At 36.7% G+C, this 144,179-nt stretch overlaps 2 protein-coding genes, 1 long non-coding RNA gene and 1 other non-coding gene across 5 annotated transcripts in view; 2 read left to right on the forward strand and 2 right to left on the reverse strand.

The window, feature by feature from the left end:
• Positions 1-15,490: 15,490 nt before the first annotated feature.
• LOC120780593 lies at positions 15,491-17,613 on the reverse strand. Its single transcript, XM_040112852.1, has 3 exons — positions 17,233-17,613; positions 16,829-17,163; positions 15,491-16,767 (listed from the first exon to the last, which is right to left on the reverse strand). The coding sequence occupies exons 1-3, from the start codon at positions 17,273-17,275 to the stop codon at positions 16,084-16,086; spliced, it is 1,062 nt and encodes a 353-aa protein (XP_039968786.1). The 5' UTR covers positions 17,276-17,613; the 3' UTR covers positions 15,491-16,083.
• A 2,249-nt stretch (positions 17,614-19,862) lies between these two features.
• On the forward strand, positions 19,863-108,059 carry LOC120780310. Of its 2 annotated transcripts, none has more exons than XR_005705858.1 (3): positions 19,863-20,022; positions 67,633-67,850; positions 107,748-108,059. It is a non-coding gene; the product is annotated as an uncharacterized LOC120780310 (long non-coding RNA). The 2 variants fall into 2 exon arrangements; XR_005705859.1 differs by lacking the exon at positions 107,748-108,059 and adding an exon at positions 67,923-67,941.
• LOC120781025 lies at positions 43,969-44,175 on the forward strand. Its single transcript, XR_005705995.1, has one exon. It is a non-coding gene; the product is annotated as a small nucleolar RNA U3 (small nucleolar RNA).
• A 35,016-nt stretch (positions 108,060-143,075) lies between the features above and the next one.
• Positions 143,076-144,179, reverse strand: part of LOC120780563 (tigger transposable element-derived protein 4-like) — a 73,339-nt gene continuing 72,235 nt past the window's right edge. Inside the window, exon 2 of the mRNA XM_040112821.1 lies at positions 143,076-143,131. Within this exon, the coding sequence (XP_039968755.1) occupies positions 143,088-143,131 (44 nt within the window). The 3' untranslated portion in view covers positions 143,076-143,087. The remainder of the gene's footprint in view (positions 143,132-144,179) is intronic.

The following is a 144,179-nucleotide window of genomic DNA, read 5'->3' on the forward strand; positions in this document are numbered from 1 at the left end:
CTGGGCAACCAGAGCTGAGTTATATTTAACAACCGAAACCCTACGCGTCTTACTTTACATTTACCACTTCATTCTTATTACCTCAAAAAGTTTACAATGAATCCACCATCCTCTACACCGCAAGATGAAGCAACTACATCAACAACTATCGAAAACCCAATGAGTCATATACCCAAGCATGATGTTACTGTTTTTGGTGTGTCTACTGATTTGACTGATCTTAATATGATGACCAACCCATCTGGATATCTTGAGATATTATTTTTACTTAAGCGAACGTGCTAAAACAGAACAAAAAAAGTTTTCCCATAAATCATCCACTATTCAAGTACAAGATAAGTTGATTGGAATTTGGGAAAAACTTGGTATGGAAATAATGCTGAAAAAAAGTGTATGTAATAAATTGAATAAATTGCTTGACAAGTATCAAGAGCAAATCAAGAGAAGCAACAACACCCAACAATTTACAGAATATGTAAAATCTCTGGAAACAATTTTTTACATTGGAACATGTAAATGCGATTTGAAGGCAGCTCCATGTGCATGCAGCTGGGTTCCCGAACGCCTCAAAGAGTTCATGCACGATCAACATAATCAGAGAAGACTAACAATGAATGCATTTATGATGGAAACTAAAGAGCAAGGAGCAACGGTCTATGTCATCAATTCCAACATACCAAGATCCCGATGATTCAACATACGCACCGCCACCGGTTCAAGAAGATATGGATAGAAGAGCACAAGTTCACAATACACAGAGAGATACGATTGTTTTAACTTTGCCTTGGTATGTGACAGATTTGGTGTGCCTGACAGAGTAGCATCAGCATTGGGAACCGCTCTTTTGCAAGATTTTAAAATTAAAGATAAGCATGGGAAACCTCTGATCATGGATAAATCGAAAGTTCGCAGAGAAAAAGAGAAATGCAGACAAGAAGTGCTTCGCAAACGGTTAGATGATACCAATTTGTTAGCGTTTTCATTCGATGGCAGAAAAGATGATACTTTAACGATAGATAAAATTGATAACAAGTATCATACTAGGATGGTTAATGAATACAAAAAAAAAACCAAATTAAATGCTTTTCCAACGATAAAAATATATCACTGGATACATTAATTGGAATATGCACTGACGGTGAGCCAACAAACACTGGCCCACACGGTGGAATTATACGACGATTCGAATTGCTGTTAAAAAGACCATTGCATTGGTTTGTTTGCTTCTACACTTCAACGAACTTCCGTTTCGGCATTTGTTGGAAGCTTTGGATAAATCAACCAGCACTGGACCAAGATCGGCAACCGGAAAACTGAGCCGTCAAATCGAAACTTGTGAAACTATTCGGGTAAGTTATTGCTATCACCCATTTATTGTAATTGTCAACAATTTTTAATTATTTTATTATTATATATTTTTAGGTGGTGGACGGCTTCCAGAAAATTGAGTTGCAAAATATGCCCCCTGCTCCAGAAAAAAAAAGAATTTTCCACCGATTCGAAGTACTTATACGACATGGCCCATGCAATTTCTAGCGGCGTGGTTCCGGTGGATCTGGCTAACATAAAACCAGGGAAAATTGTACATTATCGGTGGCTCACCAAGGCCTTGATTATTGCGATTATATGTGACAACGGAAAATCCAGATGCAAATTTAAGAATTCTGGTTGAATTTATAATTAAATGTTATGTGCCAATGTACTTCAATATCAAGTATTACAACCCGGTCGTGTACGGCAGTGCATTATTTTTCAAGTTCATTGGTTGGTCACGATTTCTAGAACCTCGCTTACGCAAAATTGTCAATCAAGTAATTAATGATAATTCATATTATACGCATTCGGAAAATATCTTGTTATCAATGTTGTTTGATGACAGGAAAGAAAAGCGCGACTGTGCCATCAAGAAAATTCTACGCTATCGAACCGATGTTGACGAGCCAATGGAACTTAGAGTTTATAAAAAACCAGATATAAACTTTAATTGCACAAGTTATACGGAAATGATCAATTTGAATGATATAAATATCGTATTTGAACCACCATTCACGCGAAGCATTCCGTACGATACATTGAAAGAATATTTAAATCAAGATGATCCACCGTTTAATTATCGAAAAATTCCATCAGACATACAAGGAACGGAACGACATGTTCAATTACTAGCTAGCGTTTCCAAACGGGTTATACCGGGAAATGTAGAGGCTGTTATGGCGACGACATTAGAGAGCCGTGCGAAATTGCCCAGGCTTGAAAGTAAAAAAGACTTCAAACAATATTTTTTTTTTTAATTTATTTTCTATAACTCACTTAAATTAATTTTTTTCAATTACATATGTTCTGACTAAATAAATTTCTTAAAAGAAAAAAATAGATATTATTATAAATAAACAATTAAAAACAAAGAAAAAACATAGCAATTTAGCTGATTTTTTCATGTAAATCACCAAAAATGGTGATTTTTTGAAATGATTGTATGGGGAACCCCCCAGGGGAGTTCCAGGGGGTGTGCCACTGCCATGGGTGGATCGGCCGTCCAAAGTTAGTGGGGGTCGGTCATACATTTGGACTCGATTGGAGCACTCTAAATGGGTCAAAGTGGGATTTTTCAAAATTTGCCCCTACCCAAAAGTTCGACCCAAATTGGGGGACATCAAAATTCGTTTTAGAGGTATGGTTCCTTCGGTAAAGTATCTTATTTTGATCCCTAGAATATGATTTTCATAGAGCAATGGGCGATTTTTAAATTGACACGCCCTAGTATGTACATATATTTATATTTGGTTTTTATATTATGTTTACATTTTTCTGTTTCACATATATATTTGCTTTTTATTTAGCCACTTTATTTTTCAAGGTATTCACGTATATGTAAGCATTAATTTTTTCTGTATTTAGGTAGCACTATCACTGCACTGCACAACTTGGTCACTTCCAATTTATATTTCTTTGTTTTTGTTTAAGGTTTATGTTTTTTTATTTGGTTTTTCCACTTCACTTTGCGAAGACCGAAAACCGACGATTGACAGGCAATTAAAACGAAACAATGGTTGTATATACATATTTACAAACGAAGTTGTGTGTGGACAAATTTACAAACATTATGCTAATGATTATCCCAAATTTGTTTACACGAACACAAAATTACATACATATGTGAATATGTGAACTTTATGCGTACGGTTCCTTAAAATCTGTTTACATGTACACATAATTACATCCATATGCGAATATGTGCGTCGGCTTGGTCTTCAAAATGTTATCAAAACCTCTAATGCCCAGTATACTAAACATATGTATATATTTATTTAGGTAATAATGGAAATATGACTTTATTATAAATTCCTACAGATTTAGTGGAATTTATTATTAAATAGGTCAAATTGCAGATACATATATACATTTATACATAAGAGCTTTGTTATCAAATATATGGAGAATATCCATAAATAATATCCATAGTCGCTTGCGCATTGTAAATATGCGAATCTGTAAGCGTACATTTCTAAACATTGAAATCAAGAATGATAGAGAAAGAGATTACGCAATGCGCATGTTTGCTTTCTGTCAGCTGTTTTTGCTGACGTCACGATTGACTTGTCGTTTTTCGCCCACGCTTTTAAATTGTGTTTTCAATTCTGGTTTTGAATTTGATTGTGACGTTGTAAATTTTTTAAAATGCTTTGCGCTGTGTTCGGTTGTGCCAATAACAATAGTAAAAATAGTGGAGATTTTTCCATTTCCCTAGGGATAAAACTTTATTAAAAAAATGGCTTCATTTTTGTCGTCGAACGGACGAAATCAACATTAAAAATGCGTGCATATGTGAAGTGCACTTCTCGCCAGAAGACTTCGAAAGGAATTTGCAGTTTGAAATGGGTAATAATAGCATTTTGATTAAAATTTTTTTACATTTATAAACCAAAAACTTGTAGGTGTATGTTCGCGGAATCCAACCAAGTTGCTACCTAGCGCTTTTCCCACATTAACCACAGTTCCTGCAGAGTCTAATGAACAGCAGAAAAGGATGGAGTCTCGTTCCAGAAAAGAGTTGTTGAATACACTTTTAAAAGATGCTGCCGCTGCTGACATAGTTCAAGCCGACGAGGTTGGAGAGGCACCTCAAAACGCAGAGGTCGTCATCGATGAGAAAGACGAAAAAATACTGCATTTGGAAGCAGAAATGTAAGTCCTAATTGATATCGATGAGGTATAATTTACTTACATAAGTATGTGTATTTCTTATTCTTTTTAGACAAAGACTGAATAATGTTGCTAGCACTTTGAATAAGTGCAACAACGAGCAGTTGGCAGAAATTAAACGCCTTAAGATTTCAATTAAGACTGCGGAATTTCACCGGAGTGATTTGGAGCAAAACCTTAGTTGCATTTTCACCATCGGCCAGGTAAGTGCCTCCATTCTAAGATGTATGTTACAAGTTATACTAAAGATCCTTACATGTAGATTGAAAAATTAAGAGATGAAAATAAAAGGCGAAACTGGAAAGAAGAAGGCATTGCTAAGTCGATCACACTGTTCTCAACGAGTCCGAAAGCGTATACACTCTTAAGAAGAAACAACTTTCCTCTACCAGGTGTGCGCACTCTCCAATAGTGGTCCAAAAAAATTGATGTTGCTCCAGGTGTGATAGAGCCAGTAATGAAGTTGTTGACGACAGCAACTGAGCTAACACAGGCGCAAAAAGTTTGTGTACTCAGTTTTGATGAGATGAAAATACGAAGGACTTATTGCTACGACAGATCAACAGACTCCACATTGCCTCCTGTTAACTACGTTCAGGTGGCAATGATAAGAGGTAACTCCACTCGTTAATTTACATGAAATAAATTTATTTCTACAATATTTTGTGTTTTTTTTTAGGTTTGATAAGTAAATGGAAACAGCCTGTATTCTACGAATACGACTGCAAAATGACAAAAGAGATATTGTTCGAAATTTTGTCAAACGTGAAGAAAGGCGGATACAGTGTTGTTGCTATTGTAAGCGATTTGGGTGGAGCAAATAGAGCGTTATATAGTGATCTAGAGATAAATGTGGAAAAACCTTGGTACATTCATTAAACAATTAAAAAATTACGATAAAATAATTTTAAGTATGTTATTATTTTTTTTTTTAGGGTCTCACACAACGGAGACAGGATTGTGGTTTTTGCTGATGTCCCCCACCTAATAAAACTTCAAAGAAATCATTTTATTGATAATGGCTTCACTATTAATGGAACAGTTGACAGAAAGGATATAATTCTGAAGCTACTTTCACTTACATCCAACGAGCTTTCCATCGCCCATAAAATTTCGCAAAAACATTTGAGTGTAACAGGAGCGGAGAGACAGAAGGTTAAATTAGCCACAAAATTGTTTTCCCACACAATTGCTCAAGCTATAACTCGAGCGGCTAGTTTAGGCTTACTAAGCGACGAGAATTGGGAAGAATGTTATCGGCTTTTTAAAATTGTAAGTAGAATGTAAAATATTAAATGTTCATATTTAATAAATATTTATTTTGTAGACAAATGACTGGTTCGACATAATGAATGTCAGGGTGCCCAAAGATGGAGTGAGGGAACGCTTGCACGCCTATGGTTTAGCTTTGAAAACCCAAAATAATATTTTGGATCAGATGACGGAGTTGATGTCATCAATGAGGGTAATTGGCAAAACTGGATTGCTTCCATTCCAAAAAGGTCTTGTAGTATAACTTTAGCTGTATATTTAATAAGTTCTTTTCTTTAACGTTTGATTTTACTTTTGATTTGCAGGTATACTCCAAAGCAATAATGCTTTGAAATTGCTGCTGGATGATTTACGCCAGCAGTACAAAATCGACTACGTTTTAACCTACCGCCTAAACCAGGACGTTTTGGAGAATTTCTTCGGAATAATAAGGTCAAAAGGCGGCCTTCACGATCACCCTGACAGACAGGAGTTTAAGTATAGACTGCGTTCGTATATACTTGGTCGCAACGAAGGAGCAATAACAGAAGCAGGAAACGTAGAAATCGATAATACCCCGGATTTAGAGGGGAATTATCTATCTCTTACCGGTAATTATCAAAATATTTAAAATAGTAGTATTATAATCTTAAATTAAAGACAAAATTTTAGTATAAAATTGTAATGTATAAAATAAACTAAACATGTATTCCATTTATTTATACGCATATACATATGTATGTTTATTATATTTTTGCAGGTAATATTTTTCAGCGTGTGTCAGTTGATCTAAATACCACTGACCCAACTGAAAAAAATGAGGACTTGGAGACTCTGAACAACGATGCTCTTGAAAATTTGGCAGGGTATATCTGCTACAAACTTGGGAAAGATATCCCCGAAATTTGTGCCAACTCCGAGAATAGTTCGTCGTTCACTTGGGTGGATCACCTTTCTGAAGGAGGGCTCTCAAGGCCAACAGATATGTTGATGGAGCACATGAGAGCCTTACAAGCAATATTTGACGAAGTTAATAGCAGCGAATTGTATATTTGTACAAATTATATTAAGAACCACTTAGATTTAAGTAATTCTGTAAATTGTAGCACTATGGTAAAAGAACTGTTTTTTAGAGCTAGAATGCATTTCAGAATTCGTTCCTTAAACAAAAATATAATTGAAAATATGTTTAGTAAAAAAAAGAAAATTAAATAAAACAATAAATTGATACTTGGTTACAAAATATTCAATATTTTTATTTACATAAATGTTTATGGTTGAAACAAACACAGCAAAGATTGTCTCTTTTTAAATAATACAATGAAAATTCAATTAAATGAATATGTAGGTAAATGTTCACTATAAAATATTCACTTATATTGATATCTTTTATTAATATTCACTTATATTGATGTTAAATTTGATGATATTCATGATTTTGTATGCCTGCAATACAAAATTGCTTCTTATTGCAAAGAAAAACAACCAACTGAAAATCAGCTTATTGTAAGTTGGTCAACCGTGACGTAGATGCGCAGAACGAACAAAATTTGAACTCGTCATTGCGCAATCTTTGTCTCTGTGATTTGTGCATTGAAATTAGCATCATGTTTCTCATTTAACACTGAAAATGCTCAGTTCTGCTATTTTCGCCCTCTTCAGTTAAATATTGGTGAAATCCGCTAATATAAAAGAGTACCCCTCTTTTTGTGGTGAAATCTACTAATAGAAAAGAGTACCCCTCCAAAAAATGAAATATCGTAAAATTGGCAAAGCGGTGAACCTTCTCTATGTCAGAGAACGTTTATAATAGAGAAGGTTCACTGCGCGAAGAACGTAAAAATATTTTTGGCTAACTCGGTCGAGATGGAGGAGTTTCACCACTGGAGAAATCTTAACATTTTCGCTTGAACAGAGCTGCTTGAACAGAACTTGCATAAATATGTATGAAGATGTATGAGCGTGTACACATATCGACGCAGATTTTTGCGAGCACCGAAAATATTTTAGAATTGAAAAATATTATAAATCGACAACAGCTATGTTGCTACTTTTCTCACTTCTTTCTGTGAAGAAACATCAGAAAGTTGTTCAGTTTATGATTTTTAGCGTTGGCCTTCGTCGCGAAAAGACGCTTGTAGGCAAAGGCATGCTCGGGGAGATGTCATGGTGTTTGCTTTTATGAATGAAGCGAGTTTGCCTGTTGAAAGTGCGCTTGCGTTCATGAATGAAAAAGTTGTTGTTGTGTATTTTTCTACAAATTTGGGCATCGACTATTTGGCTGTCATCCCTTTGTGACGCTGCTGATGCTACTTGCAACGAGTAAAGGAACCAGTAAAGCCTGATTAAGTTGGACGCCTGCGTTTCATCACTTCTTGCCCAACTCACGCGAGTGTCCATGTTATAAAGAAATTATCCTTTTCTTATTTTATTGACTTTATTTTCAAAACTAGTTAAAAAAACGTACTTTGAATTCAATATATAAGTGTGTAATAGAAAAACAAAAATTAACTCATTATAAAATACGGATATATACAACTTATGTTTTAGAAAAATATGTGTCTATTTCAGTTTGTTTCAATTTTGATAAGCTTATATTTTGTTCCAATTTCGTTTCGTGCTGATACATAAAGAATGACTTCGTTCATGTTTGATAAAGCTTATTTTGCAGTGGGAGGATTATAGTTTTCAGTGCACTCATCTTCACTTTCACTTGAAGCTGTTTCTTTGGGAGATGTGTTTTAAATCCTCTACCCAGCGTTTGAAAAACTACGCTACTCTCGTAGCATTTCATTTTACTCTTGCTACCGCTCTCACTTTGTTGGGAGCCATAGCATAGCCTTAGCATAACAATGTAAAGTATGTGCTCTACTCTGCTCCGAGTTTTGTTAGGTAAAAAACTATAGCTGGAGTGGGAGCAAAAAATTAAATTCTGCGCTATGCTCTGGCGTAGCGGTAGCAAAAAATTGGGAGCTGTAGCACAGCGGAGCTAATGATAATTTTCATGTGCTACAGCTCCCGCATGTGTTTGTTGTTTTTTTTCTTTTTTGCTATTTTCTGTCATTTACAAGAATGGTACAAGTTGGTATATAAAAGAAAGTCGTTTATAATTCAAGAACGGCTGAACCGATTTGGCTTAAAATTGGTGGGGATGTAGCATAGAAGCAGGGTAAGGACATAGGATCTATCTCTTTATGCTAAAATTCAATACAACTCATTAATACAAAAATTATATTTCAAATCATAAGCATTTGTTCAAAATTTATGTAAGAATCATTTTTTTTTTTTTTTTTTTTTTTTACTTTCTCTGTTTAGTGCAGCAACTCGAATTATTTTCTCCAGAAGTAGGTTGAAGAAGTCGCACGAAAAGCAGTCGCTTTGTCTGAAACCGCGTTTTGTATCGAACGTTTTGGAGAAGTCCTTTCCGATGCTAACGGAGGTTTTGGTGTTGCTCAACGTCAGTTTACACAGTCGTATTAGTTTTGCGAGGATGCCAAATTCAGACATCGCAGCATATAGACAGCTCCTTTTCATGTTGTCAAAATTAGCTTCGAAATCGACGAAGAGGTAGTGTCGATTCTTTTCTCACGGGTCTTTCATCTAAATCTAACCTTATACGCAATGTTGAGGAGGGTTATCCCACGGTAGTTAGCGTAGATTGTGGGGTCTCCAATTTTGTGGATTGGGCAGAGCACACTTAAATTCTAATCGTAGGGCATACTTTCGTACGACCATATTCTACAAATAGGCTGATGCATGCTACCTATCAGTTGTCTGAATAGCTCCGCCGGCAATCCATCGGCCCCACCCCCCTTTGTTGTTCTTCAGACGGGTTATTGCTTTCGAACTTCTTCATGGTCGAGCAATGGAACGTCTGCTCCATCGCTATCTATTGGGGAATCGAGTTCGCCTTCTCCTGGCGTTATGCTTTCACTGCAATTCAGCAGGTTCATAGGTGCACTATAAGCGCTCATAGGAGGCAATTTTGGTCACATCGTCCTTCTCTTCCGTCAGGAGTTTGGCGCAAGTCAGCGATATGTTGAAGAACTTCGCTTTGATGCGGACTGTGGCAAGACGTTCATCCACCGGAGTAAGTGACAGTATTCGCTGACGGAGTCTCTCTTCCACCACGAATGCCACGGCATCAGTCCTTGTTCCATCCACCATATTTCTTGGACGGCGGTGATCTCACCACTTTTTTCACGAGGACATCAACCAGCTGGGCAGCGGGCTGGGCTTCCCAATTAAGGAACCGGACATTCCAGGTGCATTACTTCAAATCGTAATTCTTATTTCGTTTGTCACGGTCGTTATCAAAAGGGGGGTCTCTTATCCGATGCTGTTTTTTACTGTTCATTGGGGGCGTTGTTTACGTGGCGGTTCCCAAGCCCTGCGCACAACCCTGTGGAGGGGAGGTTTAGTCTTCTCTCTATAGCCCGTCTTCAAACGCATATTCTTGTCTACCCAGAGGATACTTGGCCAAAGACCGGAAGTCGTGAGCTGATTGAGCCATACGTAAAAGAATCGTTTCTGGCCACTCCCAAGTATATAGCGATCATAGAACTTTCCTTACTTGCGTGAACTCCTACACATGACTCCATCCTCCAACTGAGATTATTACTAATATTGAATTCAAGGAGAGACTCTCCTCGTATATTGCAGTCCATACTACCCCATTCAATATGGGGCATTTTCGCATCGCACTTTAGGAGCTGGGGCAGCCTAGCTCCTGCAGTAATCAACTAGGCCCATTACAGCCGCTGGGGGCGCAGTATTTGTGTCTCCTGGAAAGTAGGCCGCTGCCAGGACGAAGTCTACACCTTCGTTATTCTTGGCCTGCACAGCAAACAGGTCCTGTATTAGGAACTCTTATATCCGTGACAGACATGTAGTAACAATACCATATATGGTACAAATACCATATGTATGTCTTCAAATACTAGCAAAATACCATATCAGCAATGTAGCATTTTGCTGGTAACAATATTATGATGTTTCATTGTGGTATTTCTATAAACACAGCTAAAAGAAGGTAAACAACTTTGCTAAAAGGTTTTACACAAAAGCTCTTCGAAATATTCCGTCAAAATTACTTAAAAAATTAATAAATATGATATGGAAAACAAAATATTTCCACTTTTTTTTTTCAGAAAAGCAAGAAATGCCAAATATTATGTCACGTGTTTATTTTCTCCATAACACACAACTACATATTTATTGTTTAAAATTTATTTGAAATATTTAATGCCAATGAAACAAAGCTAGTATTTGAGTTTACTACATTGCCATGTGTGTTATCAACGTAGTAAACAGAATACCATGATACCTTTACTATGGTGTTATTACATGTCTGTTACGGGTATTAAATACAAAGTAATCAATAGGTTCAGCTGAGCAGCTGCGTGGAGGGTGGTACACCCTCTTCAACTGTGACCTGAGCAGTTGCAGCCTGCTTGGCCGTATTGGCGCTGAGACGAGTAACCTCCTCGTCTACCTGCTTCTTTTCGTCCGTACCGCTTGCCCCAGGAGCATTCTGCCTGTAGAGCCTCATAATTACCGAGCTGAACGGGTAATTCAGATGGAGGCTTCCCATCCGGATGATTTGTAGGACTCGTAGGTCGCACATAAATCCAACATTCATCCAGAATTCTCCACTTTACTCCGCATATCTGTTCATCTATTTGTGTCTGTGCAAGCTGTAACTGAGTAAGAATTCGTAATGACACTTGGTACACATGTTTCTTGTAACCATTGTAACATCAGTAAATTAGAACCTTTAATTCATTATTCCCTTGTGTGATTGGAAGAAAAGGAGATAGATTCCTGTTGGAAGAAAAGTTATGGAGAGAAACTTGCCTGCTTTACTAGGCGTAGAAAAGTCGATCAAGGTAATGTTGGACAACCAATTTTGAGACGGATTTCGCTTATGATAACATGAAATCTAATTCCACTGATTCGGTTCAAATACGAGTAGATTGCTTTGTTATTATAAAAAGTGATCGCATCCTTCACGAAATACTTTCAATGGATTTCTTCATGATTAAATACTTTGGCGACATTCAGCAAAACAGTTTATATTGGAAAATTTTAAAATAGGATATTGGATTTAGGCAATAACAAGTGAAGTTGAATATTAATAAAGTTTTGACGTGTTCTGGTGATTGGATGCTTTACCCTTTACTTAGCAAAGCTGACAATTTGCTCCAGTGGATCAATTGTCATTCAAACGGCACATCTTCTATACAACCTCGTCATTCAGTGGCACTAGTTGTCGATGTGATTTGTGCACAAACTATTTTTGCGTCGAACGCAATTGCTTTATTTAATTTCTTACTTACACAATTTACTTCAGAATAAACAAAAATAATAAGTTTTTACTTTTTAACTTCATGTTCATGAATGAATTAGTAAATGACAATAAAAACAATTTCAGCAGTTCTGATTTAACCGTTATTGGGCTTAGATATAAAACTGTAATTTGGCACAGGGGATCGCAGCTGCAAGGGGAAGTTGTGGGCTAAACGCCAGAAACTTTAATTTTCCAATATGGTACGAAATACCTTCATATAGGGAAGATATTTTAATGAAATTGAGAGAGTGTCTTCTTCTAATAACGGTGAATCTTTGTGCCTAAATGAATAAAATCGGGCGAAACTTTAGCCCCATATAACTTACATTAAGGATGTTTAATCGTCCGGCTGAATTTACAACATATATATATACACATGTATGTTTATATTTGTACACTCGTGGTCACGCAAAGCTTACCACTAAAAATTTTCAAGTGTTGTGCATACTTGACAACACTTTATAACGGTACTTTTTGCAATATACAAATTTTTTATTTAGCAATAAGCTATTGACATGTTATATATCAAAATTATTAAAAATTAAAATAATTTGAAAGTTAGTGAGCTTTACAAAATGAACCAGAAATGTAAAAGGCTGACATGCGATGAAAAAATTATATTTTTTTATTTTTTTAATTCAATTTCACTTACACTATATTGAAATTAATGTCATATATTATTTTTATTTACTTGAAACACGAAGTTAAGTTGCGGTATTACTTTAAAAACAATAAAATCTAGCGCTTTAGTATAGCGTAAAAGCTAGTTTATGTTTTACTCATTAAACGGAATTTACTATAATATAATTTAGTTTATTTCTGCTAAAAAACAAAACGGATGATTACTGTAACAAGGAGCACCTTTGGGAGTTTCTTTTTTGAAGTGGGCGTGGTCCCGCTCTCATCTAAGTTTAATATACATATCTGCTAAACTACTTAAACTACAATAACCAAATATGCTGAAACCAAATCTTATAAGAATTTCTACTGACAGCGTGAAAATGAATTAAATCGGAAGTAACTCCGCTCACTCCCCATAGTAAGACGGTTCTGTTAAAAACTACTAAAACCATGATAAATCAATAACTAAACGCGACAGATACATTAAATTTTACCACCGAGATGGCATGACAGAGCTTTATCAGAGCCGATGGAAAATTTGGCGATGGGCGTAGGGTGGCACCGCCCACTTTTTGGTGAAACCCAATATCTCGGGAACCGTTCAATCGATTTCGACAAAATTTGGTACCTAGAACTTTTCTTTGATATTCTTATGTCCCGAGATCACTGAGATCACGAGCCCAAATTAAAGGTACCAAGTAGTCGGTTATCATGACGTAATTCTGGATGAAATTGCAGTAATTTAATTTTTTCAGGATGCCTGTTGTCCCAAAAGTGACACTTTTGCTTGTTTACATACCCATTAACCAGAAACGGGCCGCATCTCGAAACAAAATTTCGCTCGAAAACGTCGGATCTTCTTGGAACTTTTCAAGACTAATAGAGTGAAACGATGTCGTTTGGAAAGCTCGAGCTTCAGTTCTTGCTACATGTATGTTGTACGCTTTCAATTAAAGATTTTGGCGTAAAATACACCAAGTCGTTGCACACGTCATTCCGACCAAGCCGACTCTCCAGGGACCTCATGTACACTCTCAGCTACAGCTGCTATATTTGCTTCACTGCTTGGTGGACGTTGGAGTCATGTGTAGAAGTTCAAGCAAGTGAGGAAAGTTCTCTGATCGCCATTCACTTGGGAGTGGCCAGAAACAATTCTTTTATACATGGCACAAGCAGCTTACAACTTCCGGTCTTTGACCAAGTATCTTCTGGGTAGCCTAAGAACATCCGCTCGAAGGCGAGCTAAGGTGAGAAGGCGAAACATCCCCCACATAGGGTTGTGCGCTGGGTTTGGGACCCGCCACGTAAAAAACACCCCTAATGAAAACGAGCCTCGGATGAAAGAACCCCTTTTGATGACGACCATGGCACACGAAATAAGGACTACGATATCAAAGCATGCACCTGGAATGTCCGGACCCTTAATTGGCAAGGTGCCGCTGCCCAGCTGGTTGATGTCCTCGTAAAAATAAAGGCTGATATCACCGCGGTCCAAGAAATGCGATGGACGGGACAAGGACTGAGGCGAGTATGTCCCTGTGTCATTTACTACAGTGGCCATATAAAGGTGCGCAAATTTGGTATTTGTGTGGTGGGAGGCCTCAATCCGCATCAATGAGATGTTCTTCAACATATCGCTGATTTGCGCCCACGCCCCTACGGAAGAGAAGGACGATGTGACCAAAGATGCCTTCAATGAGCGCTTGGAGCGCGCTTATGAAAGCTGCCCGCGCCACGATGTCAAAATCGTGCTTGGCGACTTTAACGCCAGGGTGGGCAAATAAGGTATATTTGGCCCTACGGTCGGTAAATTCAGACTCCACGAGGAAACATCCCCGAATGTGTTGAGGCTGATTGCCTTCGCTGGAGCCCGAAATATGGTTATCTGTGGTAGTATTATCATCGGCCTCAACACCCGCCTCGTTAATTCTGCCTTCTCCAGGCTGGACAAAGAAGCACAGAAAATGGGTCTGGCAATGAACGAGGGCAAGACGATATATCTCCTGCGAAATATTTATGGTCCTTTTCTCATTGGTCACGGCGAATATCGCATTCGATGGAAAGATGAGCTGTACGAGATATACGACGCCATTGACATAGTTCAGCGAATTAAAAGGCAGCGGCTACGCTGGCTAGGTCATGTTGTCCGGATGGACGAAAACACTCCAGCTCTGAAAGTATTCTACGCAGTACCCGCCTGGGGAAGCAGAGGAAGAGGAAGACCTCCACTCCGTTGGAAGGACCAAGTGGATAAGGACCTGGCTTGGCTTGGAATATCCAATTGGCGCCACGTAACGAAACGAAGAAACGACGGGCGCGCTGTTGTTAACTCGGCTATAATCGCGTAAGCGGTGACTACGCCAATTAAGAAGAAGAAGCTTGGTGGACGTGATCTATCCGGTCAAATATCATGGTAAATATTAATGTGATCAAAATGAAAGGTGAATTTTTAATTTATATTTCGGGCGATTTTCGAATCGGTAAATTTTTTTCTGTAAATTGGTAGTACTGTTAGTGACATCTATGCTAAATTTCTCGTCAAATATTCATTAGAAATTCGAAGAAGGCTCTGGTGGCTACCACGACGGAGGATTTTTCCAAGTGCAATGATGACTGGAAAATTCGTTGGCATAAGTGTATTGCAGGGGGAGGGGATTACTTTGAAGGAAATTAAATGGACAAAATTCAGCTTTCAATTTGATCACAGTAGTATATAGACATTAGACCTGTCCTTAAAATTCAAAATGTATTCTATGTTTACAGAATGGGTTATTTTTTCCTTTTTATGTAAAAATGTTTAAAAAAAAATTTGGGGACAATCGGATGATGGGAGGACGGCGCGGAAACGTTTTAAAATTAAAAATTGCCTTCCTATAGGAAAAAACAAGTTTTATGTATTCAAGTATAAATTTTTTTTGTAGTGTACTTAAACCTACTGCTTAAAGGAAATATTTTTATTCATATCAATTTATTTAATACATCTAGAAATATTAAAACTTAAATTAATTCTAATTTTTTATAGGACTTATAATTTTTTTTTATTCTTCAACAACTTGAAGGAGGAACTGTTTTTCTTCTTCTTTATTTGTAAGAATAGTATTGAAATCCTTTATAAATTTAATACCTCTTTCCGCTGTATCATTAGTAACAAGCAATTTGTGGCATATTGCGCGACCATTTTGAAATTCCTCGTTTGTTTCCCAAGACTCTTGATCCAAATACAAAAAGTTGGTTGACAACTTGTACTTCATAAAAAATGTTAAAGTTCTTTTGGATACAAATTCGCTTAAATCGAATTGCCTAAGTCACTTAATTTTTTTATTTTGCGATTGTTTTGTAGTTTATTAGTTGGCTCTTCTGATTTTAAATTTTTTACCATTTTTTTCTTAACACCTAGAGAAACATTGAAATCAAAGAAAGCCATTGCGACGTTTTCCTCTGACAAATACCACATGTGTTGTTACATTTTTCTCAGCAATTCCGAAGAAATACTTGGGTTCACTTTTTCATAATTAATACATTCTTTTACAAAGTTTAAATCATGCGGGGGAGAGGTAATTGCATTAGAGCATTTGTATCAAGCTTTTATATATAAACGCACTAAAAAAACGCAAATGTGACTTAAACCTTTTAATTCAGCTTTACTCAAGTGAAATTGATCACGAAAAAGAAATATTTTCAAGGAATAGATTCCCTTTGACATCCAACGTGCATGACTTGTAACTTTTAAATTTACCACCATTGTCACCAAGAAATGTAGGTATTAGACGTAAAAATTCTTCGTAGTCAGCACGAACAAAAGTTTTTTGTAATTGTGAATGACAAAATTGTTTGATGTCATTGCAGATGCCATCACTTATATGAGATTTTATATCTTCACAGTCGAGCCCACTCTTAAATGATGAAGTGTCAATATTTGGCCAGGCTTTGGCAAATCTCTCGAAAATTGAGACTTCTGGTGCTTGAGTCTCTTTGAAATGCAGGTCGAATACACTACGCAAGTATATTTCTAGAATGTGGTGACGGCACGGTAAAGTCAACAAATTTCTTCCTAACATGCGTTGCAATTGAGCGCATGCTCCATTCATTGGACCAGTATTAGTGGACGTGGTGTCAAAAGACATGCCTTCTACGCGATCTAAAATATTCCATTTACTAAGTGTATCAAAAACGGCTGTAGCTATATTTTCACCAGTGGCAGATATAAGTTTTGGAGCGCCTAGAAATTTGGATTCGCCATTATAACTAACAAGCACTGCAATTCGCTCAACTTTTATTTTTCCAATTAGATCCGGCAATACTTTACCATCCCAGTGGACGACCATTGCTTGTGTATCACTTAGCTAGAATAGAATATTATTAGTATTTAAATAACCTATACGTGTATTTTCAATCATGGTATACTTTGTCAATAAAACTCTGTTGAATCCTCTGTGTTTCTTTTCTGCAAAGCTCTTCCCTCAGTCTATGGAGAGTAGAACGATTGACTACCAAGTCGCTAGTGCAATGGCCCAATGCTTCTGCAGTCGCCATCAGAATGTGCATCGCCTTTCCATCGCTTACTTTAGCGCTATCAAGTGCTGAAAGCAATCGCGGTGTGATAAAATGTTTTCTTCCCCTGTTAATACAAGTTGAAGCAGTTTGTTTTGTATTTTTTTTCACATTGGTTTCCGCTACTTCAGGCTCACTGACACCAATATCTTCTTCATAGTCCATACCAAAATCGTCTTTGAGTTCGACTACACAATATCATTTTAAAATTGACCATTACTACTATAAATAAAATTAATTTCATTTGATAAACTTACGATTCACTTCCGGCATTTGTTGATGTTTCCTTTTTCTAGACATTTCTTTTTCAATGCGGCCATGCTACCAGGACGACCTTTTTGCCTTTGTAGAATCAAAAATTCCTTGTCTTCGCTAATACGCATGTTTTGTAAAGCATCTCTATGAGCAATGTCAAACAAATTACTCAATTCTGCAGAAAAGTCTTCAACAATTTTTTTCTGAGCATCAGATCTCTCATTTAGTACGGTTTTTTGAATCTTCTGATATAATTTGTACAGAGATTTTAATTTATCGACACACCTAGCTACATCTTTTGTCGGAATTCGAGCTTGTTGCCAAAATATTAATACAGCATTTACATATTGTTAATTTTGCACTTTCTCTCAATTGCCGATACACAAATCTAATGTTATAAAATAGTAATTGTAGTATTTGTTTGTTCGATGGTAGTTTAGCACATGTTATCTGATGAGAAATTCTTCCAATTAGTTCAATATTCACAACTTGTTCAGAACGTTGTCGTGTTTGTATATGTAATGTACTTGCAGTTGCTGGTAATTCACTCATTTCTTTTTTTTATTAAATAATCAATTCGCACAAATTAACACATCTGATTTCAAATGCCAAACAAACGAGAGTGACAATTATTGAAAAAAGAACACAGTCCATTTACTGTTTTATTTCGCTGCACAAAAATACCGTTACCAAAGTCTGCAGTCGTTCGTTTTTTATTTTTGCAAATATTGCATCATGTTGCAAAAATAAAGCAATCGACAGTTACGACGATGGTGCGTTAAAAAAAATATTATTTACCGTTTTTTCACTCGAAATAAGAACAATATATTATTAAAATTATTCTTTATATCGTGCTAGTTGAGACATCTTAAAGCATACATATTCATTTAATAAATACACTAAAAGAAAAATTGATACTTGAATACATAAAACTTATTTTTTCCTATAGGAAGGCAATTTTTAATTTTAAAGCATTTCCGCGCCGTCTTCCCATCATCCGATTGTCCCCAATTTTTTTTTTTTAACATTTTTACATAAAAAGGAAAGAAATTAGCCCATTCTGTTAACTTAAAAAACTATTTCAAAAATCTCCATATAACGTAGAACACCTCTAATAGACATGTATAAAAAGTTACGAATAACGTTCTTGGAAAACTTGCTAGGCGAATAATTTAAATTTTTTCCACTGCCTAAGTATTAAGTTGGCTATGTACTACATCTTACGACGTTTGAAAAATAAAAAAAATTACCGTTGCAGTTAGCGAAACTTAGATATGAAATCATATTGTAAAGTTTACTTCACTTGGATTTAGCCTTTGTGATTTCCGACTCATCAGAGATAAATTGAGTGGCGTAGTGAAAGAAACCGAATTTTTTCATAAGTTTTTAATTGTGCGCACGTTCAGAAATGGTGCCGTAGGAAAATGTCTGATCGCATTCGGCGTAAAGGCTCGCTCTAGAAATACGCACCAATCGAGCTAGAGAAATTACAAAGGAGCTAATTGATGCCATTTGAAAATATCGCAAAGGACAGTTGAACGCATATTTTCAGAAAAAAATCTGAAATGCCGCCGTTTAGCAAAGAAACCAAAGTTGACCATTCGAATAAAAAATCAACGGCTAATGTGAGCCAGACTCTATCAGAACTACACACAGGTGGATTGGAACAAGGTAAACATTATAAATTATGATCGAACCTCGAAAGTCCCCCATTCAAAGAAACCCTGCTAATTAATATGATTTTCTTCTTAAAAAGTTTATTTTTAGCGACGAATGCCATCTAGAAGCAGTGACAGAAGCTATTCAATTTGTGCGACGTACTTGTAGACTGTTTGAACGTTAATAATTTTCGGCGGAGAACTGTATCCCTCATTTGAATAAGCTTAGAAGAAACCAAATTTGATTGCTATTTATTCACGATTTCATCAAAGAATATCTAATTCTTTCCCAACATTTTTAATATAATTCTTCTCCGGATAACGAGCAAGTTGAAAGAGTATGAAATGTTAGGTTACGCCCGAACTTAACACTTACTTGGTTAATATATGTAACCTGGTCTACGTTCGAAAACTAGTTTTCTGGGAAAAGCTGTTAAAAATAATCGTCAGTTTCTCGTTATCTCATTAATTGTTCTCCTTTTTTTTTGACACTTAAGCCCCCTTTCCGTAGACCAGGTCACATATGTAGTAATATTGACGCGTTTGAACTTCGCAAATTGCAAAAATATACACTTTTTGGTGACAATCGAAGTTAGTTCTTCCTTACGTGTTTTACTAGAAGAAATTTTAAGTACTTTGTGCAAAGGCTCATTCAATAACGTATAATGATTGTTAGTAGGTTTGTGTTTTTACATGCTTGAAGTTACGTTATTTTTTTTTTTGTATTGAAAATTAATTTAGTAATTATTAATAAATCGTTAAGAATGATATATAATTAAATGTATGTATGCACTTTAATAGAAATGGATATGAACTTTTGTAGTTTTATTAAACTAATACATCGGACTGAAGTTTTATCTTGATTACTTAGATGTCACTTGCTTGAACTCACCCTTTTGAACCCTATGAAAATATTCCTGAAATGTAGTAGTTAACTACATAGGTGAAAAATTCTTGACATGTTTGTTAAAAGAAATCGAAACGAAGGGATATAATATTAGTATTGTAAAGATAGTGAAACCGTGACATATTGTGATTAGATAACCTATTTATTATTTTTTGTGAAAAATATAATAATGTTTGAATTTGATTGTGCATCAGTTACCTTATTTAACCCGATTTTCTAAACCAGAGGTAAAATAAAACCAAAATAACTTAATCCTTAGGCATTTGTTAATACTTACTTTCTATTTTTTAATAACTATAAAACATATATGGATACTTTTTTATTTGCATATTTCTTTGCTTACGCCATTCGTATCAACTTAAATATTTGCAAATATTAATTAGACGGTTAGGAATCTACATTTGCTATAAAAATATACAATTATTTATTTTATTTTAAATTTTGGAACCTCGCCAAAACCAACCAAAGTTAAGTGTAAAATTTTGCGAAATCTTTAATAAAAATGTGTACACGTTGTTACTTTTATAAAAATATTTTAATGCAAAAGTTATATAATCATCGCGTTTTATAAGAATACAGAAATATTTCTTGAACATAATATCATTTTATTGAAGAATTATGGAGAGATTGGTACAATATGCCTTAATTGTTCAGTAAAAAAATGGTGTTTAATATCTTTATAAAATATGAAATATAAAGCCACCCGCAAGTACTGGGAGTTTACGCCAGTTTAGCCGAGTACGGAAAAAGGAATTTATCGTACGTTATCAAGTTTCACTAAATACGTATTTATAATTATTTACTAATTAAGTTAATTTTCGCCTTTTCAAGAAGGCCTCTACGAGCTAAGGGGATTATGGGAACGTACACTATCTGATATCTTCTAAAAAATTGGATTCCTGTCAAGTTGAAACTAGTTAAAAAGTATTTAGTAGATTTACATTAGAGTTTCCAAAAATGGCGGACTTTAAATTATACCATTGGATATCGATACCGTTTGACTACAGTATTTATGCAACATCAGTAAGATCAACAACATTGCAAAATATTACGTTGTAAAAATTGGCATTATATACTAACACCTCTATTCTGTGCACTTGACAAATTAACAAAACATTGAACATTAATATAAATATTTATGAAGTAAGAAATATTTTGGTATTCTGTGACAATCTTGATAAAAGTAAAAGCTTCAATTCGTAAAGCTTTACCCCACACGTGTGGTGAACAAAATAATGTAAATAGAAACAGCTGATTTCTATTCAAATTATGTTTATTCGTTAAAATGGACTCTTCTCAACGTAAGATTTCATATATATCAATTAATTATTAACAAAATTTATAATTTAACTTTTTTATAGTAAACAAACACAATAGAGCTACTCACGAGCTGCTGGAGGCTTACATATATGCTTTTTATTCCAAATTTTCTAAAAAATCTGGAACATATTTCAAATAAATTAGTATATAAATTAATAATAACAATTTTCATCTTCGTTTAACAATAATAACAAAAGTTAAATATCTTCCATTTTCACAACAAGACGCACAATAAAATATTTAATTCATAACGAGCACTGTCAAGAGCATTTGACATCTTAACAACTTATAAAGAAAAGAGCTTTCTATTTCAGACACAGATTTCGAAATGCTTGATAAATTTCAAATTTTGTAAATTGGAAATATGAATTTGTCAAGTGCACAGAATATGGGTGTAAAGCACAACTAGCAATATTTTGTTTTATTTTATATCGAACTTATTGATTTTTCGCAAAACATTTCTCTCGAACACTCCTAAGGCCGCCTCATCAGATGATGTCATTATCCATGCTTCCGCACCATATAGTAGAACGGAAATTATACTTAAGGGATTTAGACTTTGGCCTCTGTTCGTCGAGAAAAGACCTTACTTTTTAATTTCCTGTTCCGTCCACAATAGCACCTATCTGAGTGAGCGTTGGATTTCAAGTCTGATATTGTCTTTGGTGTTAATTCTGTTTCCAAGATAGATGGAATTATCTACGACTTAAAAGTTATGATTGTCAACACTGATGTGAAAGCCAAGTCGCGAATGCGATATCTATTTTTTTTGGTGAGGACTTTTCACCTTGTCCTCATCCACAACCAGTTTCTTTTCATGCTGTCGAAGGCAGCTTTAAAATCAATGAATACTCGTAGGTGGTGTGTCCATCTTCCTTTCACGAGTCCTTTGCAAGATTTGGCGCATGATGAAAATCTGTGTAATAAAAGATTTTCTAGGTATTTTTGCACACTGGTAAGGTCGAATTTTTAGCATTATCCCTGTGAGCCAGCTTGTCAATTTCTTCGTATTCACGCATTCCGGCCTCATTCTTTTTTGTATGCATATGCACCTCGCTTCCCTCTTCAATTCTTGTTATCTATCCCACCCCGCTCGTATTGTGGTTGATCTTAATATTGCAAGGCAGCCCGTCCAGATTTCGTCACAGCTGCACGACAGTCCTCATCGTACCAGCTATTCTTTCGAGTATAGAGTATAGAGCAAATACGAGTATGTTGGAAAGTTTTTTTGCAGTATACTAAATACACACTCGATAATTGGAACGATACATGAAAAAACTTTGTAACACGTTTCGTCTAGGCAAAAAATTGCCAAGCAAAACATTTTGTTATAATCAATTTAATTGAAGTGATAACATCAAATTTATTGTTAATAAAAAAATAGTTTTACGAAAGCTTATGATCATTATTTGTGCAGAAAAATGTGAAAAGGAAAAAATACCAAAAAAAAAAAACAAATTTGAAAACCAAAAATGAGATGCCAATTCACGTTTTTTATAGCCATTTCAGAATAAAAATATCAACTTTCAAGGTAAGAAATATTATTTTGTTATTTGAAATCTATTATTATTACTCTGCTTACCAGAAACTACATTATAAGCTCGATCCCTTATGAAATAAATTGCCTGCTGTACGTTACGGAGTCCCGTTGAAGAGAAGTCTTTATATGACAATTTGAAAGCTTTCCTATCAGAGCAGCTTTCGCGAAGTTAGCGATCGTTTCAATATTGAAACACAGACCCATATGCTTTGGGATGTACTGATGGGGCACGTACAAAATCCTGCAATTATTTAAGGCTGTTGGTGATACTGATAATGCGATTTCCCGACGTTCTCGTAGGCTACCCTGAGCGGTGGCATGATGCAGCAGTGTAGTCAACTAAAACACTGGAGCGAAAAACAGCAAATGGCCTTATTACATTTCCATTCTCTTTTCTACTTTATAACTTTATATTGAAACACGATGGAGGTGCTGACGGCGTGATTATTGAAAACTTGTTTTACGCCGAGTTCAACACGTTCCCAGCTGTTGGAAACCAAATAGGCTAAGCCGGAGCAAACAGGGAACGGGTTGTCTAAGTGTAGGAATATTTTTCAATGCTGATCTTTTGACAGATCACCCATCTTGAAAACCAGCATTCATTATTGGATAATACAGGGTGGGCCAAAAGAAACCAAGGGGTGTAAAAGTTTAATAACTTTTTCGTTTACAATTTTTTTTTTATTGAAATTAAATGGAGAGCGGTATCGGTTTATGATAGAACATTTTTTACGTCCTGCTCTTGAAAACAGACCTGGTATGTAATTTCAGCAGGACGGAGCTACTGCCCATACTTCCCGAGACACAGTGGCACTTTTAAGTCAAATTTTTGGAGGGCGAATAATTTCCACAAATTCGGAAATTATTTGGCCAGCGCGATCCCAGCCAGATTTGACAGCACCCGACTATTTTCTTTGGGGTTATTTGAAGGAGCGAGTGAACAAGCCAGAGACAATCCTTGAACTCAAGGCAAACATTGGTGCAGAAATTCGAACGCTACAGCCACAAGTTTTGAAAGATGTTATGGAAAATGCTATAAAAAGAGACATAATTTTTCATACTTAGTGTAAAAAAATTTCCCTTTTGTATATATGTAAGTATATATATTTCCTTTAGTATAATCTGAAACCAAAAAAATAAAAAAAATTAATAAACGAAAAAGTTATTAAACTTTTACACCCCTTGGTTTCTCTTGGCCAACCCTGTATTAGTAAAAAGAAAGTAGAGATACAAAATTTAACACCTAGGAATTACTTAAATTAAAAATTTTAAAGGTAGCTAAAACATATGACAATTTTTATACTCTTGCAACCAGTTGCAAGAATATTATTGTTTTGTTCTCCTAACGGTTGTACGTCTCACCTAAAACTAAGCGAGATAGATATAGGGTTATATATCTATAAATGATCAAGGTGACAAGAAAAGTTGAAATCCGGTTGACTGCCTGTCTGTCCGTCCGTGAAAGCTGTAACTTGAGTAAAAAGTGAGATATCTTAATGAAACTTGGTACACGGGCATATTAGTACAAAAAAAGTTCGAGTTCGCAGATGGGCGTAATTGGTTCACTGCCACGCTCACAATTCACCATTAACCGAAAACATATAAAATTCCATAACTAAGCACTAAATTAAGATATAAAACTGTACTTTCGCACAGAGGATCGCAGCAGCAAAGGGCACCTATGGCCAAAATTTTTTTTTTAAAAGGGAGGATCCCCCTTCTAATAGGTTTAATGTATATATCTCCTAAACCGCTAAAGCTACAACAACGAAATTCACCCTGCGCAAATATTATAAGAACTTCTACCGACTCTGCGAAAATTGATGACAACCCCGCACCCTCCCTTTATAACGGTATTGTTAAAAACTACTAAAAGCGCGATAAATCAGTAATTAAATGGACCAGAGACGTAAAAACATGCCGCCGGAATGGTATGACAAGGCTTTATAGAGCCTTGGGTAAAAATTTGGCTATGGATATGGCACAGCCCACTTTTTGGTTAATTCCCATATCTCGGGACCCAACCTACACATGTCGATGTGGCCTACTTCCCACATAACACAACTTTAAATTCCACTTCATTCCTTCAGTTTCCAGTACATAAATCAAGAAGAAAATAATATAACGGAATAAAACTTTACACGAATAATGTTTTTAGTGTGTGCCACCATCAAAAATTGTTCAAATCCAAATAAAATTGTTCAAGCCCCTAGGTACAGAATATGAACCCCTGTACCTATAGCTGACTTTTGTTGGAAAATATCGGTCAATGTCTGAGATATATAATTGAAATTCAGGGATAGTACTTCTCTGATAATGGTATGTGAGTATGTCAAAAATGGGGGGAATCGGACCAATACTTCCATTAGCCGCCGTATACCTAATATAAAGATTTTCGAACTTTCGCGTGATTTTGTACCGCATATATTGGCCAATATGTGAGCTATCTTCAGGAAAATTAGAGGATGTATTTTACTAATAAGAGTGTATCTTTGTGCATAAAATAAAAAAAATGGCAAAAACTTGACATAGCCCCCATATAACTAATCTCAGCCTTTTCGAATATCCGGCTGACGTTACTCTATATGATTTGTTTTTTAGTATGTGACATGTTTATAGTATGTAGTATATGGAAAAATAGATAAAATGTGATCGAAACTACCCCAATTGCCATATACTACTACGTATAATGGTTTTTGTTTTTCTAACAAACCTCAGTCAGTATAAGAGTTACAATAGGTTGTCAAAAAAGTCTTGCGGTATTTTCGCTAGTTGGCGCTGAAAGCGCGTAGTTCTAGTTTTATTCGTCGCATCGGGTCATGCTATACCTTTTTGGAAAGCTCATTTCACTTGTTTGATTGATTGTCATTTCTTTTAAGTCGTTCGTGAGTTATAGCGTCGCAAACATGGAGAAAAATAAAGAGAAAATACGGCATATTTTACAGTACTACTACGATAAAGGCAAAAATGCATCTCAAGCCGCCAATAAAATTTGTGTAGTTTATGGACCCGATAAAGTTTCCATTTCCACCGCACAACGATGGTTTCAACGTTTTCATTCTGGTGTGGAGGTGGTCGAAGAAGTGCCTCGCTCCGGAGGGCCTCGCTCCGGAGGGCCTGTCGTCGAAAATTGCGATAAAATCGCTGAATTGGTCGAAAGAGACCGGCATAGTAGCAGCCGTAGCATCGGTCAAGAGCTGGGCATGAGTCATCAAAAATTCATTTCAATTTCAATAGAAAAAAAAAATTCAATAAAAAATACCGCAAGACTTTTTTGACAACCATTATATAGTATATTTATATATAAAATTGCTTGGAATTCGATCCTCAGGTTGACGTTTTACACCTTAAGCTATTTCTCTGGCTTTGATTCTTGATAGTTGCAATAGTATAAAATGCTCTGTTGCACCCGATTTTGATTTCAGCCTTTTCTCACTTGTTTACAATGTATTTAAGAACGCAACACCTTGCTATTTTTTTTTAATAAATTATATAAAGTTTTTTAAGCCACAGAGAAGTTATTTTTATTTACGGATTAATTCTGGATCATAGTTTTGAATTGTAATACAAAAGGCATATCATCTAACCTTTTTCAAAAACATCGAAATAATAATTACTGGCAATTGAAACTTCGATGGATTTTGAAATTTTTTAACGTATTTTATTAGTGAGCATAAAAGGCTTATTTCAGAACTATAAATAAGTGAAATACAGTATTTAGTACGCCTTCAGTTGGGCCACGCCCACTTTTCCAAAAAAATTACGTCCAAATATGCCCCTCCCTAATGCGATCCTTTGAGCCAAATTTCACTTTAATATCTTTATTTATGGCTTAGTTATGACACTTTATAGGTTTTCGGTTTTCGCCATTTTTTGGGCGTGGCAGTAGGCCGATTTTGCCCATCTTCGAACTTAACCTTCTTATGGAGCCAAGAAATACGTGTACTAAGTTTCATCATGATGTCTCAATTTTTACTCAACTTACAGCTTGCACGGACGGACAGACAGACATCCGGATTTCAACTCTACTCTTCACCCTGATCTCTTTGGTATATATCGGGTGATTTTTTAAGAGCTTGATAACTTTTTTTAAAAAAAAAACGCATAAAATTTGCAAAATCTCATCGGTTCTTTATTTGAAACGTTAGATTGGTTCATGACATTTACTTTTTGAAGATAATTTCATTTAAATGTTGACCGCGGCTGCGTCTTAGGTGGTCCATTCGGAAAGTCCAATTTTGGGCAACTTTTTCGAGCATTTCGGCCGGAATAGCCCGAATTTCTTCGGAAATGTTGTCTTCCAAAGCTGGAATAGTTGCTGGCTTATTTCTGTAGACTTTAGACTTGACGTAGCCCCACAAAAAATAGTCTAAAGGCGTTAAATCTCATGATCTTGGTGGCCAACTTACGGGTCCATTTCTTGAGATGAATTGTTCTCCGAAGTTTTCCCTCAAAATGGCCATAGAATCGCGAGCTGTGTGGCATGTAGCGCCATCTTGTTGAAACCACATGTCAACCAAGTTCAGTTCTTCCATTTTGGCAACAAAAAGTTTGTTAGCATCGAACGATAGCGATCGCCATTCACCGTAACGTTGCGTCCAACAGCATCTTTGAAAAAATACGGTCCAATGATTCCACCAGCGTACAAACCACACCAAACAGTGCATTTTTCGGGATGCATGGGCAGTTGGCCACCAAGATCATGAGATTTAACGCCTTTAGACTATTTTTTGTGGGGCTACGTCAAGTCTAAAGTCTACAGAAATAAGCCAGCAACTATTCCAGCTTTGGAAGACAACATTTCCGAAGAAATTCGGGCTATTCCGGCCGAAATGCTCGAAAAAGTTGCCCAAAATTGGACTTTCCGAATGGACCACCTAAGACGCAGCCGCGGTCAACATTTAAATGAAATTATCTTCAAAAGTAAATGTCATGAACCAATCTAACGTTTCAAATAAAGAACCGATGAGATTTTGCAAATTTTATGCGTTTTTTTTTTAAAAAAAAGTTATCAAGCTCTTAAAAAATCACCCGATATAACCCTATATCTGACTCTTTTAGTTTTAGGACTTACAAACAACCGTTATGTGAACAAAACTATAATACTCTCCTTAGCAACTTTGTTGCGAGAGTATAAAAAGTCCCAAAGGAGCAATTGACTGCACGCACACTGCTATCAATATAATTTGAATAGAAATCAGCTGTTTCTATTTACATTAATTTGTTCACCACACGTGTGGAGAAAAGCTTTTCGAATTGAATCTTTTACTTTTATCAATATTGTCACAGAATACCAAAACGTTTCTCGCTTGATAAATATTTGAGTTAATTTTCAATATTTTGTTAATTCCATAGAGTTTGGTTGACATAGCTATAGTAGTTTCCGAGATATGTACAAAAAACTTAGTAGGGGGCGGGGCCACGCCCACTTTTCCAAAAAAATTACATCCAAATATGCCCCTCCCTAATGCGATCCTTTGAGCCAAATTTCACTTTAATATCTTTATTTATGGCTTAGTTATGACACTTTATAGGTTTTGGTTTTCGCCATTTTTTGGGCGTGGCAGTAGGCCGATTTTGCCCATCTTCGAACTTAACCTTCTTATGGAGCCAAGAAATACGTGTACCAAGTTTCATCATGATATCTCAATTTTTACTAATGTCACAGCTTGCACGGACGGACGGACAGACGGACGGACGGACAGACAGACATGCGGATTTCAACTCTACTCGTCACCCTGATCACTTTGGTATATATAACCGTATATCTGACTCTTTTACTTTTAGGACTTACAAACAACCGTTATGTGAACAAAACTATAATACTCTCCTTAGCAACTTTGTTGCGAGAGTATAAAAAGCAATTTGTAAAGTCTCTTCCCTGTCAACCGATTTCTTTGCAGTGTGATCGTTGCTCCAGCAAATATTTTGAAACTTGCTTATACAATTTTGGAAATACATCTTTCATATCATCCCACATTTCAGGCCAGAACATCTTTAAACTGCAGCAATTTGAATTTCGGATCTAATATAGTAGTCAACGCCAGAAATGAATTGAAATCAAGTTTGTCAAATCTTCTTTTCGTGTTCTTTTGCAGTTCACTTTTTAACTCCCCCCCAGTAGCATCTTGGGCTGAAATTTTTGTCAGTGAAACAACTTACTACATTTATAACTATGCTAATGGTACGTAGGTATCGGCGTCAATCTCCCTGGTCACAGTTTAAAACATTTTAATAATTCAATCACCTCCTTAATTTTGTTCAGCTCGGAAGCATTAAACGCGGAGGGCGAGTGGGCAGTAAATAAAATAGAGGCTAACCAAATGGGTCTGGCAGTGAACGAGGGCAACACGAAATATTTCCTTTTTTTCCAAAATTACTTTATTTATTGTATCTGCTTTTTCTTAAAGCCTAACAATAAGTAATAAAAGCTTAAATCTATTTAAAAACTAGACAGACTCAAGCAAGTGATTGAGCTGTTTTGGTGATACGTCGCTCTTTAATACGCAGGCAAATCTCTTCTCTTAAGTCGTGTTTGATCGCAGGAATGTACCAAAGCCTTAGCCAAAGGGTTTGGGTGATCTCGAAGTTTAGATATATATTTAATTCTGCTGTCTTCTACTTCTTTTTTTACCATAGGGATACCAAGGTCTTTATGGATATTTTCGTTACGCATGTACCATGGTGAACACGTGATTGATCTAAGCATTTTTGATTGGAACCTTTGTATTAGATCAATATTAGTTGCACAGGTCGTACCCCACAGTTGAATGCCATACATCCAAATCGGCTTTATGACCGCATTATATAAAAGCACTTTGTTGTCTAGGCTAAGTTTGGAGTTTTTTTTTTAAAATCCAATTTAAATTTGCAGCTCTAATCTTCATTCATGTTATTTTACTAGAGATATGTTTTCTCCACGTGAGCCTTCTATCTAGGTGAATACCAAGATATGTTACTTCGTTCGCTTGTGGTACTAAAATATTGTTTATTTTTACTGCCGGGCATGTCTTTGGTCTTAGCGAAAATGTAATATGCTTACACTTCTGTTCGTTCACGTTTATACGCCAGTTCGCTAGCCACTCTTCGACAGAACATAAATGCTACGCTAATATTCGTGATGCTGAATTGTGGCATTTGTTACGGCTCACTATAGCTGTGTCATCCGCAAAAGTTGAAGTTAATACATTATTAGCTGTTGGAAGATCTGCTGTATATATGATGTATAGTGTTGGGCCTAAAACACTGCCCTGGGGTACACCAGCCCTTATCTGTCGTTCATCAGATATGAAATCTCCTACTTTTACCATAAATTTTCTATTTTTTAAGTAAGATTCCAAGGTTTTATACAATTCTAAAGGTAGAATTTTTTTAATCTTATATAAAAGACCTTCGTGCCACACCTTATCAAATGCTTGAGCTACATCTAGAAATATTGCTGAGCAGTACTCCCCGTGCTCAAATGCCTTCCTTATCTCGTTAATAATTCTATTTACTTGCTCTATTGTGCCATGTTTCGCATGAAATCCGAATTGATGCATTGGTATTGTGTTATTTACTTGGAGGAAAGGAGACATCTTTGATAGTAATACTTTTTCAAATACTTTTGAAAGACGGGGTAGAAGACTGATTGGTCTGTATGAAGACGGCTGTGTTAGGTCTTTCCCAGGTTTATCTATCAAGATAATCTGCGACTTTTTCCATGAAATTGGATAATATCCGAAACTAAGAATTGCATTGAAGAGCAAAGAGAGCACATCTACAGCAATAATTGGTAACTCAATTAGCATTTTTGGGGAAATTTTATCATGTCCCGGCGACTTTTTTGGATTAAGTTCTTTGATGATACCAATGATTTCAGAAGGTGAAGTCATAAGAGACTCGAGCGACTCTTTAGCTGTGTTGGATAAGATTGACAGCTTAAAGTTGTTCTTTGGCAAATTGGGTTGAAATACCTTTTCTAGGTGATTTGCAAAGCAATTAGCATTTTCCTCGTCACTTCGAGCCCAATTTCCACCCAAGTCTCGTATAGGCATGTTGGAGTCAGTTGGTAGCTTCATGGACTTTTGGGCTTTCCAAAGGGAATTTTGCTTGTTTGAATTTGGACACAGCTTCTTTATATACATTTCTGTGTTCAATTCTATATAAATATTTCCTGTCATCAAATAAACAGTCGTCGCTCTCGCGACTTGGCTCTCACGTCACTGTTAACAGTCATAACTTTGAAGCCGTAGATAATTTCGTCTATCTTGAACCAGCGTAAACACCTCCAACAATGTCAGCCTGGAAATCTAACGCAGGATAACTCTCACCAACGGGTGCTACTTCGGACTAGTAGGCAATTGAGAAGCAAAGGCCTCTCTCGACGAACAAAAACCAAACTCTATAAGTGACTCATAATTACCGTCCTGCTAAGTATGTGGTGCAGAGGCCTGGACGATGACAACAACTGATGAGTCGACGTTACGAGTTTTCGAGAGAAAAGTTCTGCGAAATATTTATGGTCCTTTGCGCATTGGCCACGGCGAATATCGCATTCGATGGAACGATGAACTGTATGAGATATATGACGACATTGACATAGTTCAGCGAATTAAAAGGCAGCGGCTACGCTGGCTAGGGCATGTTGTCCGATTGGACGAAAACACTCCAGCTCTGAAAGTATTCGACGCTGTACCCGCCGGGGGAAGCAGAGGAAGAGGAAGACCTCCACTCCTTTGGAAGGACCACGTGGAGAAGGACCTGGCTTCGCTTGGAATATCCAATTGACGCCACGTAGCGAAAAGAAGAAACGACTGGCGCGCTGTTGTTAACTCAGCTATAATCGCGTAAGCAGTGTCTACGCCAGTAAAGAAGAAGAACTGGACGAGTCTCTCTAACATATAAAAACATGAATTCCATCGCGTTCTTACGACAATAATCATTTTCTTGGTATTACTTGAAGAAGCCCCGGCGTAGTTTTGTTTCTTCCGCAATTTATCATTGGCATTGAAACTTCGTTTAATAAACTTAAGTATGTTACTTCGCGCACCTTAGTGATCAAAGCTGGTAGCTGGTTCCGTAGACTTATCTATTGATTGCTTTACAAGCAAATTTAGGGTGTGTGCGAAGCAGAGTATTATTTTTCGGCCAAACAAGCTTTTTTTTAAGCTCATCATGGTTGTATCACTATCAGTTACAAAAAAAAGAAACGTTGAAAAGCGTAGGCATATTTTCTTCTAAATAAGCTGCTGTATGACTTTCGTGCAGTTTGATTACTCCTAACGTCCCACTCGACAAACGAAAATTGTCCAAAAAATAAATTGTTAAACGAAGGGATGACTGATTTTTCATTTTCTCCGTCTATATATCATAACTTCGGTAGTAACTGTCGCATTTACGAATATACACTTTGAAAATTGAAGACCACTGTTTTTCATCCACTTGTAATTTTATTGTGTCTCTACTTGAAACTTTAAAAACCGGAACCAGTTTCTTTCCACCGTGGGAAATTGCTTGTTATCCATTATAATATATTTCACAATTGCTTAACTGATTTTCCTTTAGAGCCGTCGTGGAAAGAAATACTTTCAACCTGCTCAAAAATTCCTTTCACACTGGGATTCACTATTTACATATATTTTATATTCACTAAACCCGTAATAAAGTTGTACCTGATAACAGATGAGTTCGAAGCTTACACAACTTCTAAAACACATAGCAAAAAATAGACTGTCACACTTACTTCGCATTAATTCATGAGCGAATTGTCAGTTTTTACAAGTTCACATTCCACCAACGAATTCTCCGTATTTTACAACCAAACACATAACAGTTTGCTAGAACGTTTCGAAGCAGAGGTTTTCGTATTAAAACTGAGAAAAAGTGCTGTAAAGATGTGAAGTAAAATTTAAACGAAAAACATCGATTGTGATGTCGGAAATGGAATAAAGTATCGATATATATTGTATCGGTAATTTTTGAATACATCGATATCAATATTGATATTTTTATTTAAAAATATCGATATATCGGTATGATATAAAAAAACATATTTGGCCTAATCTACTTTAATCATCTTACATTACTAGATAAATACTAATCTGATAATTCGGGTGGTGGAGCACGGTATGGCTCTTTCCGTAATTGTGGTTGGCCGTGGGGAAACGGTCGGCGCAAATTTATTGCAAAGAAATATTAAATAAAACAAAAGGTTTCATATAATATATATATTTTAATATAACAAATTGGAAACACACTTACCGCGTCTGTATCGCTAGGCTGTCGCAAAGAAGAGAGCGCGCGCAACTTTTTTTAGTTAGTGTTTAGTTGCGTGCTAATTGAAACTTCGAAGAGGCAAAAAATAAAAGATTGCTCTGCCGATACAGACGTGGCAACAGAAATTGGGCGGGGGCGGCGGCAACATTCTCCCCGCATGGCAGTATTACTGCAAGTGCAGTTTACAATAAATTACTTAAAACTAACGTGCGACTAGCTGCTATACTTCCTCTCCCACGTCTTCTTTGCAGATGGGGTGGCCGACGAGACGAACCGAGTCTGGTACGGTCCGAGATATGCCGCTGAGATGAATCGAGTCTCTGTCGGTCATTGCCATGCCGCCAATTTGCATAGAATTCACCACTTCCCGAGTTCGGGGAGACGACTCGAGTCTAACTCGATCCTAGGCGGTAAATGTGAGAGGCGTTGGCAGCCAGTGCACTTTATTGTGCCGATATTATATGACGCCGGATGTTATATGTATATCCCAGTGTCGTATTTTGGGCGATGAGTTGACCCACTGCCGCTGGTTGTAACCCTGGCAACATGAGCCGGTAGTAATCGTCCACTCCCAAAATTACTTCGACTGGCGCTGCCCTGTTGGAATGATCTTCCAGAGACTTTATTGGCGTCGGCGTTATGAACCTGGTTGCGGTTCGAACTCTTATTAAAGCGGTTGGTGACAGCGCAATTCTTTGCTGCCAAGGTAGTGCTGCGTGCATCTGCTTGACGACGAACGTCTCGTCCACGTCTTCGCTTTGGATGGGGTGGCCGGCGGAACGAATGGCGTTCCGCTCGGTCCGGGCAATGTCGCTGAGACGAATCGAGTCTGGCTGTTTGCGCTGCTCATTCTGCTGATGCAGCTTATCGGAACCCTCGTTATATCTCTTTTGCAGCTGATACATGCCGTGCGTTGTTTGAGCATGCTGTGACAGTTGTATTTTGTCATTTGTGATTGGGTTTTCTTCTGTTTCCCCGGTGGTTTTTTGTGAGCACCTGTATGAGTTCGCCCTTGACATCGAGTCGCATCTCTTCGGGTACATGTTTGATCTCCTCATAGAGTGAGATCAAGAAGGGCTTATTGGGATCACGATTCTTTAGTTTTTTTGCTTTTGTGGATTCTCGTTGCGTTGCGGCTGCAGCATGCTGTTGACGGCGCAACAGATGCGAGTGCACGGCGGCCTGCAGGGGTGGCATCGGATTGTGTTGTTGTGACGAACTACTGCCAGTTACGTGGTCACCTTTGTGCGATTGCATCAAAACGCCGGGTGCTCGAAATGCGCCACCAAGCGTATCGGTTTGATTCGATGAGCCGGGCGAATTATTTTTTTCGCCATCATTGTTAGAATGATCCTGTTGTCCTATTTTTACTACAAAAATGGTTTTGTGTTTGTTGTTGAGTTATTGTTGAATTTTGCCCGTCACCTTTGTCATTTATCTTCGTCAGTGTTGCCAACTTAGTGGATTTTCCACTAGATCTGGTGGTTTAGGCATGTCTTACAGCGATATTTTTTTGGTTTTAGTGGCTAGTGGATCTTATAGTGGATTAGATTGTTCCAGTTAGTGGTAATTTACATATTTAACCGCTAGTGTGATTCATAAAATGCTCTGTATACGTTATAGTTAAAAAAAAGTTTAGGATGTAGGCAACATTGTTCAAATTAAATCTGTCGGGTCGGGGATTCCCCGATTATTGTCTACAAACTTCTTGAATAAACGATTATGAACGTTATTTGTACGGTCATTGGGTTAAGTTAAGTTTGATTCGCGAAAAGTACCTCCTATTGGTTAAAATGTACTCAGTCAGACCAGTTGATCAGTTCAGTTCAGTGAGTAAAGTAAACTAAACCAACAGTACAGTACAGTTTGCTATTGTTTTGATAGAGGATACGTACTTCTTAATCTTACTTGAATGAAAACTGGGGCCCTATTCTGTATCTCTATTCGAAAATGTATTCTATTCGAAATTCGGATCTACTTAATAATTATCCGAAAGTTGTACCACCCTGTGCCAGAATAAATACGTACAATTTTCGTTTTTGCTTTCTACAACTCAAAAGCTAACGAATATTTTATTCGAAAATTGGCTTGAAAATCCGAAAATCAAGTTACAGAATATAAAAAATCCGAATTCGAGTAAATTTTTTTTCGAATCGAGTTACAGAATAGGCACCCTGATTTCATTGTAGGTATTTAATTAATTATGCCTAAGCCACAGTACACCCAAAAGTTTCGTGATTTTTGGTTACGTGTACCAGAACTGAAGGTCTGGTTGCAAGTAGTGGAAAGCACTGCCGGTCCAGTAGCAAAGTGTAAATTATGTGGTACATTATTAAGAAATCATTTTGGAGATTTAAAGAATCATGGATTATCTAAAAAGCACCTGCATAATTCAAAGGTACGTAAATTTTATACGAATTCAGCTTTATGTTAAGTGTATACAGGTAAGACCTTTGCAGGCGAATATTATTTATTGAAGTAACAAGCATGGGGAAAAAGAAAGAAGAAGCCAGGCTAGCATTATATACAGCGGCACATACTAGCATTCGTGTAGTGGATCATTTGGGAGACGTGATTAATCACACGCACAAGGAGGATGACAAAATTCACCTGCATAGGACTAAATGTACCCAAATTATTAAAAACGTTCTAGTACCTCATTTTTCACAAAATTTGACAGAAGATTTGAAAGATCATTCCTATAGTTTATTGATTGACGAATCAACCGTATCGCAGTTCATAAATATTTGGAAATTGTTATTATACATAAATTACAGCTGCACTCAAAAATAATTATACCTACATATTTAGATATCCCAATGCTCTACGAGTGTGATGCAGACGGCATTGTTGCCGCCTTAAAAGCATCACTCGGACGATTCGGTATACCCCTAAAACATTTAATGGGCATTGGAACTGACAATGCTGCAGTCATGGTTGGAGTTAATAACGGTGTGTATGCCAAACTGAAAAGAGAACTAGCGAGTCTAGTTTTGGTGCGCTGCATTTGTCATTCCTTACAATTTGCAGTCTCCGCAGCAACAAAGGAGTTCTTACCCAGGAATCTCGAATTTATTATTAAAGAAACATATGATTGGTTCAGCCGTTCTTCATCAAGGCAAGCTGCCTATAAAGAACTATACAAACTAATAAACGATGGTCATGACCCTTTAAAAATTGTTCAGTCTTGCCAAACTAGGTGGCTTTCTGTAGAGTCCGCAGTTGCACGGATTTACACACAATGGCTGGAACTGAAAACACATTTTAATATCGCAAAATTAAATGAAAGATGCTACACAGCCGAATTGCTGCATGCAATGTACTCTCATGAGGTGAATTATGCATACATTTCATTTATTTATCCAATTCTCACTAATGTTAACAGGGTTAATAAATTATTTGAATCGGAAGACGCAGATCAATCTAAACTGTATGACGAACTGACTAATTTAATTGATACACTTGTTGACAAGATAATATTGCCTACCCAGAAGCTAGATATTTTTACGCAAAATATTCAAGATTTTATAGATAATAAATGCTATTTGGGGTACAGATTTGAAATTCACTTGCAAACAATGAAAGATAAAGGACTTCCGCCAAATCAAGAAGAAATAATCCGCAATAGGTGCATCCAGTTCATTGCATCTTTGATTCAAGAATTGAAAAACAGATTGCCCGAAAACTTGAAACTCATAAAAAGTATTCAGAAAATCAGCGTAGAACACTCACTATCTCATAACAAAGAACCGATTACTGAATTGATGTTGCATTTTAACAAAAAACAAGAAGATATTGCGAAGATTGACGAGCAGTGGCGTCAAATACATCTACTCAGTTGGAAAAATACAAAGGAATTTTGGTACGAGCTATTGAAATTCGAAGATATAGCAGGAGAAAATAGATTTCAGGATTTGGCGACATTTGCGATATCTTTATTAGTTTTGCCGCACTCTAACGCTGATGTAGAACGATTGTTTAGCATGATGAACGTTGTCAAGACTAAACAGAGAAACCGAATGAAGTTTGATCTCCTTTCTTCAATTGTCACTGTTCGTGCAGGCCTAGCACGTGAAGGCAAATGCTGCAATAACTACACATTACCAAATACTGTAATACAAAAAATTGGAATTAAAGAAATCTATTCTTCCCAAACTGAACAAGCAGATGAAGCTGACTCTTCTGATGATGATCATTTTTAGTTTAAGCTAAATATTTAATGTCATGATAATAACCTGTTGTTTGTATTAAATAAGCGTGGCACCATCGTTCACAATGAAACCCTTTAATTTTATTAATTTTCTTTACTAAGGATTACCAATATATCTTACATGCTCTTAAATCTATATAACAATCGTGATTTATGCATATCTATTTATAGGTAACCACAACTTATATAAGTGTCCTGTACCTGTGAACAATAGTGAACATGCAGTAAACTTATGGTGGCTATATGAAATTGCTGGTCCATTTACATTACATTAACTGATGCTATTATTTGACATCTTAACAATTCACAAGTATGGTAGATGGTAGTCACTCGTGAATAAAAAATATTTTGTGTCACACTGAAATTTCAAGTGGAATTCTGGTGGTTTGAGAGCCCGACAAAGTTTAGTGGTTTTCTGGTGGTTAATACGGCCTTATTTGGTGGTTTGATAAAAATAAAGTTGGCAACACTGATCTTCGTTTCTTCGGAGGGAACGGAACCTGTTAATATCCAACCGAACACTGTACGTTGTGCAGCTAGGGATCCGAAAATTTTCGATTTTACCCCATTTGGTATAATTTTTGGGTAAAGAGTTCGGAAATTTTGTGAGGCTAGACGCTGCGAACGTTCAACGCTCGATTCCCTAGCACGGTTTTGTTCATGATTGCTCGTTGAGTACCCAACCTATGCATATTCTCATCCTTTCATTGCTGCGCAAAACTCGCAGCCGCTTTGCAGTAGCAGTCTGCCGAGAAAGCTGAGTTCTTTTTCTAGGCATTATAGTGACAAAGAAAGAACGTAGAAAATGAATAAAAAGAATGTAGAAAAAAGAAATGTAAGATTAATAATCGGGAACCTAATTATTTTTACCTGCACTTGGTATTTACGTAAACTGAATATTATGTCAAAAGAATTACCGAACAACACATTTATTTGGATAAAGATTAATATGTATTATTATGTTAAGACAACTCTAACAAATAATTTCGACCAAATTAGTTATCACAAAAACGGTACTCACAGACTTTTTTTTAGATCATTAAAAGAGAAATAATTCTTTCATACATAACTTTTGTGTATCGTGAGCCGCTTTCGCAGCGCAAGGAACGGAAGCCCTCAAAGATAAAAAATTTCCCCCTTTTTTTTTTTACACATTTACCACTGTTTCTTCGCTCCTAATGGTCGCAGCGTGATGCTATATAGCCTATAGCCTTCCTCGATAAATGGATTAGTTCAGTAGTTTTGGAGATTAGCGCGTTCAAACAAACAAACAAACTCTTCAGCCTTATAATATTAGTATAGATTTATAAATCAAACCAATATTTATCTGATACAGACATAAGAAAGACTCTTTGATTTACGTGCTCGGCTGTAAGCCGACTTCTGTTATTGGGTACCGCGAGATTCACGGCAGATGCCACTCTCCCTGAGGAAACCGAGGACGCGGGCGATATCAAATACTTTAGAGCTATGTTTTTTTATCATAAAAATATCGATTTTTATACCTTTTCAATACTTGTAATATTATTTCGATACCTCGATATATCGAAACAATAAATATCGCTCAAAAATATCGATACGTTGAAAAAATTATATCGATATATTGATGTATCGATATTTTTTTGAAAAGCCTAACATCGACATAAAGCACTGATCCAGCCAACATCGATGTTTTTGTCAAAGAACATTTGAAAAGAATGCCCTTTCGAAACACGCCTATTGCGAAATTGTGAGAGATGATAAAGCGTGGATTTATGCGTATGTGCCTGAAAATAGAGATCAGTCGACTGCATGGGTTTTTCAAGATGAGCCGAAACCAATAAAAGTTGTTCGCGCACGAAGCACTTCCAAGCAAATGGTTGCCTGTTCCTTTAGAACAAGTGGACTTCTCGCAACTATACCACTAGAATAACGTAGAACAATAACTATTGACGTACTTTTTGTGAATAAATTGGGTTTTTGTGTTTCAGAAAAAAAACGCATCTCATTCACCCAGCCATTTATGCGGCAGATGTCATCAAAAAATTCCGAAAAAATTTGTTTATATACTTCACGATGAAAAAGTTCTATTGTAGAATAAAAATATCTATAAAAAAAAATGTCAAAAAATAGGTTAGATTACCGTACTGGCACTGAATGACTTCTTTTTATTTCCGTACGTAGAAGATTAACTAAAGGGTGGTCGCTTTCGACACCTGAAGAGGAGATTGATGCGTTCAGGACGCATGTTTTGAAGATACCGCAATCAGAGAGGCAAAAGTGCGTATATAGATCTTAATGGAGAATTCTTTGAGAAACAAAGCGATTTTCGATGATTAAATTTTGTTTTTATTCTTTAATCTCGAAATATAAATGACAACCTACGTGTAATTAAAAGAACTAAATGTTAATCAACAAAATTCTGTTCAAATATTTTTCTTAATTAAAATTTGTATATGTGGAAAAAATATATATTCCAATAAAAGTTCATATCTTTATAGGAATTGTGTATTTTCACCATGATGACTTCACCATTTTTTTGGTACGCATATATGAATTTTATCCCATTCGGGCAAAATTGTACTATGCGGTACGACCACAATAGCTGAATTTCTCAGAAAATTGGTTATTGTGTTCCTAAGCCTGTTTACAAATAAAACAATTTGGACAACTTTCATGCCAATTGACTAATCAATCCACACTTCTCATCTAATAATTCAGTTCCTCGTGGCATTTTCACGGAAATTCAAAAAATTAAATTTATTTTTGTTGTCTTAAACCTTTATTCATGTACTGTGCTTACTTAAAAAAATTGTATCACCTTTTTTGTACTGATATGTTAATTAGCTATAACCGACACCGCCAGTTTACTTGTTACCAGTAAGAACACTTTTAGTAGATGTTGCACATACATATAATTATTGGGTAGTCGAAAAAGTCTTTTCGTGTTTTTAATCAAGTTTAAATTAATTTTTTTCTTTTTTTATAATGAACCAAATATGAATGTCGACCACATTTTGCCATTTTTCCGCTACAGACATTATTCCATCAGTGTAAAACTTTTGACGTTTCTCGGCGAAAAACTGCGACAAGTATTTTTCATAGGCTTTTCTTAAAGCCAACTTTACTCCATTAAGGCAGTTCTGCATTCACCGAAACAAATGGTAATCTGATGGTGCAAGGTCAGAGCTATATGGTGGATGCATAAAAACTTCCCAGCCAAGCTCTGCCAGTTTTTGCCGAGTGATCAAAAATGTGTGTGGCCTAGCGTTGTTCTGATGATCAAGCTTTTCCATAATTTCATCGACTTTTTCAACGATAGGTCGACCAGAGAGATGCATCTTTCACATCGAAATTTCCAGAACGGAAGCGAGCGAACCATTGTTATGCTACACGAAATGATACAGCATCACCTACGTAAACTTAAAAAAATTCATTGGTGGCTTGCGTGGCATTCTTCCGTTTTTTATACAAAAATTTCAAAACATAGCGAAATTTCCAGAACGGAAGCGAGCGAAAAATGTTCGCGAGTGCTACACAAACTGATACAACTTCGTGTCCGTAAACTTCACAAATTTCATTGGTGGCTTCCGTGGCATTCTTCCCTTTTTTATACAAAAATTTCAATATATAGCGAATTTCTTTATTAATTTCACTAATTTTTGAACAGCTGTAACTTTTTTTCAACTTCCCCAAATTTTTTTTTACTAAATATAGCTTAAAATCTCACCTTTCCAAATTATCCAATTAAATTCAATGATAAGAGTTTTGAGAGACTTAAAAGAAATCAATGTTCGAGAGGAATAAACAAAATTCTACTCTTCAAATTTCCTTTGATAAAATCGTTGTCCACAAAAATATGAAAACTAAAAAAATTGGCAAACTATTTACAAGACTGAAAGATAAGGTAAGGGGAGAATATCGTTAAGTAAATCATTTTGAAGACTACAAGTCACATATCTCTTCGTTTGATTTTTATTAAAACCTTAATATCTTCTGAAGAAATTTTTGCAAATTTTCTGTAAGGAGACTTGAAGAATTAATTCTATTACTAACAACCCGATAATTAATCAAAATATGAGATGTGCAATAATCATAAAAGCAATAGCACATTTAATGCTTCCATGAACAAATTCGTGATCTGAACAATCATCAGAATTTGCTAAATAACCCAAGCTGCCGGTAGATTCGAACATGCCAATAGGGGACGTAAGTGGTAATTAGACTCGAAGTGAAGAGAAAAGGCTTTACTGGTCACTGCTTGCCCAAAAACGACTTTAATATGCCAATTTTGCCTGACATCTATAACGGTTATGAAATCAAATGGATCATAAAAGAGGCGAATCTAAAATACTCGCTAGGACATGATACAATTACTCTACAAATGCTGATGGAGAAACCAAATATTGCATTCTTTACAAAAAATTTGAAATAGTGTCGGCTCCAAAGATGCCTCCTTTCCTTCATGAAAATAATATAATTCCAACGCCCCAATTCGAGTTTCGTATAAAATGTGGCACTGTAGAGCAAGTAAATAGAATGACTAACGAAATCAAAAAAGCATTCTATCACAGAGAGTATGTTGCTGTTCTGCAATATACCTTTTGTATAAAAATAAAATAAACAAGTAAGGAAAGGCTAAGTTCCGGTGCAACCGAACAATTTATACTCTTGCGACTTACAAGAATCAAAGCCAGGGAAATATTGAGGATCAAAATTCAAGCAATTTTATATATACATACATGTACTATACTATATACATACAACTCGTATGCTGGCAGACACAGAAGGTTTGTTAGAAAATCGAAAATCATTACTAACACCACATATTTATTTCCGTTATATTAAATGCTTCGTGATTTGTGTACTGGAAAATAATAGAATCAAGTATAATTTAAAATTGTGCTATAAGGGAAGTAGGCGGAGTTATTGTCTGATTTCGCTCTTTTTTATAACGTGACATAGGAATACGAAATGAATGCACCACACCAAATTGTGTCGAGTTCGGTTGCTCGGGTCCCGTAATATGGGATTTCACCAAAAACTAGGCATTGCCCCGCCCATCGTCAATTTTATATAAAACCTTTTAATACCATTCCGGTGGCAAATTTTTGCGTTTGTGGCGCTTTTAGCAGCATTTAACAGTACCGTTACATGGGGATTAAAGGGGGTTTCATCCGAATTCTTCCATTTCCACACTATCGGTAGGAGTTCTTGTAATATTTGTGTCACGCGATTTTGGTAGTTGTAACTTTAGTGGCTTAAGAGATAAATACAACAAACTTATTAGAGGGCGGGGCCGCGCCCACTTTTTCAAAAAATCTTCCCAAAGGTGCCACTGGCTTCAGTAATGCTCTGTACCAAATTACATCTTTATATTTTAATTTAGTGCATAGTTATGGCACTTTATATGATTGTCGATTTGTAGGCATGGCAGTGGTCCGATTACGCCCATCCACAAATTCTTAATTTTTTTTGTACTAAGAAACTAGCATACCAAGTTTCATTACGATATCTAAATTTGTACACAAGTTAGAGCGTGCACGTACGGACGGACAGTCACCCGGATTTCAACTTTTATCGTCACTCTGAGCATTTATTTATGTATATATAACCCTATCTCCGTTTGTTTTAGAGATACGTGCAACCGTAAGGTGAACATAACTTAAATATTTAATAAAGACCATGTATCCAAAATAGGTGCTTTCAGCTCATCCTCAGATCAAAGGGACTTATATCAGAAGAATTGCTGACCATTCCAAAAGGTCGATATTTTTACGTTGAAGCCACGTTTTCGTTGACCTGCTCATATGGATTCTTGCGTTGTTTTGTTGAAAAAAAAAAGATTTTTGGGTTGACTGTGTATATACGGTAGCAGATTTGCTTCTAATACTTCCTGATACTCGGAACTATTCATTCGGCAAGGAGGGAATGCCCAAGGCAATCTCAGAATTTGAAGAGCCTCCGTCGAAATCGCGCTTTGAAAAATATCGCAATCTTGATGGTTCAGACGGTTATTTGGAATACTGGAGAGCCCAAAAAGCCGTCTGAACCATCTAGGTTGAACTTTTCCTCATTGGAAAAAATACCCTAGGATCAATAGTACAGTTTTTTTTGAAATCGAATAGCCTACTTTGCCGCAACGGTATTATTAAAATTTTATTTTTCTTAATCTTTCCTGGTGCTAGTTTTTATTCATGTGATCTTGGGCAGAACTGAGACGAGGGACTTTATGATGTGTTTGCAAGAGAGACGCTTTCTGCATTTGCTCACGTACAATGTTAGGATTTATTTTCAATGCACGTTAAATTGGTGAAACAGATGCAGAAATTTGATTATCTCTTTTGACTTTCCATATTGACGTCGTTTTATTTGATTACTGTCCACAATTTCTTTTTCCTGTGTGTGTGCGTGATAATAATATTTTTTTCGACCAGAGTTAGTTCTCTGACCATAATATTCTTTGTTAAAGTTATACTTCTTATACAAGTTCGGAAAAGGTTGCGATAGATTCAAGTTGCGCAACCTTGCTCAATATGAATCTAACGCAACCTTGTCTGCGAAGATGTTCGAGCAGCAAGCGAAGCGGTGACAATCGGCGATCGTTTGTTCGTTTCTTTCGGCACAGCACGGCTTTTCTACCAACAACACAATGTTGCCATGCCTATGCTGTTGTTGTTTTTGTAGAACAATGTTTAAATTTTTGGTTGGTGACATATTCACATGTGTGCGCGTATGTAGGTTTGTATGCTTGTGCATCATTGAAGTTATACTTCTTTTTCTTTCGTTTGTCTTTCATTTCTGCGAATTCTCAACCATTTTGCGTATCTTTTGGTTGAAATACTCTGCGTTGGCCGTTGAAAAATTAAGGCTATACTTTACAGGATCATTTCTGTAGTTAGTCTTCATTTACATTTTTTGAAAATCGACCCGCGATGAGGAGGTACATATATCGTTTCATCTGACAGCGTGAGGTTTAAGAAGTTCATTTCTAATTTTGTTTCGTAGCATATTAGAAATGATGTTTCTTCGAAAATCGTTCGCTTACAACGGATAAAACGACTTCTGAGTGGTGATTTTAATGAATAAATTCCTTTTGGTTGAAATGCCCTGCGTTGGCCGTTGAAAAGTTAAGACTATAGTTCTCAGGATCATTCATTCCTTTCATTTCTTCAAAGAAATTAATGACCTTTAGAAATATGCATATTTGCATTATTTCGTTGTCATTTCCATATTCGTAGCAATAGAATTTCTATGGCATAAGTAAAGTAATGGCCGCCGATTGTCACCCCTTGCCGCTGTAGCAGCTTCGCCTACAAACATGTGTAAATATGTATGTATGTATACGTATGATCGTGAATACACATCGAGGCAGATTTTTGCGAGAAGCACCAGAAAGTTGTGCAATTTATGATTTTTTGCTTTTGCCATCGTCGCGAAAAGACGACTTGTTGGCAAAGGCATGCTCTGGGAGATGTTACGGCCTCTGTTTTTATGAATGAAGCGAGATCGCTTGTGGAATTTGCGCCTGCGTTCATGAATGAAATCTTGTGAAGATGTGTACGCATGTGTATGTTTGTATGCTTGTGCATTATTTGTTTGGCAATGTATGCAAATATATGTACATATAAGTATATATGAATGTATGAACATGCAAGTCAATGCGCGCACATGTAATAAGTATATTGATAAGTGATGAAAATATGATTTCAATTTCTGAATGCGCACATGCGTATACATACACTCATATGAGCATGTGCAGATACACAAGATAGGATAGAAAATGTATGCCTTTTAACATCGTATTATGTATATTGCTGTGATAAATTTAATTTCTATTAGTAAGAAAAATATTTATTTGTATAGTATACGATGTTAAAAGCAAAAAATTAAAAATGTATTCTGTCGAGATTCGAACCTGTGGTAGCATCTTAACTTTCCAAGCGCTTACCACCAACACCACCATTGACACTTAGGTTGCGCTAACTTAAGTATGGTGGTTATGCATGTAGATACATAAGAAACATACGATGGCTCTAATAATTTTGTTTAAGTATAGAAATATGCTTTTGTAGAACATTTGCTTTCACAAACATACAGACAAATGTGCAAACGACATAATATATGTATTTATGATTGTTTCGCATTTTGCTCTTACGCCGGTAAATAATTTTTAAAAAATTTATTGACAATTAAATATAAATGAAAATACATGTAAATTTACTTAAATTTATTGAAATTTCGTTTCGCATTTTTCGGCACTTTCAAATTAATTAATATAAGTTATATTCACGACTTAACCCGCACACGTCTTATTCGCGCAAAATTTCCAACTTTATGAAAATTGGCGCAATTATTAACACTTCAATTTTATGTAAAGTTTAAAATGTTTACATATGAATATATAATATATTTTATTTTGGCGCAATTATTGACACTTGTCTTAATATAAAAAATTGGGCCAAAACGAAACAATGAAATATATTATTACTTTTGCATGTCAATATGGAAATGCCGACGGCAAAACGCAAAGGCATATATTGCACATACATACATACAAGCGATTTCTTGGTTGAAAGCAAAAATTGAAGCATGAGAAATTGAAATGCCGACGGCAAAACGAAATTGCTTACATTCGTACATTGCGTATGAATCATGAAAATATCATCATAATGTTTAGGTAAATCTTTTATATATTTAAAATGAGTTATTATAAAATAAGATCAAATTAGGATGAAATAATTTGAAAAATAATAAATCAAAAATAAAAGAGTTCTACACACATATTTCCATCCTATGGAATATCAAAGAAATCATTTTATAAATACATATATTTATGTCTTTTCATATTCTCGGTTAGAATATGTGAGAGAATTGTAAAAAATGTTAAAATTGCGAGGCGAATTCCGACCTACCTGATCTTTACAAGACAATATGGCAGCCAAATTGGCTGGACCTCCGATCAATGTTGATAAAATAAATGACAGTGATAATAGGCATAACACAGCGGATCCCAGGTTATGTGATGGTAAGTTTCTCTTGAATATTTTAATTGTCCGTAATAGATGCACCTTGTGCATTAAACTTGTGCCTTGAAACTAATATCAATTGGATTGGCAAAAATTTTAATGTTTTGATTTTAAATTGATTTCACAACGGAAAAAGACAGTGTAGCCCGTGTTTCAAGAGGAGGGAAAACAGCACAATATTATCGTGAATACCGAGCACGAAAGAAAGCAGAGCGGGAAAAGGAGAAATTGGAAATGATAGCTGGCAGTCAAACGAGGAAGATGAAAACAGCTGCGGAATATCAGAGAGCGCGTAAAAAAGATTCAACGTTTGCTGTTCCATCAATCTCTGCGGGAGCATCTATAACTACTAATGTATCAACGGTCGTCAATTCACCGGTAACTCCTGGGCCTTCAACGCGTGTTGATGGAACAAAAGAGAGATGATTACGCTGCATATTCTCTTCCGCAACGAAGTGACAGAACTACTTTTGTAGTCAAAGTTCCTTCATTTAGACTTTGCTTTATTCTTCATTTTATGTGCATAATAAATTTATAAAATGTGAATTTAACTTTTCTTGTTTTCTTTCGTTTAAAATGATATGCATTTCTTGGAATATCACTAAGAAGTATAACTTCATCCGCGCGTAGGGACTCCACGCACCTTTTTTTATTCAGACAATTACACACCACTGTTACTGAACTTCCCAAATTCCGAGCAGTGCACAGTAGGGTGTCCGTTATTTCCCAAATTCATTTTTGAGTCTGCAGCGCCCTCAAAATTTTTGGTAAATGCCCTAAAAAATGTATGAAACCCATATGAGCTCTTAATATTGAAAATAACCCGTGCCGCAACGACGATTTATTTCCCATTTAAATAACATGGGGTTTTCGTGCTTTTTGCAATTAATTTTTTCTTTGCGAAACCAATTGATACATTGCTGCGGCACCGAATTATTTTTGTAGGAAATTGAACGTTCTACAAAGTTCCTCTGAAATTTTTCAAAAACAAAAATCGAAATATTTTTTTTTTTGGTCATTCAGTGATATCTGTGTCAAATTTCACATCAAAAACTTTCGACTTTGTCCTTGAATAACTTTGACTGAAGTGATTTTTTTGAAAAATTTCAGAGAAACTTTTTGTAGAACGTTCAATTTTCTACAAAAATAATTCGGTGCCGCAGCAAAGTATCAATTGGTTTCGCAAAGAAAAACTTAATTGCAAAAAGTACAAAAACCCCATGTTATTTAAATGGGAAATAAATCGTCGTTGCGGCACGGGTTATTATCAATATTAAGAGCTCATATGGGTTTCATAATTTTCTTTAAGGCATTTAATAAAAATTTTGACGGCGCTGCAGGCTCAAAAATAAATTTGGGAAATAACGGACACCCTAGTGCACAGTTTTTGGTCTTGTATTGTGTTCTTCATCATTTTGCGATTTTATTGTTAGTTGTAGAGGGACATATGTATTTCGTGACAAATAAATTAGTGTCTTCCAAACTATAATTTTCAAATTTCTGCTTGTATTCGCTCTGCCCAGAAAAGCTGCCAAAAAAGCAACATTTTCCTATTAATAATAGGTAATGAGAGAACTCATTGCGCTCATTGATTACATTCGTGACGCAGTGTGGTCCAATAATTGTTGTATCAACTCATCTTCAACTGTTTTTCATTTAAAATATTATCATAGCAGGGTAAAAAGTCAGTATAATTTTTTTTATTTAGGAAGCTTCTAATAAGTAGATAGATACTGATTCCTTATTAAATTTGCTTCGGTGATAAGTGATATTACTTCACACATTTTGTAAACACCACCAATTTAAAAATACATATGCGTTAAAGTTTACACCGATATGATGTGCCTGGATAAAAGTACTTATAAAACAAACATTTGATAAAAGTGAGAAAATGATGAAAAGAAATCCAAAGCTCAAGTATATATGACAAAAAAAACAATAAACAATAATAAAATTTACACGTATAAAATAACATGAATAACGAAAAGAGGAGCAAAAGGCTGCAGCTGAAATCAAAACCATAGACTTAGAAAACATTAACTAATATAAGCAAACTTGATTCATTTGAGGGCGAGACAGAGATCACAACTTTTTGTGTACCTGAAATCGATGTAAGTATAAAGAAAAACATACCACTCAAAAGGGCACTTATAAAACAATAGTTTTAAAATAATAAAAAAAACAGATTATTATATAAAACCCACTATGCTATATAACATATGCCTTTTTCTCAATATTCCTTTCGATTTATGGCGATTAAACATGATTTTGTATTGGAATTTAATTTATTATAAGAGATAATTTTTAAGCTATTTTCACTGCACAATCCACGTGTTTCTATTGTCTCCCTTCTCTCGCTTTTCGTAGCGCGTACGAGTGGGATAGAGCAAAAGTGTATTTACCGTTGATTTTACTGTTTTTTTAAGAAATAGTTTTGATACAAACAGTGGTAAATTTCAAACTTTTATATTTTTATTTTTGGCCTATGAAATCGACCATTGTGCAGTGGCGCGACTAGTCAAACCCTCACCATTCAAAGTGTCTATAACCCCTTTCTCTTTAATCGTTAAGTATGCTTTTCCGCGGCATTATACGAATAGCTGACACAATTTAATAAAATAAATTTATTACCCTAAATAACACTGATCGGTGTGAGTGTCTTTATAGCAATGAAAAACGGTTTTCGGAGCATTCCGCTTACTACCTGCAATAGTAGGAAAAGTAGGAAATTTTTTTTCAGTATATAATAGGTTATTCTGTTGCTCTTGCAAAACCCTTGCACGGTGCACGAATTGCAGATACTTCCTCTTGGTGCACTGGCACAACAACAAACACACGCAGAAAATTATTTACAATGGCTGTAAAATATGTCAGACCAAAACCCATGTTTATTTTCGTGCAGTGGCGTAGCAAGGGGGGCGAAGGGAGCCGTCGCCCCGGGCGCAACATCTTGGAGGCGGAAAAACGATCTTCGTTGTTTTTTGAAACTCTAATTCGGCAAAAATTCCTGCAAATTGTGTCAAAAGTGTACAAGAGGGCGTAGGACGAAAATGGGTTTTTTCTATGGCTATTAATAAGATGTCTTGTAAATTTACTATCAATTTTCTCAAAAACCGTATTGTGAGAATTTTGGAACTTCAGAATTTGCGTGGCTTCTAGTTCCGAAATTGTATATACTTAATATCGAAGATATTTTGTAAAAATTCACTTTTGTTCGAACCACCTCATGAAACTTGTAGGTAGGTAGATATTGGGGGGCGGCAGAACATCCTTGGCCCCGGGCGCCCGAAGTTGTAGCTACCCTACTGTTTTCGTGCAATGACACGTAAAAAAATAATTGCAACCCTATGCTAGCTGTCATTTTACTTAAATACATATTTTGACGTTAAATTGTTGAGGGAGGTAAATTTTAAATAGATTTTATAATTTCTATTTCAATTATAAAGATTTGTTAGAGTTTTTTTGTTATGAATGAATGCAGAAGGTGCGCCAATTCACAATAGCCATACACTATAGTCATTTGCAATAAATTGACAGAATCAGCCGTTCATATATCACTAGATTCTGCAATAGGTGCTCTCGTGTCCTTGTATATTTCGGTATAGGATTTTTGCAATCTGCAATCTTGCAAGAGCAAGAGAATCCCCCTAATGTCTTTATAGCAATGAAGCAAAATGCGACAAATATGTAAGCTTTCTTGATAAAACTCAAGGAACATATTTATCTTGTAACAATAAGTCTTCGGGCTAGATATGAATAAAATTGAGACAATACTTCCCCTAGCCCCATATAGCTAATAAAAGGATTTTCAAAAATCCGGTTGACTTTACACCACGTAGATTGGTCTAATAATGATATGTCGTAACGCCGAAATAGATATTAATGTAACTCAGAGAGCATCTATTTTTGGTAATGTACATACATCGAAATGCCAAAATTGGGTAATATGAGGTAATACTACCCGCAGCCCCCATTTACCCATTAACAGAATTTCAATCTTTATATCGAATATAACGGTTAGCCAAAAATTGTATCATATATAGGTATATATTTCTAAACTGAAAACATGTTCCCGAATATACAGTGTTTGAGTTACGTCGAATTTGAATCTTATTAATTTAAGATATATTATTAGTTATATATTCAACTAGTTTTTAAACTATATTTTAGTTCTATTCAGCGAAATTGTGTAATATTAAAATCACCATCGATTAAGACATATCTGTCGTAAACTCAACCGAAAAGGCTAGATTAATTACATACATATAAAGAGTTGGTGGACAAAATGTCAACCTGCGGACCGGAATTAATTACATTAAGGGGTTATAATTATAGCTGTATCATCAGCTACTTGAACATCACCGACAACAGGAAGATCAGCAGTGAATATTGTGTAAAGGACAGGTCCCAGAACACTGCCATGTGGGACACCAGCACGGATACTGTATAGTTTTGACGTTTCTCCTTCCATTTTAACATAAAAGTGGCGATTGTTTAAATATGATTTCAATAAGAGAAAAATGGAGCAGGAAGTAGTTTTTTCAGTTTATATAACAAGCCTGGATGCCAGACTCGGTCAAATGCTTGTAGTATATCAAGAAATACTACCGCAGAATACAGCTTTTTCTTGGAACCATTTGTAATTATATTCACTATACGATGACATTGCTCTGGAGTCCCATGACCTATCCTAAACCCAAACTGATGTTCCGGTATTGTATTGCATTTATCCAAAACTGGTAACAATCTACTCATAAGTACTCTTTCGAAGACTTTAGAGAATGTCACCAGCAATCTGATAGGACGGTAGGACGACAAAATATTTTCGAGTTTGTTTGGTTTTGGAAGCATTATAACCTCCGCACATTTCTATTGTGTAGAAAAGTGATGTAACCTCAAAATTGCATTATAAATTAGTGATAAGAATATAATACTCAATGTACCTAGGGAGCATTTTCGTAACTCTTCCGTCAATTTTATCGTAGCCTGGTGACTTTTTTTGGTTCAGTTTGGCGAATTCTTCTTTAATTTCAGGAACAGTTATTTTACGAATTGGAAGACACATTTAACAAGGTACATCCAAGAACTGTATTATTTCAGTGTTTTCAGGTGCAAGATTTGAATTTGGTTGAAACTGTGACTATGAATGTTGTGCAAATGCTTTCTTATCTATGGCAGTTTTACACCAATCTCCGTTATAATTACGTATGGTAACATTTCACTTTGTAGGTCGCTTTAAATATTTGGTAGCTCTCCAAAGACAGTATTCGTAGTCTTTCGCGTTAGGATCGAGACTTTTGAGAAACTCTGCAGTTGCTTCATTTCTTATTTCATGTAAGCGTTTTTTAAGTTGGTTTGATGCTGTATTTTACCTTGTTTTATCTATTGGACACCTACTGGTTTGCCCAATTTTCCGAAGCTTCCGCTTGTTACTTATAAGGTTCCTAAGCTCAGCTGATATAAAAACAGTATTCGCTGCCGTAGTTTTGGTTGATGCAGTCCTCCTCATACCTCCTTCATGAATGATGTTTGTAAATGTTTCCACAGCCGTATCCACTTTTAAATCAGCTTTGAGAGTAATATTTGTATTTAGTTTAGAAATATCCAGAAGATGTCGTGATACTCCAAAATAAACTTCTTCTTCTTAATTGGCGTAGACACCGCTTACGCGATTATAGCCGAGTTAACAACAGCGCGCCAGTTGTTTCTTCTTTTCGCTACGTGGCGCCAATTGGATATTCCAAGCCAAGCCAGGTCCTTCTCCACTTGGTCCTTCCAACGTAGTGGAGGTCTTCTTCTTCCTCTGCTTCCCCAGGCGGGTACTGTGTCGAATTCTTTCAGAGCTGGAGTGTTTTTGTCCATCCGGACAACATGACCTAGCCAGCGTAGCCGCTGTCTTTTAATTCGCTGAACTATGTCAATGTCGTCGTATATCTCGTACAGCTCATCGTTCCATCGAATGCGATATTCGCCGTGGCCAATGCGCAAAGGACCATAAACCATTCTCTCGAAAACTCGTAACGTCGACTCACCGGTTGCTGTCATCGTCCAAGCCTCTGCACCATATACATAGCAGGACGAGAATTATAAGTGACTTATAGAGTTTGGTTTTTGTTCGTTGAGAGAGGACTTTCCTTTTCAATTGCCTACTCAGTCCGAAGTGGCACCTGTTGGCAAGAGCAATCCTGCGTTGGATTTCCAGGCTGACATTGTTGGTGGTGTTAATACTGGTTGCTTAATAGACGAAATTATCTATAACTTCAAAGTTATGACTGTCAACAGTAACGTGAGAGCCAAGTCGCGAGTGCGACGACTGTTTGTTTGATGACAGGAGATATTTCGTCGTACCCTCGTTCAATTGCTTGGCTTTCTTGTCCAGTCTGGAGGAAGCAGAACTAACGGCGCTGGTGTTGAGGCCGATGATATCAATATCATCGGCATACGCCAGCAGCTGTACACTCTTATAGAAGATGGTGCCTTCTCTATTTAGTTCTGCAGCTCGAACTATTTTCTCCAGAATCAGGTTGAAGAAGTCGCACGATAAGGAGTCGCTTTGTCTGAAACCTCGTTTGGTATCGAACGGCTCGGAGAGGTCCTTCCCGATTCTGACGGAGCTTTTCGTGTTGCTCAACGTCAGTTTAGACAGCTGTATTAGTTTAGCGGGGTTACCAAATTCAGACATCGCGGCATAAAGGCAGCTCCTTTTCGTGCTGTCGAAAGCAGCTTTGAAATCGACGAAGAGGTGGTGTGTGCCGATTCTCCTTTCACGGGTCTTTTCCAAGATTTGGCGCATGGTGAATATCTGGTCGGTTGTTGATGTGCCAGTTCTAAAGCCACACTGATAAGGTCCAATCAGTTTGTTGACGTTGGGCTTTAATTTTTTACAAAATACGCTCGATAGATCCTTATATGCGATGTTGAGTAGGCTTATCCCACGGTAGTTGGCGCAGATTTTGGGGTCTCATTTTTTATGGATTGAGCAGAGCACACTTAAATTCTAATCGTTGGGCATGCTTTCGTTCGTCCATATTTTACAAAGAAGCTGATGCATGCCCGGCAATCCATCGGCCCCCGTCGCTTTGTTGTTCATCAGGCGGGTAATTGCTATTCGAACTTCTTCATGGTCGGGCAAAGGAATGTCTGCTCCATCGTCATCGATTGGGGAATCGGGTTCGCCTTCTCCTCCCGTTGTGCGTTCACTGCCATTCAGCAGGCTGGAGAAGTTTTCCCTCAATAACCTAAGTATGCTCTGGGCATCGGTGACTAAATCAGGGGGTTCTACAAGACTATGCTCCGGTCTTGAAACCTTCTGTAAGCCGCCGCATTTTTTGTAGAATTTTCGAGCATAACCCCTGTCGGCCAGCTTATCAAGCTCTTCGTACTCACGCATTTCGGCCTCTTTCTTCTTCTGTGTGCAAATGCGACTCGCTTCCCTCTTCAACTCTCGGTATCTATCCCATCCCGCACTTGTAGTGTATAGGAGTTTGAAATGCCGTCCCACAGTTCCGTTATACCGACTTGTTGAGGAGTGCTCTCAGAGAGCAAGAGTGCAAGCCGAGTAGCAAATCGTTTGGCTGTCTGTTGTGATTGCAGCTTCTCGACGTCGAACCTTCCTTGTGTTTGTTGATGTGCGTTTTTTGCTGCACAGAGGCGGGTGCGAATCTTCCGTCTATCACAATATGATATCTGGTTGGTGGCTTTTAGGAGATCCGGAGACTGAGGTAGCTTGATGTATCTTCTTGTGCTGGAATCTAGTACCACAAATAACCATATTTCGGGCCGCGGCGAAGTCAGTCAGCCTCAACCTATTTGGGGATGTTTCGTTGTGGAGGCTGAATTTACCGACCGTAGTGCCAAATATACCTTCTCTGCCCACCCTGGCGTTAAAGTCGCCAAGCACGATTTGAACATCGTGGCGGGGGCAGCTCTCATAAGCGCGCTCCAAGCGCTCATAGAAGGTATCTTCCGTCGGGGTGTGGACGCAAATTAGCGGTATGTTGAAGAACCTCGCTTTGATGCGGATTGTGGCTAGACGTTCATTCACCGGAGTGAGTGATAGTACTCGGCGACGGAGTCTCTCTCCCACCACGAATCCAACACCAAACTTGCGCTCTTTTATATGGCCACTGTAGTAGATGTCACAAGGACCTACTCCACTCTGTCCTTGTCCCGTCCATCGAATTTCTTGGACGGCGGTGATGTCAGACTTTATTTTCGCGAGGACATCAACCAGTTGGGCAGCGGCACCTTCCCAATTAATGGTCCGGACATTCCAGGTGCATGCCCTGATATCATAGTCCTTATTTCGTTTGCCATGGTCGTCATCAAAAGGGGGGTTTCTCTTCCGAGGCTTGTTGTTCCTTTTCATTGGGTGTGTTTTTTTACGTGGCGGGTCCCAAACCCAGCGCACAACCCTGTGGTGGGAATGTTTCGCCTTCTCACTTTAGCTCGCCTTCGAACGGATGTTCTTAGGCTACCCAGAGGATACTTGGTCAAAGACCGGAAGTAGTGAGCTGCTTGAGCCATGTGTAAAGCAATCGTTTTTGGCCACTCCAAAGTGAATGGCGATCAAAAAACTTTCCTCACTTGCGTGAACTTCTACACATGACTCCATCCTCCAGCTTTTAGAATACATAATAAACGCGGGCCTGATCGAAGGATTTTTCTTCAAAAATTTCGATTTTTTAGGACCAATTAACTTTTGATTTTTTCCAAAAATTTAGACAAAAACTTCCTGAGGCCACCATTTGGTTATTTTTTGAAAAAACAAAATCCTTCGATCAGGCCCAGGATTAATTTTTTCTTTGTCCGATTGATTTTAGATAATTCTCCAAGGATTTATGATTGTCACCGTAAGTACCTGTTTTTGGAACTGGGTCAACACAAACAACTATAACTTTGGAAATTAAATTTTTTGTTTTTTGAAATTTTCCTGATTTCAAGTCAACACATTCTTTAATAATACCATATTACTACTTTTGTAAAATAAGACGATTTAATAGCAAAAAAAAAATACTGAAAATTCTCATTTTTTCGTGCCTCTGACTGCCCCTAACCCCTTAAGGATATGAGGTTAAGACCAAGGTCGTAATTTATTTATTCATATTCAGCGCTAAACCACATAATTTTTAAGAAAGCTTGCTCTCCTTTATTTATTAAAATATCACATATTTTGGTTAAAATAAACGTTTTAAAGCCAAGTAGGAAGTTGGAAATCATATAGGGTATATTGGGGTCGGTAAAGATGTGGGCTGCTGACACTGCACAGTTATATTCAAGAACATCTTTGAAGTTGATTTATTAATACTTATGTAATTTATACATTGACTGGCATATTCAACAGAATAACTAAAATCAATATATTTAGTATATGGAATATATGGTTTCCATCTATACGGAGCTTGTCGGCTGTAACAGTTTTGGTTTGATTTGCATAATTTTTATTAATAAGATGGCACAACTCAAAGGAAACTCTGTCTGTCTGTCTGTCTGTTACTCTTTCACTCCTAAACGGCTGAACGGATTTTGATGAAATTTGGTATGGTGATAGATGATAACCTAGGAATGGTCATAGGCTTTAACTAATCACGCCATCGTTTCTAGGGGGTAGGAAGTAGGCAGAAAACTGAATTGAGTTAGTGATTTTTTTATGGTTTTTGCTGGGAATTTTGCTCTATCATGCCTAAACGGCTGAACGGATTTTGATGAAATTTAGTTAGGAGATAGATAGTACTTAGTTACATTTCTTTATTATGAGGTAGTTAAGGCAGAGAACTTAAAACATAGAGAAGCTGCAGGTTTGATGTCGAACATTTTATAGGATTGTAGTACGGAATTCACCTCACAACCACAGAATTTACGATGTGAAATGTTAACATTTTTAACAGTTCTCTCACATTCTCAAACAGAGAATATGAAGAGAAATAAATATATGTATTTTCGGCATATAATGACATGGCATACATATATGCCCAAGCAGAGAATATTGAAGAAAAATAAGTTCTTTAATATTCCACTTTTAATAATACTAATAAATATTTTTGTATTATATTTCTTACTAAAAAAAATTTAATTTATCACAACAATATACATACATATATGTACATACGCATTGATCTGCATATTCATACATTCATATATACTTATGTATATGTACATATATTTGTATACACTTCCGAACAAGTAATGCACAAGCGCTTGTATGCTACATACATGTGCGTACACATGTGAATATGTCACCAACAAAAAATTGAAGCATTGTTCTACAAAAACAACAATTGTCTAAATAGCAGAAGCATCAAAAGTCAATATGGCAGCCGAATTGGCGAAGCCCAAATGTAGTAAATTTTACAACAAAAACGATTTCATTCATAAACGCAGGCGCAAATTCTACAAGCGACCTCGCTTCATTCATAAAAACAGACGCCGTAACATCTCCCCTAGCATGCCTTTGCCAACAAGCGTCTTTTCGCGACGATGGCAAAAGCTAAAAATCATAAATTGAACAACTTTCTGATGTTTCTTCACAGAAAGAAGTGAGAAAAGCGGCAACATAGCTCTCGTCGATTTATAATATTTGTCACTTCTAAAATATTTTTCCGTGGCTGGCAAAAATCTGCGTCGATATGTATGTACGCTCATACATATGCATACATATGGCTTGTTGGCGAAGCTGTTACAGCGGCAAGGGAAGCGGTGACAATCGGCGGCCATTCGTTTATTTTTTTCGGGACAGCTTGGATTTTCTGCCAACAACACAATGTTGTGACGCCTTGTCGTCGCGTCAATGGTTCGACAAAAGCATATTTCTATACTTAAACAAAATTATTTCATCCATTGTGTATTTCTTTCATGCATAACCAAACCATAATTAGGACAACGCAATACAAGTGTCAATGGTGGTGTTGGTGGTAAGCGCTTGAAAAGTGAAGATGAGTTCGTTCGAATCTCGACAGAATTTATTTTTAATTTTTGCCTTTTATTCTTCCATGAGAATAAATTGTAAATAAGAATTTTTCATTCTTTTTTCATTTTTGTTGAGCTGCCGCCACAGTTGCAACATTTCTTCTAAGCAGTTTTGCCATAGTGACGAGAAATAGTTTATGGGCAGCGACGCTTGTGCGGGAAGATGTGTTGATACTATGTTTTTTCACAGGCGTATGAACATTTGTAAGTATCAACATATGTATGTATGTATTATGCTTCGAAAGCTTGCGTGCGTATGCCATAGAATTGGTACGAATATGAAGGTCATTAATTTTTTTTTGAAGAAATGAAAGGAAAGACGTGTTTATATGAGCACAATTCAGTTCAATTGGCACATCTTCTTTTTGTAATATTCGAAATAAATATAACATAAATAATTTAAAAATTAAAAAATAAAATTAAACTACTTTTTATTTTATTTTTCACGACTTTGTAAAAAATATTGAAATTTTTACCATTTTTCTGAAAAAAAATGGCTCATATGATAAAAAATAATCACGCATATGTGACTCAGAGAATGCTTCTTTACATTCTTTGTGTGACTTTGTATATTTTTCTTCAAAGTATTTCTCTTTAATCATTCTCGCATGAATTCAGTCGTTTTACATATATTTCTGCCAGAGAATTGCTCATTTCGGCTAAATAGCAGCGAGAATGGTGAATTCCGTACTTCAATCTTATAAGCTCTGTTAGCCGTCCAATCGAACATCATACAGAATTCAATTTGCACCTTCTCTATGTTTTAAGTTCTCTGGTTAAGGTAGCTGTTAGATGTAAGTATTTTCTTAACCAATAATTCAAATCTCTAGGTTTACTCAGATACGTACATAGTATTCTTTATTTTTGCAGTCACTTTCATTTGTTAATTCTCAGTGTAGGTTAAGTGTTATTTAGCTCATATCAGGATGTGGTTTTAGGTATAAAAGGTTTGTCAGGTGCATAGTTCTTTAGGTTCAATACGTTATTGATTGATTTAGATATTTAGGTTTTAAGTAAAAAGGTTTGCTTTATCGAAGTTTTTATAAAGAATTGTCTTACGTTGTAGTTTTTGAAACTACCGTTTTTTTAATTATTGTTTTCGATATGCCACGCAAACGTAAATCCAATCTAAGTCGTAGTCCTAGCAGAGCTCGAACTGCAAAAGTTGATAGAAGCCAAGAATCTGAAGAGCAGACTCAGACGCGTCAGATGTTAGATTCTCAGCGTCATGCGACTCAAAGCCCGTAGAACCTTAGATGCTGAGCACCACGCATCTCAAAGGGGCTCTGAGACGTTAACACAGACTCAGGCCGTCAGACCCTGGATGCTGAACGCCACGCATCTCAAAGAGCTTCTGAGACAGTGGAACAGACTCAGACACGTCGAGTTTTAGATGCCGAACGTCATACGCAATTGATTGCGGCAGAGACTGACGAAGATTCACAAAGACGACGTCTTTTAAATGCTGAACGGCAGGCAGAAAGAAGACGTACGTTTTCAATGAGTACGTGGGAGGCCTTTAATGGTGCCGCTTTTGAGTATGACCCTTTGATCGACTATGTTAATCACCGATTGGTTATCATTGAGAGAATGGATAAAAAATGCAGATATTGTGAAGCACTGAAATGGAAAAAAGAAATGGGTATGTGCTGTTCTGGTGGAAAGGTTAAAATTCAATTACTTGGCGAGCCAGAGGAACCTCTTAAATCTTTACTTTTATACGACAGTAACGAATCGCGCCAGTTTTTAAGCAGGATTAAAAAGTATAATTCTTGCTTTCAGATGACGTCATATGGTGTAGATAAGGAGGTCGTAATGCCTGGATTTTCACCTACTTTTACCATCCAAGGACAGGTGTATCACAGGATTGGTTCCTTACTTCCCGCAAATAATGAACAACCATAGTTTTGCAACTTTATTTCATGGGCGATGAAGAAAACGAAGCTGATTGCTGGTGTCAAAATATACAAGGAATCGAAAAGGGATACTGTTTTAAAAATCCAGAGAATGTTGCATGAACATAATCGCCTTATCAATACTTTCAAAACAGCACTAGAAAGAATGCCGGGAGAGGATTATAGGTTGGTGATGCACCCCGATCGCACACCAAGTGGGGAACATGAAAGTCGCAGCCATGGTTACAGGAGAACAGTTTGCTTCCCGTGATATAGTTTTACAGGCCCGAGATGACACATTAACCAGAGTGCCTGATACTCATAAATTGTATGATGCGTTGCAATATCCGATCATATTTAGTAAGGGGCAAAAGGGGTACCACTTTCAAGTTCCTCAAATTAATCCTGTAACAGATCTTCCCTTGCATAACAAAAAGGTTTCATGCATGGATTTTTACGCCTACAACATGATGATACGAGAAAACAACTTTAACATTTTACAAAGATGCAAGCAACTGGCCAATCAGTTTTACGTTGACATGTACATACGTTAAAGTTGAAAGCGAGAGGTTACGGTACATATCATTAAATCAAACTATGTAAACTAAGAGCAGAGAATTACATCCATCTTCAAGACGCTGTGGCAAATGACGCTAACTTAAATCCAAATTACTTAGGTCGCATGGCCATTTTACCGTCTTCATTTGTAAATAGCCCGCAGTACTTACACGAATATACTCAGGACGCATTTGTTTATGTGCGTACACATAGTTGCCCTGACTTATTCGTCACCTTTGGCGGAGTGCAATAGCGCCTTGTGAAATAAGGCCTTTATTTCAAAAAAGGCTTTATTACACTTCGAAAGAGAAATAAAGCCTTTATGAAAATTTACCCAATTGTGCAATAAAGCCTTATTTTTTTTTATTAAACATAAATGACAACCAACTACCGACATGATTTGAGTTATCACGAAGATTTGATTTCCGGCTGTGCGTCCACCCCCGCTCCCATCCGCGTCCGCCGGTTCGTGCGTCCGCGCACATCCGCGCCGCCGCCCGCGCCCGCGCCCACGGCCATCCACCGGACCATTTTCAAGTTTTTAAGTAAATAATTGAAGAACACAAGTGCATAATTTTTTATATTTATGATTTATTGTGATCAAAATTGTACTATTTTACATTAAATAGAACTCATTTTTTTTTTAAACTAAACAACATATAATTATTTCTTCCCTGTTATTGTAATACAATAACATCGTCATCTTAATTCCCTGAATAGTTTTAATTGTTTTTGTTTTTTTTTCGTTTTTGATACTCTTGTTACACTGTTAAATTTTTTGTTTTTGTTGTTGTTGATAACAGCATTTCGTTTACTAAACTGTGTTATAATGTCGGTCGTATTCTGTCATTTGTTAAACCACGTGTGTTGTTCAATTAGTTCTTAAAAATCGTGAAAATGGAAAGTGATGATATACTTGTTTAGAATATAATTCCGGGTTTGAGGAAAACCAGAAAATTATTACATATTCCAACAGAGGGACAAATTTATAAATTTAAATATTCTCAAAATAATACAAAATATTATAATTGTTATCAAAATGGATGTCCCGTCAATATTGCCGTGGATTTGAACAATGCAATACATTGCCGTAAAACAAATAAAAACTTAGTGCACAACCATGAGGCCCAAAATGAAGTTATAAAGAAATTAAGTTTAATTAACTCTATTAAATTCGAATGCGCTAATAGAATGTCATTGAAAAGGTCAAGTGTTCGTCAAGTGTACGATGAGAATTGCAAAAAGGCTAAAGAGTCTGCTCATTTGGTTGAATTTGGGAAAATGCGAAGGCAATTAATAAACATAAAATCGGAAGCCTTGCCAAAAGCACCTCAAAATTTCCATGACATAATTTCAATTTTTGAAAATCCAGAAATTCGCAAGAATTATACAAATTCAAAATATGACAATGATTTGCCATTCTATCGTGGTACGGTGATTGAAGAGGATTTCGGTTACTCAATTTTTGTGTCCCCTACAATGTGTAACTCAATAATGAATATGCCTACTGGCGAACCACGTCATTATTTAATAGATGGGACTTTTGGTGTAGTACCGATACGTAGTTCCAATAGCTTTAAGCAGCTGCTAATATTTCATATTGCTCATAATGAACATGTAAGTATATTTTTTTTAAATATTGTTGCGGTTAAATTAATGTTTGTACATTTTTTTTTAGACATTTCCTTTTATCTACATTTTAATGTCAAACAAATCTTTGAATGCATATATCCATGTACTACAATACATCCAAAGTAATATTTTTGACATGAAGCCCACAACATTCACCACGGATTTTGAGTATGGCTTAAGAAAAGCATTGTCACAGATTTATCCACAAACAAAATTAAAGACATGTTGGTTTCATTTTACACAAGCTGTTCGAAGGAATGCTTCAAAACTTCCTAAGTTCATGTCGAAAATAAATAAAGATAATGATGCAAAACAATTGTTTCGCAAATTTTTAATATTACCGCTGTTAAAACCGGACGATATATTAATTGGATATCTAAATCTGAAAAATCATGCTTTGAGTTATAATTTAAATAGCATTTTTGAACAATTCATAGCATATTTCGAGAGACAGTGGTTTAAAAGGTATATTCCATAAAATATTTAACACTCCCGTTTTAAGAAATAACATATGTATGTACATACATATATGACTTCTTTCTTTTTAGGAAGGCGCATCAAAATTCTCCGTTTATAACGAATCCATTAAAACTACAAGCTTAATAGAATCGTTCCATGGGCAATTGGGTAAATACCTTTCGAAAAACGGAAGATTTTATAAATTGATAGACCATTTACTAGATGTAGATGTGACAAAATCAATTGATTTTAAAAAATCATTGGACGGCAGTATTTCAATATGTGTAGCAAAATTAAAAAGGCAAAAAACGCGAGAAAATTTGATTAAAACTATCTTAAGAAATTTGGAAAATGGTATAATCAGTGTGAACGACTGTCTTAGCCAGTTAAGTTATAACTTATATAATGAGGTGTCTTTGAACGCGATTCTGGAACAAGATAGTATAACGACGACGAAAGGTGTTGTTGAGAATGATGAGGTTGATCCAATAATTGATACCTTACCATCTGTCCTGCCTTGCACCATTGAAAATACTTTGACATGCATTATTTGTTATGAAAAACAAAGAAATATATTGTTATTGCCATGCAGTCATTTTAAGATTTGCAGTGATTGTTATGAAAAATTGGACGCGGAAAAAAAAAGGAATTCTGTGTCAACTTTATGTCCAGTGTGTCGGACCATTGTTCAAGAAGCCAAAAACATTTTTGACTAATTTTCTTTCGTTTATTTTGATTTGGGGTTCTTTTTTTGAATTATTATTATTCCATTAATTTTTCTTAATATGAAAATTCGTTGTTGAATTATTAATGTTCTATTAATTTTTGTTAATATAAAATTCTTTTTCTGAATTATTTATGTTCTATTAACTTTGGTTAACGTGAAATTTGTGTGTAACTATTCAATAAAATACAAAAAGAATTAAAATATTATTGTTTCATTAAAAAAAAAGAAAGAGCAATAAGGCCTTTAAGGCTTTATTTCTCTTTCGAAGTGTAATAAAGCCTTTTTTGAAATAAAGGCCTTATTTCACAAGGCGCTATTGCACCCTGCCGTCACCTTTACTTACAACCCAGCCTGACCCGAAATGGTCAATGAGTTGATGCCGGGGCAAAGCGCAATAGATATACATGATGTAGTCGCAAGAGTCTTTAGACTAAAAGTTAAAAAACTAATGGCTGTGATTAATAAAAGCCGACATTGACAAAACTCTCCATGACATTATTGTAAAAAATATGATACACGGTCCATGCGGACCCGAAAATCCACAGTGCCCCTGCATGAAAGACGGAAAATGCACAAAAAAATTTCGTCGCAAGTTAGTGAAAGAGACCGTTCACAACGACCACGGATACCCGCAGTATCAAAGAAGAGCGCCAGCAGACGGAGGTCGAACAGCAACCGTGAAGCTTCGAAATGATAGCTACGTTACTGTTGATAATAGTTGGGTAGTCCCCTATTCACCAATTTTATCAAAAATGTTTAACGCCCACATAAATGTTGAGGCATGCAATATAGTACGCGCCATCAAATATATCTGCAAATATATAAACAAGGGTAGTGATCAAGCTATTTTCAATTTTGGAAATACTGATCTTGCGCATCCCGTAGATGAGGTACAAACTTATCAGTCTGGTCGGTTTGTCAGCAGCAACGAAGCCGTGTGGCGTCTGTTAGGATTTCCGTTGCACGAAAGGCATTCCACCACGAAACATCTCAGCGTGCATTTAGAAAATGATGAACGCGTTTATTTTAATGAACACAATTTCCACGAACGGATAACTACTCCGCCAAAAACCACTCTCACTGCTTTTTTTGATCTTTGTATCAGAGATGAGTTTGCAAAAACTCTTCTTTATGTCGAGGTGCCGAGGTATTATACTTGGGATGAAGTAGGAAAACTTGGAAACGCCGCATTCAAGGTACTTCTGTTCAGGATTGGCCTGGCGTCAAATCTGGAGATGCTTTAGGACGAGTTTATACAGTTCATGTTAGTAACAAAAAAATACAACACACAAGCTTATTCTACATTTCGAGAGGCATGTGAGGCAAGAGGATTACTGGAGAATGATAACCATTGGGAAGTGACACTGGAAGAAGCTGCTCAATGTAGATCAGCAGACAAGATGAGAGAGCTATTTGCTCTATTAGTAGCGACATGTGGTCTTTAAATCCTCAACAATTGTGGGATAAATACAAAAATGATATGACGGACGATATATTGCACAGATTACATGAGCAAAATCCCAATGTCAGGTACAGTGATTTAATGAGGGTCTGATAAAAATTGAAGACCAGGTTAAAACAATTTTTGGAAAGGATTTATCAGATTATGGAATGAACAGACCACAGAGAACCGAGGAAATCAGTAGCAATTGAATACGGGAACTAGATTACGATACTGCTTCCTTACAACAACAATTAGAAGAATCTGTTCCATGTTTGAACCCAGAACAAAGGTTAGTATTTGACAATGTTGTCAAAAAAATCGAAGATGGCGAAGGTGGTTTGTTATTTTTGGATGCTCCTGGAGGTACGAAAAAAACCTTTCTTTTAAACTTGCTTTTAGCCCAAATCCGAAAAGGTAAAGGAATTGCTGTAGCAGTTGCCTCTTCCACTCTGCTCAATGGTGGTCGAACGGCACATTCGGTGCTTAAACTGCCATTAAACTTGGCCCATGAAGAAATGCCAGTCTGTAATATAAGTAAAAACAGCGAGCGTGGACGTATGTTGCAGCAATGTAAATTATTAGTTTGGGATGAGTGTACCATGTTCCATAAAAGAGCAATTGAAGCTCTAGATCGGACTTTGAAAGACATCAAGAGTAATCCAGATATCATGGGGGGGATGGTGGTACTTTTAGCGGGCGATTTAAGACAGACTTTGCCGGTTATCACTAAAGGTACCCCTGCAGATGAAATAAATGCCTGTTTAAAAGCGTCAACGTTATGCGTTTCTGTCTACAAATATGAGAGTGCAACTACACAATCTAGACAATATGCTGCTGCTCTTCTTAAAATTGCAGAAGATCGTATGGCAAAGGATGCTAATGGCATGATTACATTGGATCGTGAATTCTGCAATGTGTGCATAATCCAGATGATCTAAATAACTTCGTCTATAGCGAACTGCTAACTAATATGAGGAATAGAGAATGGTTATGTGAAAGAGCAATTTTAGCGCCGACGAATGAAATGTTGGGACAGATCAACGAGCAAATTATGTCACGCGTGGGAGGTGATATTGTTGAGTTTTTCTCTGTAGACACTGTAATGGATACTGAACAAGTAACATCATACCCTGTAGAATTTCTTAATTCTTTAGAACTGTCGGGAGTACCTTCACACAAACTGAGGCTGAAAGTAGGCGTTCCTATCCATTTGATGCGGAATTTGGATGCATCATGACTGTGTAATGGCAGACGGTTGCAAGTAACACACCTCGGTCGCAATATTGTAAAAGCAATCATTATGACTGAAATGGCAAAAGGAGAGAATGTTTTAATCCCCCGTATACCTGAAATTCCAACAGATTTGCCATTCCAGTTTAAGAGATTACAGTTTCCGTTGAAAATCGTATTCGCTATGACGATAAACAAAGCTCAGTGGCAAACATAAAAAGTAGCCGGAATTAATTTAGAAAATAGTTGTTTTTCTCACGGACAATTATACGTGGCTTACTCACGTGTTTCAAGTCCACAGAATCTCCATGTGTTGGCCAGAGAGGGAAAAACAAAGAACATAGTTTACAAAAATGTACTGCAGTAATAAGGCCTCTTATTTTTAGCTTCCTACATTATTATACTATTTTCGTTAAGTCAGTACTTCCTACGCAGACGATGTTGCGGATGTCATACTGTCTAATATCGGTGGTTGTCAGGTAGCTAGTTAGTAGTTGTTAAACCGATTTACATTATTTACTTTTTATATTTAGTAAGGAAACATTCGGAGCTATCCATTATGTGCTTAGGTTGCTTTTGAAGAAATTTTGATGTGAAGTTAAGGACCGGAACACGATAGCGGGACATTGTTGCAGGGGGACTTACAGCCGAGGGAAAACGAAAAAACTTATGCGGACGAAGTCGCGGGTAAAAGCCAGTAAATATATAAACGATCAAGACTAATCGACAAGTTCAAATCCGGGTGACTTGCGTCGAAATTGAGATATCTTAATAAAACTTAGTGCACATGTTTCTGGGCATCATAATTTAATCGAATCACTGCCACGCTCACTAATCATCATTAAGCAAAACCCTACACAGTGCCATAACTAAGCACTAAATTAAGATAGATAACTTTAATTTTTCATAGAAGATAGCAGAGATAAGAGGCACCTGTGGGCTAAAAAAAAATGGATGAGTTGGATGATAACTACACCACCTCTCCACCGTTACTGATAAAAACCACTTAGAGCGCGATAAATCAATAACTAACATTATTGAAATGTTAGGAAACATTAAATTTTACTCCCGAGATGGTATGACCGGGCTTAAAGCAACCGGAATAAAAAGTGGACAATGGGCGTGGCACCGCCCACCTTTAAAATCACATATTTTAGGGTCTGCTGGACCGATTTCAACCAAATTCGGAACAGGATATTCACGCCACATTATCTTGTAACAGTGCTGAAATAGCCAAAAATGGACTTCAACGAAGCCTACTTTCAATATAAAACAATTTCAAATACGATATGAGTCTTTTCTTCCCAGTATACAAATCAAAAAGCAATAAATAGAGTATACCACCTTGTGATCAAAAGTTGTTAAAATCAAACAAAATCTATTCAAGCCCCTAAGTTCCAAATACTTGGACCCCAATACCGACAGCTGACTTTTTACCTCAAATATTGGTCAATGTGTCAAATATATAATCGAAATTCAGGTAAAATCCTTTCCTGACAATGGTATGGCTGTGTGCGGTTTGAATCGGGTCTATACTCCTCTTAGCTCTCATATACCTAAAACAAAGATTTTTGAGCTTCCGAGTAAAGTCACTCGCATACCGCATTTATCGACCAACATGAATTATCTCAATGAATATGAGAGAGCGTGTTTGACTGGTAACAGTATATTTGGACGACCCAATATAACAAACATATACGTATAACATCTGGCTGATTTTACTCCATATGATTAATGATCGTATGTAAGGTACCTTAATGAATCTGAGGGAACATTTTATTAATAGTGTGTAGTATAGATAAAATCGAGTTTGGTACCACCACAACCTTCCACTAATTACATATACATAGTGATTTTCGGTTTTCCAACAAATCTTATGTCGCAGATGTCGGTCCGTATATGAGTGATTTTGCTGGGATTCCGATCCTTTGACCGTTTGTACCTTAAGGAATTTCCCTGGCTTTGATTTTTGCAAGTTGCAAGAGTTTCAAATGTTCGGTTGCACCCGAATATAGGTCTTCCTTACCTGTTGAAACTATTAGCAAGAATGTCGTGTATTGAGTTTCATTATGATATCTCAGCCTTTTCACCAGATATAGCTTGCACAGACGAAAATACTCATGGACAAAAGGACAGGCATACAGTCACTCGGAATTCAACTCGCCTCGTCATCATCATCATTTATACATAAACACACATCAACCTCGATTAGTTTTAGGTGATACACACATTCGTTGGGCAAACAAAACTATTATAGTCGATAGTATTTCACAGTCGGATAGCAACTTTTAAAGCAATACAAACAAATATGTATTTAGGTGTGCAGTCCATAGTGCCACATAAAGACTTAGCAAGAGTAAGCCTTTCCCACCCAAAAGTCCAAGGAAACTCACCCGCGAGAGTTTATCATCAAAATTTTTATTGAAATTGAATTCGTGGTTGATTAATTAATACTCCACTTAACACTTTACCCGCGTTTTATTGACCTGTGATATAGAAATAATATACTTGTATGTATATATTTTTATAATTGGTAAAACCATTCTCTATGATCATCTTCAACTAATCGTTAATATAAGTTTTTTTTTTTAGATTTTTTGAATGCGATGCGGTTCCATGGAAGAGAACAAGTTAAAGTATGGCTATTATCAATTTTGATGGTTCACAGCGCAGTTGCCGGGAACCCAGATGCAAAAAGACTGTATGACGATTTACTAAGTAACTACAATAAACTTGTTCGACCTGTGGTAAATACGACAGATGTTCTTAAAGTATGCATAAAGTTAAAGTTGTCACAACTCATAGACGTGGTAAGTATTAAGAAAAGCAATAGTTTTTGGTATATTTATTGTGTTAAGATATAATTTATATTTGTATAATAGAAAACCCGACTACTTAGCTGTGGCTTAGGGATAATACATTAAATTATATAATAGAAGAAGCAAGGAAGGGCTAAGTTCGGGTGCAACCGGACATTTTATACTCTGGCAACTCAGAAGAATCAAATCCAGGCAAATACCTTAAGGAGTAAGCCGTCGGAGAATTGAGTCGTATGTCGAAGTTCACGCATTTACTTGGGAATGGCCAGAAACGATTATTTTACATATGGCTCAAGCACCTCACGACTTACGGTCCTTGATCAAGTAACCTCTGGGTAGCCTAAGAACATCCGTTTCAAGGCGAGCTAAAGTTAGAGGGCGAAACATCCCTACATAATGTTGTGCGCTGTAAAAAACAGGATCGCATAAGAGACCCCCCTTTTGATGACGACCAAAGCAAACGAATTAAGGATTACGATTTAAGGGCATGCACCTGGAATGTCCGGTCCCTTAATTGGGAAGGTGCCGCTACTCAGCTGGTTGATGGCCTCGTTAGACTAAAGGCTGACATCACACCCATCCTAGAAATACAATGAACGGGACAAGGGCTGAAGCGAGTAGATCCTTGTGGCATTTACTATAGTGGGCATATAAAGGAGCGAAAATCTGGTGTGGGATTCGTGGTGGGAGAGAGACTCTGTTACCGAGTACTGTCTTTCACTCCGGTGAATGAACGTCTAGCCACAATCCGTATCAAAGCGAAGTTCTTCAACATATCGCTGATTTGCCCCACGCCCCGACGCCCTGACGGAAGAGAGATACCTTCTATGAGCGCTTGGAGCGCACCTATGAGAGCTGCCCCCGCCACGATATCAAAATCGTGTTTGGCGACTTTAACGCCAGAGAGGGCAAAGACGGTTTCTTTGGCACTACGGTGGGTAAATTCACCCTCCACGATGAAATATCCCCATATGGGTTGAAGCTGATCGACTTCGCAACAAACAGAAGGAAAGTTCTATTTCAAAGCTTCTTTTGACAGCACGAAAATGAGCTGCTTTCATGCCGCGATGTCTGAATTTGGTATCCCTACCAAACTAATACGGCTGTGTAAACTCACGTTGAGCTCCGTCAGGACCGGGAGGACCTCTATGAGCCCTTCGATACCAAACGAGGTTTCAGACAAGGCGACTCCCTATCGTGTAACTTCTTCAATCTGCTCTTGAGAAAATAATTCAAGCTTAGAACTTAATCGAGCAGGTACAATCTTTTATAAGAGTGATACTGATTTCATTGACCTCAACACCCACGCTGTTATTTCTGCTTGATTCAGACTGGACAAGGAAGCAAAGCAAATGGGTCTGGCAGTGAACGAGGGTAAGACGAAATATCTCCTGTCATCACACAAATAGTCGTCGCACTCGCGACTTGGCTCTCACGTCACTGTTGGCAGTCATAACTTTGAAGTTGTAGATAATTTTGTCTATTTAGGAACCAGTATTAACACCACCAACAATGTCAGCCTGGAAATCCAGCGCAGGCATGTTGTCCGGATGGACAAAAACACCCAGCTCTGAAAGTATTCGATGCAGTACCCGCCGGGGAAAGCAGAGGAAGAGGAAGACCTCCACTCCGTTGGAAGGACCAAGTGTAGAAAGACCTGGCTTCGCTTGGAATATCCAATTGGCGCCACGTAGCGAAAAGAAGCAACGACTGGCGCGCTTAACTCGGATATTTTTCACACATTGACCGATATTTTCGGTCAAAAGTCAACCATAGATTCTGGGGCCAAGATATTCGGCACCTAGGGGCTTAAGCACTTAAGGTTAGATTCGGACAATTTTTGGTCATAAGGTGGCATACTTTAAAGGGATTATTAGTGCAAAATTGTATCCCGTTGTATCAATTGCTTCTTGATGTGTGTAGCGGAAAGTGAATGAATCATTTAAAATTGTGCTATATGGAAAGTAGGTGTGGTTGTTATCCAATTTAGTCCATTTTCGTTCTGTGATATAAGAATATAAAAAGAATGTCACCTACTAAATTTTGTTCAAATCAGATGGTCATGTCCTGAGGTATGGGATTTCACCAAAAAGTGGGCAGTGCTACGCCCATCGTCCAATTTTCACACCGGTTTCCATAACGCCCTCTCATACCATATTGGAAGTAAATTTTAACGTTTCTGGCATATTTAGTTTTTAATCAATACGCTTCAATAGTTTTTAACAGTTGTATGAGGAATGAACGGGCTTATCTTCCGATTTTATACATTTTCACCCGTCGGTGGGAGTTCTTATAATATCCAGCTGAGCGAATTTGGTTATTGTACCTTTAGTGGTTTAGGAGATATGTACATTAAACTTATTAGAAGGCGGTGCCATGACCGCTTTTTAGAAATTTTTGGCCCACAGGTGCCCTACTGCAATCTTCTGGACCTAATTACAGCTTTATATCTTAATTTAGTGCTTAGTTTTGGTACTTTATATGTTTTCTGTTAAAGACGATTTGTGGGCGTGGCAGTGGTCCGATTACGCCCATCTACGAACTCGTAATATTTTTTGTACTAAGGAACCTGCGCACTAAATTTCATGAAGATATCTCAATTTCTACTTAAGTTACAGCTTGCACGGACGAACGGACAGACAGATATACAGACGGTCACCCGGATTTCAATCCTTCTCGTCATCCCGATCATCGTGGTTTTAGGTGATACGTACAACCGCTAGGTGAACGGAACTATTATACTCTGTAGCAACAGGTTACTAAAGTAAGAAAAATATTAAATACAGTGTACTTTTATTTAGGATTAAAATTTAAGAGTAATAGGAGTTATAAAAATCTAAGGGGTTGGAAATGTGAATATGAAACCAATACTTCAAAATTGTTCATACTATAAAAATTATTGCAGAAGTAATACTATGCGCAAGTCAAGATAAAATGTTAAACAATTACATTTTAATAATCTTATATTATAGGTATAAACAAATTTGAAAGATGTTTGAAGATAATAAACATTTCATATTTAAATTAATATCTCGATTGGTAAATACTCGTATGTCTTTAGCTAGCACAAATTTATATAAGGGCAATTCACAATCTGGTGCAAATGGACTTGCATATTTGCAATTGCAAATTCGCTGTACATTTTGTTAGTGTTACACTATCAACCAGATTGCACCAGATTGTGAATTGCTTTATAGCGTTTTCTTTTCCTACGAAAATGTGTCTGCCACATGATCGAGCTGTCAAATGTTCGTTTTCGTTTCTAAACACTTTTTCAAGTTCCATTGTTCTCTTTTCAAAATATAAGGGGGATTATTTTGCCTTTACAAGATTGCACGATGAGCCAAAATGAAAAAATCCTATACCGAAATATGCAAGGGCACGAGAGCACCCATTGCAGAATCTAGTGGTATGTGTGCTGAGTCGTTTTTTAAAAACGCCACACACTTCTGAGAAACAAAAACTTGTTAATTTTATAACTGACCCCCTTAATGTACATACATATCTCCTAAACAACTAAAGATGTAACAACCAAATTTACTAAACTGGAATATTATATTCTTATAATTCTACCGACAGTATGAAAATGGATCGAATCGGAAGATAAGCCCGTTTACTCCCCATATAACAGAACTGTTCAAAACTACTAAAAGCGCAATAAATCAACAACTAATTACGCCAGAGACATTAAATTTTAGCACCGAGATGGTACAAGAGAGCTTTATGAGAGCCGGTGTGAAAATTGGGCGATGGACTTGGCTCACTCTTTTGTGCAATCTCCATATCTCGGAATCCGACCAACCGATTTCGACAAAATTTGGTACATGGTATTGGTCTTACATTCTTATGTCAGATCAAAATAGACGAAATCGGCCAACAACCAAGCCTACTTCCCATATAGCACAATTTAATAAATATAACGGGATAAAATTTTGCGCTAATAACTCTTTGAAGTATGCCACCTTATGACACGGCCTTGTGTACCGAATATATGTATCAATGGTTGACTTTTGGCCGAAAATATAAGTCAGTGTGTGAGATATACAATTGAAATTCACACGGAAACCTTTCATGGCAAGAGTATTCCTGTGTATAAAAAATAGGGTCAATAGTTCCCTGAGCCCTCCTATACCTAATACAAAGATTTTCGACTTTATGCTGTATATCGGCCAATGTTTGAGATATCTCAATGAAAATTATAGAACATATTATACTCGTAACAGTATGTCATTGTGCCTAAAATAGATTACAATTGGGCAAAACAAAAACTTGACATCCGAGAGATTATGCTCCGTATGATCCGTGATTGTACGTGAGGTACCTTAATGAAACCAAGGAAACACTTTTTTAAAAAGCTATATGTCATGATAATAGATAGTAGATTGGAGGGTCGATGCCACGCCCAACTCTCATATACTGAGAATAATGACTTTCGTCTTTGTAACAAATCCTATGCTGAATTTGTTGGTCAGTGTATGAGTTATATAGATCCTCTAGTTGACGTTTTACTTTTTAAGGTATTTCCCTGGCGTTGATTCTTTTGATTTTGACTTTTCCAAAAATTTTAAATGCAAAAAGTTAGTAATTTTAGTAATTAGTTTTAATTATTTTAAGTAATTTTGACATAATATTTTGAAGATCCTTTGTGTATAAGCTTTTATCGAAGTTCAATGCCTTTTTTCAGTTGTGTTTCTTAATATGCTACCATGAGGTTAATGGTATTATTACCAGGAAAATACTACATTGCTCTCATATCGTATTAGAGAAGTTTCCAATTTTATAAAAACTTATTCGAAATGTCTTTCTCGAATTTCACAACGATTAATTTGCTTTTCATATTTCAAGATTTGGCAACACAAGCCTACCATTTAATCGTAAAGTTTGACATTTTTCATGATATGCATCTTCAGAACATTTGTGTTGCTTACAGTAACTTGAAATAGTTTTCCCAACCAAATAAAAGGAATTAAACCGTGAACATTGCATAGATGAACTTAATTCAGTTTTTGACGATGAAGTTCCATCAAGGACCAGTGTTTATCGATTGCATGGTAAAGTCAATTGAGGTCGTAGATCATGACAATACATATTTCGGCAAGGTCTTTAAAAATTAGTTATGGTTCCGGATACTATTGATACTGAACGCAAACTGACAGTGCAAGATTGTCATGTGACTTATCGTGAGAATGAGACAACTATGGCCATTAGTGGGACTAGCATACATTCAATATTGTATGAACATTTCACTTAAAAAACACATTGTTTACGTTGGATTTGACACAATTTGTCGATCGTATCATGTGGTCGAAAGAAGTGTTAAAAATACGATGAAGATGCTTCGAAACACGTCTGTGGCTACGTGGAAGGAATGAGCCCGAAAGTAAACAACAGTCGACTATGTACGTGTTTCATAATGAGCTGAATCCAACAAAAGTTGTTCACGCTCGAACCATTTCCACGTAAATGGTTGCCTGTTTTTTTCGAAAAACTGGTCATATCGCAACTATACCACTGGAACAACGTAGAACTGTAAGTTCTGAGGGGTATACAACTATTTGTTTGCCAGTTGTCTTTCAAGAAATCAGGAAAACTGACCGCTTAATCAACAACAACTCTAAGCACAACTTCTATGTACAGGGTGGGCCATCTAACGTTTTAAATTTGAATTATCTATATTTCGACATTGGAAACGTCAAATATCATTCGGAAAGTGACAGATATTCAGTAAAAATCTAAAATTTACTAAATGGGTCGCTATTCACTAGAAGAAAACTGGAAAACAGTTCGCAGATTGGGCAGAAGATCGTTTGACCGAGCATGGTCAATTTTACCGAAAAATCATCTTTTTGGACGAGGCTCATTTCCACCTCGATGGTTACGTTAACAAGCAGAATTTGCATTGCATTTGGGACACAGAAAACTCGCACGTAATCGTCGAGAAGCCAATGCACCCAGCACGAATCACTGTATGGTGCGGATTTTGGTCTGGTGGGATTATCGGCTCATTTTTCTTCGAAAATGAAGAAGGAACCGCAGGAACCATCAATGGTGGGCGATATCGCGCAATGTTAACCGAATTTTTCTTCAAGCAAATTGAAGAGGAAGACTTGGACAACATTTGGTTCCAGCAGGACGGCTCTACGTACCATACAGCAAACACTACACTCAATCTTTTACGCCCTATCGTCGAAAATCGCATAATCAGCAAAATAGGTGATGTGAATTGGCCTCCCAGAAGCTGCGATTTAACTCCGTTGGACTATTTTCTGTGGGGAGCTGTTAAAGATAAATGTTACGCCAACCATCCAGAAACAATTCGACATCTAAAGTACGAGATTCAAGCTGCTGCAGCTCCATAAGGCCTGAAACCATCAAGAAAGTACTCCATAATTGGGTGGGTCGGATAAGCTACTGTAAACTCAGCCGTGGTGGTCATTTGTCCGAAATTGTTTTCCACTAATAAATTTCATAAAACAACCTTTTAAATAAATGATAGACCTTTGAAAATATCAAGCCGTTTTTTTTATTGACTTTATAAATTTAAAATTTTATATGGCCCACCCGTTGGTAATCGACAGGTTGGACGATTCATACTATAATACGTGACTAAAATACGTTATAAAAGAAACCAGTGACTACTATCGTGCGAGAAAAAAATTATAAGGATTCGTCAGAATAATATTCCCATATATTAGAGAGGGTCGATTTTTTTCTGTAAAATGGCGTATGTGGCAAATGTTCTACAGATCATTCTGAACAATTTTGCCCAACAGACTATGGGTCTAAAACCGGTTTAAAGTTAGATATATTTAGGTGAGGTTTAATTTTTTGGAATTATAGAAATTTCTATTTATATTTGTCAAAACATCTATATTGGACAACTATGTCACATATCTACCGTATAACCGATTATTCATATATTTTATTATCCAACGTTCTACTTTTAATTGAAAATCTCAGGCGTATTTAGTTATTTACTTATAACGCTTTTAGTAGTTTTGAACAGTACCGTTATACGGGGAATGAGCCGGGCTATCTATCATGCGATTTCATCCCTTTTCACACAGTTCTTAAATAATTCGATAAGCAAATTTGGTTGTTAGTCCAGTCAAGACCAAAATATATTGTGGAGTATTCCTAATGGGGAAACCACGTTAAAAAAAGCGCCGTGTACACTACCTCATGGATACTTTTGACATGTCATTTGCAATGACGGATCCAAGGCCTGCACAAAAATACAACTTGCTGGGAATTAATGCAAACTTGAGTCATAATTTAGCCTATTTTGACTGGACTAAGTTGTGACTTTAGTGGTTTAAGAGATATACATATATGTACATTGGGGTGTCCGTTATTTCTCAAATTTACTTTAGAGTCTGCAGCGCCCTCAAAATTTTTAGTAAATGCCCTAAAAAAATTATGGAACCCATATGAGCTCTTAATATTGATAATAACCCGTGCCGCAACGACGATTTATTTCCCATTTAAATAAGATGAGGTTTTCGCACTTTTCGCAATTAATTTTATCTTTGCGAAACCAATTGATACACTGCTGCGGCACCGAATTATTTTTGTAGGAAATTGAACGTTCTACAAAGTTTCTCTGAAATTAAAAAAAAAAAAAAATCGAAATATTTTTATATGGTTCGGAGCTAAAATAAAATGCAAACATGGACAAGAAAATGTAGTGACAGATGCCCATCCGGACAAATTAAACGCAAGTGTTGATCTCTCAAAGCTTTCAGCAGAAATTTCATGAATATGAATCATAAACACTGTAAAATCACCACTGAACTCATTAAAAATACAAACCGAACTGAAAACTTTCTGGAAACAAATACATCCTCGCCAAAATAATAAGACTTCACAATCAAATATGTGAATAATAATACATTTATGAATAAATCTCTAGTAAATTTGTATTACATCTTAGTTTTGAATATCTAAATTTTCATAAACATAACTAAATTCATACATATATATAATATTATGTGCACTTTATACTTCCAACATATGTGACCTGATCTACGGAAAGGGGGCTTCGGTGTCAAAAAAAAAGGAGAACAATTAATGAGATAACGAGAAACTGACGATTATTTTTAACAGCTTTTCCCAGAAAACTAGTTTTCGCACGTTAGCTCCCTTTTCGTAGACCAGGTCACATATTTCTAATTTGTCAAAATTTAAAATTTATCAAGCATTTCGTATTCTGTTAAGATGTCAAATAGTCTAGACCAGGGATGGACACATTTTTAGCCAGCAAAGTACTAAACAAAGTGCGAGGGGATGATGAGGGGAATATGAGTTTACGGAGGGAAGGGCATAAAAAGTTGCCAAGAAAATCAATTGCATTCCTACGAAACTTGATGTAAATCGCAGAATTAGAGATAAAGAGATGTCCAACTCCTCTCTCATTGGAAGTGAGAGATGAATTGCTAAACGTCAAAACCTCCTGAACTCGAACAGCTGATCGAGCTCAAGAGTTTTTAACGTTTAGCAATTGGAAATGAGCGATGGCCATATTGAAATCTTAGCAAAAAAAAATACGTAAACGGAGAGATTTGTTGCGTTTTCAAGACCACTTATAAAAAAATTAAAACAATGAATATTAAATGAAGTTGTGAAATAAAATTGCATTTGATGAAACATTTTGTAATGTAAAGCATCATAGTAATATTTTTAATCCAAAATTATTAAAAACATTTATTGATTGAGAGCTAAAAAGCTTAAATCCTTTTATTGGGTACTGAAATGTCAAAAGTCAGTTGCTTTAACATACCATTAAAAGACTAAAATAGTTTCTTTGTATATTAATTAACCAATATACAATAATTTTTATTCGTACTAAATGTTGGGTGTTTTAATTTAAATGCCCAAAAATTATTATTTTGTCCAATCTGGCCATAATGGAAAATGTTATAAAAAACGCTAATTTTGAAGCGCTCTCACACTGGAATAAGTTGGACATGCCTTTATCCCTGGCAGAATGGTTGCGGCAATACTGACATTGTACACAAATTAAAGAGCGGAAATTTACTTCATATCGGAATTCTGCAGTTGTATGAACAAAAAGAGGTAAAAATATTTTGCAGCTTTTAGAGTTTCGCATAAATGTTTTGTATGGTGGGAAATTCTAATCACTGTTAGGGAAAAATTATATAACTTATACTTGTATCTAAAAACATTTTTATTTTATAGGAAAACAGCACATTTTAAAATTTCACAATATCATATTGTTGTTCCTATTTTGTTCACACCAATGTATGTGTGTATATGAAACAAAAATGTTAGTGGTGATGATGCTAGTTTTAAAAATTCATTTTAGTTACAATTGGGAAATCTTTTCTCAAGTTGTTGACTTTTATACGTACATACATATGCAAGGCCGTTTGTATATCTACATACATATATATATATAAAAGAAAATATACTTGTGACCATAATATATATTTTCTTTAAACATATTGTAGCTCCATTTAATGAAAATGCTTATATATATATGATTTGTGATATTTTCAGTCTGGTTGTTTAACCAAAACATTCAAAAAATTGAGGTTTTTTTTCTGTTGTGGGCACACAGACAAGACGTGTAACATCTGGCAGCACTGTTTGTCAGTTATTCTATTATTTCATTATCTTTATATTCTTGGAAATTTACAGTTTCAACTGAATTCTAAGCTTTTAGTTTTAAGAAGCGTCACTTCTTGTACAGACGCCAACAAGAGAAGAAGACTTTTGAGTTATCTTAATAAATAATCATTTAAATATTAAATGTGGTGTTTTATTACCGCCACATAATTGGTGACCCCTACGACTGAACAGCACACCATAATTGGTACAACTACAGTGTAACAACGCTACATCACCTTGCCGCCCAGTTGCGCTTACGGGGCCGCGCAACTGCAACTGGCGCAAACGGCCAACGCAATACGCCACCTGTACGCCTACGGCCTCGGCAGCGGACAAGATATCCAAAGGGCGTCCAGCACCGATCTTACGGGCCTCTCCCCAGCCATCATCGAAGCGCTAGCCACCACCCAGGCGCCAGCCGCCGGCAATGATACAACAACCTACTACGTTAGCGCCAGCAATTTGTATCAGGACAAGTTGATTGCCACCACCACCGGTTATCGACGCATTCGGCTGGCGCAAAAACATGGCCACAACCATCAACAACAACAACAGCAACACCCCAACAACAGCGCAGTAACAGCTACAACAGACGCTACAGTTGCAGTTGCCGCTTCAACAGCTATATTAAACTTAAATCTTAATCACTATCTTTTCAACAGGACCTGTCGCTAGAGCAGCGCACATAAGTACAGCACCGCTTATCTACCAGCAGCAACAGCAACCGCCACCACCACTACCACAAACTTTGTAGCAGCAGCAATCATCGTCATTATCTTGCTAGCAACAGTTCCTCCATATCCTGATGTACGAACTACCCAACTTCTGACCTCATCATCAACCAATATCACAACCTCCGACCACATATCAATTGTCGCAGGCACCACAAGCCGTCATCATGCAACACGCACAACCACAAATGACGCTACAACCACTGCAGCACATATCAACGGTACATGTTAGCACGACACATATTAACAAATGTTAAGACACACATACTATTACACCAACATTCCTTAGCGCAACATAACACCTCGTTATGTTAAGGCATAGGCATCCAACATACATCCAACTAATAAAGTCGCTGACGTTGCGGCATGTTTAACTCCAGACTATGGGAACGGACGGCCAGCAACACAAATCTAGCAAAACGGTGGGAACCACAGAATCAGCACTTTTGGTCACGTAGCAGTAGCGACAGATTTAGGGCTAGCATTAAGATTGATAAAATGTAAAGTTTAGTTTTTAGTTGGAGTTGAAGGAATAAAGGAGCATAGTTCCCGAAAATATATTTCTTGAAATCAACCGTTTGTGTTTGATTAACTGATCGACATCATTTAGAGTCCACAATGTATCGCTTCATCTGCAGTGAACTCGGCTCAACGCACTTTGCATCAGTCGCCGCCTCCACGCTACATCAAGTGCACAACGCCACAATCAGTCCCCGCGCAGGTTGCCAACCGGCCGCCGCGCTACGCTTCAACACCCTACATTTCGCACTACCAACAACGGTAACACATCACCAACTATTCATTTACGACCGCACATCGAGTACGAATTTCCTCGTCGACAATGGCACGGATTTCGTCAACTCCGCTTTCTCGTAAACTCAAAATAGTAACTCCTTTTCGACTGCAAGCTGCAAACGGTAGCAAAGTCGGAACCTACGGGGATAAGGCGCTCAACTCAGTCTCACACGTTTAGGCTCCTATGCAACCGTCATAGCCCTAACCGAAAACTGCACAACAACCACTTAACCATACCAATTGGCCAGTGACAACAGTACGCCGCACAGCCGTACAGTCACCAAGCAAATGAATTCTCTACATACATCAACCAGCCTAACTGCACCAAGCACCTGGACTAGGATCTAGTAAAGGAACTCAACCTTAAAAAAGTCCAGTAGGACTTCATTTGAGGGGGAGTACTGTGGGCACACAGACAAGACGTATCACATCCGGCAGCACTGTTTGTCAGTTATTCCATTATTTCATTCTGTTTATATTCTTGGAAATTTACAGTTTCAACTGAATTCTAAGCTTTTAGTTTTAAGAAGCGTCACTTCTTGTACAGACGCCAACAAGTGGTTATCTTGATAAATAATCTTTTAAATATTAAATGTGGTGTTTTATTACTACCACACTATTATTGTTTTGTTAAATTTTAAAAATCTAAATAACATCTGGAAATGTATTACAATAACAATACGCGCTTTAGAAAGGGAGCACATATTTTCAAAAAAGTAAAAAAGCATCAAGTAAAAATGTATTTGCGCGGCATTATTAATTGAGAGTAACTAATCACACAAATAGAATAAAAACGCTAATGGCTGAAACAGCGAATTCCACTTCTGCCTTCGCTCGGAGCGGCAAGCGTTTTTTCTTGTTTTCATTCGAACAAGGTTGCCATTGCTCAATACGCATATTATCAGTATATATATTTATAAATAATAGCATTCGATTCTGATTTTGAGTTAGTTTAAGAAAATTTCAAACATATTGACCACAATTTTTATAATTACTACGGTATATTGAGAGTGGCAACCCTGCGCTGTGAGAGAGCAATCTGCTGACTAGTTTTTACGGGGAAAACCCCAAATCGATGGAAATTCGAATTGGTTGGCTAATAATTTACATTGCACTCTCATAAGATTAATTTGGGCATATGTGTTTGCAGAAATTTCTTCTTCTGTACTGGCGTAGACACCACTTACGCGATTACAGCCGACTTGACAACAGCGCGCCAGTCGTTTCTTCTTTTCGCTATGTGGCGCCAATTGGATATTCCAAGCGAAGTCAGGTCCTTCTCTACGCGGTTCCTCCAACGGAGTGGAGGTATTCCTCTTACTCTGCTTCCCCCGGTGGGTACTGCTTCGAATTCTTTCAGAGCTGGAGTGTTTTCGTCCATTCAGACAACATGGCATAACCAGCGTAGCCGCTATCTTTTAATTCGCTGAACTCAGTCAATGTCGTCGTATATCTCATACAGCTCATCGTTCCATCGAATGCGATATTTACCGTGGCCAATGCGCACAGGACCATCTTTTTCGCAGAACTTTTCTCTCGAAAACTCGTAACATCGACTCATCGGTTGCTGTCATCGTCCAAGCCTCTGCACCATATAGCTGGACGGAAATTATGAGTGACTTATAGAGTTTGGTTTTGTTCGTCGAGAGAGGACTTTACTTCTCAATTGCCTACTCAGTCCGAAATAGCACCTGTTGGCGAGAGTTATCCTGCGTTGGATTTCCAGGTTGATATTGCTGGTGGTGTTTACACTGGTTCCCAAATATACGAAACTATCTACATCTTCAAAGTTATGACTGTCAACAGTGACGTGAGAGACAACTCGCCAGTGCGACGACTGTTTGTTTGATGACAGGAGATATTTCGTCGTACCCTCGTTCATTTGCGTGGCCTCCTTGTCCAGTCTGCAGAAAGCAGAACTAATGGCGCTGGTGTTGGGGCTGATGATATCAATATCATCGGCATACGCCAGCAGCTGTACACTCTTATAAAATATTGTACCTGCTCGATTAAGTACTGCAGCTCGAATTATTTACGACAGCAGCAGATTGAAGAAGTCGCACGAAAGGGAGTCGCCTTGTCTGAAACCTCGTTTGGTATCGAACGGATCGGAAGTCCTTCCCGATCCTGGCAGAGCGTTTGGTGCTGCTCAACGTCAGTTTACAAAGCTGTATTAGTTTTGCGGGGATACCAAATTCAGACATCGCGGCATAAAGGTAGCTCCTTTTCGTGCTGTCGAAAGCAGCTTTGAAATCGACGAAGAGGTGGTGTGTGTCGATTCTCCTTTCACGGTGGGTTAATCTTTCACACAATATGCTCTATAGAACCTTATACGCGATGTTGAGGAAGCTTATCCCACGGTAGTTGGCGCAGATTATGGGGTCTTCCTGAATTGGGCAGAGCACACATAAATTCCAATCGTTGGGCATGCTTTCGTTCGACCATATTTTACAAAGAAGCTAATGCATGCTCCTTATCAGTTCTTCGCCGCCGTGTTCGAGTAGCTCGGCCGGCAATCCATCCCCCCCACCGCTTTGTTGTTCTTCAGGCAAATAATTGCTATTCGAACTTCTTTATAGTCGGGCAATGGAACGTCTGCTCCATCGTCCTCGATTGGGGAATCGGGTTTGCCTTCTCCTGGCGTTGTACTTTCACTGCCTTTTAGCAGGCTGGATAAGTTTTCCCGCCATAATTTTAGTATGCTTTGGGCATCGATTACTAGATCACCTTTGGGGGTTCTATAAGAGGATGTTCCGGTCTTGAAACCTGTTTGAAGAAACAGGGGTTCATAAACTGAACTTATTATTGAAATTACTTTTTATAAGGAAGTTGAAAGAAATAACCTGGTTTGTTTGATATTTAACGAACAAAATAAGAAGTACAAGTAGGTTATCTGATTTAAATTTTGGTACAGTAATGCGTGTAGCTATAACATACATAATATATGAGATTAAACCAAATATAGAATTTATTATTTCAAATAAACTAAATTTAATCCTGTTATAAAGACATATTAAAAACAATGATTACTAAAATAAAATATTTATTATACTTTTCATTATATGTCTTACATTTAATAAATTTGTAGTAATTATAAAGAAACTTAAAATTGTTTGGCAATTTTACAATTATTACTCACAGTCCAACTTCCCGTATATGCGCGCGCTCTCATTTGTAAACATGGAGTGGCAAATTACGTTGCTCTCATTTGTAAATATGGAGTGGTAAAAAACGTTGCTCTCACTTCCCTCTTCATGTTTGCCCGAGATGATCCCCTCCAAATGCGGTCGCTGGCCAGAACGGTGCAAAATAGTACCTTTGCAAAAAATGGAGGACGAGTTCGTATATGGGATTTATCGGACCACCGCCACGACCCCAAACGCCATTAAGCGAAAACCAATAAAGTACTATAACCAAGCACTAAATTAGGTTAAAGAACTATTATTACCAAAAATAGTTCAAGTCCAACCAAAAGTGTTCATGTGATTTCCAATATTAACTTAATACATTATATTAAAATATAATATATTTATAAGATAAAGGTTAAAAATTATATAACGACCCAAAAAACTTAGATTTAAATCTGATGGTTATGAATACATATATCTAAATTATTGTTAAGAATATTTGAAACATTTAGCTTTAGTGGTTTAGGGGTACAAAAAGCGTAAGGAGAAAGCAAACAGGACAAAATCAATTTATTTTATTCAAAATATTCTCCTTCTGCTTCAATACAGCTTTTTGCACGGTCCAAAAGCATGTCGAATGAGTGTTTTAGCTCATTGGCCAGTAGGGTGGGTCGATTCCGGACTTTTTTCGATTCGGGATTTCTAATAGTGCGAAAAAGTTGCCTTAGTACTTCCTGATTCCAATGCAACTTTTTGGTTTGAGATCGGATTGCAGCTTCAACCCCAACTCCGGCCTTGAAATTTCGGAAATTCGCCTAAAATCGTGAAATTGTCTACCTAGCGCCTGAAATACGCATCTCATGGCAAAATGTATCAAGCAAAAGTTATTTGTCACGTCATTTGCTACCGAAGTGGTATGAGTGATCATGGCCGTAGGACGAACCGTTCCCGAGATACGAGCGAAAAGGCGGTGCGCCACAGCACAAGGTGAAAATCGGCTTGCGGCCACACTTCTTGTCGTTGATTTCGCCGAGTGCTATCACTCACATTCATTCATCTATGCCAAAGGACACGTTCAGATAGGTCTCCACACAAATATTTTTTCATCGGGTTCTCTTCACTCTTGTCGGTGATTTCGCCGAGTTCTATCACTTACATTCATTTCCTTGCGACATACGACACGTTCGGACTGCTCTCCACATAAATATTTTTTCATCGAGTTCCTTCACTCTTGTCGTTGATTTCGCCGAGTGCTATCACTTATATTCTCTCAACAGAACACAGGACTCAAAATGTCTGTATCTAAATTTAAATTTAGACAGAAATGTCCTGTGTTTGGCAGCGAAATTCGTAGTTGCACAGGCATCTTATAATTTGCGTTAGTTACCACAAATGACGTCATTTTGACAGAACTTAAATTTACATTTCGCTTCTTAGTTCAAAGTACTTCAAAACCGTGTCTAATTTTTAATACTCTTGCAACCAGTTGCTACATAGTATTAAAGGCTAGCCAGTCAAAAACGCTACTCCCTTCCTTCCTTTCGGCAAAATGTGTTCACAGTCAAAAACGTAAAAACGCAGAAATCAGCCACCTTTGTTTGTTTACATTTGAACAATGTTGCCATTGCCCAATACGCATATATAGTTTTGAGCACATCTTTGTTTTCAATTACAATTTTTTTACAATATAAAACATCAAAACTGAAAACAAACTATTAAAAATAGTTTACATATTTATAAATAATAGCGTTCGACTCTGATTTTGAGTTATTTTATGAAAATTTCAAACATATTGAAACATATTGAACAGATTGAATTATAAAAGTTGATAATTACTACAGTGTACCAATATTGGCAACCCAGCTGACACGTTTCCACGGCAAAAATCCAAAAGTCGTGAGTTCTCACGTCATCCCACGTCAAAGAGAGAAGGGAGTAGCGTTTTTGACTGTGCAGTTGCATTGCGCGCCCATAAGATAGGTCGTGTCAGCTGGCAATAGTCTCCTTCTGCTTCAATATAGCTTTTTGCACGGTCTAAAAGCATGTCGAACGGGTGTTTTAGCTCATTGGCCGGTATACGTATGGCAGACAGTATGCCGGTGCAAGCCTTTTGGATGGCCTTTACGTCTGCATAACGCTTTCCTTTCATAGGCAAATGCATTTTTCCGAAAAGGAAAAAGTCGCACGGTGCCATATCAGGTGAACACGGGGAGTGGTTAATGGTTAAAATGTGATTTATGGTCATATAATCGTCCTTCGAACGTTGGATTCTGAGCAATTTATGGTCGGAGCAAACCGTGCACACACCTTTCGTAAGCCCAAATGTTCAATCAAAACGGGATAAATCGATGTTTTGGATATGTCCAATTACGGCTGATTTTTGATGAATTCACGCACAGTTTCGGTGGAGTTTCCGGTGATTACGGATTTTGATTGGCACACATGTTGATCGTCATTTATGTCCTCACGACCACTTTGAAAACGTTGAAACCACTCTTGCACTCTGCTATTAATAAAAAACTAGACAAAATTAAAACAATGTTTTATTTTTATTTATTTTTTTCAATGGGTGGAACGGCATTGGTTGGAAAGAGGTCACGAGAATTTTATCAATGGTAATGTTATTTGTTTTGTACACCAAGCCTTGAAGTTTGAAATTGAAATCTACATTAGGGATAGATATTGAAAATTACACACAGCGATGTGTTTCCCGATATAATGCATCGATGTTAATATGATGTATTAAGAAGCACATACATATTTCGATGTTTCTAAAACATCGATTTTGTAACAATGACATGTATAGGACTTAAAGAAAACTAAGTAGGTAAAAGAAAAAATGTATATTAAAATTTAAAATTGCACAGCCATCATAGCTTATTTTTTTTTACATACATATTAATTATTACAAAAGTTAACGTAAGTTTGTTCCTCTCAATCGGTTTCTTTGCTCAGTTATTACCAGCCCTGCAGATTGCTAACCACTCTTCAATACTTTAAAGCTATTTTGTGCAGCTTGTATTTTATAATTCCTTCAAGTTCCTAACGAATTTTCCTTCAATCTTCCAACAGGAGTTCTGAGATAAACTGAAAGCTCGTCAGAAAAAACATCTTCTTTCTTGTTACTTCACCACTAACTTATCGTGACCACTCCACTATGAAAGGTCTCTTCATTTTTATCGGGCTTCTCGGAATCGGATTCTGGTTTTTCATTTCTTTGCAATTATTTCCCTTTAAATGTTTAATTCTCGATACATTCTCGAATAAGCTACCGCATCACATACCTTGTTTATACGAACGCATAATACGGTTTCACCGAATACACTATACTTCAAAACGTATGTATAAACTCATTTTAAAGACGCTTTGAAATGAACATGTAAGTTCACTCGCACTCATTTTTCAATCGGTATTTCATTTCTCGCTTCGGTTAGTGCGTATAAACACCTCACGTTATCGAAACAAAGACAAAATCAGCTGATTGCCTTATGGCAGTCAAATGAACAGGGCTGCCAGATATTTTTCTTATTGAAAATGCATAATTCTATATCATGAACAAACAGGAAAATCTAGTAAATTGTGTTATTTCGTATTTATCTTAACCAAATCTAAATATAAAGCAATAATTAACTTGGACTTCTACGTGTGCAATTACTATTTAATGAAAAACTTTGCTAAGAACTTTTTTTTTTGCAAATAACTGAAACCGGCAGCTCTGTCAGTTAAGCGTATATTTATTTAAGCTTTTCGATTTGTCCTCATTTATTTATACATAGATAAGTTTACACTTACGTTTTCACTCCGGAAAAAAGATTCTCTGTACACAATGCGTTGTTTTTTAAAAAAAATGGGATCACAATTTTATTTGATGAAATGACGAATGATACAATACAACTCTCCCTGGTCGAACACCAGTGGAGGCGTGAGACTTATGTTTACGCAATTAGATAGGAGACACCTGTAACTTATGTTATTAGATGTGGATTGAACTGCTGCGCCGAAGGACGCCAGATGTAACAGGATGCCCTCCGCTGCGTGCCGAAGATCGCCAGATTTAAAAGGATGCCCTCCGCTGCGTGTCGAAGATCGCCAGATTGAAAAAGGATGATTTTTGAAAATGTATAAAGTTGCGTAGATTGCGTGCCGAACACGAAAACGATATAAAATTGCTTTGATAGTGTGACGAATATGAAAATGTACAAAGTCGCGTGAATTGCGTGCCGAAGATGAAAAACTGATATAAAATTGCTTTGATTGCGTGCCGAAGATGAAAAAACTGATATAAAATTGCTTTGATTGCGTGCCGAAGATGAAAAAACTGATATAAAATTGCTTTGATTGCGTGCCGAAGATGAAAAAACGATAGATGGAAACTCGAAGCTGCGTATAGCAATGTCCGCCGATGTTATTCGCTCAAAAGTCGTGATCGAAAAAGGACGCTTCTTTTAGGACGAGCCCTTTTTTGCTCGTTGGGCTGTGGAGAGTTATGGTGGGTTGATGTACGGCGTGTATTGGTGTGTGTGCGTGGGTGTAGACTGCTGCTTCCAACGATGTTGACGATGAGTGTGGTCTCCAAATGTGGAGAGTGTGCCAGCGTTGCTTTTTGATCGACAGAGTTGCTTTATGCGTGGTGTGTTGTGGGGTGTAGTGCTGTATGAGGGCGGAAGGCTTAACTCATTTAGCCATCCCGGCCCCCTTAGGCGAATGTTCAGCCTAGCAATCGTTGGAGTTGTTGCAACGTTGCAACAACGTTGCTAAGTCCGGACTTGCGCCGATAGTGTGGCCGTTGACGATGGCGCCTGATGGGTACTGCGCTTCGCGGACGCCATAGACGGGGCTCAGGAGGTGGTGGCGGTCTTCGTCGTCGTGTCACACGGCTGGATTGCTGCGGTCTGCGAGTGGCAAGTGGCCGACCAACCTCACGTCTTGGGGTGCGGTGGAGCAGCGTGTGATGCTGCCTGCCACACATTTGGCACAATGCCCCAGAGTCACAGTCCTCCGTCGCGTGCGTGTGTGCCAAACAATTGTTGCAATGCCCATGCGCCTGTGCAACCTGCTGCCGCTGGATGGGTGACATGCCCTTGAAGAGCCCGCAGTGTTGCAGTCGATGGGGGCGGCGACAAAGGGGGCATCGTGTGCGATGCGGCTCCGCTGGTGGGGACGGTGTGGGTGCCACTGCTCGTGTGCCATTACGAGCTGCAGTTGACGGTGCTGATGCGGTGACTGCGCGAGGCGCCGGTGTTGGGGCAACCACTGGACGGGGCACACTGATGGCCGATCGCAATGTTGGCGTTGGAGTGGCCATGTTTTCTGCATCCATGTTTGCCTGTATGAAGAGAAAGTCGTGTTTAGTTGCAATTCATTTCTATATATTGAAATAGTGCGATTCGTAACCAACTTTATTTGGTTTGTCAGAACTTAGTAATCTACCCATTGTTTTGTAGCATCTTTATGATTTATCATATGTGCGATTGATTTTGGTTTTAGTTATTAGACGGATTTTTCAATTTCTGCGTGTCGGAATTATTGTACGGATTGTTTATTATGTGCGTTTTCGTTATTATCTGCGGTTGGTAAGAAGCATAGTTTAACGAGCGGTCTCGTTAGAGTTCCGTTTCGAGTACGGAGATCAACTACTCGGATATGACCGTCGGAGCCGTGACGAAGCTTCTCTATGCGACCAAGCCGCCATTCTGTAGGGGGAGACAATCATCGGGTATTAGGACAAAGTCTCCAAGCTTTGGCGCCTTTTCGGGAGTTTTCCAGCGGTACCTTTGTGAAGGTCCTTTATATACTCCTCCTTCCATCGGCGGCTGAAATCATGATGGAGAATTTTGATTCTTTCCCATCTATTTAGTAAGGAAAGCGACTCCACGCCTGGCTCAGGTATGGCCAGAATGGGTGCTCCTTTTAGAAAGTGCCCTGGTGTAAGAGCTGTTAGATCTGAGGGATCTTGCGAGAGTGTCGTCAATGGCCGTGAATTGAGAACGGCTTCAATACGAATTAATAATGTTGTGAATTCTTCAAAGTTAAATTTGTAGTTTCCAGCTACTTTTTTAAAGTGGGATTTAAAGCTTTTTACCGCTGATTCCCATAAACCACCCATATGAGGAGCGCTTGGAGGAATGAACTGCCAGTTAATGCCTTGGGGAGCGTACTTTTGTACAATCTCAGGTGACACTTGTTTGATAAAGTCCACGAACTGTTTTTCAGTGGCTCTTTGAGCTCCTATAAATGTCTTGCCGTTGTCGCTCATGAGCTTTGACGGAAAACCACGTCGTCCGACGAAGCGAGCAAATGCCGCGAGGAAAGCCTCTTTTGTCAGATTAGTACATAGCTCTAGGTGTACTGCTTTTGTCGTAAAACAGACAAAGACAGCCACGTAGCCTTTCATCAGTGTGGGAGACCTTAGCATGGACGCCTTTATTTGAAAAGGCCCAGCAAAATCGACACCTGTGATTGTGAAGGGCAGAGCAAAGTTGCAGCGTTCCGGTGGAAGTGCTGCCATAATCTGTGTTCGCATCTTTTGTTTATGCATAGTGCAGATCTTGCACGAAAAAATGCATTTCTTTATCTGTGGCTTGAGTCTTGGGATATAAAACTCTTGGCGGACTATTTGTTGCATGAGGCGGTGTTCTGCATGTAATAATAGTACGTGGACATAATTGAGATATAATGTGGCAAGTTGCGATCTCTCTGGTATAACAATGGGATGGCGTTCGTTATACGTTAGGCTTGAATTGGCAAGCCGACCATTTGCACGAAGTAGACCCTTCGTATCTATGAATGGGTTTAGTACTAAGAGTGAGCTCTTTTTGTTAATCGGCTTCGATTCTCTTAGTAACGATATCTCTTGGCTGAAGTAGCGCGCTTGAGTAGATGCGATAAGAGCAACCTTTGCTTTTTGTAAGTCTAGGTGCGTCACTGTATCGCCTTGGGAATATGCTGTGCGTATTCCCTTAATTCTAAGTTTGAGTCGCTCGATGAATTTGAACATGTAAGCGATCACCCTGAGGGCCCGGGGTAAGATGAAAATCTCTCAAGGATGTCAGTATCATCCAATGTTGTGTGAAAGGAGTCGATCTTTCGACTTTCTGGGGCAATAATGTTGCGCATGGGCGATTGTGGCCAAGAATCGGGAGATTCTGTCAACCATCGGGGGCCATTCCACCAGAGGGTGGTGGTGGCAAGGTGCAGAGGTTTGCACCCTCTTGTACCTAGATCAGCAGGATTGTCAGCACTGGCTACGTGTCGCCAAGTGGCTGATCCCACTAGGTCAAGAATTTGAGACGTTCGATTGGAGATGTACGTCTTTCATGCATGTGGTGGTTTTAAAGCTAATAAAATCTCGGAATCGGACCAGAGATATAATGATATATAGATATGCTAGTTTGGCAAGTAGTAATGCACCACATAGTTCTAGTCGTGGTAGACTTATGGTTTTTAGAGGAGCCACTTTTGCTTTTGCAACTAGTAAGTGGCTTGTAGTCGCCTCGTCACTTTGTGTGCGAACATATATAGTGGCGCAATACGCCTTTTTCAGAGGCGTCACAAAAAGCCGTGTAGTTCGACTTTGTGCTCTGGGATATAATTAACCCATCTTGGGATTTGTATTTGTGTGATATCTTTTAGATTGCTCGCGAACTGGGACCACTTTTCTAAACGAAGTGGTTTTACTTGCTCGTCCCAGTCGGTACCATCTAGCCATAATTCTTGTATCAGGATTTTGGCTTGTATCATAATTGGCGATAGCCATCCTGCGGGGTCAAAAAGTTTTGCCACAGAGGAGAGAATTTGGCGTTTTGTAATGGCGGATAGTGCGGATATGGACTCAGTTGTGTATGAAAACTGGTCCGATATCGCATTCCATTGGATGCCCAGAGTTTTGTTGTACTCTCCTTTTCGAAAATAAGGAAATTAGTATCCAACAAATTTTCTTTTGGTATATTTTTAATATAGTTGGGTGATTTGCCGTAATCTTTTTAATGGAAACCCTGCGGATTTGAGGGCTTGGATCACTTGTGATAGTGATTCGTATGCTTGTGGAAGACTGTGACTTCCGGACAGAATATCGTCTACATACGTTTGTGATTTTAACACCTGTGTTGCCAGAGGAAATTCTGACTTGGTGTTTTCAGCCAATTCATGAAGTGTTCGAATGGCTAAGTATGGGGCACAGTTAACGCCAAAGGTCACTGTTTTTAGCTTGAAGTCGCGTAGTGGACTATTGGGTGATTTTCGGAAAATAATTCGCTGAAAATCCTGATCGTCTTTATGTACGCCTATTTGTCTATACATTTTTTCGACGTCCCCGTTAAATACGTATTTGAATATACGCCAGTTTAGAATGAGCAGCATTAAATCAGGTTGGAGCGTGGGTCCCGTAAACAGGATATCGTTTAGGGAATTCCCCGAGCTAGTGGATCTTGAGGCGTTGAAGACAACTCTTACTTTAGTTGTTTTTTTATCTGGCTTTACTACTGCGTGATGTGGCAAGTAAAATGAGTAGTATTTGCCATTGATGATTTTCTCGCATGGGCTTACTTCCTCCATGTGATCTAAATGGAGGTATTCTTCCAACACACCATCATATTCTGGTTTTAGTTCACCTTTTTTAAGTAGGTTTCTTTCCATACTTTGAAACTGCTGTATTGCAGAGGTGCGAGAGTGACCTAAGGCGATTGTGTTGGGAAATTGTTGTTTTAGTGGTAGTCGTACGACATACCGACCATTATCTGATCTAGTAGTTGTGGCTTTGTAAAAGTCTTCACAATACTGATCTTCTGGGGTTTTGATTGAAATGGGGGGAGTTCTTCTATTTCCCAAAATTTTCTCAATTGTGAATTGAGGTACTCATTCGAGATTTCCTCAACTTGAGTTGTCATTGTTGTGACTGGTTCCGTAACTAGTCCACTTAGGATCCAACCGAAAATAGTCTTTTGTGCCAACAGTGTGTTTGAAATTTTCTCAATACCTTCGAGTATTATTTGAGGTATGAGATCGCTGCCTAATAGAAGGTCTATTTGAGCGGGGTGTTGCAGTTGGGATCTGCTAACTTAAGGTGTGAAACCTTTTCCCAATGCTTGCTATTTATATGATAGCTTGGTAACATATTGGTTAATTGCGGTAAGACTATAGCTTCTGCTTGTATTCTTATATCCGCTTGGGGAAAATAGGGTAATGGGGCAGATTTTATTAGAGTTTTGAACTACTCTTCCGCCCATTCCCGTAATTTCAAAGTTGGCTTGTCTTGTTGACAGATTTAGCCTATTTTGTGCCCTAGACGCTATGAAAGATCGTTGTGATCCTTGGTCTATTAGGGCTCTTAGCTTAAACAGTTCTCCTCGATGTTCGATGGAGACGACTGCTGTGGGTAGTAGTACCCTACTTTGATTTTCGCTGTGTAGCGTTTGAGTTGTTAATGCCTTTGAGCAGCATGGTGCTTCTTGGCAATTTTGAGAATTTGGCACTTCGGGATTTGTTGTTGCAACTAAACCCGCGGCTCTTTGATATTTGCGCTGTTTGGGGTAAGCTGGAAAAATTATTAATATGAAGCATCGAATGGTGTCGTTTATGACAATAGACGCAGTTAAATTTGCTTTCGCATTCTTTGAGTGTATGCGCATGTGACAGACAGTTTGTACAAAGTCTTTTAGTTTTTACGAAATTGTTGCGGTCGATAATATTCAATTTTTTAAATCTCTCGCAAGATTTGAGCTTATGCCCTCCTGTACATAGTTCGCATGATCGATATTTATTCTGTTCAGATGAGAACGATTGCGTTTTGAAGAAGCTTCTATTTAAATTGTTGTTGCTATTGGCTTGGGGCTTGTGGAAGCTTCTATTGAAATCTTGTTGAATACCTTTTGGTTTACTTGTATTTATTTTTTTGTCTACCCTTTCTGCGATTTCGTACTGGGTAGTGAGAAAATCTTTCATTTGTTGCCACGTTGGGCATTTTTACGTGATGAGAGCGATTGCTCCCACAATAATAAAGACTTTTCTGGTAATGCTGCTGTGCATATATTTACCAGTATAGGGTCCCAGTTGTCTGTGGGAATATTTTGGGTCGATAAAATCGACAAACAATTGGAAACAGTGGATTGAAGTTTGATAAATTCTTCACTGGTTTCCTTTTGAATTTTGGCAAGTTCATCAGAATTGTTATCTGCTTATCGACCAATATTCGTTCATTCTCGTATCTTGATTTTAAAGCTTCCCAAGCCAAATTAAAATTGTCGTCATTTAATGCGAACTGTTTTACTATGACGCCAGCTTGACCTTTCGTTTTGTATCGGAGGTGATACAATTTTTGTGCATTAGATAATTTTGGGTGGTTTATGTAAACGGCTGTGAACATGTCCCGGAAGGACGGCCATTGTTCATAACCCCCATGAAAAATTTCTGTGTCACATGCGGGCACCTTGAGGTGGATGCCTGAACTTGCCTCTTGACTTTGTACTTGTGGCATCTCTACTCGCGGAAGTGGAGTAGGTGCAATTGCTTTAATTAATTTCAATTGATCTGTAATCATTGCTTTCGTTTCTTCAAATTGGTCTAGGCAATTTTCGTATTTGGCGTAAGCCGAGGATTTAAAATTTTCTGGTAGATCTGAATCATCAGATTCTACTATTGCGTCATAAGAAACTTGGAGACGTATCCAAAAATTGTCCAGATTTTCCTTTTTAATTTCTAATGCCGATTCAGAATTATCTTGAATCGGCGAAGATGAAAATCGAGTGCAGTATTTTATAAAACTGTCACTCTCAGCAATAAATTTACTGTATACAATGTCTTTCCCCTTTTTTTGTTTTGTAACACCCTGCTTTGAGCGTGTAGCTTCTGCAGGTGTGCATGGACTTTTTTCGTCCGAAATCATTTTTGGAACTTTCAGAAGATGAGAAGATTTGGATTCTTTGGAATCTGCGTTCATTTAGAACAAATAAATGAACGAAATAATTTTCTTTTTCCGTGTAAAATGATTGACTTTGAATCGAATTGCTGATTGCAAGCGAAATTTCTGGCTATAATAATATTAAAATTTTAAAATGTTTTGTTTTATTTTATTTTGTCGATCGGAATAAATTAAATAACGCGTTCGTTTTAATTAATCTCGAAAAAGCATAAAAGTATTAACGAATTTATTTATTATTATTTAATTGCTAAAAATGCAATATTTATTTTATTAATTTGTTTAGTGTTTGTATGTCTTATAGGGTATACCTATAGACGAATCCGTTTGTATGTATGTACTTGCAACTGAGTGCTCATATAAGAGATCAGTGTTTTTTGTACATACATATGTATACGCAATCCTGCTTGTATTTGCTTGTAAAGCACAAGGGGTATTGCCGAAAATGTGCCAATTTGGACTTTGAATGTGTAAATTAAATTGTTCGTAATTATTGTTTATTTACGTACTCGTAAATATATATTTTAATACTTTATACTTTTTCTACCGAACCGTTTAATAAGTATATAATATTTTTAGGTACCCTCGTGGGGTATAATTTACGCTACGTACATATATAATTATGTGGAAGTGTATATGCAAACGTGCATATATTGTTTATTAGTGGAGCGAGCGCGGATAAACGGATTTGAAAAATGAAATAAACTGTATGTGCACTTCGGCTTACAATGTGCACTCTCTTTATTTCCCGTAAGTACATATGTATATGTACGTATGTATGTATGCGATGTACGTATATGTTCTCAAACGGTTGAGTTTATAGTATATAAATGTACGTATGTTCAAAATGGTGCATATATGTATGTAAATATGTAGTTTCTTCCTATTCGGTTTTCTGTACCCTTTTCTTTTCTATATATACTTATATACAATATATAATTGTTTTTGTTTTTTGCCTTTTGGTTTGCTTACTTATTTGAGGCGATCCTGCTTATTGCTTGATCAAGCATAAGGGGTATCACCGGACATATTTATGTGCAAGTAAAAACTTGAAAAATTTTTTTTTTTTTTTTGTTTGTTTGTGGAAATTTTGTGTTTTAAAACACGAAGGTAAGCATTAGTGGCCACTAAACAATCTTTATATATTATATTTCGATATAAATATACAGTACATTAATACATATGTATGTATATAAATACATATGTATAAATATATGTAAATAAATATATTAACTGTGATTCCAAACAGTATTATTTGCGGTATTTCGGTTTTAACCGAAAGTTAATTTGACCGCTTGGCAACCGGTGTCGTTTTATTTTTCTTTTGCAAAGGCAATAAAATAAAATGAGAATAACTTGATGAGTTATTCTATGCAAATAAAATACATTTGACGCAAAACCTTTTTTATGGTACAGAAATTGAAATAAAATACATATATAATAATAAAGGAATCGATACGACTCACTTTGTTATCCGTCATGGGATTTTGGGGATTACGTTGTATGTATGCGATGTACGTTGTGCCAAGTTTATTCCGACTCTATATGAGCTAGCCAAGTCCTGTCCTGGAACGCTGCGGTGGATTCCCAGTGGTTGTTGGTTTTTGTTGTTTTTATTCCGCGCCCGTTTTGTATTGATATGTATTAGTTACATACATATATGGTTTATATTCGCGCCCGCTGTTTTTTTTTTTTTCTTTCCGCGCCCGTTTTTTGTAACTGCTTAGTTTATTTATTTTTTTTTTTTTTTCCGCACTGTATATGTGTATATGTAAGTGTGTTCTTATTTGATTTTACTTATGTATTTTTTTTTTTTTTTTCAATGTCACTGCACTTGTGCCTTTATTATACATACATATGTATATGTATATTGTATATACATCCTTTTCCTCTATGTTTTCTATAATTTCACTCTTTCACTACACTTGTTCACTTTGTCACCAATTGTAATTTTTTTGTAAATTTTAATATTTTTTTTTTTTTTTTTTGCTATTTATTTCACTATAGGGCCATTCAGGGTGGCTCTCGAAGGACCATAGATAAGTTTTACACTTACGTTTTCACTCCGGAAAGAAGATTCTCTGTACACAATGCGTTGTTTTTTAAAAAAAATGGGATCACAATTTTATTTGATGAAATGACGAATGATACAATACCACTCTCCCTGGTCGAACACCAGTGGAGGCGTGAGACTTATGTTTACACAATTAGATAGGAGACACCTGTAACTTATGTTATTAGATGTGGATTGAACTGCTGCGCCGAAGGACGCCAGATGTAACAGGATGCCCTCCGCTGCGTGCCGAAGATCGCCAGATTTAAAAGGATGCCCTCCGCTGCGTGTCGAAGATCGCCAGATTGAAAAAGGATGATTTTTGAAAATGTATAAAGTTGCGTAGATTGCGTGCCGAACACGAAAACGATATAAAATTGCTTTGATAGTGTGACGAATATGAAAATGTACAAAGTCGCGTGAATTGCGTGCCGAAGATGAAAAACTGATATAAAATTGCTTTGATTGCGTGCCGAAGATGAAAAAACTGATATAAAATTGCTTTGATTGCGTGCCGAAGATGAAAAACGATAGATGGAAACTCGAAGCTGCGTATAGCAATGTCCGCCGATGTTATTCGCTCAAAAGTCGTGATCGAAAAGGGACGCTTCTTTTAGGACGAGCCCTTTTTTGCTCGTTGGGCTGTGGAGAGTTATGGTGGGTTGATGTACGGCGTGTATTGGTGTGTGTGTGTGGGTGTAGACTGCTGCTTCCAACGATGTTGACGATGAGTGTGGTCTCCAAATGTGGAGAGTGTGCCAGCGTTGCTTTTTGATCGACAGAGTTGCTTTATGCGTGGCGTGTTGTGGGGTGTAGTGCTGTATGAGGGCGGAAGGCTTAAATCATTTAGCCAATACAAAAGTGAAAAATTTTTATCAGAAATGGAAAATAATATTAAAAAGCGAAATTTATGGAAGCATAAAATGCTTCAGTAATTAAACAGAACCATGTGTTGAAACTTCTTGATAGTAAGGTAAAACGCAACAAAAATGTTTTTGAAGAAGTGGCTCGTGAACTAAAGGCAAAGGGACATAATAAGGATGCAGTAAAATAAAAACGAAGTTTAAAGCATTAAAAAGTGAATAGTATAAAGTAAAGCGTAATAATAACACCAGTGGCGCTGAAAGACAGACATGCGAATATGTTGACCTACTGGTTGAAGTTTTAAGCCATCGCCCAGCAATAGCGACAGAGGGAGAGGACACCTCACACAATAATTCGGAGAATGGTACAGCTGAATCTGAACCCTATCAAATTCAACAAGTTCATCGAAAACTTTTAAAAATCCAAGTATGTAGACCTGGTTACTTCTAGTTTTGATTGATCAATCATTTTCAAGTTTCAGAAAAGAAAGCCTACCAAAGGGTAATGGAGTCTTTTACCAAAGACTGGAAGCAGACTTAGGACAATTTAATCGGCGCAATAAAGGAGCAGAACACAAATTATTTAAGCACCATGGAAAAATTATTGGAAAAAATCGCGTAGAAACAGCCAAAATGCTGGAAGAGGATCGTCGTGAGACAGCTAATATGTTTTCAAACATGGTCAGCATGATCCAGCCGCCATCACTTACATCAATGTGGTATCCCCACCAAATTAGGGTTCCATCACGTAGTGCAGTGCTATCTGATTCATTGTTCAGTAATTTTTTGACTTCTCAAGTAATGGTATTTTTGCATCCACACCGCAGTCATCTCCAGCTAAATAACATGACCTTGATATTAGCTGTTAACTTTTTAAGTAATATTAATTAATGAATTGTAAGAGCTCTTTAATTTTCTAATACACGTTTTGAAACTGTTAAAGTTTACTCAGCGATTTTCTTATATTAAGAAAATAGGGGTTAGCACATACATATAATTAATATAATAATACGAGTATATTCAATAGTATGATTCCGCTAACTGAAATATTTATGTGTAGGAAAAAATTGTTAGAAATGTGATGTTCGTAAAGGATAATTGTCTTTTAGCCAATTTTTAATATTATTTCGCAAATCTTTGGGATGGATGTTTCTTTCGCTAATCATCTCACTTGTAATATCGGGTGATTTTTTAAGAGCTTGATAACTTTTTTTAAAAAAAAAACGCATAAAATTTGCAAAATCTCATCGGTTCTTTATTTGAAACGTTAGATTGGTTCATGACATTTACTTTTTGAAGATAATTTCATTTAAATGTTGACCGCGGCTGCGTCTTAGGTGGTCCATTCGGAAAGTCCAATTTTGGGCAACTTTTTCGAGCATTTCGGCCGGAATAGCCCGAATTTCTTCGGAAATGTTGTCTTCCAAAGCTGGAATAGTTGCTGGCTTATTTCTGTAGACTTTAGACTTGACGTAGCTACGTAAATAAGCAAAATTGCCGCATTTCGGGTGAAGAGCAACCAGAAGCCGTTCAAGAACTGCCCATGCATCCCGAAAAATGCACTGTTTGGTGTGGTTTGTACGCTGGTGGAATCATTGGACCGTATTTTTTCAAAGATGCTGTTGGAATGCGGCAATTTTGCTTATTTACGTAGCTACGTCAAGTCTAAAGTCTACAGAAATAAGCCAGCAACTATTCCAGCTTTGGAAGACAACATTTCCGAAGAAATTCGGGCTATTCCGGCCGAAATGCTCGAAAAAGTTGCCCAAAATTGGACTTTCCGAATGGACCATCTAAGACGCAGCCGCGGTCAACATTTAAATGAAATTATCTTCAAAAAGTAAATGTCATGAACCAATCTAACGTTTCAAATAAAGAACCGATGAGATTTTGCAAATTTTATGCGTTTTTTTTAAAAAAAAGTTATCAAGCTCTTAAAAAATCACCCGATAGTATCTTGTGGCTGTGGGTAATGTATGTATATCTTCTTGGACGGATTGGGACCAGAACTCCAAATATGATTCTTTCTGCTGCTCAACATAGTTGTGTAGAATTGCACAAGCCAGAACAACTTGTGGAACGAAAGCAGGGTCGACATCGATTCGTTTTGCAATGCATCGCCAGCGTCCTTTCAATCTGCCGAATGCGTTTTCTACCACTATTCGTGCGGAACTCAAGTGGCAATTGAACGATTCCTCTCCATCATTTAAGTTGCCAATAAATGGATTCATCAACCATGGAAGAAGAGGATATGCAGGGTCCCCAACAAGAAATAGAGGCGTTTCAATATTACTTACCAATTTTGTGTATATTGGAATACGGGTTGAGGAGTTTTTGAATAATCCTGATTTCTTAAATACCGCCGCATCGTGAGTACTACCTGGAAGCTTCACTGTCGTGCTGCTGCAGTCTGTCGCAGTCATTGTGTTTACCACTTGAACTGAAAACGTCGTTGTTCATCTTACTACATGTACATTTTGAGAAGCAACAACAACACAATGGCCGGCATGTACTCAAAACAACGCAGTTGTCCATTTTGTATGTACACAATTTCGTTGTGGCCATACTATGTAATTCCTTCCACTTCAATGAAATTTTAATATTTTGTTCAAAGTGAAATTTTTTATGCAAAAAATAAGTAAATAGGTAAATATTTTTGCTTTAAATTATCAATTGTTATTACAAATGATATAATAGAGCTTTAATAGAGCTATTTTATGCTTTTATTTGTAAAATAACTTCAAGTTTATTAGAGCTGTGAATAATTTTACATTTTACATATTAGTGGCATCACCACTCTACCTCATCTTTCTATCTTCCATTCTACTGTCAACTCTACTGTCGTCCTACTGTCGTTGGCAAATATAGGAGGATATTGAAGTTAGCGAGAACGACAACTGTCGGCCTGCAGTCGTGTAGTCGTGCAGCTGTCAAAATAACAGTGTCCATAAGAACGTGTGTATTTTAATATTTGACAGATGTAGTTTGCAGTCTGTCGCGCTCTATGTGTTCACCACTTGAATATGAACTGTCAAGTGGTGAACACAATGGCTGCGACAGACTGCAGCAGCACGACAGTGAACTGAAAACGTCGTTGTTCATCTTACTACATGTACATTTTGAGAAACAACAACAACACAATGGCCGGCATGTACACAAAATAACGCAGTTGTCCAGTTTGCATGTACACAATTTCGTTGTGGTCATACTAATTCCTTTCACTTCAATGAAATTTTAATATTTTGTTCAAAATGAAATTTTTTATGCAAAAAATAAGTAAATAGGTAAATATTTTTGCATTAAATTATCAATTGTTATTACAAATGATATAATAGAGCTATAATATAGCTATTTTATGCTTTTATTTGTAAAAATAACTTCAAGTTTGTTAGAGCTGTGAATAATTTTACTTTTTACATATTAGTGGCATCACCACTCTACCTCCTTTTTTTATCTTCCATTCTACTCTGAAATCTACTGTCGTCCTACTGTCGTTGGCAAAAATAGGAGGATATTGAAGTTAGCGAGAACGACAACTGTCGGCCTGCAGTCGTGTAGTCATGCAGCTGTCAAAATAACACTGCCCATAGGAACGTGTGTATTTTAATATTTGACAGATGTAGTTTGCAGTCTGTCGCTCTCTATGTGTTCAGCGCTTGAAACGACGAAGAAAATAAGCACAAAAGGAAGACAGTAATAACCCAACGAATCAAAATGGTAGGTCTTATATACATTTGGGTTACTTTACATAGGACTCGTTTCGGATCGAAGGTTGAAAGTATTAACAAAATACGTCCATATAACGAAAATTTGGAATACAAAATCGTAATATATTGCCCACTTTTCAGGGTCTTTTCCAAATGGTTGGTTGGGTTATCTTGGTATTACCGATACATATACAATTTTTAATTTTCAGTGGTTTTATTATTTAAATAAAGTGGATTTCCATTTTAATTCATTGAAATAATGAAAATACTAAACATAGAGTCACTCTATGCGTAAAAATACAAACATTTTATAATAATTAGTGAAAATAGTATGGAAAAACTACGATTTTACACCATTTTCAGGAGGCTGCCCTAGAGCCCCCCGTAGTCCTAGGGGGGAAGGGTGCTATTATTCAAAAGCTCCATTCATTACCTTTCAAATGAGGGGGGTAGCAAGCCCCCAGCGCCCTCCTCCTTTGCGCAAAACCTCTTCAAAATGGGATACTAAAGTAAACATTCCCCTGAACGGAGGAAACAATTCTAAAATCTTGCTTTTTACTTTAATGAAAGCGGTGCAAAGAAAGAGATCTATTTGTATAAATCAACATTTGACTGCGGATTCAGACATATTCAAGTTGCTTGAGAAAAGAAAGGAAAACTTAAAAGAATTTTGGGTTTCACACAGCAATGTTCCAAATTTATTTTTAACAACCAATGTGCCGCGAAGGGGCAAGATTTTAGAATTGTTTTCTCCGTTCATCTCGGTGAATTTAATACCAATGAAGCAATATCAACAGAAAACAGCTGATTCGACATGCCTTACAAAGCGGTTGCACTGAACACGGTTTTAAGTCTATTGCATAAACACTTGGCAAGAAAGCGTCGATGCGGATTCGATTAATGCGTGGTATAAACGTAGTAATTGAAGTGCATCTTTTTAAACCGTATATCAAAAGTACTTGCAATAGCAAGGGCGGCAAAATATGAATCTTTAGGCGCCGCGATTTGATGCTACAGACGGATAGAAAAGGTCCTCAGGATTAAAAAATATTTCAATGTGTGCAGTATAATTGTAAATAAATTGATTGAAAAATGTGAGCAATTTGAGTTAAGCATAGTGAAATAGCGTGTATTACTTTTACAATTTTTTTTAATTTAAATACAAATATCTCGAAATCTATAAGTTTGAGGTGTAAAATTTTTTTAACACTGAACACCTCATCTATCCACCCATTCCCTGAGATCACGGCGCCAAAGGAATCATAATCGGGACGCAAGAGCATTGATATGATCTTCCTTATATAGCGAGTTTCTGTGCAATATTTATGAACCGAAATTTCGTGGGACCTACTTTTGAGGCTTCAAAAAATCGATTTTTTTGAAAATTTTTTTGGGAGGGAAAGAAATAATTGATTCAAGTGAAATTTCTAGGCTTTATAGTATATATATTTGAACATCTTTCACAAATTTCTTGGATACGAAATCTTTGATATTCTGTCTTTGGGAAGCAATTTCCCTATGCATCTCGCATATGCATTTGTCGGACGGCGGGCAGGATGTACATATGTAGGTTACAATTTCTTTTGGGAAAAAAAATTCAAAAAGATTCATATTTTTTAATAATTTATATTCTAGTTAAACTAAGAAAATTCCAAAAACAAAGCGTAAAATTTTAACAATTTTTTAAAAATTGGAAAAGTGGTTTTTGACAAAAAAAAATTTACTTTATGCTGTTTAAAAATATGCTCAAACTTGACTTTTCTTAGTTTAAATATAAGATAATTTTATGCCAAAAATAATAAACTTTCCTCCAATTCCATATAACGTTTAGTTATTTTTCTATCCTGCCCGCCATTTAAAAATAATCGTAAGAATTATAAACCGAGAAATCGCGTTTCAAAGTTTTCGCTTTTTGTCTAAGCGCTCTTATATCTGCTAGACTCTCGGTCACTATTACCCTTCTAGCTTCGATAATATTTCGAATTCCCATCTATAACTTTGGGGACATATCCTTAGATAATTTTTAAAGAGATTTTAGCAAAAAACAAAAAATAGCTTGTTTGAAGCTTCTAAAGCAGGCTACCCCTTAATAAATATTTCGTATCAGAATTTATAGATCTTATAAAAAATAAATTGGCAATTTAGCAAACGAAAAGTTGGAATAACTTATTAACGAAATACAAAGAAAAAACTGGTGCGTGGAGTCCCTACACGTGGAAGAAGTGAAACTTCTTAGTGATATTCCAAGTAATTATAGCGCTGCTTTTCTGGCATCCCGCCTTTTTCACTAACTGCTGGATGACGGCACCCTGATTGTGTTTCGTTGCTGGCTCAGAAAACAGATCAGCGTGCCCTGCCAGCTGACAAGCGAGAGAGCAAGAAAATAGATTCTGATCAAGTTATCTATGGACACGACGACAAAGTGTCACAACCAGGGATGGGCACGACCACAACCAAACGGCGCTCATAATATGTGTGACAAAGCGAATCAACGATCAGAAATAATCAGTCTGCTTGCAGAAGTCGAATAAGTAGGTTTATGCTGCACGAAGTAGCGCATGCTACGTACGAATGTACATACTTGTATGTACGACGTAATTTTGTAATATAAAATAATAATATTTTATAATGAATAATTCATATTTAACTTGGATAGAATACTTCAATTGATTACCGAAAAAATATTAAACTTAAAATTTTAACTGAAAATTAATTCATTCTTCACTATAATATAATATAATTGACGACCTCATTATAATCTAAATCAAAATATGACACTTTCATTCTAATATAATATAATTGACGAGTTCATCATAATCTAAATCAAAATTTGATACTTTTATCCTAAGCAGGTCTTCTAAATGTTTATCTGTTAGCCTAGTTCTATACCTATTCTTAATATATACCATTGCTGAAAACGTTGACTCGCAAATATAAGTTGTTCCAAACATAGAATATAATTTAAAAATCTCATTTTTTAAAAGCGGATATTTGTGCTCTTCAATATGTCTCCAAAATTCAATACCACGGTCTAAGGGAAGGTTAACATCAGACTGAAGTTGACTGAGCTCTTCTCGTAAATGTTCTTCAAGATCATCAATTTTACAGAGGAAGGGATTCTCATACAAATCAATTATAGGTTTAACCCTACTCAAGTCTTTGAATCTACTACTTAGATTCTGATTGAGGTCTTTAAATGAGTCGAAGTACATTGTTAATTTATTTTGCATATCAAAATGATCACAAATTTCTTTTGTGTGTTTAAAATTGTCTAAAACTCCAGAACGAAATTGATTTTCAAGAATATGCAGACGTTTTTTAAATGCGTCCATAGCTACTGAAAAATCAAAAATGTATTTATATTTACCTTGCATATTTAAATTTAACTGGGAGAAAAAAATACTGATGTCACACAAAAAAGCAAAACTTAACAAAAAATCAGGATTATTTAAATTGCTGATTATTTCTTTGGTGTCTGCAGAAGAATCTTCGGCAAAAAACAAAATTACGTCTTCTTTTAAGTTAAACAGGCGTTCAAGACATTTAGCTCTGCTAAGCCATCTCACTTCTGTGTGAAGCAGAACATCGCTAAATTCTGATTCGGTTTCTTCCAAAAATTGCCGAAACCTTCGATGAGTGAGAGCATTATGACCACCACGAATTTTTTTTTATAATTTTGACTGCAATTTCCATTATTTTTCAACCTTAAAAGTTTTTGCACATAATTGCAGTTGATGCAAAATGCAGTGAAAAGTGGATACGTTTATACCATTGTGCATAAGCTGGCCAATTAAACCGTTTTTTTTGCCTATCATAGTAGGTGCTCCGTCCGTGCAAATGGACGACAGCTTTTCTTTTTCCGAAAATGAAAAAAGTTGTCGTTCTAAAACCTTGAATATATTTTTCCCGGTTGCATTTTTATATAATCCTTGTAAACAAAGCATATCTTCCGAGATATTAAAATTTTCATCAACGGTCCTTATGCATATTAAAAGTTGACTTGTATCTTGAATGTCTGTGCTTTCGTCTAAAGCAACTGAATAAAATTTTGAAGACAAAATCTTTTTTTTCAAATTCAAATATATAAAATTAGAAATATCGCCAATGCGTCGAGTAATAGTTCGGCGGGACAGCGGAATATCATTAATGTTTCCCGCTAGTTCCATTCCAGATTGCCCAAAACATTGAAGCACTGATATTGCGACCGTTTTAAAAAACCTTCCATCCTCTAATGGTCTTCCCCTTTTTGCTAAAGCATAGCAAATAATGCAGGAAGCCTTAATAAAAGCCGAAGAATCGCTTTGTTCGATAAAATTAGCATTTTGTATAAATGAATGCTTTAGTTCAAAAAACTTTATTAACCTATCTTCGTTTAATAAATTCTTTATTTCTTTGTGAAATGAAAGGAAATGCCTTTTAAAATTTTGCTTGTATACAAGATTTAAAATTTTTCCGCATAACAAGCACTGTGGCTTCGCAGAACTATTTAAAATAAAAAAAAAATTCGAATTCCCACTCAGCTTTGAACGATATTAACTTTGCCATATTTATGCATCCAATACGAGTACTCGCAGATACGTACATTCATAAATCATAAAGTAATGCGTACAGGTCTATTCAGCTTGACTTCTGATTGCAGACTGATTTCACTATCGCTTTGTGACAAAGTTCGTCCCATCGTAAGTGCTCGTTTTACGCTCTTCGTTTGTGCGTGTTAGTGACAATCCGTGTGTATACGTATACGATCACTTACGCTCTTTTAGCACCTGCTAGGACTTTGCCCATCCCTGGTCACAACATTGTATTGCTCGTAGGAAATCCGAGCTGTGCCGAAAGAAACTAACAAACGATCGCCGATTGTCACAGCTTCCCTTGCTGCTCGAACAGTTTCGCCGACAAGCTAGCGTAAATATGTAAGCGTTAAACGTTTAACGCAACCTTTTCCGAACTCGCATAAGAAGTTTAACTTCAAAAAATAAAAGTGCTACATTGGAAATAAATTTTAAGTAATGTTCCGATTGCCTGTTGCACATGTTCACTGTGTGAAGAACGAACGCAAAATGGATTTGTATTTCGTGTATGGCCCCTTTTAGACAGCGAAATTCGTAGTTGCACACGCATCTTATAATTTGCGTATTCGATGCATCGAATGAAAAATATCGCTATATTTCAGAGATGGGCAACAGTGATCTGCAGTGAATGAGTTAAACACAACTTTAAGCCACTTGCGAAAAATTGAGTATGAAGCAAGCAAATTATTCACGGAATGAGTATAAGTGTGAATACTGCTCACTTACAATTATGAGAGAGAGAGTTTTGGCTTGTGAGCTGATTAGCTTGTATGAAGCATATATTCACAAGTGTTTGCTTATGAGCTCACAATACTTATGAATCTTTGCTTAGGATTCTCTGACATTCATGAATACAAAACACTTGTGAATATACGAAGAAGCTCAGTTGTGCGCAAGCCACTTGCAAGCCTTTTGAGCCGTAACGCTATGAACCAAAGGCTAGAAAATCCATTACGAAAGCACTAAGAGTTACTATTATATTATTGTATAACAAAAGGATTTTGTAATTGGTTCTAACTAATAATGACTAGATCTAATGAAATAAAAAAAGGGGTTTTCATATTTTGTATTAATTTTCTCTATTATTAAAAAAATTACATATATGTACATACTTACATTCATGTTATCACTTATAATATTACATTTTATTTTATAAAATGATAATTCAGTTCCTTTCAATGGAATTAAAATTAAAAATAAAAATCACGTCAGTTTAATGGTATAAAAATTACATGAATTATTAACAAAAAACAAAATAACACACTTCAGTTCATTTCGGTAAGAAATAAAAATACTAAACATAAAATTTACTTCAAGATTTATGTACATACATAAGATTTAACTCCAAAGATACAAGTATATATTATAAGTATAGCTTCTAAATATATATTAAGATTGAGGTATTGCACAAAATTACTTCTCAATATCATTGTATATTTTTGTTTTTAAGTTTCTAAGGTCTTATTGCCATATTAGTTAGTCTTAAATATTGAATTCAGGAATATTATATTATCTACGGTTTTGGGTGCAAGTCGATTTCTTTTATCAGTTATTAAATTGCCTGCCAAGGAAAATACACGTTCAGACGCCGCACTACTTGCAGGTATAGTTAATATTTTAAGTGCAAGTTTTGATATGCGTGGAAAGTTAGCTTTATGTTGCTTCCACCATTGAATTGCGTCAAAGTCATTATCAAATTGTATTCTTTCTGTAAAATATCGATCTATCTCATCTTCGATACGTTCCTGCGCGCCCATGTTTGAAATATTTGGAAAAAATAAGTTCAGGTCGTTTGCAGGTGAAGACGTATTTGATGTTGAAGTAATTGGTGAAGATGGAATTTGTGGGGTCTCATTTTGTTCGGACGTGTAAAACTCAATATTGCCTGATATCTCCTCAATGCAGAAATGCTTCACAGCTTCAATATCGACATCTCTCTTAGCTTTTGCTGGAGGATATAAAAATAGTGCCACTTTGTGGTAAATGCTTAAATTAGCAAGCCATATACTGTCGATATATGTTAATATGTTACGTTTAAAGCTGACTATTGCTGGAACGTCTGTTTGAACTGCTTCACATATCGTCTTTAATCTAAAAATTGAAGGAAGTACAAAACATATTGACACAAAATTACACCCTGTAATTTTTAGAAATTGTGTCGAAGTATTGGCACAATTCTACTAAAGAGTTGACGATATTTATATTAATATCTAACAAACGACTTTGTTGATTATTTTCCGTTAAAATACCATCGATAGTCGGCAAATTGTCTGAAATGGACTTAAGCATTACTAGGTGAGAGTTCCATCGTGTGGGACAGTGACTTTTTAAAGATGTTTGCAATGCATGTTGGAGATTCGATTTTTTGAAATACTTTACGAGGCTTTTGCAAGAACTAATTAAAGCTTTTAAATCATTTGTAGTCTCAAATGCAGCGTTTACTACGTTAGAGAACAAATGATTGGAACAATTGATTCTCGTGTAGTTTTGTAATGCAGTTTTGATATTACTTCCTCTATCAGTCACAAATATAACTGATTCGAGGTTACAAATATCAAACTGTGAAAATATACTCAGTAATTTGTTCTTAATATTTATATCTGTTGATTTCTCGAAATCCATAGACTTGATACCCAAAACTATGTTTTTAAATTGGAACCGTCGCAAAAATGAAGTGTTGCGCATAAAAATTTCTGTTCACATAATTGTCAGTCCATAGATCCGTGGTTACAGAAGCATTTCCTTCATCAACAACTTTTTTTAAACACGATTTAATTTCATTTTTCTTCTCCTCAGCCATTCTATAGGTCCTCCGCGAGATAGTAGTTGCATTTGGAATAAGATCATGTATATTAACATTTTCACCGTATTTCGATCCAATTTTAATAAAAAATTCTGCTAACTTTTTAAATCCAGATCCTTCAACGGCAATAAAAGGGCGGCAATCTTCTATTATCCATTGTGAACAGACATTGATAGCGCATTCCTTATCTTCTTGGCTTACATTTCTTATAACCACTTCCTGTCCAGAAGTGTTAGCGAAGCATTTGTGACGCATCAAATTACTTGTTTGCTTGCCATTAAACTTCAACAAATGCTTGCATTTTCGGCAGTAAACAAACCCTTCCAATATACTTCCATCGCTTTGTTTTATTTCAGCAAACACGCTCCAAACTGCACTTTTACCTCTTTTCTGCGTTAATTGATAAGTACCATTATCAATGTTCTCAATTATTCTATTTTGATCAGACATGATTTTAAAAAAATATAACAACAACAAAATATGAACAAATCCTCGTATAATTTATTTTAATTTTAAAACTAAGTAATGTAATTTATTGTTTTTACTAATTCCCAAGATGATATTTACCAAATAATTTATTTACTAAGACTTACTTTTCCGATTTTCTTACTCTTAAATCTGTATACTGTTCGAAGCTTCAAACCAAATTGTACTCGCCTTTGAAAATCTTTTCCTCTTTATCGCTTTTCAAATAGGTAGGAGAGTACTCGGACCGTCAAGCACACATCTTGCCTGACACATAACCCGCCGACATTTCTTGAATATATGTATTTTACTATGTTTTAATGTGATTTATTGTGCTATTTTAAAAGAAAACTAAATAAAAGGATAAGATACAAAGAAGTTTCAGTTTTGTAGTTTTTACGAAGTCACTAGAATCACGGGTTTCGTTTCTTTTAAAACCCCTCCGCGTAGGTATAAACTTCAGGGACTCATCTACCTAAGCTCTCCACTTTCTAAAATGTAAGATAAAGCTTTTCATTTAGGCTTAAGAAATAATTGAAAAAAAAAGATAAGAAACAAAGAAGTTTTAGTTTTGTAGTTTTTACGAAGTCACTAGAATCACGGGTTTCGTTTCTTTTAAAACCCCTCCGCGTAGGTATAAACTTCAGGTACTCATCTACCTAAGCTCTCCACTTTCTAAAATGTAAGATAAAGCTTTGCATTTAGGCTTAAGAAATAATTGAATAAAAGGATAAGAAACAAAGAAGTTTCAGTTTTGTACTTTTTACGAAGTCACTAGAATCACGGGTTTCGTTTCTTTTAAAACCCCTCCGCGTAGGTATAAACTTCAGGTACTCATCTACCTAAGCTCTCCACTTTCTAAAATGTAAGATAAAGCTTAAGAAAATAATTGAATAAAAGGATAAGAAATAAAGAAGTTTCAGTTTTGTAGTCATTACAATCACGCGTTTCGTTCCTTTTAAAACCCACCCGCGTAGCTATAAAATATATTTTGAATAGGCACGGAATTCGTGAATATATTCATGAATAAACAATGATTCACTTATTAGTGAATGTATTCATGAGCCTTTCAACTCATCTAATAGTATGCAACGAATAGCTCAGACAATTGTATACAGAGAAGCAAGCCAAGCCAAGTGTGAGCGCTAAGTGATTGTGAGACATATTCACACTCATTATTACAGAAGCAAGCCATGTGATTGTGAGAAGATAATATTTTTAGTGAGAGCAAGTGTGAGTGAATATTGGGGGTGATTCATGAATATGAGTGTGTATTCATAAGCCAAGTATTCACTGCAGATCACTGATGGGCAAATGAAATGTATGGATGTATTGGTAACCGCGAGCGTAAAGTGGCTACCATTGGACAAAGAACATTTGCAGTGAGTTGATTAACAAACAACAGCGAAGCAACATCGTGCGCCGCTTGATTGTTTTATGATACTATTTATGCGCGTACCTATATGTGTTTGTTCAAAATGAATGACAAATATTGCTTTATGATGCCGAGGCAAGCCTTATATTTAAGCATGATTTTTCGAGAACTTCACAATTTCAACTTTATCTTAAAATTTCCGCTAACTAGTTTGCTAGTAAAAGTAGCCAACTCCCAATTTATCCCACCAAAGGTATCTGAAATTATAACATTTTATTTATGTTATACATTTCAAATGGGGCAAAAACATACTAGGGCATAAAAAAACATCAACACACCGACGACCTATGTTACCTCGTTGCTGTCTGCAGCGCAACTGGCAGGAAAATGAATTCATTATCCCACAGTGCAAAACTGGTTTTTTCGCTCTCAATGGCGACTCAAAGCGCGTAAGAATACGTGTGCTGAGAGTAACTGCTCATGTGAGTCAAAACGCCCATGTATGCTATATTTATTCAACGTCCATTCCTAATCTATATCCTTAATTTTAGTTGCCACAAATGACGTCATTTAGACAGAACTTAAATTTACATTTTGCTTCTTAGTTCAAAGTACTTTAAAACAGTGTCTAATTTTTAATACTCTTGCAACCAGTTGCTACAGAGTATTATAGTTTTGTTCACTTTACGGTTGTACGTATCACCTACAGCTAATCGAGAGAGATACATACTTATATACATATGCATATACAGTGAATCAATAAAGTTTACATACCCCTAGTTCTATTAAATTACGACACGTTTATTTGTTTTAAAATAAAAAAAAAATTGGTTTTTTTCTATCCATTTCAAAATATGTATATTTAACATTAAATATACTAGGTGCCTTCCAAAGTAAACAGGACTTGAAAAAAAAACAGAACAAATGGTTTTTCAGCAAATCAATTTACCTTATTCAAAATAGTCTCCTTCTGCTTCAATATAGCTTTTTGCACGGTCTAAAAGCATGTCGAACGGGTGTTTTAGCTCGTTGGCCGGTATACGTATGGCAGACAGTTTGCCGGTGCAAGCCTTTTGAATGGCCTTTACGTCTGCATAACGCTTTCCTTTCATGGGCAAATGCATTTTTCCGAAAAGAAAGAAGTTGCACTGTGCCATATCAGGTGAATACGGGGAGTGGTTAATGGTTAAAATGTGATTTGTGGTCAAATAATCGACCACAATGATGTCCTTCGAATGTTGGATTTTGAGCAATTTTTCGTTGTCAGTCAATTTGTCCGGAGCAAACCGTGCACACACCTTTCGTAAGCCCAAATGGTAGGTCAAAATGTTGATCGTCATTTATGTCCTCACGACCACTTTGAAAACGTTGAAACCACTCGTGCACTCTGCTACGGGATAGGCAATCATCGCCATAAACTTGTTTCATCAATTGAAACTTTCGGTAAAAGTTTTCCAATTTTAAAACAAAATTTAATGTTGGCTCTTTGTTCGAAGTCTATTTTTGCACCAATAACACAAAACAGACACTTAAAACGCAATAACTTCACTTCCAATCAATGAAATGTCATGAAATTCTCACTGGACAATCGATAAAGATACCAGATTCTGACTCACTAGTCGACATACATATATGTAGATGGCGCCACCAGGGGGCGGTTCAAAAGCCCTGTTCTAATTCATATCAAAAAAGGTTTACGTACCCCAATGATTATTTATAAAAATCAAAAGTAATTACAATAGTTTAAAAGGCTTATGGCCTACATTTTTATACTCTCGCAACAAAGTTGCTAAGGAGAGTATAATAGTTTTGTTCACATAACGGTTGTTTGTAAGTCCTAAAACTAAAAGTGTCAGATATATGGTTATATATACCAAAGTGATCAGGGTGACGAGTAGAGTTGAAATCCGGATGTCTGTCTGTCCGTCCGTCCGTCTGTCCGTCCGTCCGATGAAACTTGGTACACGTATTCCTTGGCTCCATAAGAAGGCTAAGTTCGAAGATGGGCGAAATCGGCCAACTGCCACGCCCACAAAATGGCGGAAACCGAAAACCTATAAAGTGTCATAACTAAGCTGCACCCAGATTTTTTTTTTAAATTGAAAATGGGCGTGGCGTCGCCCACTTATGGACCAAAAACCATATCTCAGGAACTTCTCGACCGATTTCAATAAAATTCGGTACATAATATTTTCTTAACACCCTGATGACATGTACGAAATATGGGTGAAATCGGTTCACAACCACGCCTTCTTCCAATATAACGCTATTTCGAATTCCATCTGATGCCTTCTCTGTATAATATATACATTAGGAACCAATGATGATAGCGGAATAAAACTTTACACAAATACGGTATTTGAAAAATATGTAAATGACGGATAATGAAATCTCGATTATCACTTTATCATGCGAGAGTATAAAATGTTCGGTGACACCCGAACTTAGCCCTTCCTTACTTGTTTTGTTGTTATTATTGTCCGTATTATTTCCGGATATTTTAACCCACTGAGTCAATGATCCAGTTTTTTGGCGTTATTTTGATAAAATTCGATGTTTTCGAATACGGTTTTCCAAAAAGTTCCAGATATTTTGATTAGGATTAATGTCTTGTGATTGTCGGACCTACGGAGTTATTTTTAATTCCATAACAACCATTCACGTACAAGATACAATGTGTATTTTGGGTCGATATCCTGTTGTAAATAGAAGTGCCTGCTATTAACAGCCGATTTATGCAAACTTAAAATTTTAATTATATTGTTAATATGTTCAGATACATGTGTTTATTGATTTTTATACTCTCGCAACAATGTTGTTAACGAGAGTATTATAGTTTTGTTCACATAACGGTTGTTTGTAAGTCCTAAAACTAAAAGAGTCAGATATAGGGTTATATATACCAAAGTGATCAGGGCGACGAGTAGAGTCGAAATCCGGATGTCTGTCTGTCCGTCCGTCATTCCGTCCGTCTGTCCGTCCGTGCAAGCTGTAACTTGAGTAAAAATTGAGATATCATGATGAAACTTGGTACACGTATTCTTGGCTCCATAAGAAGGTTAAGTTCGAAGATGGGCCAAATCGACCCACTGCCACGCCCACAAAATGGCGGAAACCGAAAACCTATAAAGTGTCATAACTAAGCCATAAATAAAGATATTAAAGTGAAATTTGGCACAAAGGATCGCATTAGGGAGGGGCATATTTGGACCCAATTGTTTTGGAAAAGTGGGCGTGGCCCTGCCCTACTAAGTTTTTTGTACATATCTCGGAAACTACTATAGCTATGTCAACCAAACTCTACAGAGCCGTTTTTAAGGCATTTCCATATACAGTTCAAAAATGGAAGAAATCGGATAATAACCACGCCCACCTCCCATACAAAGGTTATGTTGAAAATCACTAAAAGTGCGTTAACCGACTCATAAAAAACGTCAGAAACACTAAATTTTACGGAAGAAGTGGCAGAAGGAAGCTGCATCCAGGCTTTTTTAAAAATTGAAAATGGGCGTGGCGCCGCCCACTTATGGACCAAGAACCATATCTCAGGAACTACTAGACCGATTTCAATGAAATTCGGTATATAATGTTTTCTTAACACCCTGATGACATGTACGAAATATGGGTGAAATCGGTTCACAACCACGCCTTCTTCTAATATAAAGCTATTTTGAATTCCATCTGATGCCTTTCTGTATAATACGAGTATAAACATTAGGAACCAATGATGATAGCGGAATAAAACTTTACAAAAATACGGTATTTGAAAAATATTTAAATGACGAATAATGAAATCTCGATTATCACTTTACCATGCGAGAGTATAAAATGTTCGGTGACACCCGAACTTAGCCCTTCCTTACTTGTTCTTATTATATAAATGGTCAGGATGACAAGAAAAGTTGAAATCCGGTGATACTTGGTATGTTGTCTTCTTTGTACACAAAAATTCTAGTTCGTAGATGGGAGTAATCAGACCACTGCCACGACCACAAATCGCTATTAACCGAAAACATATGAAATGCAATAACTAAACACTACATTAAGGTATAAAGCCGTAATTTGATACAGAGGATCGCAGTAGCAAGGAGCACATATAAGCAAACATTTAGAAAAAGTGGAGTGGCCCGCCCTACTTTCAAACTTTTGTAACGCTCTTATTGAAGAACCCGTTATAAGGTTTTAATTTGATGTTAACAGACACACATTGTTATAATACAGTCTGTTAATCAATCTAAAGCTTTCTGATAAACTATATTTTTTGTTTTGTTTTGTGGTGAGTAAATAAACAAAGATAACGGGTTTTCGAAGCCCAAACACGCGACGTATAATTGTCCATGCGCGAAGCAGAGACACTTCCATTCAATTCCGCAAACTTCCAACGACTGGCCTTACGATTTATTTAAGGAAATGGTTCTGCATAATAGTTTAAATTGTCCATATTTTTTTTTTACTTTTTAAATCCACATAGACTACGAAACATTTCAAACCTTATAAGAAATCGTATGAGAATTTCTACTTTTGATCGAAAATGTGGGTCAGTGTGTGATATATATAACTGAAATTTAGGGATAAACCTTCTCTTATAGTGGTATGTCTGTATATCGAAATGGGTTGAATCAATCAATCAATCATACATTTTACCATCCTCAACGTATCCGCAGCAGAAAATTGATTCCGTAAACAAAATTTAATGCAAATTCTTTGCTCAACAAATTTCGACATCGCAAAAAACGAAAAACTCACTTTTAGCAGCTCACAAAACGACACGTATCTCAAACACTAATGAATATTTTGACATGAAATTTGACATAAATATGACTGACAGTACTCCCAACCCAAAAAAAAAATAATAATTCTCCAATCCTTCGACGCGCGTATATAAATTTTCTAACTTCCGGGTGACTTTGTACCGCGTGTATCGGCCAATATGTAAGTAATCCCAATAAAAATAAGGTCAGTGTATCTTTTTACCTAAAATATAACACTGGGGAACAATGTGAAACAAAATTTTTGTTGCTTTCGATTTTACAGCTGTTTTAGAGTTTTTGAGGCATGTTAAATTCAAATCCGAAGTCAGTTTTCTTCTATCACGTCAAGTTTTTTGCTACAACTTATAGTAATGAGACCACTTCTTGCAGTGTGCTGCTTAGATCATAAAACGGGGTACGCTCTTCTATAGACGGAAGTTTAATTTTTTTTTTATTTGGAATAAGTCAATATCGCTGTAGGAGAATAGCAGCAGGTTCATGCGTGTGACGACAATCGTCTAGACGGTAGTTGGGACATGTATGAACCTGTCGTTGGTGACCTACGGCGTCATTCTCTTCTTCCCATATGAGCAAGTTCAGTTTCGCGCGAGATTGTGTGGTGAGACGTTGTTTGTGCTCATACGTTACGTCCGGTTTTTTAAACAAGGATTCATTTTACATTTATTTCTGAGAACAACCTTCAATCCTTTAGATCATGTCTGTCTCTGGCATTTCACGTCGAAGGTGTATAAACAGTGCTGATTCGTTTTGCTATATTTGTGGCAGTTTTACTATTCTAAGTCAAAGGAGAAACATTAGTCCATTTGTCAAGCAAGCCTATTTAGCGTCTTTTAAAATAAAAATCGGTGATCAGGATAAAGCTTGGGCCCCTTACAAGGTGTGCAAGCAGTGTGTCGAGAGTTTACGAATGTAGAATGTACGAATGGAACACGTGATAAAATTCCATTTGGTATACCAATGAGTTGGCGAGAGCCCAGAGATCATTCAAGTGGCTGTTATTTCTGTATGGTGAAAACGTCAGGTTATAATAAAAAAAAATAAATGTAAGATAGAGTATCCTAGTTTACTATCGGCTATACACCCGGTGCCTCATTCAGCTGAAATCTCAGTGCCAGTTTTCGAAGAACTACCCCTATCACAAATACAAGAAAGCGTGTGTGACGATGACTCAAGTGACTCCAACGATGAAGACTTTGAAACTGAAGACGACTCTGCTCGAAAGGGATTTGATCAGAATGAGTTGAATGATTTGGCACGAGATTTGGGACTATCCAAAAACGCTTCAGATCTGATGGCATCCAGACTGTATGAGAAGAACTTGCTTGAAAAAAGAGCTACGGTATCCTACTTTCGATCCAGAGAAAGTGAATTTCTGCCATACTTTCGAAATGACTCAGGATTTGTGTATTGCTGTAACGTACAAGGTTTGATGAATGTGTTGGGAATTCCAACATATAACGCAACTGAATGGAGACTTTTCATAGACAGCTCAAAGAGGAGCTTGAAGTGTGTACTATTGCACAATAGAAATGTCTTTGGTGCAGTTCCAATCGGCCATTCTGACCGTTTACAAGAAGCATATGAAGACATGAAGAGAGTAATTGATTTGCTGCAATATGACATGCATAAGTGGATCATCTGTGTTGACCTTAAAATGGTCTGCTTCCTTCTTGGTCAGCAACAAGGATACACAAAGTATCCCTGCTTTTTGTGTATGTGGGACAGCAGAGCTCGTGAGAAGCATTGGGTGCAGTCGAATTGGCCGCCAAGATCTGGCCTAAAACCTGGTGATCCGAACATTCTACATCAACCACTTGTCGACAGGAAGAACATTATATTCCCACCTCTACATATAAAGCTTGGCCTCATGAAACAGTTTGTTTAAAATTTTTCCTCGGAAGGGGACTGTTTCAAGTATTTAATTTTTGCATTCCCTGGACTGTCTTTTGAAAAGATAAAGGCTGGTGTATTTAATGGTCCACAGATTCGGCAACTCGTTAAAGATGAACATTTCATCGAAACAATGACAGAACTCCAAAAGAACGCTTGGTTGGCATTCAAAACCATTATCAAAGATTTTCTTGGAAATATTAGAACTGAGAACTACATTGACATTGTCAACCAACTCTTGGAGAGTTTCAAAAGGCTAGGTTGCAATATGAGCATCAAATTGAATTTTCTACATAGTCATCTCGCCAATTTCCTACAAACCTTGGTGCAGTCAGTGATGAGCAGGGAGAGCGTTTCCACCAAGACCTGCAAATCATGGAGGCTCGGTATCAGGGAAGATGGGATGAGCACATGATGGCTGACTATTGTTGGAGCATCAAGCGAGATTGTCCACAAACTGAACACTCCAGAAAGAGTTATAAGAGAAAATTTTTACCGTAATATTGATGTCCGGGCTTGAGAAAACCATTTTATCCCTTCTACAATGACAATTTCACTTGACAAAAAATGTGATTTAATAGCATTTGTTCGAATTAAATTACAATTTGTGAACAGTATATTCAGTATAATTTTTATACTCTCGCAACAAAGTTGCTAAGGAGAGTATTATAGTTTTGTTGTAAGTCCTAAAACTAAAAGAGTCAGATATATGGTTATATATACCAAAGTGATCAGGGTGACGAGTAGAGTTGAAATCCGGATGTCTGTCTTTCCGTCCGTCCGTCCATGCAAGCTGTAACTTGAGTAAAAATTGAGATATCATGATGAAACTTGGTACACGCATTCCTTGGCTCCACAAAAAGGTTAAGTTCGAAGATGGGCAAAATCAGCCTACTGCCACGCCCACAAAATGGCGGAAACTGAAAACCTATAAACTGTCATAACTAAGCCATAAATAAAGATTTTAAAGTGAAATTCGGCACAAAGGAACGCATTAGGCAGAAGCATATTTGGACGCAATTTTTTTGAAAAAGTGGGCGTGGCCCCGACCCCTACTAAGTTTTTTGTACATATCTCGGAAACTACTATAGCTATGTCAACCAAACCCTAAAGAGTCGTTTTCTTCAGACATTTCCATATACAGTTTAAAAATGGAAGAAATCGGATAATAACCACGCCCACCTCCCATACAAAGGTTATGTTGAAAATCACTAAAAGTGCCTTAACCGACTAACAAAAAACGTCAGAAACACGGAAGAAATGACAGAAGGAAGCTGCACCCAGGCTTTTTTTAAATATTGAAAATGGGCGTGGCGTCGCCCACTTATGAACCAAAAACCATATCTCAGGAACTACTGACCGATTTCAATGAAATTCGGTATGTAATATTTTCTTAACACCTTGATGACATGTACGAAATATGGGTGAAATCGGTTCACAACCACGCCTTCTTTCAATATAACGCTATTTTGAATTCTATCTGATGCCTTCTCTGTATAATAAATACATTAAGAACCAATGATGAGAGCGGAATAAAACTTTACACAAATACGGTATTTGAAAAATATGTAAATGACGGATAATGAAATCTCGATTATCACTTTATCATGCGAGAGTATAAAATGTTCGGTGACACCCGAACTTACTTGTTTTTTTTTTTAATTTTTAAATCCTCATAGACTACAAAACATTTCAAACCTGAGATCAATTATAACGATCTTGACTTTCTCGAGTTTTAGCAAGAAAAACGTACAGAATATTTATATATATTACAGGTTACTGTAAAAATGCCGAATCGGTTTTGATGTTTTCCTTGCAGTTTTCCCAAATTTCCTCACCGCTTAAACCTTTCAAACCTGAAATCAATTATGACGATTTTGACTTTCTCGAGTTTTAGCAAGAAAAACGTACAGCATATTTATATATATTACAGGTTACTCTAAAAATGCCGAATCGGTTTTGATGTTTTCCTTGCAGTTTTCCCAAGTTTCCTCACCGCTTTAACCTTCCCTGGACTTACACCAATTTTTCAGGACTATAATTAGCCAAATCGGTTTAGCCGTTCTCGAGTTTTAGCGATACTAACAAACAGCAATATATTTGTTTATATTTGTAGTCGAAAACATCTTTCTAATCAAATCTTAAATAATTTCTTTATATTTATAATAATAAATAACTTTTGGTCGACACTTTTGCTAATTTTTTCATTAGAGAAGAGAAACACTTTAAAGTCACTTTAAATCCGGTACAAGGAACTTTACAATTAAAAATTTTTATGTATGAAAACCAGCCGTATTGAAAAATATTTAATCTTAAAGTTAACACTTTAAAATGTAAATTATTAATGTTAGCACTTTGAATATTAAAGTGAAAACTTTACATTTTAATATGCGCATTCTCGAATACAATATAAACACTTTTGATTTTAAAGTTCACACTTTTAACCCAATTTAAAAATGTTTGTATTTAAATTAAAAGTTAACACATTCGACCTCAAATTCAAAGCTTAAGCTTTTATTTTGAGAAGTGAACACTTTCAAATGCAATTTAAAAGCTTTCACTATAGACTTTAAAGAAAACACACTATTTTTAATTGTTTTTAATTCACATTTTTTTATTCAAAAATATTTAAATTTAAATTTATTTTATATGTATGAAATAACTTATTTATAACTCATTTATAATTCAATAAATAAAATAATTTAATTTAAAATTAAAAAATAAACCATTATATTATTATATCTTTTTTAATCTTGCATATGTCTTTCCATTGTTAATTTGATGTAAATTCATAGGCAGGCTTGTGAAATGTGATATGTTAATCAGTTCAAGGCAATTTTGTTTTATACCAGTCTCGTAAGATTGAAAATGTGCATCAAATTTAATAATTTCAATAGGATAACATAGAACGTAAATAATTTCATTTTCGCAAATAAAAAGTTTGATTTTATAGATACAACAATTTATTTCATTCAGTAATGCTAAAAAATTATTTTGTTTATACTCGATTCCTTTATAATGTATTATAGTCGAAACATAAACAGATTGATAGTTAATATTTTCAAAGTTGAATATTTGAGGAAAATATTCTTCTTTTGTTAAGTCCTTTGAAATAAATGTTTCAGTGTTAAAAAACATGCGGAAACCCATCTTTATACTTATGTAAAAAATTTGAAAAACAAAAACAAAACAAGTAAGGAAGGGCTTCGGGTGTCACCGAACATTTTATACTCTCGCATGGTAAAGTGATAATCGAGATTTCATAATACGTCAGTTACATATTTTTCAAATTCCGTATTTTTGTAAAGTTTTATTCCGCTATCATCATTGGTTCCTAATGTTTATACTCGTATTATACAGAGAAGGCATCAGATGGAATTCAAAATAGCTTTATATTGGAAGAAGGCGTGGTTGTGAACCGATTTCACCCATATTTCGTACATGTCATCAGGGTGTTAAGAAAATGTTATATACCGAATTTCATTGAAATCGGTCTAGTAGCTCCTGAGATATGGTTCTTGGTCCATAAGTGGGCGGGGCCACGCCCATTTTCAATTTTTAAAAAAAGCCTGGGTGCAGCTTCCTTCTGCCACTTCTTCCGTAAAATTTAGTGTTTCTGACGTTTTTATTAGTCGGTTAACGCACTTTTAGTGATTTTGAACATAACCTTTGTATGGGAGGCGGGCGTGGTTATTATCCGATTTCTTCCATTTTTGAACTGATTTGGAAATGTCTGAAGAAAACGACTCTGCAGACTTTGGTTGACATAGCTATAGTAGTTTCCGAGATATGTACAAAAAACTTAAAGGGGGCGGGGCCACGCCCACTTTTCCAAAACAATTGCGTCCAAATATGCCCCTCCTTAATGCGATCCTTTGTGCCAAATTTCACTTTAATATCTTTATTTATGGCTTAGTTATGACACTTTATAGGTTTTCGGTTTCCGCCATTTTGTGGGCGTGGCAGTAGGCCGATTTTGCCCATCTTCGAACTTAACCTTCTTATGGAGCCAAGGAATACGTGTACCAAGTTTCATCATGATATCTTAATTTTTACTCAAGTTACAGCTTGCATGGACGGACGGACGGAAAGACAGACATCCGGATTTCAACTCTACTCGTCGCCCTGATCACTTTGGTATATATAACCCTATATCTGACTCTTTTAGTTTTAGGACTTACAAACAACCGTTATGTGAACAAAACTATAATACTCTCGCTAGCAACATTGTTGCGAGAGTATAAAAAAGAACTTTTCATAGCCGCTGTATAAGCAGGATTTACTCGAGATGTTATATTGTTAAAATATATTTTTGCATCTTTATGTTTTGCCTCGAAACGCATTGCCCAGACAAACTTGAGAGGACCACATTTCTCAATTGCGTGTGGGTAGTGCACCAAAAAATGATGCTTAGGTTTCAAATTACCGTAAAGTAGATTATATGTATAATTGATGATGTGCTTTAATTACATTTTTTAACTTATCTAGATCGAAATTAGAAAAACTAGAATCAAACAATAAATCTACTATTTCTATTAGCAACACCAACAGTTTTCAATGCTTCACGTCTGGTGAAATTAAATCTCCTATCATGAGTGGAAGAAAATTTGTTAAGCATAAAACCTCACTAGCTGTCATTTTTAAGTTGTACGATTGAAGTCGGTCCATAAGGAGAGGCTGCGAAATATTTCCTAATTCAATATTTCCAAAAACTGAAAAATTTTTTTCTGCTGTTAATAATGTCTAATGAAATAATTTTGTCATTTACCAAACCCAAGATTATGTTGCAAATATCATATACGCAAATCCCTTCTAAAACGTCATGCATAATGTCAAAGCAAGTGTTATTTGTTACGTGAAACATTTTTAACTCATTAAAAATACAAACTGTTTTGACAGCGGTGTCTTGAAATTTATTATTAAATAACTCATCTTCGTATTGAATCCAAGTTCTTAGCAGTTGTTCGTTTTCTGAAACATCAATTTTAATTTGATCTTTAGTAGTTGTACATGCTCGACAGTAACGCTTGGCATTAAAAGATTGCACAAAACCCAAAATACTATTTACACCTACATTATCTCAAACTATAAGGCCTAAAACGAAATGTACTTTGAAAGACTGATCAAGTGATTGAATTAATATCCCTTCCTCCAATGATTTAAGCTCTTCAAGTAAATGGAAGAAAGACGTTCTGTTTCCACAACAATTCAAATCTTTTGTATCGGGTGATTTTTTAAGAGCTTGATAACTTTTTAAAAAAAAAAAACGCATAAAATTTGCAAAATCTCATCGGTTCTTTATTTGAAACGTTAGATTGGTTCATGACATTTACTTAATCATTGGACCGTATTTTTTCAAAGATGCTGTTGGACGCAACGTTACGCTGAATGGCGATCGCTATCGTTCGATGCTAACAAACTTTTTGTTGCCAAAAATGGAAGAACTGAACTTGGTTGACATGTCGTTTCAACAAGATGGCGCTACATGCCACACAGCTCGCGATTCTATGGCCATTTTGAGGGAAAACTTCGGAGAACAATTCATCTCAAGAAATGGACCCGTAAGTTGGCCACCAAGATCATGCGATTTAACGCCTTTAGACTATTTTTTGTGGGGCTACGTCAAGTCTAAAGTCTTCAGAAATAAGCCAGCAACTATTCCAGCTTTGGAAGACAACATTTTTCCGAAGAAATTCGGGCTATTCCGGCCGAAATGCTCGAAAAAGTTGCCCAAAATTGGACTTTCGAATGGACCACCTAAGACGCAGCCGCGGTCAGCATTTAAATAAAAATTATCTTCAAAAAGTAAATGTCATGAACCAATCTAACGTTTCAAATAAAGAACCGATGAGATTTTGCAAATTTTATGCGTTTTTTTTTTTTAAAAAGTTATCAAGCTCTTAAAAAATCACCCGATAGATATAAAAGCAGCATTAAAAATAAAATCAAGTTTTGAGAGTATATATTGTGGCATAGTAGGGAAATTGTCATAACAACCGCAAATTGAGAATGTGTGACTACCAAGAGCGTTATTTATTTGAAAGTCATCAAAATATAAAACATAGGGTATTACCAGTTGAGAATCAACTTTTAATTTAATTGAATGAAAAATTTGTCCATTACAAAAATTTGAAAAATTAGTATCTGCTAAAAACTTTTCTGTATTTTCTAAAGTCATTTGTAAAACATTAGGTAACTCAAAAAGTGCTTTAAATTGAAATTTTAATGGCATTATTTGAATGCTAAGCTTTTTACTATCGAGTGTAGGGTTTCCCTGAACAACTGTGTCAGCTATTTCATTAAGAATTACAAAAGACTTTGGGCTTTCATATAAATTCATTGCCTTCAAAACTGTAATTATTCGTTCATATATGTTCAGATTTTATTTCCATAAATGGAAATGGTTTTGTAGTTCGGGTAATAAGTTACTGTTTGAATTTGAAATAACATTTCTGATTGTAGCAGAAACTGCTCCTAGTAAATCTGATACCATGCTTTGTGTATTTAAAACATCTTTTCTTGGCATGGTACTTTTTGAATATAGTTGCAGACATAAAGCTAAAGACTTATTTTTTAAATCCGTTACGGTTTGTTCTCTATTTATATGAAATTGTGAACTTGTGTCTGGCATTGTTACTATGATAGGTTCATCTGATAAAATGGGTTCATCTAACCTAATTCCGGAGGATGTGGCGGGTAACTCTGTTGGTGTTTGTAAAGTGTAAATTATATTCTTATGTGTTAACAAATGTCGCTTTAGAGACCTAAAGTTAGAAAAAATTTGCTTACATTTATTTTGTTCGCATTGAAGTTTATCTCTATTTTCATATGTTTTAAATGTCTTATTAGCACATCAACACTTTTAAATAACTGAAAACATCTGAAACATTTATACATTATTACAATCGAAAAATTTACAAAATTTATTTTTTTTCATTCATGTGTGTTAACAATGAAGTACGATTTGAACTTTTTAAATCAAATTTTAAATCTAATTCATAAAAATACTTTTGGATAAACATGCATGGCATTTCGCAGATCTTAGGATATTTAAGATTAAATACGTGAAAGATTTTAAAGCATATATCCAAACTTTCAATAAAAGAATTTAGTTTGTACAAAGTTTTGTCAAAGTAAACGTAAAAGGATTTAAGATCGTCCTCAGAGTCTCCTACCACAATTATAAACGGCTGTACAGTCAATTTATTATAAAAATATTTACCGATAATTTCTTTTATTCGTATTGGGTAATCGCTCATTGTTGTTAACTGCAATACGAAGCTTTCATTAGCATCTTTAATGGTGGCTTTCTTTTTTGTATTTCCATCTACACTAAATTTTGCTGAAGGCAGCAGAGCTGAATTGAGAAGAATTGTAAAAATGTTGTCTTGAAAATCTAAAAAAAAAAATATTTAGTGTTATTTTATTAATTTAACAACAACTTACCAATTTTTTTCGTCGTTTTTGCTTGGTTCATAAGATCTATTGATTGCTGATTCCGTATGTTGGCATAGTAGTAGTTCACTAGCTTGGTTTTAAAATTATCCTACTTTGTTTTTAAAAGATTATCTTTTGGTGGATAAATCAAATTGAAATCTAGATTAATATAAAAAAATATAATAATTTGTATATCCCGAATTTTGTGTTAAAGTTTTTTTTAAATACCAGAAATGGTGCTCTGGAGTCTTTTAAAATTGGCCACTCCTGCAAAAAATCAGAATTCGAAAGCTTTGGCAAATCATTCTTCCGAAATGTAAATGTTTTTTGCCATTTGTCAATAACCTCATCCCAATTATTGACATCTTTTAGAAGCGAAGTTTTTAAACATAACGACAGCGTTTCGTCAACTTCAACATTTTCGTCTGCTAATGGATCACGTACTTCACTCGAAAGAGATCTTTCCGCAGATGGACTACTGTTTCTAATCTCTGTCTTTAAATTAAAATATTTGGAATAGAGCTTGCCTGATAGGTTTTTTTTTCTTTGACGAGGAATGTAGTAATAATCCTGAAAGAAATCAGTTTACAATATGTTCTTTTAAATATATCGTTTTTAATAATACCTGGGACTCTTTTTCATTGGGAAATAAACCAATTATTTCTTCCACAATACTAGCAAAGTGTTCTGGTCTAAGCTTTGTCTTTGTTAACATGACATCTTCTAAAATTATTTTAATGAGGGCTTCGCGTTGCTTATTCGTAAAACATGCCCATTCCTCATAATATTGAATAAGTTGTTTTCCGGCTGAGTTATCGTTTAAAAATGTTGAAAGGGGCTGCAATGAAATTTATCATAAAATTTAATACAAAACCTTTTACTGTATATTCTTACCTGTGATCCAAATGCGTTTCTTATTGAATTATTTGAAGAACAAGGTGAATCTTTGTGACGGTTTTTTTCTAGCCAACCAACAACTTTTGAAGTCTGGCTCAACGTTTCGTCTTCTATTCCAAACTGAAATAAAAAGTTTGCTAAATTATAAACGTAGTAATATTGAAATGGTAATTGTATCTATGTACGTGCTTAACGTCGCAAATAAGCTTCAAAATTAATATTATATTTACCTTTGACTTGCGCCAGAAAAACAACTTTTATCTAAACTCTGCTCGAAGACCAATATTTTTTACTGCTTCCGCAATGTCTTCTTTCGACAAATATTTTAAGCTTCGAAAAGTTATTCCAGCATCTAAGGAACATTAATGGATGGATGGAGTCATGCGTAGAAGTTCACGCAAGTGAGGAAAGTTCTCTGATCGCCATTCACTTGGGAGTGGCCAGAAACGATTCTTTTACACATGGCTCAAGCAGCTCACTACTTCCGGTCTTTGACCAAGTATCCTCTGGGTAGCCTAAGAACATCCGTTCGAAGGCGAGCTAAAGTGAGAAGGCGAAACATTCCCTACAAGGGTTGTGCGCTGGGCTTGGGACCCGCCACGTAAAAAAACAATACCAATGAAAACGTTAAAACAGCCTCGGATGAGAGACCCCCCTTTTGATGACGACCATGGCAAACGGAATAAGGACTACGATATGAGGGCATGCACCTGGAATGTCCGGACCCTTAATTGGGAAGGTGCCGCTGCCCAGCTGGTTGATGTCCTCGTAAAAATAAAGGCTGACATCACCGCCGTCCAAGAAATGCAATGGACGGGACAAGGACAGAGACGAGTAGGTCCTTGTGACATTTACTACAGTGGCCATATAAAAGAGCGAGGGTTTGGTGTTGGATTCGTGGTGGGAGAGAGACTCCGTCGCCGAGTACTATCACTCACTCCGGTGAATGAACGTCTAGCCACAATCCGCATCAAAGCGAGGTTCTTCAACATATCGCTGATTTGCGCCCACGCCCCGACGGAAGAGAAGGACGATGTGACCAAAGATGCCTTCTATAAGCGCTTGGAGCGCGCTTATGAGAGCTGCCCCCGCCACGATGTCAAAATCGTGCTTGGCGACTTTAACGCCAGGGTGGGCAAAGAAGGTATATTTGGCACTACGGTCGGTAAATTCAGCCTCCACAACGAAACATCCCCAAATGGGTTGAGGTTGATTGACTTCGCCGGGGCCCGAAATATGGTTATCTGTAGTACTAGATTCCAGCATAAGAAGATTCATCAAGCTACCTGGCTGTCTCCGGATCGAAAAACTACCAACCAGATCGATCATGTTGTGATAGATGGAAGACACGTCTCCAGTGTTTTAGATGTGCGTGCGCTCCGAGGTCCTAACATCGACTCGGACCACTATCTTGTTGCAGCTAAGATTCGCACCCGCCTCTGTGCAGCAAAAACCGCACGTCAACAAACACAAGGAAGGTTCGACGTCGAAAAGCTGCAATCACAACAGACAGCAGAACGATTTTCTACTCGGCTTGCACTCCTGCTCTCTGAGAGTACTAGTCAACAACTCGGTATAGGGGAACTGTGGGACGGCATTTCAAATTCCATACGTACAGCTGCAACCGAAACCATTAGTTTTCGGAAAGAGCAAAAGAACAGCTGGTACGACGAGGAGTGCCGTGTCGCTGCGGAGAGAAAACAGGCTGCCTACCTCGCAACGTTACGATCGACCACTACACGTGCGGGATGGGATAGATACCGAGAGTTGAAGAGGGAAGCGAGACGCATTTGCAGACAGAAGAAGAAAGAGGCCGAAATGCGTGAGTACGAAGAGCTTGATAAGCTGGCCGACAGGGGTAATGCTCGAAAATTCTTCGAAAAAATGCGGCGGCCTGCAGAAGGTTTCAAGACCGGAGCATACTCTTGTAGAACCCCCACAGGTGATCTAGCCACTGATGCCCAGAGCATAGTTAAATTATGGAGGAAACACTTCTCCAGCCTGCTGAATGGCAGTGAACGCACAACACCAGGAGAGGGAGAACCCGATTCCCCAATCGATGACGATGGAGCAGACGTTCCATTACCCGACCATGAAGAGTTCGAATAGCAATTGCCCGCCTCAAGAACAACAAAGCGGCAGGGGCTGACGGACTACCGGCCGAGATATTCAAACACGTCGGCGAAGAACTAATAGGGAGCATGCATCAGCTTCTTTGTAAAATATGGTCGGACGAGAGCATGCCCAACGATTGGAATTTAAGTGTGCTATGCCCAATCCATAAAAAAGGAGACCCCACAATCTGCGCCAACTACCGTGGGATTAGCCTCCTGAACATCGCATATAAGGTTCTATCGAGCGTATTGTGTGAAAGATTAAAGCCCACCGTCAAGAAGCTGATTGGACCTTATCAGTGTGGCTTTAGACCTGGAAAATCAACAACCGACCAGATATTCACCATGCGCCAAATCTTGGTAGAGACCAGTGAAAGGAGAATCGACACACACCACCTCTTCGTCGATTTCAAAGCTGCTTTCGACAGCACCTAAGGAGCTGCCTTTATGCCGATATCTCTGAATTTATTATTCCCGCAAAACTAATACGGCTGTGTAAACTGATGTTGAGCAATACCAAAAGCTCCGTTAGGATCGGGAAGGACCTCTCCGAGCCGTTCGATACCAAACGAGGTTTCAGACAAGGCGACTCCCTATCGAGCGACTTCCTGCTTCTGGAGAAAATAGTTCGAGCTGCAGAACTAAACAGAGAAGGTACCATCTTCTATAAGAGTGTACAGCTGTTGGCGTATGCCGACGATATTGATATCATCGGCCTCAACACCAGCGCCGTTAGTTCTGCTTTCTCTAGTCTGGACAAGGAAGCATAGAAAATGGGTCTGGTAGTGAACGAGGGCAAAACGAAATATCTCCTGTCATCAAACAAACAGTCGTCGCACTCGCGACTTGGCTCTCACGTCACTGTTGACAGTCATAACTTTGAAGTTGTAGATAATTTCGTCTATTTAGGAACCAGCATTAACACCACTAATAATGTCAGCCTGGAAATCCAACGCAGGATTGCTCTTGCCAACAGGTGCTACTTCGGACCGAGTAGGCAATTGAAAAGTAAAGTCCTCTCTCGACGAACAAAAAGCTAAACTCTATAAGTCGCTCATAATTCCCGTCCTGCTATATGGTGCAGAGGCTTGAGCGATGACAGCAACCGATGAGTCGACGTTACGAGTTTTCGAGAGAAAAATTCTGCGAAAGATTTATGGTCCTTTGCGCATTGGCCACGGCAAATATCGCATCCGATGGAACGATGAGCTGTACGAGATATATGACGACATTGACATAGTTCAGCGAATTAAAAGACAGCGGCTACGCTGGCTAGGTCATGTTGTCCGGATGGATGAAAACACTCCAGCTCTGAAAGTATTCGACGCAGTAGCCGCCGGGAGAAGCGGAGGAAGAGGAAGACCTCCACTCCGTTGGAAGGACCAAGTGGAGAAGGACCTGGCTTCGCTTAGAATATCCAATTGGCGCCACGCAGCGAAAAGAAGAAACGACTGGCGCGCTGTTGTTAACTCGGCTATAATCGCGTAAGCGGTGTCTACGCCAATTAAGAAGAAGAAGAAGGAACATTAATAATAATGCATAAGTGTTAATATTGTCAAAGAATTTTTACTTACTTTTTAGGCCAAGAAAAGGTGTTTCCAGATCAAACTCCTTTAGCAGATTAGGGAGATCGGCATCTTCCTCAACACACGTGTACGTTAAATCACCCTGCTCATTAATTTGGATATCGTTGCCAAAAATTCGCAGCAAGTCGTTTTCCGGTATAATTTTACACTGACTGGTCATTCTTGTATCTTGTTTACACTTCTAAATTCTTAAATGTCAAAGTGAACACGTTTAAATAGAAAGTGCCACTTTGATTTAAAAAGTGAACACTTTAGATTTCAAAGTGAACACTTTTAATTAGAAAGTGCCACTTTGATTTATAAAGTGAACACTTTAAATGTCAAAGTGAACACTTTTAAATAGAAAGTGCCACTTTGATTTATAAGATGAACACTTTAAATGTAAACCTTAACACTTTTCGGCAAATTGATCACTTTACATTTTAAATTTAACACTTCCAAATAAACGATATAATTTTATTTTTAAACTTTTAAAAATTTTAAATTAAATGGATTCACTTTTAATACAATTTTAAAAGTGATTATATTATAAATAATATATTTTACTTTAAAATATAAAGTTTGTCATTATAAAATAAAGTTAACATTTTTAAATTTAAGAATTTTACATTCAAAACAAAAATTTTAACTTTTAAATTAAAAGTAAACAATTAAAAAACTTAAAATTAGCACTTCTACAAAATTTTTTTTTTTTGTGTTCCCCATAAAGAACCTATAGACTGAGATACTTTAAATAAAATTTAAAAGTGTTCACATTTAATTTCAAAGCGTACTTTTTTTCTCAGTGTGTAAAACTTTCATAAGTTTAAATCGAAATTTCCAGAACGAAAGCGAGCGAACAACTATTGTTATGTATACGAACTGTTACAGCATCGTCTCCGTAAACTTCACAAATTTCATTGGTGGCTTGCGTGTCATTCAAAACATATACACAACTTCCAAAATATAGCGAATTTCTTCATTATTTGCACTCATTTTTGAACAGCTGCAACTTTTTTCAACTTCTCCGAATTTAATTAATTGTTTTTGGTTAAATGAAGCTTAAAATCTCACCTTTCTGACACTATATGGTATGACACAATGTGATTGGTAAAACTGGATATATAAGACTGCAACGACATCTATTGACAAAATACGAAAAGACTTTTCCGACTACCCAATATATAGATTAAAGTCTTCACTATAAGTTTGAAAAAGGTACACTACTTTTGAAGAGAGTTAATTCAACACTGTACGTTTTGATGAAAATGCATATGCACTTGTTGTACTTAATATTTTTTTACAAATAATATTAAAATAATCTGCGAAAAACTTAAAAAATAAATTTTATGGGTTATTGCATGATTCATTTTTCGCTTTAAGCATCGACATTTTTTGAACGTGGCTTTTTTTGTTTCACTGGGTGTACATTTTATTTCGTAATAAGTGGGAGCACGGTCGAAATAATAAAGTTGGTAAATACAAAGAGATTTCCGATGTTAACAAGACAGCAATTTGAAGAAAAGCATCCAACTCTCATGAACCATCCGCCAAGATCCGGACAAATGCTGGTATTAAAATGAGCTTATCTTCTGCTTAAGGGGTGTTAAGGAATACTCCATATTTGAAACTCATAAAACTAAGGAAAAAACCAACACTTAAAGCTCCCCGAAAAAAGACACGATTGCAATTTATTCTGATTAGCGCTAAATTGTCTGTTCTGACCAAATTGAGTGCCGATGGATGTAGCTATTATTTCCATGTTTTTTGGAACATTGGTTGGAGAAACATCAGTAGCAGGAATAAAGGGATGTCCAACTTATTCCAGTGTGAGAGCGCTTCAAAATTAGCGTTTTTTATAACATTTTCCATTATGGCCAGATCGAACAAAATAATAATTTTTGGGAACATTTAAATTAAAATACCCAACATTTAGTATGAATAAAAATTACTATATATCGGGTGATTTTAAGAGCTCAGGATTCATCGTAGCTTACGATTTTGATAACCGCTTTGTCAAGAAAAAAATTTACCGACTCTAATGTACATACTATTGCTACTTTTTTCATTCCCTTTTGCTTTATACATAGTTATTTTGTTGGTCAATGCCCGTGATAACACTGATGTGCAAGTTTTTTCTTCCACATCGTATTAAAAGTATAAATTAAATACCACCAATAAGATTTTATGTTCATTGCAATATTGACAACTATGAATAAAAAAAGTAATAAAATAAGATAAACAATATTTCTAAATCAGAATCAACATTAAACTTTAAGTAACGAGTATTATTGAATAAAAAAATTATGTTACAAAAATATCTTGTAAAGAGCAGAAATACCAATTAGATATTTGGAAGTGAGGTAACAGTGAAGCGATATTATCTGTGCTTGGCATTACCATTTTTGACATACAGGCATCAGAAAAAGATTTTATCCTCACTTCAATAACATATCTTACAGGCTGACAGATAACTTCGGTAAAAAATTCTCAATAGGAACTTTGATTTTGATTATTTTAAGATAAATGGTCACATAACATTAATACACTTTGTATGCGATGTTTTATTTCATTACGATTTCATTGTTAGCCTTTGACTGACATACTGCAAAGTAAAAGAATTACATATATGATAAAAATTTCGGACGAAGGAAAACCAAGCAGTGTCCACAATATCAAAGCGATCGGATTACCGACTGATAGAAAAAAACTTGGAAAAGAACTACTAAATAGAAATAGTCTATTTAATTTTACTTTAAAAATTTATTTCATACACTTTCCGTGTATTTAATTCAAGTGTTGAACGCAGCTTGAGAATACTGTTCAATTTCATCTTGGCTACTACTGTCCAGATTGACTTTTTCAATCTGATCATCGTTGTCATCATTTAGCCAGTTATCAATTCCATCATCAAAATAAACATCCCGGGACATTTGGACTAATAGATCTGTTATTTTCCTTGAGTTATTGGTGCGCAAAATAGCTCCTGTCATTTACGAGATATATATAAAAAAATGCGAAATTCTTGGAAAAATCGGGTTTAGAGCACCGTACCACCTCGTCGGTGAGAGTTACGACTTTGTTGCACGGCGCACTTTTGTAGAGTGAACAATTCTGAAAAATATGCGCCTAAAGTCAAAGCGATGCCGTCAAATACCTCTGATCTGTAGGAATTTAAAGATAAACATTTCCATGGAAAATTTTTACAGGCTTTGGTCCAGTTCTTAATGCTAATATTAAGGGCTAACATTTTCAGGGGACTTTTTTAGGGTATTTCCAAGGAAATTTCGTGACGGGACTTAAAACGAATTAATAGTTAAAAAAAAAAAAACTAATATATACATATAATAATAAAAATTCAAAAGCATTATAAACTTGAGAAAATATAAGGCCCATTTATGCATTTTTCGTGCGTAGTTTTTCAAAAACGGTCGCACAGAAACCGAATAATTCGCTTGTTTCTCGCCAAATACTTTCAGAAATTTTATTCCATATCGTGAACGAAAATGGTAAAGCTAACTGTTAATAGCCATAAATTCAACGTTTGATCCATAAATTGCAGCACAGAGCGTCTTAGATTATCTTTAAGATCTCCGATAAAATTGTTGGTGTATCAGTTGGTATTCCGCAGATCGCATAGGTTTTCCTTTATCACGTCCGTTTTCTGTTCCAATAATACAACTGCCAAGAATACAAATAAATTTGTTCAAAATTTACAATCACTCATCAAGCTTTAGCTCATTTAACTTTATGTTTGTCAGCATTGCACTTCTTTGGAAGCAGACGAATTGTTTTTACTCTACTTAATTTCTTCAAGACTCCACTTTCTGGGCAAAAGTTAGAAATAAATGCTTTTACTTTGTTACTGGTAGCATTATTAATACAAACTCAGTTTAGTTAAAACTTAGGAACACATGAATTATTTTCTTCTTCTTAATTGGCGTAGACACCGCTAACGCGATTACGAGCGAGTTAACAACAGCGCGCCAGTCGTTTCTTCTTTTCGCTACGTGGCGCCAATTGGATATTCCAAGCGTAGCCATGTCTTTCTCCACTCTCCTCTTCCTCTGCTTCCCCCGGCGAGTACTGCGTCGAATACTTTCAGAGCTGGAGTGTTTTTCGTCCATTCGGACAACATGACCTAGCCAGCGTATCCGCTGTTTTTTAATTCGCTGAACTATGTCAATGTCGTCATATATCTCGTACAGCTTATCGTTCCATCGAATGCGATATTCGCCGGGGCCAACGCGCAAAGGACCATAAATCTTTCGCAGAATTTTCTCTCGAAAACTCGCAACGTCGACTCATCAGTTCTTGTCATCGTCCAAGCCTCTGCACCATATAGAAGGAAGGGAATTATGAGTGACATATAGAGTTTGGTTTTTGTTCCTCGAAAGAGGACTTTGCTTATCAATTGCCTACCCAGTCGGGAGTAGTACCTGTTGGCAAGAGTTATCCTGCGTTGGATTTCCAGGCTGACATTGTTGGTGGTATTTACGCAGGTTCAAGGATAGACGAAATTATCTACAACTTCAAAGTTATGACTGTCAACAGTGACGTGAGAGCCAAGTCGCGAGTGCGAAAACTGTTTGCTTGATGACAGGAGATATTTCGTCTTGCCCTCGTTCACTGCTAGACCCATTTGCTTTGCTTCCTTGTCCAGTCTGGAGAAAGCAGAAATAACGGCGCGGGTGTTGGGGCCGATGATATCAATATCATCGCCATACGCCAGCAGCTGTACATACACTCTTGTGAAAGATTGTAATTGTTCGATTTAGTTCTGCAGCTCGAATTACTTTCTCCAGCAGCAGGTTGATGAAGTCGCACGATAGGGAGTCGCCTTGTCTGAAGCCTCGTTTGGTATCGAACGGCTCGGAGAGGTCCTTCCCGATCCTGATGCAGCTTTAAGTGTTGCTCAACGTCAGTTTATTCAGCCGTATTAGTTTTGCGGGGATACCAAATTCAGACATCGCGGCATAAAGGCAACTCCTTTTCGTGCTGTCGAAAGCAGCTTTGAAATCGACGAAGAGGCGGTGTGTGTCGAATCTCTTTCACGGGTCTTTTATAAGATTTGGCGCATGGTGAATATCTAGTCGGTTGTTGATTTGCCAGGTCTAAAGCAACACTGATAAGGTCCAATCAGTTTGTTGACGGTGGGCTTTTAACTTTCACACAATACGCTCGATAGAACCTTATATGCGATGTTGAGGAGACTTATCTCACGGTAGTTGGCGCAGATTGTGGGGTCTCCCTTTTTGTGGATTGGGCAGAGCACAATTAAATTCCAATCGTTCGGCATGCTTTCGTCCAACCATATTTTGCAAAGAAGCTGATGCATGCTCCTTATCAGTTCTTCGCCGCCGTGTTCGAATAGCTCGGCCGGTAATCGATCGGCCCCCGCCGCCTTGTTGTTCTTCAGACGGTTAAATGCTATTCGGATTTCCTTATGGTCGGGCAATGGAAAGTCTGCTGCCTCGTCAGCGATTGGGGAATCGGGTTCGCCTTCTCCTAGCCTTGAACGTTCACTGCCATTCAGCAGGCTGTAGAAGTGTTCCCTTCATAATTTAAGTATGCTCTGGGCATCGGTGACTAGATCACCTTTGTGGGTTCTACAGGAGTATGCTCCGGTTTTGAAACCTTCTGTAAGCCACCGCATTTTTTTTTGTAGAATTTTCGAGCATTACCCATGTCGGCCAGCTTATCAAGCTCTTAGTACTCACGCATTTCGGCCTCTTTATTTTTCTGTCTGGAAATGTGTCTCGCTTCCTCCTCAACTCTCGGTATCTATCCCATCCCGCACGTGTTGTGGTCGATCGTAACGTTGCGATGTAGGCAGTCTGTTTTCTCTCCTCCTCTCTGCACTTTCCGAAAACCAATGGTTTCGGTTGCAGCTGTACGTAAGGAGTTTGAAATGCCGTCCCACAGTTCCCTTATACCGAGTTGTTGACGAATGCTTTCAGAGAGCAGGAGTGCAAGCCGAGTAGCAAATCGTTCGGCTGTCTGTTGAGATTGCAGCTTCTCGACGTCGAACCTTCCTTGTGTTTGTTGACGTTAGTTTTTTCCTGCACAGAGGCGGGTGCGAATCTTGGCTGCAACAAGATAGTGATCAGAGTCAATGTGAAGACCTCGGAGCGTACGCACGTCTAGAACACGGGAGACGTGTCTGCCGTCTATTACAACATGATCGATCTGGTTTGGTAATTTTTTCGATCCGGAGACAGCCAGCTAGCTTGATGTATCTTCTTGTGCTGGAATCTAGTACCACAAATAAACATATTTCGGGCCCCGGCGAAGTCAATCAGCCTCAACCCATTTGTGGATGTTTCGTCGTGGAGGCTGAATTTACTGACCGTAGTGCCAAATATACCTTCTTTACCCACCTGGCGTTAAAGTTACCAAGCATGATTTTAACATCTTGGCGGGGCAGCTTTCACAGGCGCGCTCCAAGCGCTCATAGAAGGCATATTTGGTCACATCGTCCTCCTCTTCCGTCGGGGCGTGGGCGGAAATCAGCGATATGGTCCAACACCAAACTTGCGCTGCTTTATATGGCCAATGTAGAAAATGCCACAATGACCTGCTCGTCTCTGTCCTTGTCCCGTCCATCGCATTTCTTGGACGGCGGTGATGTCAGCCTTTATTTTCGCGAGGACATCAACCAGCTGGGCAGTCCCAATTAAGGGACCGGATATTCCAAGTTCATGCCCTCAATTCGTAGTCCTTATTTCATTTGCCATAGTCGTCATCAATAGGGGGGTCTCTCATCAGAAGCTGGTTGCTACTTTTTATTGGGGGTGTTTTTTTACGTGGCGGGTCCCAAACCCAGCGCACAACCCTATGTAGGGGATATTTCGCCTTCTCACTTTAGCATACCTTCAAACGGATGTTCTTAGACTACCCAGAGGATACTTGGTCAAAGACCGGAAGTCGTGAGCTGCTTGAGTCATATGTAAAAGAATCGTTTCTGGCCACTCCCAAATGAATGGCGAAAGGAGAACTTTCCTCATTTGCGACAACTTCTACACATGACTCCATCCTCCAATCCACATGAATTATCACCACTTTAAAATAAGAAATAGAACAATTTGGTTGAACTATTTATTCTACTTATAACTCGTTTGCGTAAACGGTAAAACGGTTTGACGGTTAGCTTGAACGTTGAAAGAGATAGAACCCTGTTTTGATAAAAAATCCTATGTTTACCTATGAAAACATACATTCAAATCAAATCGGGAAAATCGCGGAAAATAACAGACGAGAAAAAAGACTAAATATATAAATAAATGATAAAATTCGGTTATATGAGGAAATTAAAATGTAGAGTGTTGAGAATACAGAGCCAACAATAGAAAGCAATTCAGTGTTTGGATTACCACGTTGTCCGGATTGGAGAGTGTCCGAATTATTGAAATTTTACTGCACATAAGAAGTAGGCGTTAGTATGTAGGCGATTGTATGTCATTGACGACTTATTCCATCATCCCACCTCCTAGAGGGCCGGGCGACAACCGCTTATTAAATTTTCAGAACCTTGTACCAAATAACGCTTTTGTATCATAATTTGGAGCTTACTGGGTGTGGCAATGGACGATTAAACCACTTGGGTGCCAAAGAACAGGTGCTTTAAGTTTAATCGGGCTTTCGTAATTTGCGCTTAAGTTATCGCTTACACGGACGGAAAGGCGGACGAACAGGCAAACAATCTGTCTGAATTTAACTCGCTTTGTCATTCTGATCAATTATATATACTTAGCTCTATATGTATCTCGATTAGTTTTAGGTGTTATAAACAACTGTTCCAAAAGATCGAAATCGGTGAAATAAGGATTTCAATTCAGCACAAAATTGTCAACTTAAATTTATTAAAATATCTCATGTTTTGTCCAACATAAACGCTTGAAAGTCAGATTGAAATTCTGATTGTACGGAAATCGCAACACGGCTTATTTTCGGGCTAGAAGAGCCAAACTGATTGCAGTAACCATTGCCATTACTAAATTATTGTCAATAATATGTTTCTTAGCAAATAATTCACACACTAACCGACTTATTTGACCCTAGTGATGGGCGAAGTAGCGATTTTTTTAGTTTCAGCGAAAAGAGTGATTGCGATTTTTAAATCACTGTGATTTTTTATAGCTATTGCGATCGCTACTATTCTTAATAACGTAGATATATTAAGTAGTTCTAACCTGCAATTAAGCCAAAACAAAAATATATAATCTGAAATAAAAGGAATTAATAATGCAATACCTTAAATTTTCCATAAATTAAATCAGAATAATTTGTATACTCGTATTAAACAAAATATGATATATCTTTTTTACAAATTTTGCATTTTGCATGTGTTTCACTTATTATTGAAAAATTGCTACATTTCAATTCGTTTTTTATTTATTTTAAAAGAACATTTTCACAATATTTAATAAATTTAAAAAAATTCGAATTCAAAATATTTATTTTAAGATATCGTTCAACGGAATTAAATAAAACGTAATACACATATATTTTCACAGTGAAAAAGTATTCAAAATCAGAATTTCTGCGTCTTACCATATATATTCACAGTGAATAAAGAACTATTCAAAATCACATTTTCTACTTCTAACACCAAAAAAATCACCACATGCAATTATTGTTCATAAGCTAGTGATAGTAAATTTCATTCACAGTGAAATATTGGCGTGAAGAAAAATCACCAATCACTGATATTTTGGGCTAGCAATAGCAGTGACTATAAGCGATTTTTCAATCACAGTGATAAAATCACCGGTGGTGAAATAACGCTCATCACTATTGAACACAAAGTCCTGAGTTTTTGCCATTTTAAGCATAAAAATATACTATTGTTACGGAGGGAGTCTCTCTGAATTTCTTGTTGACCGATATATGCGGTATCAGCTGGAAGTACCAAAATATCTTTATTAAATATATGAGGGAATCATTAAATTGATTCTTCTCAATTCGAACTGTCAGACCCACTTTTATCAAGAAAATGTTCTCTCCGAGTTTCAGTGATATATTTAACACATTGACCAATATTTCATACGTACTGGGATTTACATACATATTCGGTATCTGGGGCAATTTTTAGTCACAAAAAGGCAAACCTTAAAGGCACTATAGTGCAAAGTTTTATTACTACTAATAATCTTATACCAAACGTCATCGTAGGTTGATTTTTATTTTGGAACGTGAAAGAATCAAATGGAATTTATAACTGTGCTATACGGGAGGTAGGAGTGGCACCGAATTTACTTAATTGATCAAGTGGACCTTTAGATAGAGAATTTCACCTAAAGGTGGGCTGTGTCACGCCCATTTTACAATCATGTAATTGGGTAGATGCCGTCAAAGAATTGACATTGAAAAACTTTATTCTTCTCACAGAATTGGCCAGCAGAAGTCTATTTATATTTATATTTATATTTATGGGTAAATTTTGTTAAGTTCAATATTGGATCTTGCTGATAAGCTGATTGACAATTTTTTTTCTTATACAAAAAATTTAAACATGGTTACAAGGTGCCATAGAGCTAATACTATACTCATATAATGTTGCAATAAAATAAGGCAATATATTCAAAGTGAAAAGAAAATACTGTAGGTGAGCTTGAGCCTATATTATAAATTCATTAGATACCAAATATAATTACAATACACTTTCAATCAGCTCGCTAAGGCTTCGCTATAATAGTTAACGCGAAAGATGTTTTTACTGGAAATTGAAGCCATTACTGGGATTGGTAGATCAGCTCGGATCATGAGCATCCTCAGTATTTGAGATAGCATTATTAATATTCAATTCCGCACACAACCATTTCGTAAAGAGCCAAATGGGCGAGTGAGCCACGCTGCAAATTATTTGATGATATTGATTCTCCTCCCGTCGCCTATATTGCATGTTACGTTGCGGCGTAGCCAAGCAGTTCGCCGCTCACCACCCGACTTTTTACTAACACTTACGCTATATAAAAATTCCGAGGTCTTTTTTTAGACTCTTCCAACATGTTGCTGCAAAGTAGCAACTGCACATAGTTTTGTTCGCATAACGGTTGTTTGTATTATCGAGATAGATATAGAGTTATAAAGAGTGATCCATTTCGAGGTTCTCAACTTTTTTAAAGAATAAATACAGAAATTTCAAATGTAATGGGTATTGTTTATTTGCATTCGAAAGAATATTCTTTGGCATTTATTTTTGAAGGTTTTATCTTTCAAATGTTAGCCGTGGCTACGTCTCAGATGGTCTATCCGTTGAACCCGATTTACGACGACTCGCTCGATAATTTCTACTGCTAACTGGCGAATGACCCGCGTGATATTTTGCTCCAAAGGCTAAATCGAAGCGGGATTGTCTTCAAAGATTTAAGACTTTACATATTCCCAAGTCTAACTGTGTCATACCACACGATCTTGTTGGCCAATAGGCCGTCCAAGAACGTGTAATTATCTGCTTACCGAAATGTTTTTTCAATAGATACATTGATAAACTCTTGAAAATCTTCAGGTTGCTCTTCGTCTCAAATACAGCAAATTTGCTTGTTTACGTACCCCCGAAGGTCGAGCGGCTTCAGCTCTTGCAAAACCTATATTTTGTATGATTTCAATTTAAGAATGCGCCAAGTCGCCTTTACGACAGTCTTAGTTGCTGTGAACGCCGCCGAATCGACCCTACATGGCATTCGTGCACACTATCAGCTACGGTTGTTATATTTTCATCACCGCGTGTTGTTCGTGGTATATTCTGTCGAATATTATCCAAGAATGAATATGCTGGCTCTCAACATAGGAGATGGTGTTGCGAATAGTATGCTCAGTAGGCCGATTATGTTGACCATCAGTTGACCAAGCGCATGAAACACATTCTTGGCAGAACGTGATTTTTCGAAATAAAGTAGAATTTGCAAACGTTCTTTAGGCGTAAGTCAGAAAATACTGTGCAAAAATAACGACACACACGTGATCTGTCAAAAAAAGACTATTGAGGAAAGTACCTCTGCTTGTATCACCCGTTATTGATATGTTAAAAGAGAAAAAGCGATGTACAATTTTTCAAGACAGAAACCAAAAAAAGCATAATTTGTAGTTAATTTTCACATTCCAACAGGTAAGCTGTTTTTAGTAAATATTTCAATTACATAATCAAGGCGAAATTGTAACAAAAGTAAGCCTTATATTTTGTTTTTTGTTTTTATAACTAAAACTTTCATTATTACAAATTAACAAGCCGAGAAGAACTCGTAAATTTCTAAATTAACAATTTCTTCGTGGATAGCAGCGTTTCTTGCGACAATAATCCGTGCTCAATTGTATGAAGATATCTTGTCAGATAAAAAGGACCTTTTGGTGGATGATGTAGCCTTACAGCTTAAAGGATTCCTATGCAATGAAGAATGCCTATGTAAAGAATACCAAAATTCGGTTAACAGAACCTTCCATGAATCTACTGAAGAATTCGAGAAGAAATGATTGAAGTACTACTTTACAATAAACGACTGAACATGAACGTGGGCTCAAGAATAATATGGATAAATAACGTTAAAACCACTTGTGCACTCTGCTACGGGATAGGCAATCATCGCCTTAAACTTGTTTCATCAATTGAATCGTTACGGTAAAAGTTTTACCAATTTTAAAACAAAATTTAATGTTGGCTCTTCGAAGCTCATTTTCGCACCGATAACACAAACATACTGACACTTAAAACGCAATAACTTCACTTCCAATCAATGAAATGTCATGAAATTCTCACTGGACAATCGATAAAGACAGCAGATTCTAACGAACTAGTCGACATATACATAGATGACGCTACCAGGGGGCGATAGATTCAAAAAGTCCTGTTTACTTTGGAACACACCTTATATATGGCAATAATAAATTTTAACAATTAGTTTAATTAAATATGTTTTTACAGTTGAATAAAGAAAATAATATACAGCAAATAAGAATGAGCTAAGTTCGGGTGCAACCGAACATTTTATACTCTTGCAACTGGAAAAAATCAAAGCCAAGGAAATACTGTAAGCAATTTTATATATACATACATGTACTCATTATATCTCATACACGCACAGACAAATTCGGCATAAGAATTTTTAGAAAAACCAAAATCATTATACGTAGTATATGGGATTGTGGTAGTATCGATCCGATTTTATCTATTAACTATTATCAAGCCACTTACTAAAAAAGGTAGCGTACCTCACATACCATCATATTGAGTAAAGTCACCCGGATATTATATGTTTTTTATATGTGGGCTAGGTCAAGTTTTCGCCAAATATCATCCATTCTAGGCACACAATTAAACTGTTGTCAGTGAGATAATTCATAGATCAAAAATCGTTGTACTAGGAACACGGGAACTAAGGGAAGTATAGACTCCATTCAACTCATTTTTGACAACACACACATACCATTGTCAGGTAAGGATTTTCCCTGAATTTCAAATTTATAAATCTCATATATAAAATAATATAATATATATAGCTCCAAGGTACTGAATATTTGGACCCCAGTACCTATAGTATATTTATATACATATATATATTATATATATATGACCGATATTTGCCGTAAAAAGTATACTACAGATACTGCGGTCCAAATATTCGGTACCTAGGGGCGTGAACAGTTCAGGTTGGTTTTGGGCAAGTTTTGGTCATACGGTTATTCGTGCTTCTTTATTCCTTTAGACTTGATTTGTGTACTCCAAAGTGAAAGAATCAAGTGGAATTTAAAATTCTGTTATATGTGAAGAAGACGTGGTTGTAGTCCGATTTCGCCCATTTTCACACTTTGACATAAAAATTTGTGAAATATGTCACGTACTAGACTTACGAAATTTGTTTGGGTTCACCATCGGGACGTATTATCTTGGGGTAATCGTCTAGCAGTTGCCAAAACTCTGATCACTGATTCGGCTGTTGAAATTTGATCGACTATACAATCCGTTTGTGGTTGTGCCTGAGGGGCAAAATCGAGTGGCTTCGTTGATGAGTCGTTGGTGTTTAAGAACGACGAATCGTCCAGGCAACGTATGGCGAAAATCCAATTGACATGCTTTGTTTAGTGTTTAAATGAGTTAAGCATCCACCCCCTCTACCCGGTAAAACTGGCACATCCTAATACAAGAGCGCAATTCACCACAGCGGATGACACTACAACACAACTCACCACACCTGTACCCCTACCCACTAAACAAAAAGGATGGACAACGGGATAGGAGACTCATTCGTTTATACAATTCGTTCGACACAATTCGTTACACAACCATCGCATATAAACAATTCGACTACCAGCATTCACTTCTATACTGTGCGGCGCCTCACCGTTCCACACAATTCTATCATCAACATTAGAATAGACACTCATCGATCATCAACATTAGCGTTCAACGTTTCGTTCTTGATTCTTTCCACATTGCTTCACGTCGACACCAGCTATCGATTATTTACTTCGTGGTACATCGATCCTGTGCGCTACGATCAAGTCGATACTAACGCGATACGACAACGAGCATGCGCGATAAATCCTTTTATAAACATTTACCTGTATTAAAAGAAATTTGTTTACTAAATAAACATTAAATTAAAATGACTGTTCATTTTAAACAAGTTGGCGTTTTGTTTGGCGGTTGCAAAAGTGGTTTGTACTACCGTTAGTATGTAAATTTAAGCAGCACTCTTAAACACTTAGAATTTATTATCTCATATGTGTAATTAGGTACTGGTGATCAACAATCATCAGGTGATGATTGGATAACTTAACCTTTAGTTGGACTAATATAAATGAACTTAATATTAACCTGTGAATGCATGAATTAAAAAAATTTAAAGATACGTTAAATGTGGTTGCCACATTTACACTTAATGGAGGCTAGTCGTAGTATTGGCCACATAGTGTTACCTGAAAAATATGGCACATTGTTATTGTTGTAACATGTCTGTGTAATATTATATGTTAATTTCTTTTCGATATCGTACGAGATCTCATCGTAAGTTTGAAAACCTGTATATTGGTTATATATTTGGTGCTCGGAGAAGTATGGACTCTAGTTACCCTTATTTGGCACATGAATACACTATTATCGGAAAACATTCCCCTGAAGTTCGAAAACATTTATTGGGTATTTTGGGGCTCAGAGAAGTATAGATATTGCCCATATTTGGCAAAAGAGTACATTATTATCAGAAAACAGTTCCCTTCGAATATCGTTGGTAAAAAGCCACTAGAGACCGTAGGTACCTCCCATATTAGGTATCTAGAGATTGCAAAGTGTTCAATCGTGAGATGGTATATCTTAAAAACAATATTTGTTCAAAGTTTTATCCCCGTATCTTCAATGGTGCTTGATTTGTATATTGTAAAATGAAAGAATTAAGTAGAACTTAAGTACTTAATTACTATAAAGCGTTTTTGGGCCATGTCAACCATGCAATTTAATAATTTTAGCATATTTACTTAATGTGTTATTGCACCTTAATAAGTCTTCATGGCTTATGAAGAGCTGCTAAAGGAACTTCTTCGCAACAAATTTGGTTTGTGTGATATGTGTATTAAACTTGAACGAAATAACAGTTTTGTAATTTAATTGAGTACTTAGTTATGGCACTTTTTAGATTTTCATTTTATATGTAGCATTTTATGGGCGTACAATGGTCCGATGACGCCCATCTACAATATCTCCTCCCTACTTAGTTCAGGGGTCAGTAGGGTAATCTGACCTGTTTTTTGAAAATTTTTTTTAGAAATTTTTATTCTACAATAGCACTTTTTTCACATATCATGAGGTATATCGAGGAGTGTATAAACACATTTTTTCTGAATTTTTGATGACATCTGTCGGAGAAATGGCTGGGTGAATGAGATGCGTTTTTTCACTGGCGGACACGATTTCTCATGTTTGGATCATCCGAAACACAAAATCCCAATATATTCTTAAAAAGTACGTGAATGGTTATCGTCCCTACTAGAATCACGAAAAAATTTTGATAAATAAAAAAGTATTTAACGTTTTATTTTTAATTTTTCCACATGTGTTTTTACATAAATTTTGTCATAACTTTGTCAATAAATTATAAAAAATATTGGGACGATCGCCAGGCGTTTTGTGAACATTTAAAATTAAAATTTAAGCAAATCGGTTCACTAGTTCAACCGGAATCATGCCCGCCAGTTTAAAAAACTGTGTTTTGAGAAAAACGCAATTAAAGTTTGAGGTACTGCCAGGTGTGTACTCCGAGCGCTTCGAACGTCGAGCGGTATTATTATTTTTGGACCTTTTTCGAAGCCTTCCAATGGTAGAGTGGGTTTCTACATTAATTCTAAGGGTATAAGGGAACAGAAAATGCAAAAAAAAAAAATTTGTAAAAAGATTACCCTACTGGCAATCAACATATTTACTTACACAGGCATACAAGGCCAAGGCTATGTATTTAATACTCTGTAGCAACATGACAGTACAATAGTTGCTGCATTTTGATAAATATATTTTACTTACCTATTGAGTGGCTTAGTGTATCATAGAATACTTTTGAAATAATTGGATAAGCCCATCTAAAATGAAAATGAAATGATTTTTCAATATTTTGTATTATAGTTATATAAAATACTATTTACAATAACGACCAACAAATGAATATATAAGGTTGGTTGAATTCGAGTGTTAATGACTATGAAATACATTGAAATGTCTAGAGAAACCTATCATATGGTAAATAGTAGAAACTTTAGGTATGTACCATAGGTATAAGTGAATGAGGTATGGGAGTGAAAGTGTGTATAGCAATAGGGTACGCTGGGTGTGTGATATGATATTCATTGTTAACTTGGGGGTCATATAAAAAAACGTAATTGCGCCTACTGTACTGTAAAAATATATAAGATCGAATGATAACCACGCCCACATAATAAGATATTCTTAGGTGAGCATCTAAGAAGCGGTACTTCAATATACGGTCCCAGCAGTTAGTGGTGATATATTTACATTAGGCCGGGTTGATTTGTGGGGAGGCAAAAAAATCGCCCATTGCTCTATGAAAATCATATTCTAGGGATCAAAATAAGATACTTTGCCGAAGGAACCAGTGGCACACCCCCTGGAACAATCATTTCAAAAAATCACCATTTTTGGTGATTTACATGAAAAAATCAGCTAAATTGCCATGTTTTTTTTTTATTTTTATTTATATATTTATAATAATATCTATTTTTCTCTTAAGAAATTTATTTTTATTTAGTCAGAACATATGTAAATGAAAAAAATTAATTTAAGTGATGATCTTAAACTAACAATAGACAATTGAGTTTGCCCTTGAGATCGCAAATGATCCTAAACTAACAATAGACAAGAAACAATTATGTTTGCCCTGAAGATCGCAAATGATTTTAAACTAACAATAGACAATTGTGTTTGCCCTTGAGATCGCAAATGATCCTAAACTAACAATAGACAATTATGTTTGCCCTGAAGATCGCAAATGATCTTAAACTAACAATAGACAATTGTGTTTGCCCTTAAAAACACTTATGCTTAAGATATGTGTACATACTGTCGGTATGTACATACAGTAGATTAGTATTAAGATGTGTGTATGCACTCAGC

This window comes from Bactrocera tryoni, unplaced genomic scaffold (genome assembly GCF_016617805.1).
Source record: "Bactrocera tryoni isolate S06 unplaced genomic scaffold, CSIRO_BtryS06_freeze2 scaffold_25, whole genome shotgun sequence".
Taxonomy (NCBI): domain Eukaryota; kingdom Metazoa; phylum Arthropoda; class Insecta; order Diptera; family Tephritidae; genus Bactrocera; species Bactrocera tryoni.

Excerpts from the sequence above, each read along its gene's own strand:
- LOC120780593 (XM_040112852.1), bottom strand. The coding sequence starts at position 17,275 with ATGTCTAGAAAAAGGAAACATCAACAAATGCCGGAAGTGAATC. Across the intron at positions 17,164-17,232 it reads ACAAATGCCGGAAGTGAATC|TCGAACTCAAAGACGATTTT; the intron begins GTAAGTTTATCA and ends GATATTGTGTAG. Across the intron at positions 16,768-16,828 it reads AACAGAGTTTTATTGACAAA|CTAAGTGATACACAAGCAAT; the intron begins GTATACCATGAT and ends ATTCTATTCTAG.